General features: G+C 48.8%; 3 protein-coding genes and 1 long non-coding RNA gene across 12 annotated transcripts; 1 reads left to right on the top strand and 3 right to left on the bottom strand.

Annotated features, from left to right (window-relative positions):
* Nucleotides 1-41,684: 41,684 nt before the first annotated feature.
* LOC144722586 (caspase recruitment domain-containing protein 11-like) lies at nucleotides 41,685-108,404 on the bottom strand. Of its 8 annotated transcripts, none has more exons than XM_078600800.1 (26): nucleotides 108,160-108,290; nucleotides 92,007-92,173; nucleotides 90,598-90,706; nucleotides 88,014-88,139; nucleotides 78,737-78,997; nucleotides 76,988-77,082; nucleotides 76,266-76,427; nucleotides 73,544-73,660; nucleotides 72,452-72,577; nucleotides 70,609-70,863; nucleotides 68,343-68,471; nucleotides 67,475-67,532; nucleotides 65,972-66,101; nucleotides 61,974-62,038; nucleotides 61,055-61,127; nucleotides 58,561-58,762; nucleotides 57,586-57,718; nucleotides 55,272-55,469; nucleotides 51,470-51,566; nucleotides 48,763-48,841; nucleotides 48,081-48,162; nucleotides 45,801-45,947; nucleotides 45,000-45,096; nucleotides 44,660-44,784; nucleotides 43,338-43,432; nucleotides 41,833-42,082 (listed from the first exon to the last, which is right to left on the bottom strand). In XM_078600800.1, the coding sequence occupies exons 2-25, from the start codon at nucleotides 92,115-92,117 to the stop codon at nucleotides 43,377-43,379; spliced, it is 3,033 nt and encodes a 1,010-aa protein (XP_078456926.1). In that variant the 5' UTR covers nucleotides 92,118-92,173; nucleotides 108,160-108,290; the 3' UTR covers nucleotides 41,833-42,082; nucleotides 43,338-43,376. The 8 variants fall into 8 exon arrangements, with proteins under 8 accessions (XP_078456922.1, XP_078456920.1, XP_078456924.1 ...); XM_078600801.1 differs by lacking the exon at nucleotides 41,833-42,082 and adding an exon at nucleotides 43,192-43,249; XM_078600796.1 differs by lacking the exons at nucleotides 45,000-45,096; nucleotides 108,160-108,290 and adding an exon at nucleotides 108,388-108,404 and having other exon boundaries at nucleotides 41,685-42,082.
* Nucleotides 108,405-114,185: 5,781 nt separating this feature from the next.
* On the bottom strand, nucleotides 114,186-129,637 carry LACTBL1 (lactamase beta like 1). The gene is given in 11 exon segments (XM_078601273.1): nucleotides 114,186-114,512; nucleotides 114,601-114,761; nucleotides 117,228-117,341; nucleotides 117,721-117,790; nucleotides 119,496-119,690; nucleotides 119,693-119,825; nucleotides 121,600-121,765; nucleotides 124,110-124,223; nucleotides 126,659-126,725; nucleotides 127,726-127,835; nucleotides 129,625-129,637. Coding segments are annotated over 11 exon segments (1,470 nt in total).
* Nucleotides 129,638-130,752: 1,115 nt separating this feature from the next.
* LOC144722584 (nicotinamide N-methyltransferase-like) lies at nucleotides 130,753-140,157 on the bottom strand. 2 transcript variants are annotated; one of them, XM_078600790.1, is made up of 4 exons: nucleotides 139,634-140,157; nucleotides 135,204-135,382; nucleotides 134,137-134,344; nucleotides 130,753-131,278 (listed from the first exon to the last, which is right to left on the bottom strand). In XM_078600790.1, exons 2-4 carry the CDS (start codon nucleotides 135,367-135,369, stop codon nucleotides 130,852-130,854), a joined length of 801 nt encoding a protein of 266 aa, XP_078456916.1. In that variant the 5' UTR covers nucleotides 135,370-135,382; nucleotides 139,634-140,157; the 3' UTR covers nucleotides 130,753-130,851. The 2 variants fall into 2 exon arrangements, with proteins under 2 accessions (XP_078456916.1, XP_078456917.1); XM_078600791.1 differs by lacking the exon at nucleotides 139,634-140,157 and adding an exon at nucleotides 136,476-136,585.
* Nucleotides 140,158-140,195: 38 nt separating this feature from the next.
* LOC144722585 (uncharacterized) lies at nucleotides 140,196-141,158 on the top strand. Its single transcript, XR_013586065.1, has 3 exons — nucleotides 140,196-140,285; nucleotides 140,521-140,603; nucleotides 141,039-141,158. It is a non-coding gene; the product is annotated as an uncharacterized LOC144722585 (long non-coding RNA).
* The last annotated feature ends 3,021 nt before the right edge of the window (nucleotides 141,159-144,179 follow it).

Raw genomic sequence — 144,179 nt, 5'->3', positions numbered from 1 at the left:
CACAAGAGACAAAGGGACAATGGGTGGTCGCCGCCGCCCACCGGCCACAGCCGCCGCAGCGCAGCACTCGAAAAGGAACGGAGGGTGGCATATTAAGTAGGCAAAAGCACGGGAGCCCTTCCAGACAAAGGGGCAACGGGAGGTCGCCGCCGCCCGCCAAGCCACAGCAGCCGCCGCCGCGCAGTACTCGGGGGGGGGGGGGGGGACATGGGGCAGCATATGGAGGGCGGGGGGAGGCGGTAACCACAGGTAAGCGCATGATTGGCCGCACGGTACAATCGCACCCCGGGCCTTTGAAGTTAAGAGAATAAAAAGAGCAGCCCGGTACAATTTCAGTCAGTTGTCTTCAACCTCCGGGCCTTCAAGACCCACTTCCTGCCATCCTGCCTCCTCAAGCCTCTCGCAGCTGCCGCGTGATGCCAGCGAGTGCTGCTACGAGGCATTGATAGGTAAAGTCTTCTCTCGTCCTTCTCCCTCCGACTCTCACAGCGGCCATGCGACGCCGTAATTCCAGCTTCGAGGTACGTGGTAGGACGCTTTAGTGACTGGGTTTGTAGGCAGAGTCAGGCTAAGCCCTTCTTGCGAAATATTCCCCCTCCAAGTAGTGTGTATTTGCGCCGTTAATAAAGTTTAGTACAGAGTATCGGCGCAGTGTGATTTCTGTGTGTGTGGGTAGAACATTGGCATGGTGTCTGCGATTTGTGTGTTGTGCGACTGCGCGGGGGGGGACGGTGTGCGCGAGAGAGCGAGTGCAGGGCTGCAGCGTCAGTGTGGTGTTGGTAATCTGAGTGTGTGCCTGAGGTGCGCGTGTATTAAACCATAAATGGCCGCTGACGCCCACATGTCCATGCGGTTGTGCCACGCAGATCTTATGGCGGGGGAGGACGGAGTTAAAAACCCGCTCGCCGACGCTCGCACATGTCCGCGCGAAAACAATAGCATTAAAGGCGAGGCGAGCGCGCAAATTTGCGCAGCCCTTTAGCGCTAGCCTCCGTGCGAAACAAGCGCCTGCAGGGGCGCGCACGTGCATGCAGCAGCCTTCGTATGTTGTGGTGTACGTGGGCGTGTGCGAGATAACCCCGGGTGGTGGTGAGCCAGCCGGTTAACTATGTTCCTCAGAGATGGCGTTAGCGCGGGGGGGCTGATCACCCGATCGGCGGGGGCCCGGCGAGAGGCGGCCGACGAGGAGGAGGGGGGAGTGGAGGGGGTGGACGTCGCGCCCCGCCCGCTCACAGGGAGCGGGAAGGCGGGCCTCGGCCCACCACACCGACGTCGCTCCCCACCTGCCTCGCGAGGGCGGTGGGGTGGACGGCGGCCCCCACACTACATCTTTAAAGATAGATCCATTCGAGTCGAATCCAAATGTTGCACAAAACTATGAACTGCAACTTTGTTGTTACTATTTTGGTCTATTTATTAAAAGTTCGACATTTAAGTCCTGCCAATTACATACGTTGATGTATTGGCGAAACAGACCGCCAGCAGCGTTAGACACATAATACTTTCTAACACTAGCAATTTAAGCAGTAGGTTGCCAATTGTTTAAACCTTTTTTTTTTACCACAAACTGATGTGCCAAGATAATTATACTGCTAAAAAATCATACTCTCATGAGAAAAATGTTTTGCTGGCTGGATTCTTAGCTGCCTGGCGGCCGCGCAAGTCTACTTGCGCCGTAGTGACGTTACCGCGTTCGTCTGCGTGAAGACGTCAATTGTGTCGCATCGTTGAGCTGGGTTCGTGCGTGGTGACGTCATGCCCCCCACCCTCCACCTCGGCCGTGTATCCTGCGCATTAGCGCGGGATGCGCTGTCATACTGCATGTCCGGACATCCGATGAGCACCGCTCCTACGTACGGTGCGACAGAAGTTCAGCGTACACACTGTACTGTAAGGTATTAGAAAAGCAAAGTTTTGCTGGCTGATGGGAGTTAGTGGGGGGCGCGGACAGTCACGTCCAAAGTACGTGCGGACTGCGAGTTTACTTTATATATTTATAAAGTTTGACTTTATAAATATATAAATAGCAAACTCAGGTCGCCAAGTTGTGTGTGCTGACCACCGTGCCGATAGTTCACATGAATTGCAGAAGTAAAACCTCTTTAAACTTTACTTAAACAAGACCATAGGGGCCATAATTAGTGACAAGTCGTTGAAAAACCACCGTTGATAAAATTGTTCCCAAAATTCAAGTCAATTGAGTGGAGGAAATGTCGCCTTGGATGACACACAGAGCAGTGTAATAAATGATGCACAGGTAACCTCTACCAGAGGTTATGGCATCACCATTACCCCTCCGTACACTATTACATTTGTTGTGGCGCAATTCACGACTCCGAGGCAGGTTGCAGTTAGGGGCTCGCGCCAAGTTTATTGAGGGCTTACGCCGAACCAAAACCCCGCTAGCCTATAACTCCCCAGGGGACCGGGTACTGGGATCCCTACACCCCAGCTAACTCGGCTCTCCTCCCTGCCCCGGTCCGGGACTACCCCAACCTCGGCCGGTCGGCGGAGTAGCCTCCCCTAGCCTCGTGTGCGGATATCCTACCCCGAGTCCCCACTCCTACCCCCGACCAACCCCGGTTACATCCCGGGTCCCCCTTTAAATACCCCCCCGGGGGCATGACGTCACCGTCCCCCAAGGTCCGCCTGACGTCACGTTCTGCCACACCACTCTCTCCGAGGGCGAGCGTGACGTGACGTCACCCACTACTCTCCTACACATTGATAATAACATGAAAGAAACCAGAGCCATTTAAATCCATAAATGGATGAAGGCCTCCCCATGCTGTGTCAGGAACGGGGTTTATTTGACCATACTTCACCACAATGGTCAGTGCAGATTGGTCACCATACATTGGAGGGGGGCGGGTGGCCTCAACTTGGCTCTTGATACCACTTGAACTCTCGTCGCCGAGTTCACGGTGCCACAGGCTGACCGCTGCGCCACCACTCCTCCACCCACACTGATCATGGTTGATTAAAGTATACAGTGCACTGCTACAAAAGGGAAGCCGAAACCACTGAATTTATGAATTGTAAAAACGCACTGTTCTCCAAGATGTGTTATTTATTATTTATTTTAATATTTCGTTTTAAATCAAAGTACTGTACACAGAAACAAAACACTGCAATGGCTTCTTACAACATGTCTAGCTACATAAGTGTGCCGGTTAACGAACAGCAGATACGTTCTGCCTGCTCCAGTGCCCATTAAGTGTCCTCTAGGCAGCCGGGCTGCCCATCGGTTCCTCGCTGGGCCGCACCGTCACCCGCACCGTGCGGCTTCCTCGCTGCCCCTTATGAACGGCACTGCTCCTCTACCCCGTCTCCTGCCTGCCCCCACGCCCACCGGACATCCTCTTGGTGGCTCGGCTGCCGACGGTTGCCTGCCGGGTCACGCCGGCGCCGTGCGACTTGCGTGGAACGCTCCGTTACCCGTGTCGGTTGCCTCCTTTTCTGGCCCACGTAGCCGCTGAGGCATCGGCAGCCCCTGGACATTGGATGGGAGGTCGAACTCCTGCCAGGGGAGTCTTCACCGTATCAGCATGCCAGGCATGAAGGGAAGTTTCGCGTCTGTGGCAAGCAAGCTGGGCCGAGACTGCGTGTTCTTCCTCGTCGCGGCCCGGCCGGGACTCCGCTGCTGCACTGCACAGATGTTGCGGACGACGTCGTCGGCGGAGCGGGGGACTCGATCGCGGTGGCCCCTTGTCCCTCCTGGCTCCAGCCCCTCCCTGCCCCCCTTTGGCTTCCCAACGAAATGTTGGCTGAATACCTTTCAGTCTCCCAAGCTTTATGTCGCCCCCCAACTATGACCAGGCCTATGTCAACCCCTCTTTATCTATCCATCTTGCTTTGCTGCATCAAAACTACACCACGTACAGTAACCCTATTCTTTATTTCAAATTATTGTCATGCTATGGACAATTTTAGAATTGATGTAAAGCGCCTTGGTAAAGGCACTATATAAATCTCATTAAGATTAGATAAGATAGTACTTTCTGTTCAAGTTTGCTTTAGAGAAGTAGCATTTACATCACTGTATTGGGTTATAAATCCATCATCCATCGTCCCTCCAGGTTTGACACAACAGTTACCAATTCAGTTTAACATCTAAGCTTTTGTGACCAATATCATCCAAAGCAGGTTTTTTTTTTGTTAGATCGCATGAATATAAATGTGTCGTTAAACCCGCCACCACCTGACACAGCCAATTAGTAAGGTTTGTCACTTAAAAAGAACATGCCAATTCGTAACTTTCGAAACATCATCCTCAGATTGGAAATGTGTATTTGCTCTCAAACACACCGGTGTGCTGTATTAGTGTAATGACTCTCGGACACCTCGAACTGTAGAGGTTTCTTTGCTTCTTAATTACGGCGCTTCACGCAGATAACTTGGTCAGAAATGACATGCAGATAACTTGGCCAGGGATGATGCACAGATAACTTGGGCCAAGTATGGCACGCAAGTACCGATGATGTGAAAACAGCGACGACGCGAAGACAGCGATGGCGTGAAGACAGTCGACCCAGATCCCACGGCAGCCTCGAACCTTGCCTCTCGCCTCCTTTTATTCCCGACGTGGCCCTCACTCCGCCCCCGGCCACGCCCCCTTTCTCTAACTCTCGAGCCCATTCCAGAACTTCCCAGATGGTCCCCCCTCTGTAATTACCTCTCGTGACCACTGGGCCACGTACTGTTCCTGCACCCGCACTGTCTCCACACTAGTAACAAATTGGCACGTTATTTTTACGGAAAACACCTTATTAATTGGCTGTGTCGGGTGGTGGCTGGATTAACGACACATGCATTGATATGGAGAGAATGGCCCCTGTCATATGAATGTGGAATTTCCAGAAATAAAAAAATCCGTGTTGCTAAAACTCACATGCTTTTGGCATCAAACGATTCAATGTTGGCATTGCCACACCACTCTATTGAAAGTTTGCGTTACTGGTTTTTAACATTGCATCCCCCCATCCAGATGAATCGTTTAATCAGCCCTGCTCCTGGGAACGCAAACACCCCTGCCCCTATTCTCAGCCTCGCGACCACCCATGAGGACCCTCCCCACCATCCCTTGGTGCGTGTTCTCATGCAACAAGTGAGACACAAACACTGCGCTCACTATTGAGTGAAAATATTGAACTGAGAGATTTCATTAACAACTTTAAATATCACAGATAATGTTACAAAAATCTAGTTGTAACTCTATACATGATTCTATTGTGTGTGTGTTGTTTGCTGTTGTAATGTTCTGACCTGCCTCTACTGGACATCTGTGAAAACAATCTTTATAGCTCATCGGATTCCTCCAATATAAATACATATTTTGAGTCTGATAATGGTGGTATAGTTGAGGGAGAGCAGAACAGTGAGCAACAAAAGCCTGGTGCCAGGGACACATTCCACAACCTCTGTCAAATCTTTGAAGTATCAGTTTATTTGGATTATCTCATTAATTGTACATGAATGGCCAATGAAAACAAAGACACAATGCTTTGTGCAACAATAAAAGGCACGTCAACTGGAAAGCCTAGCCAAGTGTGTAATGCACAAGTACAATACACTACAGTCCTTAGATGAATGTTCAAAAGTAACCCTGATATGAAAGAATAATTATAATTATTAATTCCAATTACAAACGTGCTATTCTTTTGCAATATATTGAAAATAGTTCCCCTCCACCCCATTGTCACGTACAAATAGATCAGTCCAAATTGTACATCCAATTCAACAGGTGGAGCTCACTTTTGGAATGCACAATGTGCAGGGGTCGCAGGAGATTGGGACATGCAAAACATTTCCCTTGGAGTAATGGGCTTACGCATTTATATTTGTCTGTAGATGCTTAGCCTCTAAAAGTAAACCTTCTGGTTGTAATTTGCCTTCATTTATTTGCAATTTTTTCCCTCAAAAACTAATCGATGCACTTTTAAAGGAAGCTATTTGGGCTATCAAATGTTTGTCAAAACCAAGGCTATTAATTTCCTTATTCTCATACCAAGCGCTCCACACCCACCACTTGTGGCTTTGGCGGTAGGTGTGCACAGCATTGGCGGACACAGTTTTCATGTTTAGACAAACTATTTCCCTTCACGAACAAGTTTTAAATCACTCCCGCCTGGCTGTTGACAGGTATGTGCATTCATCAAGGAACATAGCTTTATCCAGTACTTAAAAATGTGTTTAATCAAGTCGCCTGCCAGCTATACTGAGAATGATGTTTTCACTTATAAGTCGGATAAGTTGATGTGTAAGCAACACGTTTATAATCTTAGGTACCGGCAGTAATTAAAAGGTCAGATACATTTTTTTCCAGATTGGATATTGACTATTACTACTAAACCTCTCAGGAAATATCAGCCATCACTTCAGCCTGCCAGTTGTTGCCTCACTCGTTCACTCACATCAAACCGTACAGCTGCACTGTACTACCTCCGGTTAGCACGATTGTCTACGTACGGCGCGAAAGAAGTTAAACATACCTTAGATTTTTGTCGAACCCTACAAAACTGCGCACGGCTTGTGCGACGATCCAAGCGCTGGCGACCCATACGGTGCACGTACCCCCGGGATCGCAGATGCTGGTACCCCTCCGGTTACGGAAGCCATTGGGGGGGGGGAGACTGCGGGGCAGGGCGTGCTGTTGGGTCCGTCGAACAGAGCTGTTGGGAGTCTGGACTTGGCGGTGGCTCAGACGTTGGTACGGGCGGACAGGGACCCGTTCGTCATGGTTTTGAACGCGGGGTCGCGGCCGGCCGTCATTCCACAGGGCACCGTCCTTGCTCATGCGGCGCCGGTCCCTGTGGAAGAGCGGTTCATTGCGCACGTTGATCCCGCTCCGGCGCCGAAATTTCAATCGGGGGAAGATCAACAGTGGTTGGACTCGCTATGTGCGGGCTCCAGTAACTTGTCAGGTGTGCAACTGGGGGCGCTGCGCGCCCTGCTAATTGAATTTTCGGACGTGTTCAGCAAGCACAAATATGATATTGGGTGCACGGACCTGTTACGCCACCACATTGAAACGGGTGATGCGGCCCCGGTTCGGCAGAATCCCTTCCGGTTGAGCCCAACCGAGAAGGAACACGTTCAATCGGCCGTCAATGACATGCTGACCGCCGACATCATTTCGCCCTCATCCAGTCCATGGGGAGCACCCATCGTGCTTGTTAAAAAACAAGACGGGTCCTTGCGATTTTGTGTTCATTTCCGCCGCCTCAATAAGATCTCCGTGGTTGACGCGTATCCACTCCCCAGAATGGATGAATCTCTGGATGCATTAGCGGGGGCGCGTTATTTTTCTACGCTAGACCTACTGTCGGGATTCTGGCAATTGCCGCTCGATGAGGAGTCAAAACCTAAGACCGCATTCCGGACCCCGGTAGGCCTGTTTCAGTTTAATCGCTTGCCCATGGGACTCCATTCTGCTCCCGCGACGTTTCAGAGGCTTATGGAATTGGTTTTGTCTGGTCTCCAATGGGATACCTGCTTGATTTACCTTGACGACGTCATCGTTTTCAGTAGAACTTTCGAGGAGCACCTCCAACGCTTAAGGGGGGTGTTCCTGAGGATGCGATCGGCTAAGTTAAAGTTTAAACCGGCAAAATGCCACCTACTTCGGGAATCCGTACGGTACTTGGGGCACATTGTCGGCCGCGTTTTGCTCCCTTTGGGACGCCTTGGTGAGTGCTCCGCCCTTGTGTTACCCTGATTTTACGAAACCCTTCCTGCTGGATACGGATGCCAGTAACACAGGCATTGGGGGGGTGCTCTCACAGGTGGTCGGGGGAGTCGAACGGGTGGTCGCCTACGGTAGCAGGGTTTTGTCACCAGCGGAACAGCGCTACTGTGTGACCCGTCGCGAGTTGCTGGCTATCGTTTTTTTTTGTACAGCAATTCAGACCGTATCTCTACGGCCGTCATTTTACGGTCCGTACGGACCACGCGGCGCTTCAATACGCATTGCGGGTCGCCCAACCCTCGGGCCAATTATCACGATGGTTGGAGGTCCTCCAGGACTACCAATTTACGACCACTTACCGTAAGGGGTTGCGCCACACCAACGCGGATGCCCTGTCGCGGTTGTCGCCTCGTTCCGAATGTGCATGTTTTCTGGGGTCGGCGCGCTGTAAGCCGCATGTCGCTGTCCCCGGGGGTGAGTTGGTCGCTGCCGCAAATGCGCCGCGGGTCGACGTTCCCGCTACTCCTACGGGCGGGGACTCGCTACTTTCGTTGCCTCTCGTTGAGTGGGGCCGACTCCAGATGGCTGACAGCTCCCTACTTGCGTTGCGTCGTAGGGCAGGGGGTCCCGAGGAAGGGCAGAAGGGAGCCGGCTCCTGGGTGCTTAAACAGGGCCTACTCATGAGGTGGGACAGTATGTCCCGGCGACACGCGCTTGTCGTGCCGTCTGCTATGCGGGGCAGAGTTGTTCTGGCCGCACACGAACGCCTCTTGCATCTGGGAGTTAACAAAACGCTCGCTCTGCTCCAGCGGGACTATTATTGGCCGGGGATGGGGAGCGATGTGGTGAACATACTCAAGGGGTGTGTAGGGTGCGCTTAACGGAAACCACCGCCCATTGCGGATAATCCACCGCTACAGTCCATTCAGGTCTCGAGCACGAACGAGCTCGTTGCGCTGGATATCTTGGGACCTTTTCCGGTGACGCCTAGGGGTAACAAGTACCTGCTGGTTGATGTGGAATACTTCACTCGATGGCCCATGGCATGGCGCCTGCCAACCAGTCGGCAGCGGCCGTGGCGGACGCCTTTGTCCAGGGCTATGTCTTGGACAAGGGTGCTCCCGAACGCTTGCTGACCGACCAGGGAAAAACATTTTCGAGCGTTTTACTGCATGAGGTGTGCGACCTTTTGGGTACTAAAAAAGTGCGTACCTCCCCGTACTACCCACAGACTGATGGGATGGTGGAGCGACTCCACAGAACGATTACTTCCATGTTATGCCAACAGGTATGCAAGGCACAGGTTGACTGGGACTTGCAGGTCCCTGGTGTCCTCGCCGCGTACAGGATGGCCCCCCATGCGGCTACGGGGTTTTCCCCATTTTATCTCATGTACGGTCGGGAGGCCGATCTGCCCATGGAGGCCCAGCTGGGGATTCCCGAGCCGCGGCCAAGATCTAAATTGGCCGACCATATTAAATTTAACATAGCGAAATTGGCCGAAGCACGGGAGGCTGCAAGGCTGAATTCGAGGTCTCGCCAAATTGCTAACGAGCAGTTGCGTGCACGAAAGGTGTACGTGCACGAATGGAAACCGGGCGATAGGGCCTGGCTGCACTGCCCGCATGCGCCGTTGGCTACATCCCCTAAACTGCTGAGGCCATGGTGGGGACCCGTGGAAGTCGTGCGGGTTGCACGACCCCAGTGCATTCAGATAAAATGGGGGAAAGCGCCGTTGGTACGTTCACCCTCCCGGCTGAAACCGTTCTCGGCACCATATGGCCTTCCTTTATGTCGTGATGACCGAGCATGTGATGTGGCTGTCGACTCGGGGAGGGAAATGTCTTCGCCTGATCCTCACATGTCTCTGCCTGATCAACTCCCAGGTGTCTCGGAACTGACGGCTGCCGACCGTCGGCGACCGGATCCCCAAGGCATGTGCGGTTCTTCCAAGCCTGCTCCGTGCCTTCCTGGGCTGCCGGAGCCACCGGACGGTCAAACACGTCCTGTCCCATATGATGGACTGGCCAGGCAGACTCGCGCTAGGTCGCGCCACTTTTCCTGACTGAGGGGGGGGGGGGGGGGCACGGGACGGTTCTGCCGGGTCGTCTCGTCACAGCGTTCCCCGTCCGTCCGACCGTTCTAATGTTCCGTTCAAGGGGCGAGCGGGGGGACCAGGGGGTCGAGGGGACGCTGGACACGTCATTCTTGTAAATACTTTATTCGGTTTACTCGTTGGTGTGTACATATGTCCGTTCTTATTACTGTTTAATGTTCGGATTTATTGCGGGGTTTGTGTTGTGTTGGTGTTATGGGGCGCACATGCGGAGAGGGTTTTTTTGCAACCGGGCCGACTGCGAGCTATGTGGGAGGGGGTGATGTAGTGGTGATACGTGCTGGCGGGGAGGATCGTGAGACAGCGCGTGGTGGGTGGCTACACCACATCGCGGTCCGCATAGGCCCCGCCCCCTGGAGCGGAGGGCTATGTAAGGCGATGTGCAGGGGCACTCGGGGAGTCGTTAACCAGTGAAGACAGAAGACGGAGGAAGAGATAGGCCCTGAGACCCTTAGCCCCGCTGCCCTTGTAAGGGCCGGGACTCTGTGAGGCTCAGAGGCGAGGCCTTGGGATTCACGGGCCGACGTCCTTGTAAGGGCCGGGCTGTGTAACCCAGTGGTCGAGACCCGTGGCCTGGCAAGGCGGGTCTGATAGCTCCCCGTGGGGAGAGCGTAGCCGGAGAGCCTGAGTGCGAGGCAGAGTTAGGCACGCGTACCCTACGGGAGAGACTGAGTGCGTGGCCGAGTCAGGCACGCGTAGCATAGGCGTTCTCTCGGTTGTGCCTGTTACTGTGCAACCAGTGTTAATAAATAAGTGCTGCCCCGTCAACTCGTCTCCCGCCATTATTGAGATATTACATATATACAGTATATAGATAGGCGACTTTTTTGGAAATGGCCCTTCTTCATAGCAGTTTTTTTTATACGGAGTTTATTGATGAATGTGATTTTTGTTAAATTGTTCTTGTGCACCACCACCAGTGCAGCATCACAAAACAATGCTTAGATTTTTTTGCGTGTATTATCCACAAGACACACTCATCATTGGCCATTACTTTTATACCTGGGCTCGATTTTGCAGTGCTGCCCTGCTCTGGTGAGTGTGACGCGATGCTCACTGACGGTCCCCGGACCGGTGGTGGAAATCACACATCGCTGTGTCGGAACCAAGAACGCCAGAGGCCAACTGCTGTTAAACTTTCTACACAGTTGACTTATTGAGTTGACCATGAGTGGTATTTGAGTCGAATGCCTAACCACAATACCTACCTGGCCACACGACGGCACGCCTAGTGGGGTAATGAATAACACGGGGGAGAATGCACCACGACATGGACCCAGTGCTCCGATGTGTTTTCGGGTTGTACTGCGTTGTTGTTGTTCTTCTCGCACAGAGTCCGACGTTTCGCCCCACGTGGGGCTGGCCGTTTGTTCAGAAACGGAATCCACGCTGAGCGGAACGTCGAACATCGTGGAAAACAACACGCGGTACAACTCCAAAAGACAGATAAGGTGGTGGTGCTCGTCGGAGTGCCATCGGTGGAAAGTGCGCGCCTTGGCTGCCCGCCCGCCCAGCGGCACATCGGCGGTGGTTCAGTTGGGGACAGCTGCCCCCTGTGGTGCCGTACGAAACGAGGCCCGTGGTGACCTCGTCAGCTCCTGGCCAATTCTCGCAGCATTGATGGCGCGAAGCAAATTGGGGTTGTCCCAACGGGAGACCTCCCCCCTCGCCATATTTGAGTGTTGAGTTTATTTGATCGTGATTTGAAGCTTTCGTGACTGCAGGAATCCATACTCTTTGGTTCTTTCGGTAAAGTCACGTAGGTAGAAAGATAATAGATCACGACGTTTCGATCGCAACACAAGCAATCGTCATCAGGTGGGACAACCACAGCACACGGACGGTCACCCGTGTAGCGACGCTTTTAATTAACTCACTGTCTGTTGTTTCCTCAACTCTGTCTGTTGTCGTATCCTCAAATCTTGCAACTCAATTTTAACCCACTTCCCAATGTCGTATCGACTGCAAACTTGGTATACGTATGTCATACTGATGATAATACTATATTCTGTCATTAAAAATGAAATATATATTTTTAAGCAATCTTTTTTATATCTTATTTTTCGGCTTGGGTCTAATTGTCCACGCTCAACTGACGTTGGCTGTAATTGGCCACGGTCCCTTACATTATGGCAAGCTTCAGGGCCAATTTCTGGAGTCGTGGAGTTCTGCAATTACTCGTACAGTACATTTCATTAAAGCGTGTTTTTAAAAAGAGTATTTTAAAAAATTACTTATTTTTAATACGAATACTGCACCCAAGAGGTCACGACGTTTGACGGAACGGCCATTCGCCGACGATGCGCGATTAATGAGTGAATGTTAATGGTGAAGATAAAGAACACACAAATGGCATCCCTTTGCACACCGATACAGACACGTCGTTTAGCAAACACATGTTCAGGTGTTGAAACTCGTCTCTGCGTATTGCACACTCGTTTGCATTGAGGCCAATTGCTCGGTCGTGTCCACCGTGCACAACAGGAGTAAAAACAATGGCCAGGGGTGAGGTAAAGGTGTCACAAAGAAGGGAGAAGAGAGTCAAAGAACGGGATTAGCTTACAGATCCGGTTATCGTTGCCAGGTAACCAGAGGCCCTTCACAACTCACGCAGCACAGTCCTTGTGTTACAGCCATATGAGCCGGCGGGTTGGCACTGTCGTCCCGAACGACCATCGCACCATCGCAAATAGCGTCCCCGTTTTAAAATCCCGAGTTTTGAATTCAACCGAGGCTCGTATTGCTCCAGAGTTTTTAAAGTGCGCACTGCACCGCTCGTTCTATCGATGTAGTGGGTTATCAACTCCTGTTGGCGACTGTACCCTCCTGATTGAATTTTGCTTCAACTGAGTTACCCCACTTTGCCCGACCCCAACATGGTTCTTAGAAATGAATGTGTGAATAATGAACACCAATCTTTTAATCAATTGCCCATTTTGTGAGGTATCCTAACGAGCTAGTAACTGCAATCGATGAAAAAATAAACATTCAACGGACGCTCTGCATTGCGTGACATTGTTTACGATCGATGAGTTCAGAAAGATCTTTCATCGCGTTCTAGGTTACCATATGGGTTTAAAATGTTATCGTAGTTATTTTATTATTGGCATATTCGTACATGATTATTCACCAATGACTCACGTATTGTACCATTTCACACGTTTATAAATCACCTCACGTACTGCCTGGGACACTGCTAGTTATCCACAGGGGTCCACTGAGGTAGAGTGAATGACCTCCCCCTGGAAATGTGGGATTTCCACCACTGTCTCAGAGCTGCCAATGGAGATTGACGCTGCCCCATTGCTCATTTGAACAGGGACGACGCTTTTGAACATTTGAGCATAAGCTTCACTACGTTTCGTTTCGCAACTCTGCAAGCATATTGGGGGATAGGTTTAGTGGCACAAATCTCAACTCGTGGGTCTATTTAAATTGCACTTGCTCACCAGGCTCATCAAAATGTTCCCCGTATTTTCCTGCACAGAAAAAAACCCAGAGTGACTTCAACGCCAGGATTTTGCAATAATGAGGTGCGGTGCCCACGCCTGTCCGTGTTTGAAAGCTTCAGGAGAGAGGAGGGGCGATGTGGTGTGATATTTATGGCATCAGCTAATTCCACGCCAATCCCTGTATGCTGCCCCGTTCCCTCGCCTTCGACAACCGCCGTAAAACGGTGCCACGTGCAGCTTTTGGGTTCGCGGGGCAGTCGGCAGCAGACGTAGAAAAAAACACAGACATTTTCCCTACACAAGCTGCTAAAAAGTCAAACAAATATTACGGTGATTTGTCAGTCCATTGCTGGCTGAGGGCCTCCCACATGCCTTGTCAATCGTGGAGGCAATTTGACGGTATCTCGCCACGCTTACCAGTGCGGTTTGGTGAAGGTGGGACCTGGGAATCGGATCAAATGTCACTCGCCACTGAGATTTCCCACGGTTGGTAATTGAACTCGGATCACTGGGTTGATGGTGCGGCGTGCAAACGACTGCGCCACACCGCTCCCCTGTACCACACGGTAGTTATTGTTCATGATTATTTTGTTCGAAGTGTTTTACCTAAATCTGCTTGATTGGAATTTACAATCGTGACTTTCGGAAATGCTACTGAGGCAGAACATTGGGAGCAAACACATCAGAGAGTTACGTTTCCCAAGAGACTCGTGTTCCTTGCGAGCAGAAGTAAATGTACACACCTGGATATCCTGTGGTCACGCCTACATATTCTGCATTATAAACAGTGAATGTAGCATAGTTGTAATATCAGACAACAGTCTCAGCCTTGCATCACAATTCAAGTATATTAAAATTAGCAATCACAAAGACGAGCAGTTTCCTCTTGCTGGCAGGACAACGCAGTGGTTCCACTCGTGCCTCATCGCAAGAAAAGTCTGCGTTTGATTCCCACTTCAGGTGGCTTTCTGAGCGGAGATGGATTTTATTCCCCTGTTCCACATGGATTTCTCTTGGACTCCCCAATTTCTTATTGTAGCTAAAACAAAGACCGTACAATTGCATTGTATACAGCATTTAACTGGCAACCAGTGAGGTGATGCAAAAATAGGGGTCATACGTTTTAAACGAGGAGTTCTGGGCAGGACCCTAGCAGCTGCATTCTAAATGGACTGGAGTCGACAGAGTACTGGACTGGAGTCGACAGAGCACTGGACTGGAGTCTGTCCAGACAGCAAGGCACGATATTGCCCCACTCCTTCTCCCCTCTCATGATGTAGACGAGGGGGCAATGTCGTCTATTCGTTCGCACCCCTTAAAAATCCCTGTAGGCGATGAGCAGGGTTGGTGGCCTCCTGGCTGACTGTGAATGACTGAATGAGCCACTCAGCCTGAGTGAGTTTACTCACTTTAACACGAACAAGTATCAGCGTTACGTGGCGGCGTCGCCGTTTCGCTTTTCATACCACTTTCATTTCATACAATACTACTTTCATTTCATATAGCGTCATTCATGCCAACAGCGTCCCACAAGGCTGTACATTAATTATATATCAGGACCAGGTCGCACAAAGGCCATGGGTGGTTGAGTTCGCAAATATTTCGCTTCTTGTCGAAAGAGCTGCATTTATACAGTTTGTACTTTTCTAATTACGTACGGGAAAATGGGTGGAAATGCTAGCTTGTTTGACGAGAGAGAGAGGTTAACACCCTGTTCTGTTAATGAAGAAACACAACCCTTACGTAAGGGATTTGTGCAATAACTAGAATCGGATCTCGATCAGCAGATCGCAGTGCAGTGCGGTGAACACCACTTGTGCAATTGGGTTGCTGCTAAAGCCCAGATGCATCCTCCTCTCTCCCCCACAGAACTAGCACAACGAACCATTGGCATGTCACTACGGCATGCATTCACGGTGAGAATCGTCTGGTTTACGAGCAGTAGGGACTGGGAGAAGTAGTTCTGATTGTAACTCGCCAGCAGCTTCACTCCCACCACGCTACTTTTCGTCAGCCTCTTCCTTCACCTACGTACGCATTCGATGTTCAGTCGCTACTCACCAATGTGCCCTGTACAACTCCAACTGGTGAAAATCCCGGTTAGATTCCAATTATATAATATCGCCGTCATGGCATGAGATCAAGGAATTGCCATTGGGAGCTACCGCAATGAGCAGCGCGACATTCCACTCTGTCAGGGAATGGCCACGGAAGATGACATCAGAGAACTACTCCTGAAGTCACTTCAATAGCAGTCGATTATTTATAAACTAATTGTTTCACGACACAGCGCGCGTGCGATCTATAAAAAACTGATCCAGTGGCAAGTGCATCGGAACTAGGATGGGCAGCAGAGAAAATGGCTTCAAAGATAACATTGTGTTATCTCTTGACTTAAAGCTTTCGTGACTGCAGGAATTTATATTTTTTGGGTCTTTTGGTAAAGTCACGGAGATAGATTCAAAGAAAATAACCAAAAACTCTTCCTGATAACGACCGCTTGTGTTGCGATAGAAACGTCGTAGTTTTTTGTTACTTTCTTTGAACCTATCCACGTGACTTTACCGAAAGGCCCAAAGAAGATAGTGTGTCATCTCCACGTAGCCACAGCGGATCGTTGCCCAGGCAGCTTGGTTGCAACTGGTGGCAGCGGCTGCCTCCAAACCACAACACGGCAACTCACTCGCCCGCTCGGCACGTCATTCACACGAACCAACAAGCAGGCGCGACCCGATTCTGCACCGGGCATTGCTTTAAGCCTCCGCTGACAATCGGCACTAAGCACATGTGGTGGGTTTGTTTTGATTCAAGGGGTTTGCGTTATTGCTGGAGATGCGATAATTTATAATTGCACCATGGTGCACGCCTGGTCCGCGCCACTTGTTAGGAGTTACGATTTATTGAGCCATCGAAAATTCTACAGGACACTCTTACACTGACAGCAGAAACACACCGAATTGCGATTGTAAGTTTCAACCAGTTCCAATTTATATACAGAATCTTCAAACAAATTTATAGAACAATTCACATACAGCAATACGACATGGCATGCTTCAGGGTTGCAATTGTATTCAACAATCTGCTGTTTTGTTTTAGCGGCTTTATTTCTAAAGGGATTTTTATTTTTCCATGCATTTTTGTAAAGTTTCGTCTGCTGCATTCACCATTCATGTAATGGCACGTAATTTAGAATTTGCATGCACTGTAATGTAATTTGCAGACATTGTAAATACATTACAGCATTCTCACGTGACTCAGTGCGCGCTTTGTGTGTGCAAGAATACAATTTAATCCACGAATGTAACCGATGCATCGCTACTCCCCTACAGATTATACATTGGTTAGATTCTACACATTCAGAGCACGATAGATTCTACATGCACCACAAAGGCAACTGAATCGTCTCTTTGTGAATGGAATCGTGAGTCCGAATCGTGACCAGGCGTCTGGGCACAACCTAACGCCTTGCACACAGCTCGAAGAGTGACAAGAAGCATTTGCTAAAAACTAATTTTAGTTAAAGTGTTCGTGACCATTACTCCTGTTTTACAGGAAAGGTATTTCCTTTGAGACCTTGCCCACGAAATTGTGCGGTTGAGCAGCGGCAGCCTGCTGCTCTGTAGCTACGTGTAGCTCTTTATGGGCTGAAAAGCGCCTCTTGAAATAGTGATTCGAAAAAAGGCTCTTTTTTTGTTATTTTGGTTGCCGACCTTTGGTTTAGCACCACGCACTCTTGGGACCAGGATACTTCAGGCTCTAGCTTATCCTTATGTTGCATATATTATTTTTACACTCCTTTGTCAATCCACTGCTGAATGAAGGCCGCCCCATGCCCATGTTTCTCGTGGGGGTTGCTTGACCATACTTCACCACTCTCGTTAGTGCGGGTTTGTGAAGGTCGCGAGGGGGTGCCCAGGATGGTTCACACGCCACTCGCCACCGATGCGAGCCGTGGCCGCGATTTGAACTCAGGCTGTTGGGGTTCATAGCACAGTGGAGCGAACCACTGTTGCCACTTGCCATGCCCCTCAAGGGATCATTATGGCCGTGTTACCATTTGCACGCAATTACAGATGAGGGAGTGTTTCGTCCATGGAGGCAGCTTTGCATTAGCATTGCGGGTGATTTAAAACAACGACTGTAAAAACAAACAGCCCCACCGAAGCGGAATATTGCACGTTGTGGATATTTTGCGGGAAAGTGGTTGAAATTGATAAATGGCGGTAAGAGGTAACACGGCTGAGAATGGACCGAGTTGAATTTCAATAGGGACCTTTATGAACCATCACTACTATTTCTTGTGTATTGTATTTTATTTTAATCACAGGCAATGTAAAAAGTGGTAACAAGTTAGGGGAGGGCACAATAAACCCACGAGGATAAACATATTTGTTTATGTGCAAAAACTATTTAACGAAGGCTCACTGAGGTATATAGCTCTTTTACTGGGAGGAACCTCCTGGTTACACCAGCCCACAGGGGATTAGTGTGTCCGTCCATCCGTCGTGCAGGGAGGGGCTGGGTGGGGAGGGAGGGGCTGGGTGGGGAGGGGAGGGTGAGGAGGGGCTGGGTGGGGAGGGTGGGGCTGGGTGGGGAGGGGAGGGTGGGGAGGGGCTGGGTGGGGAGGGTGGGGAGGGGCTGGGTGGGGAGGGTGGGGAGGGTGGGCCTGGGTGGAGGGTGGGAGGGGTGGGGCTGGGTGGGGAGGGGCTGGTCACCCCGTGGTGCCCTTATAAAACTCAACGTTTAACCTACTCACGCCGGCTTGTGCCCGCCCTCACAGTCGGCCATATTTGCGGAATACACCACGCCGCCGTTGACCCTGGCCATTGACCGAGCAACCCAACGTTCCTACCAGCTCCCTCCACAGGAATGTGTTCAGAAGAGCTATATAGCTCAGTGAGCCTTAGTTAAATAGTTATTTTCTGAAAAGAGCTATCTAGCTTCAGAAGAGCAAAAAAGCTCAGTGGCTTATCATGTGGAAATTTATCGCAGCCAAATACTCTAAATGCATTTTTCTAAATGCGGAGGGAAAAAGCCGGAGGACCCGGAGAAAAATCCACACGACCACGGGGAGAGAGACACGCAAACTCCAAATATATAGACGTTAGGGTAGCGGATATGAACCCACGACCTCCTGTATACCAGGCGAGGGAGTTAACATCTCGCCACCGTGGCGCACCAATGATTGACCGTCATACAACAATAACCGCCACTCCTCTAACATTTTGCCCCTAAATACCACAAACCACACAAACACTTCCCCAGTCCACTGCAGCCATGAGCTGCGTGGCCCACACTCACTTTCACCGCACATTTCTGTTCTCATTGGAGTCACGATCGGCGACAAGAGGAAGCCTGCAAGCTACCTCATTCTTCTGCTGAGCGAATGTTTAGCGCCAGACAAAAGGGACCTTTGCCCCAGCGCTGCTCTATTAACCGCGCCTGCTAAGAGGAAGAGCGCTGTGTTCCCATGACCCCTGCAATAGGCCCACGTTCCCTCCCCAGCCTGCGAGCTGCACCTGGGGCGGCATGGCCGAGGGAATTAGCCGGGGGATAACGTAAACTACGAACGCAAATGCTCGTAAAAACCATTTTCAAGAAATTACTTCCCTCTGGCCACAGAAAAGAGAGGCTGAGCCGTATGTTGGATCTGGTGTGAAATCATCGTGACAATGCAGAATAAGCAACAGTTAACAACAACAACAACACAGTGGTTTAATTTGAGTAACACAAATAATTGTTATCATATCCCACAAATTACAAACATGTCAAGGAAGCCAGCATGTGAAAATGAAAATGTACTTTGGCATGAAAGGACTTCCCCTCCCTGGAGTCAAAGATTTCACAATGTGACACAAGGGAGGCACATTTATGGCTCCAAATTGCATCAAAAGTAATTTTCATAAAAATTCACAAAAGCCCATATTAATACAAATTATAACTGAATATTAACAAAAAAATAATGAGCCAACGACGACATTTGCCAAGCTGTTTTTTGTTGTTGTCGCTATTCCACAGCGTGCAATAAACACATTATTGCTTTCACCTGCGGAATATTTCATGAAAGCAGTAGTCAGCGAGAAGGCTGAAACGGGCCAAGTCATCAACAACGGTGCCACGATTCAAACGAGCATGGGGGTGACACTCATTGCTGCTCGTAGCCATGAACCTGGAAGTGCAAATTCCATATTCCCCGTGTGGCAGAGGGCCTCCTTATATCGTCGTTTTAATCACGGCCCTCTGGGATCAACAAAACTCTCCCACCTGCGGGGAATTTCGGCCGCGAGGGCCGGACGCCGTAAATGCTTTTGTAAATATCAAATTGTATTACTCTTTGGTTATTTCGGTAAAGTCAAGAGTAATTCCTGCAGTCATTAAAGCGTCGAGTCTAGTTTGAACCACCTCTACGGGGGAGGGTTTACCATGCTTGTTTGTTTCACACTTAACTTCTAATTTAGCAATCTTTGGAAGAACGTAATCAACCAGGCTATGTGTTAACTATGTTGCATTGTATTAAACTTCCTAATATTACTAAATTTGCTTTCTACCGTGCTTGTTTATGGGTCCATTCTCTCCTCCGGCCGCTATGGGCAGTAATTCCACACAACGCTCCGTGCTTGTTTGTGTAGAAGTGCAGTGTCCAGCTCGTCCTTCCCCTATGGGCAGGAACTCCACACAACTCCCCCTCTGTCCCCCCCCCCCCTCTCTCTCTATGTAAGGCCTCGACACAGAGACGTTGTCTTTCTGTGTGCCTATGTTGTGTCTCTCTCTCTGTTTGTCTCTGTGTGAGTTTCCCTCTGCATGTGTGTCTGTCTGTGTGTCTCCGTGTCTACGTTTTGCCTCTCAAATTTAGCAATCTTTGGAAGAACGTAATCAACCAGGTGGGGTGTTGACTGTTTTGTTGGCCGACTGCATTATATTTCCAAGTTCACCATGTTTATTTTCTCATTGCTTGTGCTGCAACCGAAACGTCGTATTCTATTTAATATAATTTATTTCTACGTGACTTTACCGAAAGAACCAAAGAGTAATTCCTGCAGTCATGAAAACTTCGAATCTAGTTTATAAGATTGTATTGTTAAAAGCAACGTCCCCCAAATCTGTGCACACCGCCTTGCCTGCTGTGATGCGTAGTGCTCGCAAAAAAATAACCGGACACTGACAAAGGACATGGAAGTAAAGGTAGAACATTACATGAATAATCGTGGAGATAAGGATGCTGGGATTAATTACACCTGAGACACAGAAAGAAGAACACGTGAATCGGGGACGAAACATAAATTAGAGGCATCACATTGGCCGTTCAGGATACGCTTAGTATGGTTGGCTACGTACCGTGCGAAAAAAGTTCAACATGTGTACGTACATACAAGTGGGCTCGGACAGGGCACTCCCCTCAGAGGGGGGACAATGAACGACGGATGAGACTGGTAACGGAGCATCAGCCAAAGGGAGCAACCTCCTGGGGGGATCGCCGCCACGGAGACGGAGCGACGGGATTAGTTCACGTGTAGGAGGCAGATGACCTCCACGAGACGGAGCGATGGGATTAGTTCACGTGCATGGGGCAGATAACCTCCACGGAGATGGAGTGACGGGATTAGTTCACGTGCAGGAGGCAGATGACCGCCACGGAGACGAAGCGACGGGATTAGTTCACGTGCAAGAGGCAGATGACCTCCACGCCACGGAGACGGAGCGACGGGATTAGTTCACGTGTAGGAGGCAGATGACCTCTACGGAGACGGAGCGACGGGATTAGTTCACGTGGAGGAGGCAGATGACCTCCACGGAGACGGAGCGACAGGATTAGTTCACGTGCAGGAGGCAGATGACCGCCACGGAGATGGAGCGATGGGATTAGTTCACGTGCAGGAGGCAGACGGACGGCAACGGGAGACCCTCCATCAAGCAGTGGATGGATCACAGCTGATGGTGTTGGCTCAATCTCTACATAGGATGGTCCCTGCTGACCCTTCGCAACCTGGTAGACGTTTTTTTTACTAATCCTAGAGACGCGGTAAGGGGACGTCCATAAATGACGTCACGCACCTGGGGGGGTCAGACATTTGTGACGATGTGTGACGAGGTGGGGGGGTTTGAGAAATGTGACGTCACATCAAAATGCGCAACTTTTAATAAATATAGACAACACCTTTCACTTAATTAAGTAGACTTTTTAATAAATGTTTTCTCCTACAACATCAGAGTGCAGCGCCGCATTAAATACGCCCTACAATGACAACAGTTTCAAGCGATTTGAAGCATGTTTTTTTTTGGGGGGGGGGGGGGTAAAAAATTGTCCAAAATCGCGTGACGTCATTTATGGACGGCCCCTAAGCTGAGTTGACCTCTCATCGGAATTTTATTGTGCAACCTTTTCATTGTGAGCGGAGCAGCAGCAGCAGCTCCACCTGCGATACCCACGCAGCGTCTTGCGTGGCCTCCAGCAGAGACGGCCTTCTGGATGGCCTCGTCTCGCCAGCTTTAGACCAGAGAACGCCTCAAGGCGAACAGCACGTTTGTCTTCATTGTACGTTGGACTTCTTTCGCACCGTACGTAGCACAAAGGCAATGCAAATATCAAAGAACATTAACCACTCGTGTTGAGCAGCGATATCTACGGCACCTTCTCCAAGGCAATGCACATGTTAGCAGAGCATGTGTGTTTGCATGTTTTGCCACAAGCATGCGTGTGGTCAATGCAGACTTGATCCCTTGCAAAATGTTTCTATTTGGTGTTTGAACATCTTAACACCCTCTGTTTTATTTCCAGAAAAGGTAAAACCTATTCTTATTTTTAAATCCTTTATATTAAGTTCACTTGCTTGCTTGCTTACGACCGTGCAAATCTTTCGGTCGTTTTTTAACCCACTTCCCGTGATCCAATCGAGCTGACATTTTGCACAGACTCGTTGTGCGTGACAATGTATTTTCGTGAAATTTTTTTTCCAAAATGTTACACTTTTTAGGAAAAAATATTATTTAATTACCAATTGTTTAATGGTGGCAGCCATTCATCTGACCCATAGGTGGCAGCCATCTCAAGCCAGAGGACGAGAGGACTCTAGCCGCCACGCATATAAAGGATTTATAGTGAAAAACTTTGTTTTTACGGGTAAATTTTTTCATACTTTGATACTGGCAAAACATATCCCATTTCGAGGCTTGCCCGAGTTTGCTCTTTTTATTCCACACGAGTTTCCCACTGCAGCAAACACACCAACGTCGCGTCGCGGATGTTGGGTAATGTCATCGTGCAATACAATTACGTGAATGCCAAAACTATTTCTGCAGGCAGCCCACCTCTACGTTCAAAAGCGTTGTGGAATAAAATACGAAATCTGTTGTTACCAGGGAAACAAAACTACCAATGAAAACGAAGACAAAATAATCCCACTGTACAGTCTGCTCTACTATAACGCCGCGTGTTGTTTTTTTATGGCGCAAATTGGATACAACGCGTATTCGTATATTAGGGAACACATTTGTTATAACGTGGATGCGAATTGGATATAACGCGATCGAGTGAACAGAACGACGTCGCGCGAGTCGGACTAAGCGGTCGTTACGGCTGCCTCGGCATAGCATCATCGCACAAGGCAGTGGGATGCTGCTGGATGCTTCTAGACGCCACCCACGCGCCCGCAAGTCTTTGTTCAGCCTGCGTACGCATCTCACGTGCTGTCACGGACTGTGCTCTACCCCCTATATTATTTATTATAACGCGATTTTTCCATAACGCGGTGTTCTTCAGGAACGCAACTTACCGCGTTTATAGTAGAACAAACTGTACTGTGCTCTCTACGAAGGAACGGATTAATAGATGGAGCGGGCATTAACGCTGTGGAAACATCCAAGAACCATTGGCATCGGCGAGCTTACAGCTTATATAAAAAGAAAATTTAAAATGGCAATTAGTAAGGATTGTGGATGTAACGAGTGTCGTGTTTTTATTGGTAAACATTCAAGAGATTCAACCACTGCGGATGCTATCCATATTCTCGCCATAGCAGTGCGAACGTACTTTGGATTCTATCCATCGTACGCTAGGGACGAAAATGTTTAGTGAAGCCAGTGTCAGAGTGTGAATTGTGACAATGAATTGAATCGTGATGAGAGTGAAAATCAGAACATCTCTTATAATAACCACGGTGAGAATGATTTATCGCTGGTTTGCAAGATGAGAAATACTGTCGTTTTGATTAATTTGATGGCGTTTGTAAAGTGTGCAGGTGAAAACAATCACTGGATATAATGGCGAATAGTAATCGAGGGTGTGATTATGGGCTTGTCATATACACGGCCTGAATGTTGATTCATCTTCTGTTGCAATGAAATTGACTCTCAACACAATTGGTTTATTACGAGACACATTTGAAACATCTGGATATGATCGCATTCGAAATGGGGGCTGCGTGCTCTCTCTTATATTAAATGCAATCATTCCCTTTTCCCAAGTGTCACTCATTGACCCAAAATCTATATAAAATTATCTTGAATCTCATTGTATGAGGGGAAAAAGCCCATACACAAGTATCTTATGAAGCGCAAAAACAATGAAACGTCTATGCATCAAATCAGGCATAGTTTAATAAATGTATGAATGCATACAACATTGAGCTGTATTTTCTTTACGCAGAGAATTCAGTCACTGCACCAATTTAAAGTTAAGGGCGCCACTCTGGCAAAATATTGGCAACTTCGCCTGGTACACAGGAAGGCGTAGGTTCGATCCCGACCCTGACGCCTTTCTATTTGGAGTTTGCATTTTCTCTCTCTCTCTCTCCCCGTGGTCGTGTGGATTTTCCTCCGGGTCCTCAGGTTTTTTCCCTCCACATGTATAAACATACGTTTAGAGTATTTGGCTGTTATACATTTCCACGTGATAAGCCACTTCGTTGAGTTTGTGGCCAGGTCGTTTCTGAAAATAGAGCTACATAGCTCAGTGGGCCTTTAATACCTGGTAGAATAAAAAACAACAGTTTATACTCTTTGGTTTTTTCGGTAAAGTCACGTAGGTAAGGACTTGATACAGTAATTTTGCTGTGACGGTGCCACCTGAAGACGGAAGCTTGTGTTGCCTCCGAAACGTCGTGATTTAATTTATTTTTAAATCCTTTATATTAAGTTCACTTGCTTGCTTGCTTGTGAGCTTACGACCGTGCAAATCTTTCGGTCGTTTTTTAACCCACTTCCCGTGATCCAATCGAACTGACATTTTGCACACAGACTCGTTGTGCGTGACAATTTAATTTCGTGAAAAATTTTTTCCTAAATTTTACACTTTTTAGGAATTTTTTTTTTTATATTTAATTACCAATTGCTTACTGGTGGCAGGCAATCATCTGACCCATAGGTGGCAGCCATCTCAAGCCAGAGGACGAGAGGACTCTAGCCGCCACGCATATAAAGGATTTATAGTGAAAAACTTTGTTTTTACGGGTTAATTTTTTATTTCCTTTCTTTACCTACGTGACTTTACCGAAAAAAACCAAAGAGTATGGACCCTTGCAGTCACGAAAACTTCAAATCTAGAATTAACAACAGTTTAGTTTCGTTAAACTAAAAACTGTTTCAATTCTAACTACGAATGTACAATGCTAATTATTTACCTAAAAGACAGAAGAACACGAGTGTCACTGTGCCTGGTCACTGGTGGGGCAACCACCGTGGGGGGGGTTGGGTTGGCGCGTGGGGGTTGTGGTGGCACCGCTCACAGCCGTCGCTCTCTGCCTCCTGACGAGCTGCAGCTCGCATAGCCGCGGGGGATCTGCGCGCCAAGCTCGACATCCTCTCGCCCAGTGCTCTTCACTCTTCATTTTCAGAGGGGGGCCACTGTCGCCGAAAAGACGTCAGTGTCGGAAGTGCCGCCACACATTTGAAAGCTTTGGGGTTTGACAGCACGATGATGGGTGGTGTTGGCACATTTTTTTCCTTAAATACATTTTCTCCTTGTTAATATTGCTATGTGTTTTTGGAGTGTGGGGCGAGGCATTTGGTTAAATCGCGAGCCTGCGTGCTAAAATCGGCTTTTAGAAAAATGCGCGAGTTATTTACTTGCTTTAAGCTCTGCGCAGCGCCTTGCGACCTCAGGGTGATGCGGCGCTTTAGAAGTGTAAATAATTATTATTGTTGTTGTCAGGGACCGCCAGTGGGCCGCGGGCCTTGCAATGAATAGCACCGCGCTCTACAAGTTGACCGAGACGCATTCATTCCCCCTGACCGCTGTCACCTGACAAGCATAGATGTCGGGGTCATTTTACAGGGCTGATGAGATCTGAATGTAGCACCGGCACAGCACACAGAATATTTATCCTGGAAAAATCCGATGAGCTATGAAGCTGTTTTTTTTTTTACAGATGTCCAGTAGGGGCACGGGGTCAGACAGTTACAACAACAAACAAAACAAAAAATACGAAAGGAGTTCAAAGTATAGGAAAGGTGAACAAATCACTAAAATAAAGCAGATAAAGTATATAAGTTCCAAATGTATAAGTACACTAAACTACATTTTTTAAAGTGTACCAGGTAAGGCGCACTGAGCTCTTTTTCAGAAGCGACCTGGCCACAAACTCAACCAAGTGGCTTATAACATGGAAATGTATCGCAGCCAAATACTCTAAACGCGTATTTCTACATGTGAAGTGGGTTTGTAAGGAGACGGAGTCTTCGTAGGAGGCAACACGTATTTATTATAACAAAAACTCTAGGTCCCTAACACGAAGGGGTAATGGCCTCTTCTACCCACAACCTAAGGAGGGTACAGCCTCTGGGCTCACGTGCCCTAACAACTGGGCTAACCACTCTGAGCCATCCGGCAAGCGGGACCTAGCGGAGGCTGACCCGACCCAGCCAAAGTCCGCGGGTCTCGATCCTGGCCCACTCAGACCCGGCCCTGCGAAGGGCGTCGGGTCGGGGATCCTCAGGGTCTTAGCCTACTGACCACTGGCCTCACTGAGCCCCGGCCCTTATAAGGACGGTGGGGCTTGGGGTCCAGGGTCCTATCTTCAGGTGGCTTCTGGGTCTTCGGCTTGAGGCGAACTGAGCTCCGCCGCTCTGGGGTCCGGCTTTTATGGGGCTCCCAGGGTCACCCCGCCCCTGGCCACGCCCACCATCTGGAACCTTCTCGGGGGACCTGGATTGTTGCGCAATCCCCCCCAGCCCCCCACCCGGGGCCCTGGGGTGTCCCCCTCCGGTTCCCAACCGTCCCCCCGGGATGCCTGAACCCCGAGTCCTGCTTGTCACAGGCCGGACTCGCTATTGCCCCCTGTTGGCCGCTGACTGGAAGTACCAGCTCAATCAAGTGGTGGCGGCGTATTACGCCCAACAATTACCCACCACACGTGTGAAGGGTAAACCGGAGGACCCGGATATAAAGCCACACGACCACGGGGAGAGAGACACGCAAACTCCAAATATAGAGGCGTTTGGGTTGGGATTAAACTGAAGACCTCCTGTATACCAGTTGAGGTAGGTAACATCTCGCCACCGTGGCGCCATTTTAATAATTAAATAAAGTATCTTAATAAAAATTGCATCATCAATTCCCAAGCTTGGTCAAGGCAGCAAGGCAGCAAAACAACAAGAACAGTCCAAGATCACACCAAGACAACAGCAAGTCCCTCAATGAAATTGCACATTAAAATGTCAGCTATCGATGCACAACTAAGGATGAAAGTTACAAATCACATTGGCAAATGCAGTTGTATCAAGCAGCACTATTTTTGAAGCAATATTTACGATGCTAAGGGAGGAAACATGGTTGTTCCAAAACGTAGGTGCTGACACTGCAAAGGCTTTGTCACCTCTTCTTATTCTTGGGGTATTTAAAATAAAAATAGATGGACGTCTTGGGTTTTGTGTTTGACAATGGGGTTAAATGAATTAGCTAATTACAGCGGAGATTTTCCAATAAGGATGTTACGGATGAACAGGGCCCAATGTAGATTTATTTTTGCAGCAATTGATGTGAGATTGGATTTTAAGTAAAAGTCACAATGATAGGTTTTGTATGGAACATCCAGTACAAATCGAAGAATGGAATGATAAAGCGGGGTTAATTTGTTTAGTGTTGCATTAGTAGCTGCTCTGTAAGCAGTCAGAGTAGTCAAAAAGTGGTCAATTGATATCATCAACAATTTGCAAGCACAATCAAATTGTAAAACAATGTTTATGTATAAAAACACTTTTAATTTGATTTTCTTTGAGATGTGAATAACATGGGGTTGGTATTTAAGTTTTGAATCAGTCAGTAAACCAAAGTATTTGAAGCACTCCGTTTTTTCAATGTTGTTGTTTTTGATATCCGTAATAGGTGAAGGGAATGAAACTTAATTTTTGTTTGAAGGAAATAGCATAACGTTAATTCTAGATTTGAAGCATAACGTTCGTTTTTAGCGATTTTGAAGCAATTGTTTCAATGACAATTGATATTGAATTAAGTCGAAATCGTGTTGGAAATTCTATTTGACTTCATTTGGAGATTTACCCAATACTAGTGTAGTGACATCGCGTGATGTCACTGTGCTGTGCCGGTCCTAGAGAGACACGGCGTGCAATGTAACGACATCGTGGACACCACGATGATGTGGGTGTAGTATCGACTCTCGAGGGGCTCGGTGAGCGCTGGTTGATAGCGTTAGGTGGCAACACGCTTGGCGTGCAGTGCCAGCCCTACTGGATAGGGTGTGGGTGTGCCGGGGTTACTAAAGGCCATGGCACTCTGGTTGACCCGAGAGGACACGTGACCGGTGAAGTCTACAAAGGGGCCCCAAGTGGGGGCTAGGGGTGGTCACGTGGTCGGGGTCCAGATCCTGCTCGAGGATTCCGGAAGGTGGTCGTAGCCAAGGGCGGAGCCAGCCACGACACAGAGAATATAAGCCGGGTCCCCCGTCATCCGCCGGACCGCCCTCCACTCCACTATACCCGAAGGCGAGTTGCGACACATCACACACTCGGCCCCAGAATCCACTTCACTCATCGCGTTCAGTCGGTTTTCATTCCCGCTGTGCGTCAGTGCGTGAGGGTTCGCAATTTGCTCGGGCTGACTGGCCACTCCGACTGGGTCAGTGGTCGGAGTTGTCCCATAGAGTGGTTGCCACGACCGCTGGCTCATCCGCTGTTATCGGATTGAAAGAGGGGGTTGAAATCAGAATGCTCGTTGATACTGGGGCATCAGCGACTATAATTTCTGAGTTGATTTTTAACATCTTGCCCCTTAAAGGTCGTACCCTATGTCCCGTCGGGGCTCTGTGCTTTACCGCAAATGACGGCTCATTGGGCATCATTGGGAAAATAACAGCGGAGGTGTGCATTGGAGATATCAAATTGACAGGACCAGTTCTTGTATCAACGTCCCTTGCTGTTCCTTGCTTGCTCGGGACTGACTTTTTTGGGGAAGATGCCCCTGAAAAGTTTGATCAATCAAGGGTACCTTGAGTTACCTTCAGGCCATCGAATGACCTTTTTGCCTTCTCCCACTCGATTGTCCACGGCCAATGCTACTGTACAAGCACTTGCGAGTAAGACTGCAAAGATTCCCCCTGGCGTGCAAATGTTGGTTCCCTTACGATTGCGCAAGCCGCTAGACCAGGCGGCGACTGCAGGAGGAATTCTCCTAGGTCCCTCAAATAAAGCCATTCGTGGGTTGACGTTGGTGGGGGACCAATGACCAGGAACCGTTAATTCAGGTCCTTCATTCTGGGTTAGACACGTCTGTCATTCAGAAGGGTACCGTGCTAGCCCATGCGTCGCCCACGCTTCGCGAGGGAAACATCGTTGGCGGTTTAGGGGTCATGTTGAATACAAAGCTGCAAACCAGTTTCTGATGAAAAATGGATGGATACATTTCGTTCTGAAAATGCGGAATTGTCGGAGTCCCAGAGGGGGGAGTTGAGGTCGCTTTTGCGTGAATTATCCGATGTGTTTAGCAAGGGCAAATTTGACATCGGCCGCACTACGCTTTTGAGTCACCACATCGATACGGATGATGCCACTCCCATCCAGCAGAACCCCTACAGGCTGAGCCCTACGGAAAAATAACGTGTACGGTTGGTGATATCATCTCACTGTCCACCAGCCCGTGGGGAGTCTCGATTGTTCTTGATAAAAGCAGCATGGTTGTGTGCGCTTCTGTGTTGACTTCCATAAGCTTAATAAGATCTCTGTGGCTGACACGTACCCTCTTCCTCGGATGGACGATTCCATGGATGCTCTAGCGGGAGCACGCTATTTTTCGACTCTTGACCTCCTATCCAGATTTTGGCAGTTGCCGCTAGATGAATCCTCTAAGCCCAAGACAGCCTTTCTTACACCGCAAGGCTTATTTGAATTCAATCGGCTTCCGATGGGTCTTCATTCCACGCCGGCTACGTTCCAACGATTGTTGGAACTGGTTCTAGCTGGCCTCCAGCGGGACTCGTGCCTGATATATCTCAACGATGTTATCGTTTTTAGCCGTACGATTAAAGAACATCTGGAACAGTTACGTGCTGTCTTTCTTAAAATGCGTGTGGCGAACCTCAAATTTAAACCGCAGAGGTGTCACCTCAGACTCCCACATTTGAACATTTACTGGGTGCATTTGTAGTACCGTTGAGGACGCGTGGACACCCGAGTAGAGGCACACGTATTTATTTCACAACAGTCACTGGGGACATACAGTACTGGAGGGGGTATCGGCCCCCTCACCCGGATAGCTGGGAACACACGGCTAGCTACCCCTAGCCTGCTTCCTAATCCTCCAAATACTGGGCTAGGGGAGGCTGTCTGGCCCGACACTGGTCAGTCGGGCTACGGTACCCGGAGTCCCAGAGTCCTGGCTCTGGTTCACGGGACCACGCCGCTGGCTCGGTCCTGCGCGGCCCTGACAAGGGCGGCGTCCCAGGGGAGTCCAGGGCTCTAGCTAGGCAGTCTTCGGTCTTCAAGAGTTTACTTAAACATTCTGCCCCGAGCCCTCTGACACATCCCCCTTTATACTACACCCCCGCTGAGGGGTGGGGCCCCGGGCTGCCTGGTGCGGACGTCGTTGAGAGCACCCCCCCCGTGCACTCACGTAGCCCCGCCCACTGTGTTTGTTTCCCATAAGCTGCCATGCATAACGGCTCTCTCTCTAACACCCCTACACATACAGCTCCTCCGTAACACCCCTACATCACCCCCCCCCCGTACAGCTCGCAGCCGTCCCGGCTGCAACCTTGACAATAAAAGTTTATTCACCCCTCGATCCCCCAGCGTGTGCCTCATTTTTACAACAATAACGCAACGAGAAGAACAACAGGAAGGGAAAATAACCCGACGCACCCCACCCCCGAATAAATACGAAATCCGTACAACCAACGTATATACATTTTTTCAGGAAACCCCCCAGCACACACATAACACACAGCGAACACAACATTCGTACAATGCAATGTGCCAGGAGCACACCACCGACGCCACACACAGTGAGCATAACATGTGAACGTACACAGGAAAAAAATATTTCAAAAAAAAAAAATTCTTTTTTTCCTTTTTTCCCATTTCACTCCGTGCGTCACAAGAGTCTGCGCATTTTTGCGCGCGTCCTCGCCGCAGGCCCGTCACACGGGATAACCCCGGCCGGCAGGCCGTCGGGTGGCAAGTGTCCATCTCCGAGTGAGTCTGTTGTTGACGTCGCAAGACCCTCGGCATCCCCCGTGGGGGTCGTCGGGCGTGAGCCCGTCACTCCCGGTGCACCTGGGGGCGGGACAGCCGGCAACGCGTCAGGCGAGAGCAGCGGAGACGAACTCTTTGAGTCGGTTGCCCCCCCACATGTTTGGCCACGCGCGTGTGTAGTGGGACCTCGCACCGCAACGAAGGGTTTGAGCCTGGAGGTGTGTACAAACCACCGGCGCTTCCCCCATTTAATGGGTACGCACTGAGGTCTCAGGACCTCAACCACCTCGACGGGGCCCCGCCACGGCCGCACCAGTTTTGAGGAGGTCGCGAGTGGTACCTGGGGACAGTGCAGCCATGCCCTGTCCCCCGGCTTCCACTGTAGCACATGCGCGCGACCCAGTCTGAGGCGCTCATTAGCCCTCTGCCGCATGTCAGAATTCTGCATGGCAGCATCCCGCGCCTCTGTCAATTTTTCCAGGTTAAATTTAACATGTTCGGCCAATTGAGTTTTTCCCTGTGGCGCTGGGATCTGCAGCTGGGCCCGAACAGGTGGGTCAGGTTCGCGGCCATACATAAGGAAGAAGGGGGAAAATCCCGTCGCAGCATGAGGGGCCAATCTGTACGCTGCCAGGACCCCCTGAATTTTCAAGTCCCAATCTGTCTGTGAGTCCGAAACCTGCTGTGACAACATCGACGTGATGGTACGATGCAACCGCTCGACCATCCCGTCGGTTTGTGGGTGATATGGAGAGGTACGAATCTTTTTCGTGCCCAGGATCTCACAGACCTGTTGGAGCAATTTGCCAGAAAAAAATTTACCCTGGTCGGTCAGCAGCCGCTCGGGAGCACCTTTGTCAAGGACATATCCCTGGACAAAGGCCTCCACGATGGCTGCTGCCGACTGGTTGGCCAGGGGCCAGGCCATAGGCCAGCGCGTGAAGTACTCCACCCCGGTTAACAAATATCTATTTCCCCTGGGGGTGGCGGGGAACGGTCCCAGAATATCCAGCGCGACAAGTTCGTTCACCCAAGAGACCCTGATAGACTGCAGGGGCGGGTTCGACTCCCTCGCTGGTGGTTTTCCGCTGCGCACACCTAGGGCACGACCCTAACAGATCCCCGACATCCCTTGTCATGCCCGGCCAAAAAAAATCAAGTTGGAGCAAGGCCAGGGTCTTTTGGGTTCCCAGGTAGAGGAGGCGCTCGTGAGCGGCCCACACCACCCTACCCCGTAACCCCGAAGGGACCACCAGCCGGTGTCGATGGGATTTCCCGTCCCAATGCATTAACAACCCACCGAGCATTTCCCATGCGTCGGCATCACCCCTCCCCCGCCCCCGATCCCCGACGCGGCGGCGCAACGCAAGGAGGGAGGTATCTTCCATCTGCAAACGCCCCCATTCCGTGGCAGGCAACCCCAACAGGGAATCAGATCCCTGTTGTGCGATGGAATTCGTCATTGACGCTGCGTCGTCAGCAGCCGCCAAGACGGGAACAGGCATTTCACCAGGATGCCTGCACCGACCCGACCCCAGGAGGCATGCGCATTCGGGGGTGGTTGGCATGCGCGACAGAGCGTCCGCGTTAGTGTGGCGAACGCCCTTACGGTACGTGGTCTCAAAATCAAAATCCTGGAGAACCTCCAGCCATCGAGACAATTGTCCCGATGGTTGTTGGACTCGCAGGGCGTACTGTAGCGCCGCATGGTCTGTACGGACGGTGAAACGCTGCCCGTACAGATATGGCCGGTGCTGCTGGATGAAATAGACAATTGCCATCAGTTCCCGACGGGTGACACAATATCGTTGCTCCGCTGGAGACAACACTCGACTACCGTACGCGACCACCCGTTCCACGCCCTCAACCACCTGGGAGAGCACGCCCCCAATACCTGTGTTGCTCGCGTCAGTATCGAGCACAAAGGGTTTTGAAAAATCGGGATAAACCAGGGGAGGGGCATTAACCAGAGCGTCCCGAAGGGAGCGGAACGCAGCCTCCTCCTCCTGTCCCCAATGGAAGCGGACCCCCTTTGACGTCAAAGCGTGCAGGGGCTTAGCAATGGTGGCAAAGTCCGCGACAAAGCGTCGGTAATATGACGCGAAGCCAACGAAGCTCCTGACCTCTCCCACCAAGGTGGGAGTCGGCCAGGAGCTGACGCACTGCGTTTTGGCGGGATCGGTAGCAATACCCGAGCGTCCAACGATGTGCCCCAAATAACGTACCGATTCGCGCAATAAATGACACTTTTGGGGTCTAAATTTCAAATTAGCAGCCCGCATTTTGAGGAAAACGGCCCGCAACCTCTGGAGATGCTCGTCAAATGTTCTGCTAAAGACGATAACGTCATCCAAATAGATTAAACACGAATCCCACTGCAATCCAGCCAAAACCAATTCCATCAATCGCTGGAAAGTCACCGGCGCCGAGTGTAATCCCATCGGCAACCGGTTAAATTGGAAGAGACCATGTGGTGTACGGAATGCAGTTTTAGGCTTAGATTCATCGTCCAGAGGAAGCTGCCAGAATCCCGAAAGCAAATCCAATGTGGAGAAGAATCGCGCCCCCGCCAAGGCGTCCAGCGATTCGTCAATACGGGGAAGCGGGTATGCGTCAGCAACGGAAATTTTGTTGAGGCGGCGAAAATCGACGCAAAACCGCAACGATCCATCCTGTTTCTTAACCAGAACGATCGGCGCTCCCCACGGGCTGGTAGAGGGAGAAATGATGTCGGCGGCTAACATGTCATCAACAGCCGATTTGACATGGTCCTTCTCGGCGGGACTCAGCCGGAAGGGATTTTGGCGTATGGGCGCGCTGTCACCCGTATCAATATGGTGACGCAGCAAATGGGTACAGCCTAAATCGAATTTGTTCTGACTGAACACGTCGGCAAATTCGCGCAGGAGTGTCCTAAGTTTTTGACGCTCTACATCCGACAGGTCCGTCGATCCCGCACAAAGCGCCTCAAGCCACCCTTCATCGGTGTCCGAATGTGGAAGCGGCAGAGTGGCAGTGCCAACGTGATTGGCGACAGGTTCCTCGCAGGGCACCGGCGTTGCGTGAGCAAGCACGGTCCCTTGAGGAATTACCACGGCCTGCGACCCCACATTGAGGACCGCGATGAAAGGGTCCCCGTCCCCCCTTACGATGGTCTGGGCGGGAATTAAATGCGGCCCGCTAACCCCGGCCCTAGATGGCCCCAGCAGGACACCCTGGTCCCCAACACCCTTAGCGAAGGGCCTACAAAGTTTTAGGGGCACCAACATTTGTGCCCCCGGCGGCACGCGAACCGTTTGAACGACAAACGCCGGTACCGTCGCGAACGCCGACCGAGCCGCAGTAGGGGAAGGCAAAAACGCCATCCGTCGTCCCGACGGGAGCTCAATGCAACCTTGATCAATCAAAATCCGAATTGGCATTTTGCCCAAGAAGTCCGTCCCCAGCAGGCACGGAACCGCCAGCGAGGAGGAAACAAAAATGGGGCCGGACAATTTAATATCACCGATCGAAATTTGTGCGCGAATCTGACCCATGACACCCAATGAGCCCCCGTTAGCAGCGTAGAATGGGACATTAACCGGTAGCAAAGGACGACTCTGGACGGGGAGAATGTTGTATATGAGTTCCGAAATGATAGTCGCCGACGCTCCTGTATCGACGAGGATACGCACTTCGACCCCGTCAATGTGCCCTACCACGGCCGACGACCCCGATGACGCCGCCACAACGCGGTGGGCCAACACGGACCACTGCCTGGGTTCGATTTGGGTCCCCATAGTGGTGCGTGTTGGCCCGACGGTGCGCAATGTTGGCCCCCCGTTCGTTGCGGTGTGCTTGTGTGTAACGGGTGTGTGCTTTGGCCAAACATGTGGGGTGCCACGACTCGCCGGGTCATGTTGATGGAGCTTGGAAGGAGGAGGAGGGCCGGCGTCCCGGCGAGGCGTCGTCCCCCGCTGTCGAGGAGAGCGGCACCCCGAGGCGACGTGGCCCCGGATGCCACAGTTATAGCAGCGCGGGAGCGCAGGCGGTGATGACGGACGGTCGGAGCGGCCCGACCCATCCTGGCCCGCCCGTACTCCCACCCTCTGCTGCTGTCGGAAGTCGGCGGCGTAGACCTCCTCCGTCGGGGGGGTGACGGCAGCCACCGTACGCCCGGCCGCTGCCCTGCTGGCCTTCCGTCGCTGTGACAGGAGGTTAGCGTGGAGGAGCCGCGCCGCATGGAGGGAACCCATCTCCGTGTCTTCCTGTGCAACGATGGCGATGTCCAGGTCGTCCGCCAGCAGAAGAATTTTCTCAGTGACCATCGCGTCCACGCCTTGGTCATCCATACGAGGGAAGGCCGTCTTTGCCAACGCCAGAAGGCTCGTACGGTAGGCGAGGGACGACTCCTTTGCACCCCGCTGGCGATCGTAAAATCGCTGTCTGCATTCCGCCGAAGGTCCGTAGACCCCAGCCAGCAACTGCAGCGCCATCTGAAGAGTGGAGCGCTTGTCCCTCGGTGCCGACGTAAGAGCGGCGAGGGCGTCGCCGTCGAGGAGCGCCGGCAGCGCGCAGAGGGCTTCGGCGTCCGACCACCCCGCCATTTCTTGGTGCGCGAGGAAGCGCCGCTGGAACCCCCCCCAGTCGCCCTCCTCAGCTACAAACTCTTTCAGCGGGGGCAGCCTTTGGTGTAGCGCAGCGATCGCCGTGGAGGCCCGCGCTTTGCTGTCCCCGCAACTCGGCTGAACGTCGGCACGAACGACAGATGGAATCGCCTGTCGCGCTGATGGTGACGCTCCGTCCGTTGGTGGTGACGCGGCAGCCCCTGCGAGGCCGATGTCGGACCCCAGGTTGAGGCTGGCCACGCCCTCGGCAGCTGCTGCGGCGATGGCGGGAGATTCAAAGTTGTAGTCAGTAGAAATGGCGGGAAGGCGCAACGGTCGTGGGCCGTCCTCGCCCCGCGGCGGTCCAGCAGCCCCCAGCCGAGTGATGCTCTCGAGTGTGGCAGCAGCATACAGCAGCTCCGCCAGCCTTGCGTGCGCCAGCCGAAGTCCGTCGGATGGCGACTCCCCTTCCTCCCGATGCCCCGGTAAGGATGCATTCGGCCCCGGCTGCTCGTTGCCTCCATCAGCCGTCTCTGGCACCGCACTTCCCGCGGTGTCCTCCGCCTCCTGCACCCCGGCCCGAGCTGTTCGGCGCGTGTCCATGTTCGTTGTTGTTCACTTCTGTCACCAGATGTAGTACCGTTGAGGACGCGTGGACACCCGAGTAGAGGCACACGTATTTATTTCACAACAGTCACTGGGGACATACAGTACTGGAGGGGGTATCGGCCCCCTCACCCGGATAGCTGGGAACACACGGCTAGCTACCCCTAGCCTGCCTCCTAATCCTCCAAATACTGGGCTAGGGGAGGCTGTCTGGCCCGACACTGGTCAGTCGGGCTACGGTACCCGGAGTCCCAGAGTCCTGGCTCTGGTTCACGGGACCACGCCGCTGGCTCGGTCCTGCGCGGCCCTGACAAGGGCGGCGTCCCAGGGGAGTCCAGGGCTCTAGCTAGGCAGTCTTCGGTCTTCAAGAGTTTACTTAAACATTCTGCCCCGAGCCCTCTGACACATCCCCCTTTATACTACACCCCCGCTGATGGGTGGGGCCCCGGGCTGCCTGGTGCGGACGTCGTTGAGAGCACCCCCCCCCCCGTGCACTCACGTAGCCCCGCCCACTGTGTTTGTTTCCCATAAGCTGCCATGCATAACGGCTCTCTCTCTCTAACACCCCTACACATACAGCTCCTCCGTAACACCCCTACACATTTGTAAGCAGGATATCAAGTATGGACGAGCGAGCTGGGTATTTGTTTGTATTGGGTCTAGTGGTCAAAGTAATCAATGGATTTAGATTGCACTGATTTGTAAACTTTCAAGCGTCATGTGGTGACATTAGCCAATTTCAATGTAGATCCCCTGTGATCAATAGTTCACCTTTTGGAATGGGTGACATAATTCTATCCAGAGATTGATTTGTTATTTTGCTATTTGGTGGTCTATAGCTACACATCAGTTTCCTGGAGAAGAAATTATTTGCGCGATACAATCAAAGGACCCGGGGTTAGATACGAGTAAATTGTATGCGAGGTAGGTCATTTTTTACAAATACTGCCGCATCGTCCCCTCTTGATTGTCTAATCGGAATATAGTAAGTATATCCTTCAATATCTATTAGGCTAGGATTTATATGTGAGGTAAGCCGTGTTTCAAACAGATATAAAATCAGTTTAACACATAGGCTTCCACGACTAATATTATCCATAAGGTTTTTGTTTGGTTAGATCACGTAAATATGCGTCGTTAAATCCACCACCAAACACAGCCAATAAGTAAGGTTTGTCATGTACATACAACTTAACCAATTAGTTAGTAGTTCAGAACACCGATGTGATGGAAAGTAAACCCACAATATTTACAATTCGAGTATGATGTTTAGCAGATAATTATTAGACAAAAGATGTCTGGCAAAAGATTATTTAATTCCATTTTGAATTTTGCAATTTTGCACCGGTGTGGGGGCCGACTTTTCTCAACTCTGCGAGTTGGTGGTCTTCACGACAAAACGGCCTGGACAAGGCCGAGAGCATTTGCATGTGCAAAGCGCATCTCTGCGTGTTGTTAAACATACACGGCGGTATGCAGAAGTCAGCGTCCAACCGTTTACCCCATCACTCGAGGAGGTTTTTTTGTCAAGAGTTCTGGTTTTAATTTTACGCTAAAAGGAGTGACCAGAGAAGACTCTTGCACAATAGGACTCTCCCGACTCCACTATACTGCCCCAAATGCAGGTGGTGTCTCACGCTCACCTCGGCAACGATCCCCTCAACCCTGCCTTCCAACTAGCTGCACCACTTCACTCTTCTCTGCAGCAGCGTTTCAGTCCGGACACACTACGGTCTCTCAGTTGTGCAGTAGAACCACGCGGAGACGAGGAATACGATAAGGGCTGTTGCTGTTTTATTAAACCACTGTTACACTTCACACTCTATGCTCACACCAGTGTAGGTGCTCTCTATCTCGGTCCTTACCCCGGACACTGATCACTATTTGGTCCTATCCTCGGCTATCCCCTTGGATCTCTCCAGCCGATCCTTACCCTGGCTCCCCACAACGACCCCGCCTCCATCACGGGGCCCCCTTAAGAACCCCTCGGGTGGCTCCTCCCCCCAGCTCGGACCCGCCTTTGTTCCCGAAGGTACCTCTTACACCACCCGTGACATTACGTCATCCTTGACTGTCAACCCGCTCGCACCTTCTTCTGTTCGCCCCCTCATGGTTGCTGACAATACTCATCTACATCTCTTAGTAGATGCTTTCTTTTGCCAATTCCACGCAGGCCTTCCTGGCCTACCGAGGGAATTGAACCATCAACCCAAACCGTCTACTGGTCCAAAACAAGCACGCTTACAGCTCGGCAATGCAGAAAGCACAAATTCGCGGTCATATCATTTCAGTCTGGATTCTTAACTAACACATTTCCCTGGATTTTTTTTTATCACTGTGGATATATGCCTCTTTCTTACACACACATTTCTAAAGTAAAATATAAAATATAACCTCGCCTAGTTTCTTGTTAACTTCCAAATGCATCGTCAACATAACATTTTGTCATAGGTCAGTTTTTTGTTGTTGTACCGAAGTAACAGCTTGCTGGAAACACGCTTTGGATTTTGTAAAAACAATGACCGTATATTCGAAGCAGTACATCAGGCACTGGCACAATAAGGGATTTTTATGGCCGGTTTTATTAGTTCTTCACAGTTGGTAACACGGGAGCCAGAGCAAGTAACAGTACCCAGATCGTTTGCAGTCGAGTCGGTTAACACGAGAGGAAAGACAGATTGAAAGCGAATCCAGAATCCAAGCTCCATGAAGATGGACGGGGGGGGGGTGAGAGAATGTTCTGTGTTGCAGTGAGCGAGCCGCAAACAGCAGAGGGAATGTGGCAAGGCGTGTCGACCGAATCATGGGAAATGCATTTGAATCACACGCGGACGGACACTCGTGTGACGGGGTGCGTTAATGAACCTCCGGTACGATTCGAATAATACGCGTTGAGGGTTTGCTGTGTATTACACTTGATTTTCTGACGTATTCTTCTTTGTGTAATGACCCAATGGTTGGTCTCGCTCAAAGGCACCTGTGCGTGTTAAGTCAGGTGCAGTTTCTCCAAGTTGAACGTTGGTGATTATTGCGGTAGTAACGTGTTTTCCTCTGGCTGGGAGCTCTGGTCATGGCACGTGCTGGACGCCACACAAGTCACCTGTATCACCACCGTCATCGTACTTCAGCATGGACACCGACGCAGAGGAATCCACGCCGCCAAACGGGCTTAATTAATTGCCAGTAAAAAAACAAGTTTACCAAGATTTGTAAACAAGGAATGATTCCACGAGAATTGAAAACTAAAGTTTAACTTAATTCCCTGACTGGTGTTGGAGCCCCTATCCGGTACTATAGCTACTCAGGAACATGATAAAACAACATTAATGTTCACTTGCAGTGAGAAGACAGAATGGGGGGGGGGGGTCTTTATCCATGGAAGGCAACCAGTGTCGGTGAAAACTCCTAATAAATAACCTGCAGCAGGATAGCCACCGCCAGCCCTCCTGGGTGAATTCTGGTGAGCGTGCCGAGAGAATGCGTGGCGCAGACGCCGCTGATTGGCGCGGTTGGTTACGTATGGTGCAGAAGAAGTTCTGCACACTGCACAAGTCCCCAACCACTGAAATCAATCCACGCGCACGCATCTCTAGCATGTATGCGGCGTCTTGGTAGCTTTCCACCGTCTTTCAAATAGATGTCGTGCACCGTCTCTCCTAGTTTCTTTCTTCACTAACGCCGGCAAAGAAACTAATTTATCGAACATCGCGATAATGGCAGGTCACGGCACTCTATGGGGACTCAAAAGGGCATGACGTTTTGACTTCATTAGCCTGGTGGACACATGCCAAGACCAACGTGACACTTTCAATATGAAGATAAGGTCACGGCCCTTAATCATATATCCTATGTATCTCGAGACAACTTTACACGCCCCAAAGCGTGAAATATTGACAATGTAGAAAACCCAAAGGTTGTGCAGGTTTGTCCACTTGAGCAACATTCGTCAATTGAACCGCCCTGTCGTGAATTTCTGGCTAAGTGCGGTCTGTTCATTGCATAACCGAGCACTGCCCCATTGTACGGATGCTGTACTCAACACAAAACTGCAATGCTTTGCCAGTTGCATTTCAAACGCCATCGTTGATGAGGCTGAATGCTTCCATTGCTATCACAGTCCTCGCTCTCCAAAGTGGCTTGAATCGCGGCATCAGCCTTCTCGTTCTTCTTTCTCCGTTGCTGTCAAAGCAGGACGTGACGTAAGGAACACATGGGCGTCGCACTGTAGGTATCTATATCGAATATTCGTCCTGAAAACCTTGGCCGGGTCTCGGGCTGTCTGACGCGAATTTAAAGGTTAATTCGGGAGGAAAAGGAGACATTCTGGGCAAGCGAACATTGTGGAAAGGTGCGTCAATACGGCACTCCAGTGATATCATGGCGATGTCACTCCAACATGGGTTAGTACACCGATGGGGGTTGATACACATTGAGCCATTTGTATTTTGGGTTCCATCTTCCTGAATTTTTAAAAAAGGCAATATCAGTTGAACATGTAGACAACATCACCAACACGACGCGAGCAGCAGCGCGAGAGAGACACCGCGGCGCAAGAGTGGACGGGAAGCAAGTGGACACGCAGATCAGCACACAGGTCAGCACGCAGGTCAGCATGCAGGTCAGCACGCACATCAGCATGCAGATCAGCACGCGCAATTAGCCCTTAAAATACAGGAAGCTGCTAAAATACCAACAAGTAAAACAAACGTCTTAATGGAATGTAACAAGTCAGCAAACGTTATATATTTAAATGCATTGCAACGTTTACAGCCGGTAGGATGAAAGCTGCCTATGTGTATGTGAACGGGTGAACACGACGGTGAACATTAGTCTTTCAAGAAACTGTCAATATCAGCAATTTTTTTATGGAGACCTCTCTAACAAATATAAACATGATCAACCTTTGCGAGATGTGACCAACATGGCATTACACCCTACAAAGATAAAGACAAAGATCCCTCGTATAGCCTTAACAGACTGTTGGAGCAAGTGCTGTTAGCAAGCACTTATGAAGGCCAGCACGACACACGAAGGGGGGGGGTGGTCAACAACACGCCCGGCCGCCTTTGTCTCCCCAGTGGCGATGTTTATACACTGCACCAGGTACTCATTTGAGACTGAGTCGACCTAGGGGAGGCCCAGGACCGGTTCAGATAATCGTCACTGGTCTTGGCCGTGAGCGGGAATAGAACCCGGGTTACCAGGTTCGTAGCGCAGCACGCTAACCGCTACACTACCGCTCCCCATTTACACCCTACACACACACGCATGCACGCGCGTGCATATATGCAAGGAGTTAAACGTGGAAACATTTTCAACAATAAACAACAACAACCGAGAGACTCTCAAAGGACGCCCCGCGAGCCACGCAAGGCGTTGGCTCTGTAGCCAGCTGCTGGAGCCATCCCCGTTCTCGAGTGAGACCAGCACTCGCCCATCCCTCCTCAACGCCCCACACGCGGTGCCCCATCCCGCACAGCGCACCGGCAAGACGAGATTATTGCCGCGCATTCTTTATTTATCAACTACTAATACAAAAAATAATATGCGGTCACCCGCGAAAAACTTCCCTCGCAATTGATGCGACGCATGTGGAACGTGCACTGCACATGGCTTTTCTCCTTCGAGGGTGTGCGCCGTGCACCCTCCTGGCTTCCGTCCCGGGCTGTCGTTGCCCACCGTCGACGCCGTCACAGCGGCGCTTCCCCCCTCCCCCAGCTGCCCCCCTCACATGTGCTTGCGCGGGACCCAAACGCGCCTCTTCTGCTCCGTGACGACCGCCTCCCTTGCCTCCTGCAGGATGACCCCCACCACCGTGCCATCCTTAGCCGCCGGCGCGCCGCTGTCCTGCTCGCTGGTGAGCGCCTTGAGCAGCGAGCCTCTGCCCTTGAGCTCCACGTAGTTGTATCCACTCTCGGCCAATGCCTTCCGGTCCTCGTTGAATGCCATGGTTGGCGGCGACGAGTTGTCCGTAGGATCCATCAGCGACAGCTCTTTCCTGCGAAGCGGTGTTACGTTATTATTGGGCTTCGCTCGCCACCCCCCTACCCCCCCCCCCCACACTTCTTGTTGGTTGTCACGCGTCCGGGGGATGGCACGGAGCAAGAGCACGGGGTTACAATCCCAGTTGTTCAAATACTACTGTAACTATTTAGCTAACTGTTTTTATTTTATCAAGTAAGGCCCACTGATCTATGTAGCTCGTTTTCAGAAGCAACAAATGAGAACACAACACAGTCGCTCGTCATGTGGAAATGTATAGCAGCCAAATACTCTTAAGCTCATGTTTCTGAATGTAGAGGGAAAAACCGGAGCACCCGGAGAAAAATCCACACAACCACGGGGAGAGAGACATGCAAACTCCAAATATACAACAGGCGTCAGGGTCGGTATCTAACCTACGACCTCCTGCACACCAGGCCAGGGAGTTAACATCTCACCACCAGCTGGCAGCCAATTGTACATATGTACGTACGTTGAACTTCTTTTACACCGTACGTAGCCAACCGTGCTCATCGGAGTTGCGGGAATTGTCCATCTGGGCGGATACACCGAGTAAAGTTGGAAGGGAACAGTGGTCACTCAATGGAAAAGTAACCATGGAAATGTGTAATTTTCACCTTGGGCTCAAGCCTATCCATGAAGATGAGCGTAGTGTCACACTTAATTGCGTGGACGTTTAGAAGTGGTGGTTTTGCCGTTCAATACAAAGTGGTTACAGACTGAGACGAATGAGCTCCCACTGTTGTGACGATTCCGCTCGTTTACTCAGGAAAGGCTCGAGTATTTGTATTTAAAGATGATGTTACTTTTTGTAATCCCATTTCAGTAATTTGCAGATATTTTTTGCCAAGACCAGTTACATTGTTCTAGATTGAAAACTAATTTCTTCAGAACTGCTTTTTGTGTTTAGTTTGTTGTCCTTCCCCCGAACCCTCGATTGGCTACGTACGGTGAGAAGTTCAACATACATGCACACATATATATTGTACGATTCTTTTTCCAGATATTGGAGTAAACCGGAGAACCCAGAGGAAACCCATGCCGAGCAAGGGGAGAACATTTCAACTCTGCACAGAAACGCCGCCCGAGTCGGGAATCGAACCCAGGTCCTTCTTGCGGTGAGGTGCGAGTAGTGGTCACCACTGCACCGCCCAGCTGCCCACTGTTGAAGCGCACCAATAAGTGTGGGGTTAGAGGTCGGTTAAGTTGATGCACACACACACGTGCGCACACTCATGTAATTTTCTCACTTGTTTTTAAAGAAGATGAAAATGATGATGGGGAAAATGTCAGCTTTGTGAAGAAGTTCCACAGCATCCAAACCGATTGGAATCACGCAGTGAACCTGCGGGACAGAGACACGCGTCAACAACACAGCCAGCGTCTTCTCGGTGCTTATGAAGGAAGTTCTCCTGAACTCCACATTCAAGACGTTCATGCATTTTTTGTTCAAAACGAGAGTGAGTGGATTCAGCTCGGCCACAACGTGGTTACAATAAAGAGGCGCAGCCCTGCAATGTCTTGCTCATGCTACGAGCTTAGAGGGAGCTCTGGAGAGTAGAGTATCTTGGGTCTACTTTTCTAGACGCCGTGGCAGAAGTGGGAGTACCCACATTTGACCCCGCCACGAATGACCTGCCCAATCGACTGACTGCGGTGTGACTCACACTGCTGGGTGGCCGGAGGCAGAGGGATTGAAGAAATATAGCCCATTGTTTCAACTGCAGCGCAGAGATTTCAATACGGTGACCTTCGGATTGCAAGTCCAGTGTGTGTACCTTTGCACCGGAGCAGCATCTTGATTGTATGGAAGGATATTTATATTTTGATTTGCTCTTTGTAACTGTCGCGCATCAAACACTGAGGGTACAATTAAACAAAGCTACACGGAGCCTTGTACCGAGAAAGAAATTCACTGGAGGACTCAGAGGATTCCGAGGGATGAGGCTACGACGGGTTGAGCCACCGACTGTGAACACTGGCTCCGTGGCAGGTGCGCTCAGCCCAATGGGACCGTCAGTGCACTTGGGGCTCAGCAGTTCTAGGCCGCATGCCCACAGCTCGCTGAGCTGCATTGGCTCCCGATGAGGTTGCGCTCATTAGACACTGAGTTCTGGACAAATGAAGCAGGATGCCTCCCTGATCTCCGGTCATCCTGGCCGTTGCTTTTAGCTATCCGTCGAACAAAGACGGTCAACACAACACACGCTTTCAGATGCGCTTCTGCGGCCATCTGGAACGCTCTTCCGATATAAGGAAGCCACTTTTAAATCGTCTGGAATGAAAATGTATTTGTTTTAGAACTGCTTTTTGTGTTTAGTTTGTTGTCCTTACCCACCGTACCTCCAATTAGCATGGTTGGCTACATACGGTGTGAAAGAAGTGCAACAGGCATACATAAACACACACAAAGACCCCCTTATAGCCTTAACAAACTCGGTTCGGGCAAGTGCTTTTAGCGAGCACTTATAAAGGACGGCGCCGCACACGCATATAAAGACACAGACACACACACACATATGCAATTAGCCATGGAAATGGGATAGCGTGTCTCCTGTGGGTGTGAATCCACCTTGTCCATCTGCTCCCGCAAGGAACGAAGGAGCCAGCAGCTGTGAGGTCCGCTCCCAGGGCCACCAGACTTCAAAAGCTCCCCCTTGTTCTCGCGCCTGGCAAACTCCTCGGGTGAGAGGTTCACTGTGAGGGGAGTGCCAGACACCATCGCGGATATCCACGAGAGTTACCACGTCGCGGTAGTCTCATAGATTACATACACAATCAATAAACACACACGTGCATCGTGTCGCACTGCTTCACACAGGAAACAACATCTCCCATTCACGTTCGTGTCACCGCTTAATTCACACTTGATTTTTTTAAATGTATGTTTTACTGGAACGAGCGGTGCACACCGCATCTCCCACGTTGGAAGCAGCGGTAGGAGGCCGCGATGCGAGCCGGAGCGCAGCGTCCCGAGGAGGTCATGGAGACTTCGACTAGCACGGTTGGCTACGTACGGTGCGAAAAAAGTTCAACATACATATGTACAGACGAACGAGACAACACGGCACACAGCTGGCGACTATCACCGTCCAAACGTTGGAGGGCACTCGCCCGCTCTGCCCTTAAGTACCCCCCCCCCCCCCCGTTGCCCCCCGGCCCCCGATGTTTCCGTATCCCTGGTGGTTACATACAATACGGACAGCTGGGAAGGGAGGAATGACCACCCATAGAGCAGAGGTTGACAAAGGGGATGACCGAGAGGAGTCGGTGGTCGTTGAAGCGGCAAAATGAGGAGAGACGGCAACAGGGTGGAAAGGAAAGGCCAAGGGCTGGTCGTGGCCGCCACGTTACAACGCTGGAGACACTGCAATGAAGAGGTTGATGGGGAAGCAGTGGAGCAACACGAAGACGTTTTAAATTTGGCCTCTCTTGTCGGTCCAACAAAGGGGCACGCAGCAGGGGCGTGAATCATTCCTACCAGCCCCCCCTGAATCGTTCCCACCGGCCCCCCATTAATTGTTCCCACCGGCCCCGGTTAGCCTCCACGGTGCAGGTGGAAGCTGAACGGGGCCAGTGCCACTTGGTTGAGCTGTCATTTGTGATAGCCAGGACGCTTATGTAAATGAGCCACATAGCTCAGTGGTTCCTTAGCTGGTAAACTAAAACACAGTTTAGTTTAATAGGTCACAGTGAAGGTCGAGGAGCACCACCTGGAAGGCAGTGGACCATGTCCTGGTGCTGCCTGGCGAGCAGCGGGCCCAGGTGCCGTGCCACCAGGCTGGGCAGCACGACGACGGGGCGGCGTGCCGTCACTCGGTGAGGCGTCACCAGCGTGTAGGGCAGCCAGCCCCCACTGTCTGCAGGAGGAGGAGGAGGGGGAAGGAGCAGGGGATGCACCCCAAGCGGTCAGTGCACGCTGGTGCCTCCGTTGTCCTTGCTCCGGGTGTCTCATTGTACCCCCCACGTAGATTAGTGCAACGTGCGGGTGGCTAGGAGATGTTAACTCCCTCGCCTGGTATGCAGTAGGTCGTGGGTTCGATCCCGACCCTTACGACGCCTGTATATATTTGGAGTTTGCGTGTCTCTCACTCTCCCTGTGGTCACGTGGGTTTTTCTCCGGGTCCTCCGGTTTTTCCCTCCACGTTTAGAGTATTTGGCTGCTATAATAATGCTTTTTTGTTTACAGTTTTTAATAGGTCACACGGGACTAACTGCAACTGCTCATTGAGCTACTTGCGACTGTAATCCGCACGTGTGGAACGATCAGGTGTTACCTGAAACACGTGAGGGTGACCACGCCAGATCATCACACGAGTTCCCTCGATTGGACTATGATAATTATCATTCTGCTGCACAGAGTCTACAAATCTCCCTTCATGCCTTGGGCTTATACTGGTGTAGTGACATCACGGGATGTCACTGTACAGTGCCGACCCTAGAGAGGTACGGCGTGCGATGTAACGACATCGCGGACACCACGATGATGTGGGTGTAGTATCGACTCTAGAGGGGCTCGGTCAGCGCTGATTGATAGCTCTGGATGGCACCACGCTTGGCGTGCAGTGCCAGCCCTACAGGACAGGGTGTGGGAGTGCCGGCCGTAGGAATGATGTTACTAAAGGCCATGGCACTCTGGTCTACAAAGGGGTCCCGAGTGGGGGCTAGGGGTGGTCACGTGGTCGGGGTCCAGATCCTGCTCGAGGATTCTGGAAGGTGGTCGTGGCTGAGCCAGCCACGCTGGAGAGAATATAAGCCGGGTCCCCCAGAGGGGCCGGCGTTGTTGTTCATCCTGAAGAAACCTTCGTCTACGTTCTCCGAGCCTCCAACACGTGGACCTAGACCCAAGTTGTGGTCCCGGTCTGTAGTAGCTAGTTACATTTTGATTAGTGCAGTTAGCCTGGTGGTCACCACCATAGGTTGTTATTCTGTTAAGGGTAAGTTACCCCGTGTGTTGGTGTAAAATAAATGTGTTGCCTCCAAGTGTATGTCTGCAACTCGGTTGAACTCAATACACTCGTATTCCACCACTGTCTCTCTTTACTGTTGAGACAAACATCAAACACCGAATGAAAGCATTCAGTTTCGATTTAAAGCTTTCGTGACTGCAGGGATTCAAGAAGATGAAAGCATTCAGCTTAATCTAAATACAAGGCAGAGCGATAAACTTGAAATCTGCCTTTAAGTTTGTAAACTGGCAAAGCGCCAACCGTGACTCGGTAGTGACGTACGAGAGAGGCGCGGTGGCGCAGCCTTGCCCCCCTCTGCTCTCCGTGGCCTCTCTCATCACACTCGCTTCCCACTCGCACTGCCGCTGCCCGCATTGGTTTTGGTGCCATTTCTTTATTAAATATTTTTTTTGCTTGGTCAGAGAGCCGGACTCAGGCACAGCAACTCGAGAAGAAGCTCCTCGCCTTTGAATACAGCTGGATTTCAATGACACTCCACCACCATGGTTCCCATCTTGGTTGGGGAAGTGGTGACTGTGGTCTGGGATCTGTGGCAGTGGACCTCATGGGCTCATTACTCTGTTGTGATAACTCTTTTAGTTTTTTGTGCTTTTGTTTCGGTGCCATTTCATAATTAGTTCATGAATTATTTTTGTTACTCTTCTTGGTAGCAGGGTTTTGATTTGCTTGGTAATGGCCATATATGTTATTTGTGTCCTTATATATAATTAACGTACAGCGTTATGGGATGCTATTAGATTGAATGACGCGAGATAAAATGAAAGTATTTTTATTTGTGTGCATGATTGTGCGAACCTTGTAATACTGCATCGGTGTGGACCCGCAATCTCATTCTGTCTTACGAAACTCCTATCAGCATAATTTAAGGAATCAACTTCTTTATCGGATGCTGCCACTCTAGCCATAAGAGATAACCAATACTCTTTGCAGAGATATCCCCACGACCTAATAGCATGCGAGCGCGAGTACACGTGCGTATGCCCACCACCTCCGGTGTGTGAGTTTTGCGAGCGTTTTACGCACTTGTCTCTCGCACGGACGGCCAGCCTCCTTGTCTGTTGGCTCGTACAAAGCGAACAATTTCGACTCTCCTGGAACGGAAAATCTGCAACCAAGCCAGAGGGGAGCTTGAAATCTCAAAACAACTCGATAATGGACAGATGATTGACACCCTTTATTTAAAACCAGCCGCGAGTTCACCAGAGTCTAATGCTGCTGCATCCGCACACACACCATGTCCAGACACGTCCTGTGCCATGCCACGTCAGAGCCGTTATCGATAACGTGGCATTCGGGTAAACCCTGGGCTGTAATGGGCATCCCCCCCCCTTCAAAGATGGACTGCCTGGACCCGCTCCAGGCCAGCACCGTACGTAGCCAACTATGCTAATTGGTGGTGCAGAGGAAGGACAATAAATTAAATGCAAAAAGCAGTTAGAAAATAAATGAATTGTCAATCTAGATGGCTTAAAAGTGCATAAGCTCCAGTGACTTCCTAATATCAGAAGGAAGAGCATTTCAGCCGGCCGCAGAAGTGCATCTAAAAGTGCGCGATACGGCGACCGTCTTTTGTTCGATGGTTAGCCAAAAGCTGCCACCGCTGCTGCGAGGAACAACAATAACAGAGAGGAAGTAGCCTGCTGTGTCGGAGCGTAACAATGAGTTTTACGTTAAAACGCATGTGAACCGAGTGCAGACGATTAACCTGGCTCCATGACTGTTGAGCACTATCGCCGGAGCCTCCCATCAGCCGCTTCTGTTTCACAAGAAGCAGCGCCTTCGCCCTGAACCACGCGACCAGACAAAGCCACCGGGCACAACAAAAACAGAGTTACAGCAGCGGTTTATGACACTCACAACAAGCCACATGTCCATTGAGACACAGCAACCAGCCACATCGACAAGACACGCAGGGGCCAGAGGTAAAGACGTGAAACCACCTTAAAGCACGACTTTGATTCACGTGTTTAGGATTTATTTATGAAGGTTCCGGGAATCGGTTAGTCAAATGAAAAGTAGAGACTAAAGGTACAGCAATTAGAGGCACAGCGACAACAAACACACCGACATTCGAAAGTGCACAGAAGGGATGGCCAACGACGCACGCGATGACGACTGTTACAAAGTAGACTCTCACGACAATGAGCCGCTCAATCCCACCGCTCTCTTTGGGCAATGCACCCGACTCGGGCCGTCCACCGGACGCTGCTGTAATGATGCTCTCACTATCGCCGCACCGAACCGGGCTTCACAGCACCAAGAGGTGAAACCCCCGCAGATGACGCAACTGAACGTCTGAGCGTCCAAGCGTGTGAGCGTCCGAGCAAGCATGTGTGATCATTGTGGTCTCTTGTTTGAGAGCTTCAATGGCAGAATTACATTGTGGGATACAAATATGAATGGTGTCACTGCTTGTAGAACGACAACCAACATTTACCGAAAGAACCAAGAATATGAACCGACCTACTGTGTGCAGAGAGAACAATCATATGGCTCTCAATGCAGTATCGTGCATTCAATAATATGAAGAAGATTGTGGACAGCAATTACCAATCGTGGGAATTATTAAGTCTACTCCTGTTTCGGCCTACAGTCCTCGTAAGATGCATTCAGTACCGCGGAGCTAGAGATGATCCGGCGTGACGCGATGGGAAACGGGATTACCAGCCCGTTGCCTTCGTTATTTATTCCTCAATGTGTTCACCACCACCATTGTCCTCTACCCTGCTCAGTGTGTCACCCATCCATTAGCGTGTCCTCACTGTGTCACCCATCCCTTAGCGTGTCCTCACTGCGTCACCCATCCCTTAGCGTGTCCTCACTGTGTCACCCATCCCTTAGTGTGTCCTCACTGTGTCACCCATCCCTGAACGTGTCCTCACTGTGTCACCCATCCCTTAGTGTGTCCTCACTGTGTCACCCATCCCTTAGCGTGTCCTCACTGCGTCACCCATCCCTTAGCGTGTCCTCACTGCGTCACCCATCCCTGACCGTGTCCTCACTGCGTCACCCATCCCTTAGTGTGTCCTCACTGCGTCACCCATCCCTTAGCGTGTCCTCACTGTGTCACCCATCCCTTAGTGTGTCCTCACTGCGTCACCCATCCCTTAGTGTGTCCTCACTGCGTCACCCATCCCTTAGTGTGTCCTCACTGCGTCACCCATCCCTTAGTGTGTCCTCACTGTGTCACCCATCCCTTAGCGTGTCCTCACTGTGTCACCCATCCCTTAGTGTGTCCTCACTGCGTCACCCATCCCTTAGTGTGTCCTCACTGCGTCACCCATTCCTTAGCGTGTCCTCACTGTGTCACCCATCCCTTAGTGTGTCCTCACTGCATCACCCATCCCTTAGTGTGTCCTCACTGTGTCACCCATCCCTTAGTGTGTCCTCACTGCGTCACCCATCCCTGAACGTGTCCTCACTGTGTCACCCATCCCTTAGTGTGTCCTCACTGTGTCACCCATCCCTTAGTGTGTCCTCACTGCGTCACCCATCCCTTAGCGTGTCCTCACTGTGTCACCCATCCCTTAGTGTGTCCTCACTGTATCACCCATCCCTTAGTGTGTCCTCACTGTGTCACCCATCCCTTAGCGTGTCCTCACTGCGTCACCCATCCCTTAGCGTGTCCTCACTGTGTCACCCATCCCTTAGTGTGTCCTCACTGTGTCACCCATCCCTGAACGTGTCCTCACTGTGTCACCCATCCCTTAGTGTGTCCTCACTGTGTCACCCATCCCTTAGCGTGTCCTCACTGCGTCACCCACCCCTTAGCGTGTCCTCACTGCGTCACCCATCCCTGAACGTGTCCTCACTGCGTCACCCATCCCTTAGTGTGTCCTCACTGCGTCACCCATCCCTTAGCGTGTCCTCACTGTGTCACCCATCCCTTAGTGTGTCCTCACTGCGTCACCCATCCCTTAGTGTGTCCTCACTGCGTCACCCATCCCTTAGTGTGTCCTCACTGCGTCACCCATCCCTTAGTGTGTCCTCACTGTGTCACCCATCCCTTAGCGTGTCCTCACTGTGTCACCCATCCCTTAGTGTGTCCTCACTGCGTCACCCATCCCTTAGTGTGTCCTCACTGCGTCACCCATTCCTTAGCGTGTCCTCACTGTGTCACCCATCCCTTAGTGTGTCCTCACTGCATCACCCATCCCTTAGTGTGTCCTCACTGTGTCACCCATCCCTTAGTGTGTCCTCACTGCGTCACCCATCCCTGAACGTGTCCTCACTGTGTCACCCATCCCTTAGTGTGTCCTCACTGTGTCACCCATCCCTTAGTGTGTCCTCACTGCGTCACCCATCCCTTAGCGTGTCCTCACTGCGTCACCCATCCCTTAGTGTGTCCTCACTGCGTCACCCATCCCTTAGCGTGTCCTCACTGCGTCACCCATCCCGAAGGGTATCCTCACTTTTGATAGTTGGGTACCATGCCTCTTTGCTTGTGCTCCAGGGTTTCTGGATCAATCTTCCAGGCATGCCACGACTCGTTGTTCTTCCAATGAAAGTCTATTAACGGACCACACACATTCATCATTACAATGGATTTTACAAAGTCCACTGCCATTCGTAATAAGGGTAACGCTCTCCAACTTGCACCTGCAGAAATGTATTAGGACATTGTGAAAGGAAAACTATTTTTACATCAAGGGGCAAAAATGTGACGCAAGTGGTAAAACACTCAGTCCTTTAAGTTTATTGAGGCATCTGACACGGATTGCACAAAACCTTTCCCACTTTTCACCCAGGCAACTGGAGAGCAGCACAGACTGAGTGTTATTCACCTAACATTCACATTATTAGCACGGTTGGCTACGTACGGTGTGAAAAAAGTTCAACACACATACAACATATTTAGGAATCCCAATTAAGAGAGACCCCACCAAAGGATGGTAACCTTATCGTGGTGGTGGGGTTTGTGTGTTCCAATGACCCTCAGAGCTATGTGGCCTGGAGCCTTGTACTCCTGGTCGGGTCTCCCTTGGCGAACAGGTCTGGGGGGTGGTTCCAGACAAATAACGGTCCCAAAGAAGCCCCTCATGAATGGTTAAACAATACAAAAATCAGAGAACCTCACCCACACAAGGCATATCGGGACACACCCCTGGAGCCAGGCCTGGGGGTGGTGTTCGCTGGCAAGCGCCTGGTTACCCCACGTAACCCGGTCGGGCCCAGCCCAAAATGTGGCACTGTCCTGTGGGCCCACCATCCGCACAATGAAGGGTGAGGGGCGGGTGCGATGCCAGTGTGGCAGGAAGAGGGATAGTCTCAGACGGACTGGACCTTGGCGATGGACACTAGCTACTGAGACGTGGAATGTCACGTCACTGGAGGGGGGGGGGGGGGAAGAAGCCAGGGCTGGTGGAGGAGGTGGAAATGTACCGACTAGATATAGTTGGTCTCACCTCCACACGCAGCATTGGCACTGGAACCAAACTTCTCGATCGGGGGTGGTCTCTCTCCTATTCCGGAGTAACCCTTGGTGAGAGGCCCTGGGCAGGTGTGGGGATACTCACAAGCCCCCGGCTGGGTGCTGTTCAGTTAGAGTTTGTCCCAGTGGATCAGCGGGTCGTCTCAATGAAACTTCGGGTCTTAGAAAAGAAAACTCTGACTGTTGTCTGTGTTTATGCACCAAACAGAAGTTCAGAGTATTTGGCCTTCTTGGAGATTGTGGGTGACGATGGAGATACCTGGTGATTGGGAGGAATGGCCCTCCTGATCTGAACTCGAATGGTGAGATATTATTGGAATTCTGCGCTCGTTACAGAAATGGCAATAACAAACACCACGTTTGAACACAAGGATGCTCATAAGTGTACTTAGTACCAGAACACCTTGGGCTGTAGGTCAATGATTGGCTTTATAGTGGCCTGAAGGCAGTTGGTGCCTGTCATGGCGGCAACCCTAGGACCCACTGGTAGTAACCAGTGGTGAGGGAAGCTGTCAAGTTGAAGAAGGAGGATTTCAGAGCTATGCTCGAAAAAAGGTCTCCCGACTCGATTGAGAGGTACTGGCTTGCCAAGAGGGCAGCAGTGTTAGCAGTCGTTGAAGCAAAAGCCTGGGCATGGGAGGAGTTTGGAGTGGCCATGGAGAGGGACTATTAGGCAGCCTCAAAGATCTTGACTTAAAGATTTCGTGACTGCAGGAATTCATATTCTTTGGGTCTTTTGATGTTTTGATAGTCGTCGCTTGTGTTGCGATCGAAACGTCGTAGTTTTTTTATTATTTTCTTTGAACCTATCTACGTGACTTTACCGAAAGACCCAAAAAATAAGCCTCAAAGATGTTCTGGCAAACCGTCCTACACCTTAGGAGGTGTCAACGGGACATGGCCCAGGCAGTTCTTAGTAAGGGTGGCATAACATTGAACTCAACTAAGGAAATAGTCAAGAGGTGGAAGGAACACACGCTGCTGAAGTCGCTGCGGCGGTCGAGGGACTACATAGTACACGTTCTATCGACATGACTTTACCGAAAGAACCAAAGAATAGGCCTTCGTAGTGGCAAAGTTTCTGGGGTGGACGAGATTTTCCCAGAGCTGTTGAAAGCGCTGGACAGTGTAGAAGTGTCATGATTAACATGCATATTCAATGTTGCATGGAAGGCTGGTACAGTACCTCTGGATTGGCAAACTGGGGTCGTGGTTTCCATTTTTTTGAAAAGGGGACCAGAGGGTGTGCTGCAACTCCAGAGGGATCACACTCCTGAGCGTCCCAAGTAAAGCCTATGCCAGACTGCTGGAGAGGAGGCTCCACCCGGTGGTCGTGCCTCAGATTCAAGCGGAACAATGCGGATTACATCATGGTTGTGGAATAATGGACCAGCTCTTTTCCCTCTCATAGATATTTGAAGGGTCATGGGAGTATGCTTCTCCACTCGACAACTGCTTTGTAGACTTCGAGAAAGCATATGACCGTGTTACCCCGCAATGTCTTGTGGGAGCTGCTGCGGGAGTATGAAGTACCGGTGCCACTTTTGTGCACTATCCGGTCCCTCTATTCCCGGAGTAAGAGCTGTGTCTGTATTCTTTGTGTTAAATCAAAGTCGTTTGCTGTGGGTGTTAGACTCTGCCAAGGGTGTGTCTTGTCTCCACTCCTGTTTGTGATTTTCATGGACATGATATCAAGGCGCAGCCGAGGTATGGAGAGTATCCAGTACGGGGCATGGAGGTGGCGTCGCTGATTTTTTCAGATGACGTTGTCCTCTTTGCCTCGTCAGTCTGTGATCTCCAGCGAGCACTTGAGCGGTTTGATGCCGAGTATGAAGCGGCTGGGATGAGGATCAGCACCTCCAATTCTGAGGTCGTGGTTCACTTCCGGGAGACGGCGGATTGTTCTCTCCAGGTGAGGGGGTAACAGCTGCCCTTCGTAGAGGAGTTTAAGTACCTCGGGTCTCTTTCGCAATTGAGGGAAAGTGGGAAAAGGAGATCAGCCGGCGGATCGGTGCGGTGCCCGCAGTGATGCGGGCGCTGTAACATTCAATGGTAGTGAAGCAGAAGCTGAGTTCTCGAACAAAGCAGTCGGTTAACAGGTCGATCTACGTTCCCACCCTCACCTATGGTCATGAGCTTTGGGTAATGCCTGAAAGGATGAGATCATGGGTACAAGGGGACAAAATTAGGTTTGTCCGCAGGGTTGCCGGGCTCACTCTCCGTGATCGGGTGAGGAGCTCAGTAATCTGGGAGAACCTCATAATTGAGCCGCTGCTCCTCTGGATCGAGAGGAGCCAGTTGAGGTGTTTCGGGCACCTGGTAAGGACGCCCCCCGGTAGACTCCCCTTGGAACTCTACCAGGCTCGGCTGGCCTGGGAACGCCTGGGAATTCCCAAGGAAATGCTAGAGTCTGTCGCCAGGGAAAGGGAGGTCTGGACCGCCCTACTCAACATGCTGCTGCCGCAGCCCTCACAAGCGGACTGAGAAATGAACGAAATGAATGAACGAATTAAAGAGACAAAAAACAAATATACTATTAAAACAGAAGAATTTAAATAAAAAAATTACAATTAAAAATCTCATCAATGATGTATGTACAGTATGTTGAACTTCTTTCACACCGTACGTCGCCAACCGTGTAATCGGAGGTGCAGAAAAATTATGATGGTGATGATAACGGAAATGGTGATAGTGACGATGGTGATAGTGATGATGGTGATGATGATGACGAGGATGATGATGGCAATGATTATGATGATGATGGCGATGACGACGCTTCTTGCCTGAGTCCCCGTCCAGGGAGTGGCTGGCCTTGGTGCAGCGGGGGAGGTCGGAGGGGGACGGCACGGAGTTGGTGATGTGCAGGTAGTCCCCACACAGCACGGGCAGGGCACAGTTGTCTGTCTCTGGCGACAGCGAGAAGTGGATCTGCACGTAGAAGGAATCCCCAATGTCTGGACTGCTCAGCACCTTGGCAAACCCTGGAGAGGGAGGTTAAACAAAGGCGAGGAAGCCGCTGTATCGTTGTAAAGATTGGAGAAAATCCCACAGTGAAACAATGTACACTTTTGCACACTGTCAATCTAATGGTGACATTTTATGCACGTGTCTTTGTATTACTGCACCCAAGGACAACGTTTATGCTGCTGATTTTCTGGCCTTTTCATCTTTCAAGTGTCACCTTATCACCTCAATCACAATAGTATTTACGACACATGACAAGAGCATTAAACAAGACTCAGGAGACAATTGTAAGGACAAACAGATGCAGTGTCCCTTGTGGCCATTCTCTCCTATTTCTGTCGACATCTTCGCTATCAACCTCTTATTTTTTTACCTCAGCTGAGCGACGTCTGGGAAGAACGCACGAGGGACATTCCTAATTCGGCCGAATTGGAAATGGTTTCATCAACCTGTTTAAGTGACGTTATGTTTAGAACAGGGGCCACGTTACATGAATCCGCAAGCGCTGTCCGTATTAGGTGTCAAATTAGTTACGGTAAAACAGCTGGGGCAAGCATGGCCCCGAATGCATGTACGTGCAGTAGTCCCTCGGTTAACGGTGAAACCGGTTAACGTATTTCGGTTAACGTCTCGCCTCCGATAGGACCCCATGGTTTTGACTGACGTTAACGTTTTGATTAACGACACTTTTATGTTATGCACGCGGGCGCAAATTTCGGCCAATCCGAGAGCTCATAAGGGGGGCTGGGCCATGCCTCAGCCAATCAGCGACGCCCATTTATGAGCGTTTAGACCTGAACTGGCTTTGTTTACATTGCGTTTTCTGTTTTGGTAGTGAAAACAGCTCTCTTGCAGACTCTGTGATACTTTACTTATTTTTCAACTTAGAAGTGAATTAGATGAAACAGATATTTCGGGAAACAGTAACTTTCGTTACACGGATTAAAAACATTAACCGAGGTACTACTGTATGTTAAACTTCTTTCGCACCGTACATAGCGAACCAATACTAATGTATCATCGCGCCTCGTTTTAACGTAGCCACGTTCACTCTCTACGAAGTGGCAACTCCGACAATCGACCCCAGAGGAGGAATGCCTCTTTCCAAGGATGAGTGAAGTGCTTTGTCAGTCCGTTCTGGTTTGGCGCACAACGCAGAGTGGCACAAGCCAATGTGCGAGTGTCTGTGTGTGCACACAGACACTCGTTTGTAGATGGCTGCTTTAATGCTACCAGCACCAGGTCAAGTTGATTTGTTTCACCAGGTTGAGATCTGAAGAGACTAAGATAAAGTCTCACTTGCAAGAGGGATCTTGGGTCACCGCAATAGCAAAGAAAAAAACGAATTAAATAAAGTACAGTAGAACCTCGGAGATGGAACGCACCAGAACTCGAACAAATCGGTGTTAAAACGATATTTCCGAACATTTTTTGCCCCGGAAACCGAACGAAATTAGGAGGTCGAACGGGCAATCGCGACTTGAAAGAACCTGTACGGCTGAGACGCGTATGGCCCAGCGTGCATGACGCTTGCCCAGACAATGGTTTTACCATCTACTCCCCCTCACCACCTTCCACTCAAGCCATCAACTCTCCTTACTACAGGTAAAGTGAAGTTCAATGTTCATTTATTTCATTTATTCTATATATTTATTCATTTATTCCATTTATTTACTGTTTCTTGTTTTCTTGTATGATTTTATGCATGTAATTACTGTAAACTTCGTGTAAAAATGCTTTATGAGAGATTTCTTGTGTCTGGAACCAATTAATGTCATTTACATTCATTCTTATGGGGAAAATTAATTCGGTGTTCGAACAAATCGGTGTTCGAATGGCCTTCTGGAACGAATTAAGTTCCATCTCCGGGGTACCAATGTACAGCAATCTGAGAAAAAACAACTGTCACGTGAAAAATCAAATATGTTGCTCGAACATAAATCGTTTAAAGAATAACTTTCTTTGTAGCGTTGGCTCATCCAGGTTATTTTTTTATACTCATCATAAACACGAAACGAATATCGTATTATTATTTGGCTGTTCAAAGTGACATGATGTGGTTTACAAGTTTGCATATGCCCCATGGTTATTATCGTTGTTGTTGCTGCTGCTGCAACCTGCTGTCCCACCCACCTTCTGGGTTGTGCTTCAGGGAGAGCGTGACCTCTGCCGTGAGATTCTGAAGGATCCACGTGGCCTCTTCTTTCGTTGTATTCTCCAGCAAAAACCTCTGTCTCTCCATCGGCCCGCGCATCTGCCCCTCCACCTGTGGAATTTGGTAACGTCTGTATTGCGCCGAGTGAGGGCATTCCCGTTTTTTCCCCGGTGCATCCTTGCAATCCCCGCACTTTGACGTCGACATTGACGGATCGCGTAACGCAATTATCCATCACGCAAGACTCTCCATCTGAACAGCTGCAAGGTGACGAGCGTATGACAGTGTGCATCGAGTAGGTTCAGAACTGCGGTGACATCAACCTCGTTCTCCCTGCTAAGTGGCAGACAGAAATGTTGCCTTGAATGCTGCATCGCCGTGCTTGTGTGTGGGTGTTTGCAATACGTAGCATCGTATGCTGCAATGCAACGCACGTGAAGCCTTCACACAAAGAGCACAATTAAACTTACAAATGGATAAATGCATCCGTGACCTCGTGTGTAATTAATTCATTCTCGTTTATGACTAAATACATTAGCGCAGTCATGTTATATCCATGCCTTGGAACAGGGGCCGGGAAGCCGTGGCTCTTTAAGGCTTCGTGACAGTATTCGCATAGTGCATTGTGGCTCTTGAAATATCGATTTTTTTTTTTATACCAAATTCGAAAAAAATGCCTTTTCTTGTTATTTTGGTTGCCAACCCCTGAATGGGAAAATGCCAAACTAGATAACACTCTACCACTTGCATTGTGTTCCAGTTATCAAGAATATTGTTGATGCTTTAAGTCGGCAAAATTATGTTATTCACGACCAGCTTAGGTTTCTCAGTTGTATATTTGTACAAAAAAAAACTACAGTGCACCGTACCCCAGACAAAATGATGGCGTGCCTGGACCTTACGCGGTGTGCAGGCAAAGGCCGCCCTGCGAGCGTTGGGCACACGAGTCTCACCGTCAGGATTTGGTAGTTCTCCTCCAGTCCAGTGAGGCCTGGTGCTTGGCCGTTGTGAGGGGTTTGCAGAAAGACCCCGGTCTGGTTTCCTCCGATCACGGTCACCCAGTTGATGAGGGTCTTAGCAAGAATCGTGCGATACACCACGGGCCGTATTGGGTTCTGGGGCAAATCGCTCAGCAATGGGCTGACTCGGAATGGCCTGGTGGTGGGGGAGGGGGGACATGGGGATGGCCAATTAGCAAGGACATCAGCCTCTCAACTGCATCCGAGCCCACGATGCCAGCCTTCCCAGCTGGAGCCCACTGGTAAAATCACACGTTCAGTTTTCTTCCTCTTCTTTCGTACATTCAGGTGGTCAAGCCAAACAACTGAGTCAGGAGCAGTGGAATGTACCGTTACGATGTGGATCAGGGCATTGCGCCATCACACAGTCGCACACTGCAGCGTTTTTAATTTTCCATTTGTGTATTGGGTATCCGCATCTACTGCCAAGGTTTGCACAGTGGATGCGATTTAGGGTGGAACATGAGCCTCGTGGAAGATCAAACGCAGGGATCTTCTGCATTGGGTCTTTCAAAAGGCGTTCAGTAACCAAGGGTTTATGTGACACATCATGCTTTTCCACTGTGTCTGTGTCCCACGACCAAATACTAAACAAGTTTCCTTAGATCAGGTTCACTAAGGGTAAATGTACGCGTACCAAATACTTTTTCTGGCACGTTACAAATTGAACAGAAGCTAGTCATTATATACCAACCAAATAGATTTACAAAAGGGATCACTCTTAGTTTGGTCACTCTTAGCTTGGTAACTCTTAGTTTGGTAACTCTTAGTTTGGTCACTCTTAGTTTGGTCACTCTTAGTTTGATCTTGAGGGCATGGGGAGATACTCGTGGCTTCGGTGTGCAAAGTCAGCACAAGCCGAGTGAAGTTCACGTCTCATGGGAATGTCTTCCGCATCACACAAAGACCTGTTTTCTCGCGCGAAAGTAACAAAACCCGCCATAAATGAGGGCACAATTGAGATGACTGAAATCTCTCTCCGATGTTTTCTTGAATGGTATTCACCAATTACACTTCACGTGTCACCAGCCGCTGCTGGCCAACTCCAGTGTCAATCGTGACTCACGACTACGACTCTTTTTATTTTACCAGGTAAGGCCCGCTGACTCTTTTTTCAGTCGGGTCCTGCCAAGTTTTGGTGGGGAGCGATACTGCTGCTCTGTATGTGATTCCAATTGAGTAATTTTCAGATAATTTATGAGCATTGCGATGTTTGTGTGCTGTGCATCATTTGATACCACGGACACCACTTGCAACCATGGGATTATCCAGGTGGAATAGCATTTTAGCGAACACAAACTAAAATGTTTCATATGAGGAGATGACTTGGTGATGCTGCATTGGCAGTGGTGCACGAGCACAAATAACTAGAAAACTGAATGACATGAATCAGAGTCACCCGTGGCCTTCAAAGAAAAAAACACGATAGGAGACGTTTTGGGCTATTTGCCATGATGAAGGCCATTGCCAGAAATGTCGCCTCGGAAAATGTTTACTTCTAAGCCCACGCGGTCTTATTGATCGATACTTGTACAGCAATATCTCGATAAGCGAATGTTCGATATACGCATTTTCAGTATGCCCAGGTTGAGGTTTCGGTCTATGGGTGACCGATATTTATCCCCTGTGGCCCCCAGGCTATGGAACGCTCTTCCACGAGGAATCAGGAATCTTTGAGTGCGTGGACATTTTAAAAATGCGCCTTAAAACCTATTTATACGCTTCCGCTTATTAAACGTTTAGTTATTTTAATAAATTGTTAAAACGTATTTATAATATTATTTTTGTGCTGAGTGTCTGTTGCTGATGTGTCCTGTACAGCACTTTGAGATCCTTGATTAAAAGTGCTGTATAAATATAATTATTATATTAATGGTAAAAAATATATAAGTAAAACAAGAAATAAATGTACAGAAATAGATAGGTACTAAATAATTCATTTGTTGTCCATCTATAGTACTACATAAATAACAATCGAATTATTATATGATCCGGTTTTCTGAGTGTTGTGCACCCCAATAGGTCACAGCATGTTTGTTTACAATCGTCTCGGCCAAGCAGCGTGCTCTAAGGAGCAGTGGCGTTTGGTGGACAATGCAACCTCACGACTGCGCCCAAGGCTACCCTGGCGAGTGTGAACATATTTTAACGCACAGTACACTATGTTTCTTTCATTTATGCAAAGTTTTTTTTATTTTAATAGTATACAGTATGAAAAATACCTTATTTTCAACATAAATTGTCTTCCTTTACGATATGAATGGTGAGAGGTGTTTATAGGACGAAATGGTAAGTTACGGAGGCTGGTGACGCATTCTCATAGGACGAACGTCACAAGCGAATACGACGTTTTGACATACGAACGAAGCTCCAGGCACGCATCTACAGCGTATCTATATCGAGCTATGGTGGTATGTGCGTGTTTTACCTGTCCGTCCTGCAGTCGGGAAATTTCAGCAACTCCCTTGTGTCTCTATCAGTGGAGGTCGGGTCTTCCTCCTCTGTTGCACAATGTGCACATCAGCAACAGTAACAACAACACCGCGGTCGTTTAGAGACCTTCCTCGGGAGCTCTGCCAGCATGGGCCACTGTGTGGGCCCACACTCCGCGCCGACCGTTTGTACATTTTGCACTACGTGGGCTCTTCCACCCCCCCCCCCCCATAATGGACTCTCAGTTTATATATATTTTATTACAAAACTGGCAAAATTAACGAAAAGATAAATATTTTAATGAAAATTTAATTATTTTATTTTACCAGGTAAGGCCCGCTGAGCCGCATAGTTATTTTTCAGAAGCGACCTGGCCACAAATGATAGGTCAACGAAGTGGCTTGTCATGTGGAAATCCACACGACCACGGGGAGAGAGACACGCAAACTTCAAATATACAGCAGTCGTCAGGGTCGGGATTGAACCAACGACCTCCTGCATACCAGGCAAGGTAATTAACATCTCGCCACCGTAGCGTCAGTCTGGGGCCAGCTGCCCAGAATATCTACACCTCTGGACTGGAGATACGATGAAGCCGTCAATCACGTAAATGCAAAATTGCAACCGTTAGTACGCTACTGCGCTATGGACTCTGGGACTATCGTTAGTAGCAAGCAATTATCCAAACCCGATCCTGCCATCTCCCTGCGCCCCCGCCCCCCCTCATTCACCAACCACACAGACCAGCGTGGTGAAGTACGGTAAATAAAACACACACAAGATTGGCATGGTGTAGGGGAGGCCTTCGCATACGCTGGTCCGTTGAAAATGGCTTGAATATTTTTTATCTTTTTATTTTATTCTAAGTCCCGAGCATCAGATATGTCGTATAAGATAGCAGTGCAAGCACATACCGTGCTGTTTTGAAACGCGCGGGTTTTCAGGAGTGTTGAATGCTTCGTACTTGCCGTAACTAAGCCTGCACGAGACACACGAAAGCACGCAGACACAGCGCACACACACGGCACGCGTGCCACGACCTGTCCAGTGAGTTCAAAAGCAGGGAAACGAGCGACGCTGTTCAATCAGAGGGTCCTTCCATTGTAGCCACGAAATAGTGCCCCTCAGAGCGAGGTGAAGGCACAGCCCTGCAATGGCGGTGCCGCGGTCGTGAGATGTTAACTCCCTCGCCTGGTATACAGGAGGTCGTGTATTAGATCCCGACCCTGACGCCTGCTGCTGTATATTTGGAGTTTGCATGTCTCTCTCCCCGTGGTCGCGTGGATTTTTCCCCGTGTCCTCCGGTTTCCCCCCCCTCCCCCCAAATTTAGAAACACGTGTTGAGAGTATGTTGCTGTTATAAATGTCCACGCGATAAGCCACTTCGTTGAGCTATCATTTGTGGCTAGGTCACTTCTGAAAATGAGCTACATAGCTCAGTAGGCCTTACCTGGTAACTGGTGGAAGGGCCTCTGAGAGGGAGCGCCAGAGAGCCTCCCTCTAAAGTGTATTTGGCCTACTCTTCCACGCTGGCCAGAAAAGCTGGGGGTACCCACGCTCTACCTCACCACATGTGATTTGCCGATTGACTCATTGGAGATGGATAAACATAGCAAATGGGTAAAAAGCATCTCTCTAATATAACTGTAAACGCTTCAATTACATTTTATTTATAATTTCATCAGTGAAGGCTCCTGAGCTATATAGCTCTTCTTCTTGGTTCTTTCAGTAACGTCACCTGAGGACGGCTGCTTGCATGTGGCCGAAACGTCGTGAGAATTGTATTGAATTTACCGAAAGAACCAAGAAGATGTATCCCTGCAGTCACGAAAGCTTTAAATCGAAATTTATATAACTCTTTTTAAGAAGCGACCTGGCTATCACAAGTGATGGCTCAACGAAGTGCCAGCCAAATTCTCTAAACGCGTGACGTTCATTCTAAATGTGGAGGGAACAACTGGAGGACCCGGAGAAAAGTCCACGCGACCACGGGGAGAGAGACGAGCAAACTTCAAATATACAGCAGCAGACGTCAGTCGGAATTGAACCCACGACCTCCTTCATACCTGGCGAGGTAGTTAACATCTCGCCACCGTGGAGCTCCATGCGTCCAACGCGACACTCTCCATATTGATACACACAAGGCTTGCGTGCTGCCCCGAAGTGAGAACGCACGACTGCTGGCACACCACGGCGGTGCCAATGGAGAGCGCTGTCGCAGCGTTCCTGCCCGCGAGCTATCTCATTCACAAAGCCGTCAGCGTTGACACCGCCGCAACGCACAGCCTCCGTCATTTTCGAAGGCGTCTAATTTTTCCTTGGGGTGTGCTGCTTCGACCGTTTCAATGCCCAAACGTCGTTATTGCGTCCCGGCGATTTTTCTTTTGTCTGGAGATTTCTACGAGCAATCTCGAGAAAGTAAGCGGCGCTTCACACGACGTGCCGGATGAAGCTAGTGCGGGGGGGCCTGTAGCAAATGTTATAAAGGGGCCCTAAATTTAAAAAAACACGTAAATATTAAAAGACAAAATTTTTACTTGCACAGTAAAATAATTGTATTTTTTCATTTGCTATGCAGCCAGATAATACGACAAATCTCTAACCTTAAACACCCAGTCGTTCATAAAGTTGAAGGCGGTATAGTATTATAGTAATAGGGCAAGTGCAGAATCACCGAACCGGAATTGATAGCTTGAAAGCATTTAGCGCGGGTCCCTGGAAATTTGCGAGGCCCGTAGCCTTTGTCGTAGCTACTTGTGCTACTACGATAATCTGGCACTGTTCACGCGACGTCTCTCGCGCAGACGCGGCAGCCACGCGGAGGCGCGTGGGCAAGCGCCTCGTGGCCTTTGGGCCGAGCCGGGCCTGCGAGGCCGCCTCGTGAACGTGGTGGGCGAACGTGTGAGGTGAACGTGACGGGTGACGGGTGAAAATGTCGGTGAACATATGTGGTGAACGTGGTGGATGTACGTGCGATTGAACATGACGGGTGAAAATGTGGGTGAACGTATGGGGTGAACATGGTGGATGTACATGTGGGTGAACATGGTGTGTGAACGTGGTGAGTGAACGTGGTGGGTGAACGTGGTGAGTGAACGTGGTGAGTGAACGTGGTGGGTGAACGTGGTGTGTGAACGTGGTGAGTGAACGTGGTGTGTGAACGTGGTGTGTGAACGTGGTGTGTGAACGTGGTGAGTGAACGTGGTGAGTGAACGTGGTGAGTGAACGTGGTGAGTGAACGTGGTGGGTGAACATGGTGTGTGAACGTGGTGAGTGAACGTGGTGGGTGAACGTGGTGAGTGAACGTGGTGGGTGAACGTGGTGGGTGAACGTGGTGTGTGAACGTGGTGAGTGAACGTGGTGTGTGAACGTGGTGAGTGAACGTGGTGAGTGAACGTGTGGGGTGAACGTGTGGGGTGAACGTGTGGGGTGAACGTGGTGGGTGAGCGTGGTGGGTGAACGTGGTGAGTGAACGTAGTGGGTGAACGTGGTGGGTGAACGTGGTGAGTGAACGTGGTGGGTGAACGTGGTGAGTGAACGTGGTGAGTGAACGTGGTGGGTGAACGTGGTGGGTGAACGTAGTGAGTGAACGTGGTGTGTGAACGTGGTGTGTGAACGTGGTGGGTGAACGTGGTGAGTGAACGTGGAGAGTGAACGTGGTGAGTGAACGTGGTGTGTGAACGTGGTGTGTGAACGTGGTGAGTGAACGTGGTGGGTGAACGTGGTGGGTGAACGTGGTGAGTGAACGTGGTGTGTGAACGTGGTGGGTGAACGTGGTGGGTGAACGTGGTGGGTGAACGTGGTGTGTGAACGTGGCGAGTGAACGTGGCGGGTGAACGTGGCGAGTGAACGTGGTGAGTGAACGTGGTGGGTGAACGTGGTGTGTGAACGTGGTGAGTGAACGTGGTGTGTGAACGTGGTGTGTGAACGTGGTGTGTGAACGTGGTGAGTGAACGTGGTGAGTGAACGTGTGGGGTGAACGTGTGGGGTGAACGTGTGGGGTGAACGTGGTGGGTGAGCGTGGTGGGTGAACGTGGTGAGTGAACGTAGTGGGTGAACGTGGTGGGTGAACGTGGTGAGTGAACGTGGTGGGTGAACGTGGTGAGTGAACGTGGTGGGTGAACGTGGTGGGTGAACGTAGTGAGTGAACGTGGTGTGTGAACGTGGTGTGTGAACGTGGTGGGTGAACGTGGTGAGTGAACGTGGAGAGTGAACGTGGTGAGTGAACGTGGTGTGTGAACGTGGTGTGTGAACGTGGTGGGTGAACGTGGTGGGTGAACGTGGTGAGTGAACGTGGTGAGTGAACGTGGTGGGTGAACGTGGTGAGTGAACTTGGTGTGTGAACGTGGTGTGTGAACGTGGTGAGTGAACGTGGTGTGTGAACGTGGTGGGTGAACGTGGTGAGTGAACGTGGTGAGTGAACGTGGTGGGTGAACGTGGTGAGTGAACTTGGTGTGTGAACGTGGTGTGTGAACGTGGTGAGTGAACGTGGTGTGTGAACGTGGTGGGTGAACGTGGTGAGTGAACGTGGTGTGTGAACGTGGTGAGTGAACGTGGTGTGTGAATGTGGTGTGTGAACGTGGTGAGTGAACGTGGTGAGTGAACGTGGTGGGTGAACGTGGTGAGTGAACTTGGTGGGTGAACGTGTGGGGTGAACGTGGTGAGTGAACGTGGTGTGTGAACGTGGTGGGTGAACGTGTGTGTGAATGTGGTGGGTGAACGTGTGAGTGAACGTGGTGGGTGAACGTGGTGGGTGAACGTGGTGGGTGTACGTGGTGGGTGTACGTGGTGGGTGAACGTGGTGGGTGAACGTGGTGTGTGAACGTGGTGGGTGAACGTGTGTGTGAACGTGGTGGGTAAATGTGTGAGTGAACGTGTGGGTGAAGCCGCTCCCATCGGTGCCGTGCATCACCTGGGAGGTCGGAATTGTTGATGCTGACAATCAACCGTTGGGCTTTTGTCGTTTTCCGTCTTGTTCGGCGCGGTTTCCGTCGGCGACCCTTCTAGAGGAAAGGCAGAGGCGGCTGTGTCGTGTACGTCCCCTTCACACATCCATCCCGCCACCCACACATCCCATGAACAAAGCCGTTAAAACTTCCAATGTCCACCACGTGATTCCGGAACCTCGATTTTTTAAATATCCGCCTCACGATCGCAACGAAGCCAACCACTTTGGCAAAACGACGACGCGGCCCAGCGGCGGAAGCGTTCGCCGCCCGTCGCAGACGTTTGCGGTTCAAGTCTGGCCGGCAGCCCTGGTTAGTTCTTGCCGGTGCGTGGAAGCCATATCGGTGGCGTTTCCTGCACACTGACGACGAGGATCGAGCAAAAGCGCGTGAAGCAACGTGCAGAGGCACGTGCTTGGAATCTCGTCCGAGGAGGCAGGAAACAAAAACACGTGCATGAGAGAATGCACGCGAGCGAAAGGACGTGATATTGGCTGTGAAGAAAAGTACGTGACACAAATGAATCAATTGAGTGTTATTGTCGAGAATGTTAATGACGAAAGTAAGTTTCCTCCATAATACAAATCCGGCTGTCGCCTGATGATGCTAGTTGTAATTACTGGTGAAACGTCGTACTCGGATTGTAAATGTCGTGGCTTTGCTCTCCAACACACCGGTGTGATGTGCTAGTGACACACCGGTGTCCTGTACTCGTCACGAATTGTCACGTTTTGTTTACCTGACAAACCTTACTAATTGGCTGTGTCAGGTGGTGGCGGGTTTAACGACACATTTAGATATTGACGCCATTTAACCCAAAAAGCCTGTATTATAAAAGTAAGTACAGTAAAACCTTGGATTGCGAGTAACTTGGTCTGCGAGTGTTTTGCAAGACGAGCAAAAAATCTGAATCAGAATCAGAAACGGTTTTAATCGCCATGAAAGTTGATAAACGAGCGAGGTCTTGCAATACGAGTAGTACGTGTATACGCTTTGTCTGCCGAGCGTCACGTGATCACAACTGATATACCAGTGCTTTGATATACGAGTGCTTTGGATTATAAACACGTTTCCAGAACCAATTATGCTCGCAATCCAAAGTTGACTCTATGTCTCATTCCCATATTCATATTTCCACACATTATATTTCTGCCACGACCCATCGGCCACACGGCCTTCATGATTCAGCATCTCATCGTGATGGTGCACTAAAATATGAAAACTCATCAGACGATCAATGAAACCGGACCAGAGTTTGCTTGTATTGATCCAACGCTGCTGATATGATGCACTCCCAGAAGGCCATCCCAGCTGATGGGTTCCATAGTATATACGTTTATTTTATAATGTGGTTTAGAAAAAATGTTGGTTCCAGGGCCAGGAGTGGACTGCAGTGTCTATGAGACGTACATAAAATACAATCATTTGTTACGTCGATAATGTTTCAAGGTAAATCAGATTGAGCATACCTTTAAACTTGCAATTAGTCACATCTTCCCTCGAAGCATATTGGTGGGCATCCATGAACTGCAACAGAGATGGATCACAGTCATCGTTACGCCAAATGTCGTTACCACAGGATACACGCTGCGAGTGAGCAGCTATTAAACACAAGTCTAACACACGACGTCCATGATGTTTCCCTCTCTACCCACAACACTCCGCACAGAGACACGGGCGACTCGTTAAATGGTTTTAAGGTGGAATTAATCTCGGCAAGTATCCCAGGCAAGTTGTGCGTGATGAGGAATTTAAACTGTATTTCCACTGAAGCCACAATCAACAAGGGACATGTGATTATGGCAGGAAACTGTCACCCACGTATATATGTACAAATTCAGTCACGCTAAAACATTATCGATTCAAAACGTGGGAACATCAAATGTATTCAATTGATGGGACGTATCGTGCATTACCACTGCGTGGAAAGTTGCGATTACCGTTTGTGAGATAGAAATATAATGCAGCCCAGCTACTTTTCCAGGACAGAGGCAATACAAGGGTCTCAATGTAACACACATACACACGTAAGCGCACACGCATGTACACACGTACACGCATGTACACACGTAAGCGCACACGCATGTACACACGTACTTACACACACACACACACACGTAAACACGTATGCACTCACAGACACACGTACGCACATACGCGCACATACACACACGTACGCACGTATGCACGTACGCGAACACACACACGTGCACATGTACGCAGCTACGCACACACACACACACACACACGTATGCGCACACACTTACACATGTACGTGCTCACACATACATATACGCATGTACACGCACACACACGTACGCGCGCACACACACATACCGCTGCTTTCAGGGCCGAGGCTGGGAGTGACTTGCATAGACCAACTTCATCGTGGAAATCGAGTGATAAATTCGAGATGTTGTCTTGCAAAGATGAACTCTTGTTGATCACGTGGGGATGACTCAGGTTCTTTAAGAGAAAAAGCACACGTGCATTCCTTGATTGTGCAAAAACGAATCAAATGTATACACACGAAGACTTCACAAATTGTCAATACAATAAAATGGTACATACTATTCCAAAACAACATTTACATTTAATACATTAACAAACAAAACAAAGAGTGGAGTAATAACGAGAGCATTGCCCACGGCCGCGTTTCTCAAAGCACGAACCGCGACTCCATCTCTGGCTGTGTTCTCAACATCAGTGCGGACTTTCCACTGCCAAGTCAATCGGCTACTTGCCACCTGCCCGCAAGCATTGTAACCACCAGCGAAACGCCATCGTACTCGAATTATACATCTCGTGGATTTTGATCTCAAACACACCGGGTGTGCTGAATCAGTAACCAATTGGTCGTGTTTTATTTATGTGACAATCCTTACTAATCGGCTGTATCTTTGGGTGGTGGCGGGGTTTAACGACACGTTTTTATTTACGCGATCTAACTGAAAAAAAAAACCTTTGCTGAGGATTGTTATGTATGTTGAACTTCTTTCGCACCGTACGGCGCCAATCGGGAGGTGCAAACCGCGCTCAATCGTGGGCTGCTTGAGGCCACCGCTGGCTCCTGCAGGCGTCCAAGTAGGGGAGCAATATGCCTCTGCGACCTGACTATCACAAATGATAGCTCAATGAAGTGGCTTATCATATGGACATTTGTAGCAGCCAAACACTCTAAATGAATGCTGATTCTAAATGTGGAGGAACCAGAGAATAATCCACGCGACCACGGGGAGAACATAAAAACTCCAAATATATAGGCATCAGGGTCGGGATCAATCCCACGACCTCCTCTACATCGCGATTCGCCCATGGAGACCGCCGCTCGTCAAATCAAAACACAGACGATGCCACCGATGTTCCACAATATCAAAATCTCCAGATAAGTTTGGATATCAACGGATTTTAAGAGGACACACTTCACATGGTGCTATTGGAGATTAGCGTGCACACTTTTCATTGACCTCATCCATTTCCCTTAGAATCGAATCATGAGTTCGGAGATAAACCATTACCTGGCCCCGACACGAGTGCTGCTTCAACCAAACATCAGAACAGGTTTCTACCAACTCCGAACACTCAAATGCGTCCGCTCCACTCCGCCTCAACACGCCTGGATTGTGGGAACGTTCTCTACGCAGATCTACCACTTGGATTGGTGCACAGGGCTCCAGTTGGTGCAGAATGCAGCTGCTCGGATGATCCGGCGGGTTAGCCGATTTAAGCGCAGTACGCCAACTCCCCGCAGCTTGCGCCGGCTCCCGGTCCACTTCAGAATCCAATTCAAAGCCGCTGCTCTCCTTACCGAGAACGCACTGTGCAGGGCTTGGCCCCCCTATCTACATGCAAAACTGCACCTCCCCCCAATACTCCGGCACATAATGCACACTCCGCTCCAGGGGAACGGCGAGACTCGGCCCAGCCGAGGATCCCCAGGGGGGATGGAGCCTTCTCCAGCGCAGCCCCAAACAATCTGGAACATCATGCCTGCCTCTCAACTCCGTGGTGTGTCTGTGTGTGCAAGACACAGCTGCTCAGACGTGCCTTTCCATGAAGTCTAAAATAAAAACTTTCTTTACTTATCGTTTATTTTATTTACGACTTACCTTTCTTACGCAACCCGCTGTGTGCGGTTGCAATTTACTCCGCTCAGTCGGTGTTAGCCGCTGATGATTATGAACGATAACTCTATGTCCCTTGAACAGATCTCACATAGTCCAGTCGATAGTGGTCATACGAAATATTTGCTTCATGGAGTCAACATTGAAATCCAAGTGTTTCCTCTTCAAAATAATGTGGGGAGGTGCTTGGGCATGATCCAGCGCTATAAACTCCACATTGCCATTCCGGTGACCTGGGTCACTCTCGATAACGAGACTCTATCCTGGCGTCTCGACTTCTCACCCCGGTTAAACAGAATAAACCTGAAACACACGGAAGCTTAACCACGGCCGACTACCCTCGCACAGTAGAAAACTATTCTCAACCCCAGAGGGCTGACGCACGACGGCGATTGAACGTTCGAAGACGCAAGCCCACCGACCGCGATTTACGTGGTGGCTCGGGGCAGAACGCAAGACGCGCGCGCGGTGCACCTCACCGGCTCCGACCCCGTGCTGGTCATGCCCCGGCCGCTCGCCGGCATCAAGAGGTTCGCCGTCCCGCTCGCCGAATGTTTTGCCTGCAGCTTCTTGGCGCAGGCGTTGAGGCTGTTGATCTGCGCCTGGCTCTGCGCGAACTCCACGCGCAGAGCGTCCAGCTGCTCCTGCAGCTCGCGCAGCTGCTTGCGCTGCCGGTCCTTGATGGCGAGGCAGCGCGCGTGCTCCCCTTGAGCGTGGTCCCGCGACTCCAGTGCCTTGGGACGAGGGAGGGACGCGGACGGAGACGACGACGATGACGACGACGACGACAAAAGTGACGCCGCTTTACGGGACGCTTCAAGATGGAATCGAAACTGAGAGGCCATCGCGGCCAAAGCCGCCGATTCCACCACATTTCCACTACAGCTTCCTTCCTCTTGCCAGATCCCAATGTTTGTTGCTTGGTCGTCACGCGACCTGCTGCAAGGTCCACTCTTACAGGACCCCAGCGTGTGGCTCTCGGTCCTTTCCTCCCCTTGCTCATCAACCTCGGCGTGCCATTGCTGTACCTGCCAAGTCTCCCCCCACGTGCCCCCACTTGGACACTCCTCCTGATTACAGAGAAAACGATTTGTGTCCAAGTTGCCGACCCTACCCTCTCGTATAACTCCTATGGCCCACCACGTGTGTCTACATTTGAAGGCCGAATGAACGCTTGCATTCCCGTTGCGTGCGGCATGTCCGCGTCTTGCTTGCAGATTCCCAGACATTACTCGTACATAGCACGTCCATATCTGAGCAGTACAGGTGAAATTTTGTATTTTGTAAGAGGGATTTATGTAGACCATAAAATCATGCCCTTTGAAAGCAACACATTTCTTTAACTCGTTTTCAAAAATGTTGTGCTACGTACATTTCTGCATACAAAGATCCCCCAGTGTCGCCTTCACAGATTGTTTGGACAAGTGGCTTTTAGCGAGCACCTATGAAGGCCGGAATGGCACACGAGGGGGTGGGTGGCCAGCATCTCGCCCGACCGCCTTTGTCTCCTCAGTGGCAATGTTTTTACACATCTCACTCGGTTCACAATTGAGGCTGAGTCGACTTAGGAGAAGCCCAGGACCGGTTCAGATAGTCGTCACTCGTGTTGGCCGTGAGCGAGAATCGAACGCCGGTCGCCGTGTTCGTAGCGCAGCGCGCTAATCGCGACACTCCCGCTCCCCACACATTGCTGCATTAACGCGCACTCACACACACGCTCCTTCATCACCTCACCGTGCCAAGTCCCGACAGACTCACCAACGCATGTCTCGCCGCTACCGTCTGCTCACTTGGTGGAGGATGAGCACTGCGTGGCTGCCCAGCGTGTTCCGTGACGGCCACAGAGGCGACGAGTCTTTGTCACGTAAACTCCCTTTGCTCACGACAGGACTCGCCTACTTGGTTCAGGTGCAACTGTAGTCCAATTATTTACAAACAACTGCAGGTGACAGTAGAAATCCTCCTTGTTCCAGACCCCGCAATACAGAAACGTGCAGTTTTGTTTTGTTTCAGGAGGCATTGGGATATTTTGGCCAATTCCTAGCCAAACACTGACTATTGCCTGCGAAAAAAGGAAACACTACCCGAGTAAAACCCACACCCGGAGGTTTTGCGCAACCGATTATTGCATCACAATCAACAACCTCAACTCCGCAGCGCAGGCTTAACATAGAGGCCTCATTGGGTGCGCCCCGATCGTAAGTGATGGATTGCATCACGGACTCCTGCAGACCATGAGCGAGCCACGAGCAAGCCAGGAGCATGCCAGGAGCATGCAGGCTGCCACGAGCGTGCCACGAGCGTGAGGGCGCGTGTCCGCACCTTCTCTCGCTCCTTCTCCACGTCCTGCAGCTCGGCCAAGATGCTCGCAATGCGGTGCTTGTGCATCTGGCAATCTTTCTCCGTGGTGTCGCATTTCAGCTCCAGGCACCCTTTGTCTTCCAGGTACTGCCGGGGGGTTAAGCAGGGCGGAGTGTCAGTGGAATCACGCGACCAGGACGAGCTATTGCTACTCTTGACTATTTTTGTTTTACCGTGCAAGGCCCCACTGAGCTGTGTAGCGCTTTTTCAGAAGCAACCTGGCCATCACAAATGAGAGCTCAACAAAGCGGCTCATCGTCACGTGGGAATTCATAGCAGCCAAACACTCTAAACGCACCTTTCTAAATGTGGAGGGAAAAACCGGAGGAACCGGAGAAAAATACACGCGAACCATGGGGAGAGCGTCCAAACGCCAAATAATCAGACGTCAGGGTCAGGATCAAACCCACCAACTACTGCATACCAGGCGAGGTAGTTAACACCTGGGGTGTGTGCGTGTATGCGGTGTGTGTGTGGGGTGTGTGTGGGGTGTGTGTGTGGGGCGTGTGTGGGGCGTGTGTGGGGTGTGTGTGTAGGGTGTGTTTGTGTGGGGTGTGTATTTGTGGGTTGTGTGCGTGTGGGGGGGCGTGTGTGTGGCATGCGCGTGTGTGGGGTGTGTGTGTATGCGTGTGTGGGGTGTGTGTGCGTGTGTGGAGTGTGTACATGTGTGGGATGTGTGTTTGGGGTGTGTGCGTGTGTGGGATGTATGTGCGTGTGTGGGGTGCATGTTTGGTGTGTGTGTGTGGGGTTTGTGTGCGTGTGTGGAGTGTGTACATGTGTGGGATGTGTGTTTGGGGTGTGTGCGTGTGTAGGATGTATGTGCATGTGTGGGGTGCATGTTTGGTGTGTGTGTGTGTGGGGTGTGTGGGGTGTGTGTGGGGTTTGTGTGCGTGTGTGGAGTGTGTACATGTGTGGGATGTGTGTTTGGGGTGTGTGCGTGTGTGGGATGTATGTGCGTGTGTGGGGTGCATGTTTGGTGTGTGTGTGTGGGGGTGTGCGTGTGTGGGTGTGCGTGTGTGGGGTGTGTAAGTGTGTCGAGCGTGTGCTGGGAACCTTATCTCTGAGCTCCTCTGCCCGTGCTAACTCTTGGCGGAGGGAGAAAATCTGATTGAGCAATTCCTCTCGTTCCTGGAGGTGTTCGCAGGAGACGTTAGAATTGTTTCCCTTTTCCTAGGAGTGGAGGAGGTAGAGATTGGCGAGAAGGTAGAAGGGGGAAGTCACATACAGACAATCAGAGCCCTGCAAAGTGCGCTATATGAATCCGAAATAGAACAAGTCCGTATGTATGTTGAACTTCTTTTGCACCGTGCGTAGCCAACCGTGCTAATCGCACATGCAGTTTATGTTAATTTATTCACAAATTAGTTGACACACGAGTTGTAAATCAAACAATGCAAAACATGTACAGCAATTTTTGCCACGTACATGCTTTGAACAGTAACGCATCTTCATAACCGATAAAAACATCACCGAACAATAATCGAATGCTTTTAAAACACAAAGCACAATGACTGTCGAGACCCGTTTAGAGAGCTCTAACAGTGGAATGTGCGCCCTGTGTACGGAGCGTTTTGTACGTGCCCGAATAAAACCCACGCAGCGGCTGTTGAATTTCGGCCTTTTACAGAGTCCCTAAGGCCCTGCGAAAAAGCGTGCAGGAAATACGACGTCGACGGTCATAAGGAACACAGAGTCGGAATATTAAAGAGTTTATGAGTCGAAGGCGTGGGAGAATGCATCCCGGCCAATTCCTCCCACTGGCAGCTCGCAGGATGTCTCAACGGTGCCACCTCACCCCTTACTCCGGCATTCTCTCTGCCACACCCGTCTCGCTCCGGTGACACCGACCCAGCGTGCCGAGGCTCCATGGTTGGACTTCGCGATTCGCCGCTGCCGCGGGCGTGAAAATGGGCCTCGGTCTAAACGTCCGCTGCACACGTGCTCATTGGACTAGGCTTCTGCATTGAAAACTCTTGGCCACTTCAGCAGGTTTTGGGAGTCTCGCAGTGCACGTTTAATTCTGTCCGATACATCAGCCCTGGCCCCCTGTGAAGTATTGTGCTGCACTGGTAATGTCCATATTGTGTCACTCAGCATTCACGTGTTATGTTATCCAAGATGATGCATCGGGCAGCCTTTAATTTACATCACCAGCCTGAGATATAACACTAAGTATAAGAATAGGTTTTAACCTTTCTGGCAATAAAACAGATGTTAAAAGAAAGCTGTCTCTGGTGTGGACCAATCCGTTTCAAAGACAATGCATATATTATCAGAGTACGTTTTTTGTTTGCATTCTGACCACAAGTATTGTGGTTAATGCAGACATGATTCCTTGTAAAAGGTTTCAGTTTAGTGTTTTAACATGTTAACATCTACTCTTAGTTCTTTCGGTAAAGTCACGTAGAAGGGAAGTAATAAAATAATAAAAATAAAACATAATAAAATAAAATAATTCTCACGACGTTTCGGCTACAACGCAAGCAGCCGTCTTCAAGTGAAGAATGAGACACTACCAAGCTAGGAGCTTATATATAAGCTGGGTTGGAGGTGGAAGAGCGCCTTAACAAAAAGAATGTGCATATGAAGAGGAATGTAGCATATTCATGGGAAATGCGTAGGAGGTGGGTGGGGGGGTTTCATAGTCATATTATGCCCATGCATTATGCAGTATCAGCAGCACCAAGAGAGGGTGCAGGGAGTAGCATTAACAAAGGAAAGGAATGTTAATAGTATGTAGCTGCAGTTACTAAACAACCACGTAGAAAACAAAATATCGAAATGTGATGTGTTGCATTACATCACATTTCGATATTTTGCGAGGTTATTTAATTTTAGTGTGCCTTTCTCCTAATTTTCAAGCTTGCGTGCCGTGCCACGTCGTCATCTTACTTGCGCAGCAGCAGCACGTTGCCGTCCACTCATTGATATGCTAATTTTCTCTGCCCCCTCCCTCTCTCCGTCCCCGCCCCCCCTCTCTATATTTAAGGGACCGTCACAGAAACGACCCCTCTCTTTGTGCCGATATGTGTCCTCTCTCTGTGTGTCCTTGTGATGTCTGTCTGCTTGTATGTCTGTCTATAGTTTTCTAGTTAGATTTTTGTTGCTATTTCTTTTATGCCTGATGATGATTGCTTGTGTTGCAATCGAAACGTTGTAATATGCTATTATTTTAATTTATTATTTTATCTTTAGACGTGACTTAACCGAAAGAACCAAAGAATAACCACACAAACTTGTGGTGAACATGCAAACAAAAACATGCTCTTAACACAACTGTTTTATTGCCAGAAAGGGTAAAACCTATTCTTATACTTTGATACTGGCAAGAAAGGTCCCATGTTAACACTTTAAGTGTTTCCAAAAGGGCTTTTGCGTCATGTAAATGAGGAAGAAAACAAATACATTTCCATGAGAGGCACAAAAAAAAAGATCTTCAGCTAAAATTCGATTTTCTGAGCCAGTGCATGGATTGTGTTTTCATTTTCATGCTCACGGTAACTGCGCAGTAATCACAGTTAACGATGATAACAAAAATAATGACTAATGACCCTATGATGGGCCGACCAATTGACCGGCACGCAACGCAAGTCGCACGTGACAACAAAGCTCAACGAACAACGTTCCAGGAAATACATTCAAGCCTGACACCGTCCAGAAACTTTCCAAAGGCAACCGACTAAAAGCCTCCACGCCACCGGTGCTGCTGCCGCCGCCGCCAAGCGCCGTGGCACGACCTCGAGCGATGTGCCAGAGAGGAGGAGCGTAGCTGCACCTTGCCCACGCGGTTGCGGAGTAGGGCATTTTCCTGCTGCAGCTGGAGCAGCACCTCCGCGTGTGGCCTGCGCTCCATGTCCTTGAGCACGCGGCGAGAGTTGCGCCGCACGACCTCGCACTCGCGCTTGGCCTCGTTGCACACGTGCTTCAGCTCGTCCACCTACCGCGGGGGGGGGGGGGGCAGAAAGAGCCGCGGGGGGCAGTGTCCGTCGTTCGGCAGGGGGTGCACAAAAGGCAAAGATCCCCTGTATAGCCTTAACAGACTTTTGGGGAAAGTACTGTTAGCGAGCACCTATGAAGGCCACCACGGCACACGAGGGGTTGGGTGGCCAACACCACGCCTGGCCGCCTTTGATTCTCCAGTGGCGATATTTATCAGGGTGCACACCACACACACAGACACAGATCCCCCACGTAGGCCATAGACTCGGGAGAAACATCAAGCAACCCGCAAGCACGTGTTAAAAGCATACGGCTTTTTCTGGCCATTGTGGGAGGAAACGAGCCGTTCGAAAATTGCCAAACGATCGATCCGTGTGACTTCATGCAGACTCGGCCATCAACCGACATGATAAAACGGCAGAACGGCCACAATAGCTGCGCGACTCGGTCTCACGGCGCGCTCCGCGCGAGAGCGGTATCCCCCCGCCTGCGAGAGGGCACGCGTCTCTCCCGCTCAGAGCGCGGGCGCGGGCGAGGGATCGTTGAGTTGGCGCTTACCTCCAGCTGCAGCTCACGGCACCTCATGTGCGCCGCGGTGCGCTCGTTGCTCATCGTCATCATCCTCATCGCCAGCGTGTAGTTCTCATCTTTAACTGTCAACAACGACAAAGGCCCCCCCCCCCGTGTAGCCTTAACACACTGTTGGGGCAAGCAATATCAATGGAGCCTTTTTTTTGCCAGTATCAACGTATGAAAAATAAAAGTAGGTTTTACCCTTTCTGGCAATAAAACAGGAGGTGTGAAGATGGTCAAACACCAAATAGAAACCTTTCGCAAAGAATCGAGTCTGCATTAACCAGACGTACTTGTGGTGAACATGCAAACATTGATTTATTGCCAGAAAGGGCAAAACCTATTCTTACTTTTTCATATGTTCGGGCAAACGCTGTTAGCGAAAAGCACGGCACAAGAGGGGGTGGGTGGCCACATTGCAACAGGTACTCATTTGAGGCCGAGTCGACCTATAGGAGAACCAGGACCAGCTAAGATATTCGTCACCGGTGCTGGCCGTGAGCGGGAATCAAACTCGGGTTGTAGCGTGGTGCACTAACCACCGCTCCCGTCAACGCCACCGCCACATTCGCTGCTACGGCACCTCCCCTGCTCGCAGCGCACAACGAGCGGCCGCTCACGGCGGTTTGCGTGCCCCAATTGCGCACTACCGAAGGCAGCACGGGTTTCGTGATGAGTAGACACTTCGATAACATTGACAATGAATGCTGTAAGTTTGTATAGTTCAACAGAAGACAGTATCGAGGCACGTGACTATAGAGGTGTTTTCTTGCTTCCTGGCCACATTTTACAGAAGAAAATGAATGCGTTGAGAGATTCATCTTTTCATTGTGTAAATTTTTTAAAATTTGAACTCACATTATTTAAGTGTAATCTCATTTGTTACGGATTTTGTGCCTGTTTTTCAAGGAAAAGACTGTGAGTCTCAATGAGTTCTCAGGTGCCCACCTCTGTTTACTGAACGGGGATAAATCCGTCTCAAGTTAAGGACAGTCATGATGCGAGTTATGGGGCAGCTGCAGCCTCTGACAAGGACTTGCCAAGAGTGTTGCCTTCCAGCTGTGTACCTAATCCAGACAGGTGTTGAACTCTGCCTCCATGGAGCAAACCCAATGCTCACCGCTGCCCCACCAAACGTAATTCCTCTGCCCTCTGTCCCTTCGCTCGAAGAGGATATCGCAGCTGTATGAAAGGATTACGCCTGACGGCAATGTGGCTAAAGCTCACGACTCTCTCTTGAAATATGATCATCCTCATAGCAGGTTAAATGAATTAATAATCCCTCCAGGGTGGTTAAAGTAGGCACCACTATGTTGGAAAATGTTGAAACGGTGGTTGTGCAATGTGAGACTATTGCCTGCCAAAAGCATGGAATTTCCACCACTGCCGACAGCGATGAGCAATAGCCCCGCCTGCGTTTGAAGGGGGGACACGTTGGCTTGACCTCGAATGCCCGACAGCTGTATGTGAGCCCCTCAAGGCCGCCGCCATTCATTCTGTTTCACTCTCTCACTATTTCCCAGCCCCAATTTTTTTTAACTCGTCTCTCTCTCTCTCTTTCTGCCTCTCCTCCCTCCAGGAGTTCGAAATCATAAATTTAACGGCACTGTTAAACAAACAAAACGAGAAAACCCATTAAAATTGGTAAAAAGGGGATGCTTAAACACCGGATGTGCCACTTTGGAAACCTTTCACCCCGCGCACCGCATGGCCCAGCCCAACCCCAGAGATCACCTCGCGCCAGCTCGTCGCTGTAGTTGTCCCTCTCCTCCTGCACACGCTGCAGGCGGTCCTGCACCTGCACGAGCTCCACGCCCTTGGCCTCCAGGATTTTGAGTCGATCCTCGAGGGCGGCGATCTTGCCCCGCAGGTGGCCCAGCTCGCGCTGTTTCGACGACAGCTGGGACTCGAGCCGCACGAGCTGCGCGATGAGGCAGCGGGGGAACGGCTCGGCCATGTGATGCTGCTCCAACAGCGGCAACGGATCTGGAAACTCTGCGAGAAACAACGGGAGAGAGATGCGGAAAGGGGGTCAAGGGGTTTTGACGGAGCCATTCATAGCCGAAGGCATTTGTCTGTATGTAGCAAAGGACAAGTGCATGCATGTGAGCATGCACATGGTAATCAATGCATGGGTGACATGTGGTTTTAATACTGCAAGAGTGGCTTTGTAGGCATGGCTCAAAACAGATGATTTATCCCTTCATACAATGAACGCAATAAAGAGACTAATTACACAACGTGGACCTTGTTTGCACGTGGATCTCAGAAAAGCATGGCACGTACGTATGCACGTATGTATTTTTTACATATTTTGCACCGTACGTTACCAACGGTGCTAATCGGAGGCGCGGAAGAAGGACAACAAACTAAACACAAAAAGCAGTTCTAAAATAAATTAGCATGCCCCCCCCCCCGCCGCCCCATCAATGCAGGTATGAGTAAATAAATTGTAAAAAAAAAATGGCCGCTATAGAACATCTAAGTGCAAAATTAAGGGGCAGGGAGGAAGCAGATCACCAACTTGGAACCCGTTCACGGATTATCCTCTAGTGGACATTGCTTTTTAAGATTCATTCGCACATTTAGCCCCCCCCATCCCTCCCTATCCCCCCCCCCCCATCTCTCCCGTCCTTCCTTAGAGAGTTATCCGAGTTAAGGAAGTAGTCACCGTTCGTAATAATCATTGTCATTCACATTGTGTCTAGACTACTGGTGTCAATTCCCATGCACACTACCCTCTGTGCATACTTGAATCGTTTGTTCAATGCAAATTAATTTGTAAAATTAAAAATGTGTTTCAATTACACGTGTGTGCAGTTCCACATGGAAGGATAATGTCACAGGGATGACTGTACTTGGCCATTTAGCAGAACATTTTAAAATGAAAAAATGAACAGAGAAAATAGGATAAACGTGAGACATTTCAATAATCACAACGCAAATGCCGTCTGTGTGCTATCTCCGCCTTCTTTACAAGAGCGCTTTACGGGTCCACGCACACGATGCTAGAGAGAGCCACCGTGGTACGGCTAAGACCTCCACTGAACATGCCGCGTTGTGCGACCCTAGAGAGCAATCATATTCACGTTACAAAAGAAGGCTTTAGAACAGTTTATATGTCAAACGTGTTGACCAGAACACAATCGTTTTCACGTCGAAATATTTAGAAACAGCAGGGAAATGCTCTGGGAGGTTGTGTACATGTGTAGTGGTGATACGCGCTGGGTGTATATGTCGTGTGCCAGCGCGTATGTACGGGTGTGTGTGTGGTGACGCGCGCTGACGGGGAGGAGCAGGCGTCAGTGCGCGGGTGGGGGTAGTGCTGCTGATTGGCTGTGTGCCGGTGACGCGCCCAGAGGGAGTGATCGGGTAGCAGCGCGGTGTGATTGGTCGGGGAGTGGAAACACGCGCTGAGCGGAACCGGATCGTAGGGATAGCGCGTGGGGATTGGGTAACTGAGGAGCGGTGCCGACGTTGAGGTCCGCATCCGCTCCGTCTCCCGGGAAGAAGGGGTATATAAGGTGATGCACAGAGGAGCAGGGGCGGAAGTGGAACCATCTAAGAATGAAGACGAAGGTGCAGAGATAGAGCCCGGAGAGGAGAGTAGAGGAGAGTAATGGAGAGTAGAGCTGAGTAATGTATAGTGTGTAGCCAGCGAGAGAGAACGGTCTACACGAGCTGAGTAATGTATAGTGTGTAGCCAGCGAGAGAGAACGGTCTACACGAGCCGAGTATGCATACGGTGTAGCCAGAGAGAGAGATGCAAAGTCTACACGAGGCGAGTGGAGAGTGTAGCAGAGGCGCAGAGTCTACACGAGGCGAGAGAGGAGTGTAGCCGAGGCGCGGAGTCTACACGAGGCACAGAGAGCCGGCAGCACAGAATCCAGAGTCAAGAGAAGCGCATTGTGAAGAAGAGAGGCCACGCGTTGTATTGTTACAAGTCAAGATTTAATAAAAGAAGTGTGTTCCCGTCAAGGAGTTTCCTGCCGTCATTTTCCAATACTTCATCTGGCGTCAGAAGTGAAACGGGCTTCCAAGTATGGAGACGAGGAAGACCCGTAGGACCCACGGGATTGACCGCGAGGAAGACCTGGACGACTCGGGGCCGCTGGTGGCGGGGGGTGAGGAAGAGGACTTGCCCACGCTGCAGGGTCCGTCGACGGCGCCGGCCGAGCGACCGGGGACAGACGCCGGGCTTCGTGAGGCGCACTCCCGACTGGCGGAGCTGCTGCTCGCCGCCGCGTCCATCTTGGCGGAGATCAGCTCGTCGGGAGGAGCGGGGACGATGGGGGACATTTTACAAGGTCGCCCCGCAGATTCCCGCCAAAACGAATGGGGGATTCCCGCCATTGCGCCTGGGCCTACTTTTGGCGGGAACGGCGAGCGCCACGTGGTGGTGGGTTCCCAAGCGCGCGCATCGACGTCATCAGCGCGCGAGGGGGTCCGCCATCTTACGTCTGCTGCTGGAGCCGCCATCTTAGACACCGACGGACAGGCGGAGAGGAACCACGAGGCGGATGACTTCATTTTTCAGCAGCGCCTGCCCACGTTGTCAGCCTTCAAGGCGGAAGGCGGAGACTGGGGCCAATTTCAGCGAAGGTTTTTGGCCCATAAAGAGATGTCAGCGTGGTCCGATGCTACGGCGCTGCGGGCATTGCCCGCCATGCTGGACGACGATGCGCTCGCGGCCTTCAGGGCTGCACGGAAGTCAGACCGCTCCACGCTGAAGGATGCGCTGGGGTTGTTGGCCAGGGTCTACGGGCCTCCCTCTACGTGCCGCCATCAGTTCTACGCAAGACGGAAAGCGGCCACGGAGACCGCGCTGGCCTATCGCACGGCGTTGCTGGCTCTTGCTGATGCTGCGTTCCCTCGGATGGACGAGGAGGGCCAAGACGCGATGGTTTTGGAGCAGCTGCTCAAGTTGGCGCAGGACCTGGGGGTCCCTATCAACACAGCTGACGAGATTGATATTTCTTCTTTGAGAGTCGCCACGAGTATTCAAGCGCACGAGGCCCTACAACGGAAGCAAGGCGTTGGTTGCAACGCTGCTGTCGTCGCAGCCCCGGGTTTGGTGGTCGCCGAACCCCAAGTCGTCAGCCCACGAGAGGAGGCGTTCGCCACGGGACGACCAGGGGACTGGAGGCCGGGGGCCCGGTCGCCTCTGCGATCGGGCCGAAAGTCGGAGCAACCAAGATCTACTCCGACCCTCGTCACGTGCTATAACTGCGGCCTCCGGGGCCACGTGGCGTCCGGGTGCCGCGCTCCGCGGCAGCGCGCCATGGGAGCTCGGCTGGACGACGACCGAGAGCCCAAGTCATCTCTACAATCCCCGGCAAGTCGCGGCACCTCACACGCTCGGCCTGTTTATTCGGCACACATGGGACGCCGCGTTGCGGCGGAGGAGGGCCGGTTAAGGTTCGGGGATTCGGTTCGGCGAGGGGGGTTCGGCCGGGACCAGGGAGACATTGAATGGGCGGAATTGGGGCATAGAATTGTGGCTGCTTCGGCGGGTTCGTCCGTTGTTACGGGATCTATTGATGGGGTTGAGATTAGGGTGTTAGTGGACACGGGGGCATCGGCAACTATTATATCGGACCTCATTTATAATATTCTTCCGGTCCAATGTCGTCCGCTGCTTCCAGTGGATGTGCCATTTTACGCCGCTAATGGGGGATCGTTGGGCATTATCGGTCAGGTTAGGGCGTCCATTTGCATTGGAGATATCAAATTGTCGGGACCCGTTTTCGTTTCGTCTTCTTTGGCAGTTCCGTGTCTTTTGGGCACTGACTTTTTGGCTAAAATGCCCATTAAAATTCTTATCGATCAACGATGCATTGAACTGCCATCGGGTCGCCGGATTTCATTTTTGACGGGCCCTACTGACATTCGGACGGCGTGCGCTACGATACAAGCGGTGGCGACGCAGACAGTGCAAGTGCCCCCGGGTTCACAGATGTTGATTCCCCTCCGGTTGCGGAAACCATGGGTGAGGGAGGCTTCGGGACAGAGTATGCTTTTGGGTCCTTCTAACAAGGCTGTCGGGGGTCTTGATTTATCGGTGGCTCACACTTTGGTGCGGGCTGACAGGGATCCGTTTGTGATGGTTTTGAACGCGGGGTCGCGACCAGCTGTCATTCCGCAGGGCACCGTGCTGGCTCACGCGGCGCAGGTCCCTGGGGATGATGGGTTGGTTGCGCAGGTGGGCTCGAGCCCCGCGCGGAACGTTGAGCCAAGGGAAGACCTTGAGTGGGTCCATTCGTTATGTGCCGCCTCGGACGATTTGTCGGCGGCGCAGTTGGGTGCGCTGCGCGAGTTGCTCATTGAATTCTCTGATGTATTCAGTAAACATAAGTATGACATTGGGTGCACGGATTTGTTGCACCATCACATTGAAACGGGCGATGCGGCGCCGGTCAGGCTAAATCCCTTCCGACTGAGTCCCGTGGAGAAGGAACATGTTCAGTCGGCTGTTAACGATATGCTAGAAGCCGATATTATTTCGCCCTCCTCTAGCCCGTGGGGAGCGCCTATTGTGCTGGTTAAGAAGCAGGACGGGTCCCTGCGATTCTGCGTTGATTTCCGTCGCCTGAATAAGATCTCTGTGGCTGACGCGTATCCGCTCCCCAGGATGGATGAGTCCCTCGATGCATTGTCTGGTGCGCGATATTTTTCGACTCTTGATTTGTTATCGGGGTTTTGGCAGTTGCCGCTCGACGAAGAGTCGAAACCTAAGACAGCATTTCGGACTCCAGGGGGGCTGTTCCAGTTTAACCGGTTACCCATGGGACTTCACTCCTCTCCAGCGACGTTTCAGCGACTTATGGAGCTGGTTTTGTCGGGCTTGCAGTGGGATACATGCTTGATTTATATGGACGATGTCATTGTTTTCAGTAAAACGTTTGAGGAACACCTCCGGCGATTGAGAGGGGTGTTCTTGCGAATGCGATCGGCTAAGTTGAAATTTAAACCGGCCAAATGTCACCTCCTTCGTAGGTCCGTTAGATACTTGGGTCACATTGTCGATTCTTCGGGGATCTCCACCGATCCCGCGAAGACGGATTGTGTCGGTTCGTGGCCGACACCTACGTCCGTTTCCGACGTGCGTAGTTTCATCGGGTTTGCTTCTTATTATCGGCGGTTCGTTGAGCACTTCGCCACTATTGCAAAACCCTTGCACGCTCTAACGGCGAAGGGAGTGAAGTTCAAATGGGGACCGGAGGAGGAGGCCGCGTTTCGCTCCCTCCGGGACGCCTTGGTGGGTGCCCCACCCTTGTGTTATCCCGATTTTGCCAGTCCCTTTTTGCTGGACACGGATGCTAGCAACACGGGCATTGGGGGGGTGCTATCCCAAGTCGTTGGGGGTGTCGAAAGAGTTGTCGCCTACGGTAGTAGGGTGTTGTCTCCGGCGGAGCAGCGCTACTGTGTCACCCGTCGCGAGCTGCTTGCCATTGTTTTTTTTGTGCAGCAGTTTAGGCCATATCTTTATGGTCGTCACTTTACAGTCCGAACGGACCACGCGGCGCTACAGTATTCATTGAGGGTCGCCCAGCCCTCGGGCCAGTTGTCGCGTTGGTTGGAAGTCCTCCAGGACTATCAGTTTACGACTACGTACCGTAAGGGGTTGCGACACACGAATGCCGATTGCTTGTCGCGGTTGTTGCCTTGTGATGAATGCGCGTGTTTGTCGGGATCGGCGCGCTGTAAACCGACGCTTGCGGGGGAGATGGGGGCACTGGCTGCGACAGCGGGCGCACCGATCGGGGATGATTCCACTGCCTCTCAGGGTCGGGACTCGCTGCTCTCGCTGTCGCTCAGCGAATGGGGCCGCCTCCAGATGGCGGACAGCTCGCTGCTAGCATTGCGCCGCAAGGTTGGGGGTCCCGAGGGGGACCAGGAGCGTACCGGCTCCTATGTACTTGAGCGGGGCGTGTTATTGAAATGGGACAGTTTGTCCCGGCGGAACGCACTCGTGGTGCCTTCCGCTGTGAGGGGGAGGGTTGTCTTGGCGGCACACGAACGCCTCTTGCACTTGGGAGTTAACAAGACGCTTGCCCTGCTTCAGCGTGACTATTACTGGCCGGGAATGGGAAGTGATGTGGTGCATATTCTGAAGGGGTGCGTTGAGTGCGCCAGGCGTAAACCACCGGCCGTGGCAGCTAATCCACCGCTGCAATCTATTCAGGTCTCGCGTACCAACGAGCTCGTTGCACTCGATATTTTGGGGCCCTTCCCAGTCACGCCGAGAGGGAATAAATATTTGTTAGTGGGGGTCGAATACTTTACCCGATGGCCTATGGCGTGGCCTCTCGCTAACCAGTCGGCAGCGGCTGTGACGGATGCCTTCGTCCAGGGCTATGTCCTGGACAAGGGGGCTCCCGAACGCCTGCTGACCGACCAAGGTAAAAAATTTTCGAGTAAATTGTTGCAAGAGGTGTGCGATCTGTTGGGTACCGAGAAGGTGCGTACCTCCCCGTACCACCCGCAGACTGACGGGATGGTGGAGAGACTCCACAAAACCTTGACTTCCATGCTGTGCCAGCAGGTGTGCGAGGCACATGTAGATTGGGACCTGCAGGTCCCGGGAGTCCTTGCCGCGTATAGAATGGCCCCCCATGCAGCTACGGGGTTTTCCCCATTCTATTTGATGTACGGTCGGGAAGCTGACCCGCCAATAGAAACGCAACTTGGCCTGTCCGCTCCACGAACTAATTCTAATTTGGCAGAACATATTAAGTTTAATATTCACAAGCTGACAGAGGCGAGGGAGGCCGCGCGGCTTAATTCGCGGGCTCGCCAAATTGCTAATGAACGGTTGCGGGCACGGAAGGTGTCCATGCACGAATGGAAACCAGGTGACAGGGCCTGGCTGCATTGCCCTCAGGCACCCTTGGCTACGTCGCCTAAATTGTTGAGACCGTGGAGGGGACCCGTGGAGGTCGTGCGCGTTGCACGGCCCCAGTGCGTTCAGATAAAGTGGGGAAAGCGCCGGTGGTACGTTCACCCCTCCCGACTGAAACCGTTCTCGCCTCCATATGGCCTCCCCTTGTGTCGTGATGGCCGGGCGTGTGACGTGACCGGCGACCCAGAGGGGGAAATGTCTCTGCCTGATCCACACGTATTTTCGCCTGATCTGCTCCCAGGTGTCTCGGAACTGACAGCTGCCGATCACCGGCGGCCGGATCTCCGCGGCGGGGCCGGCCCTTTCAGGCCCGTTCCGCGCCGTCTGGAGCAGCCGGAACCGCCGGACGGTCGTCAGTGTCCCGCCCCATACGATGGACCAGCCAGACGGACTCGCGCCAGGTCGTGCTACTTTGCATGACCTGCCTCGTGAGGAGTCGGGGCAGTTGGAGCGCCTCGTCACTGCGTGTAGTCGCAGGGACGTGGGGCGCGTTCGTTTCGAATTTGCTCGTATCGTGTTATTGTTGACTTTTCGGGTTCATTGTCAATCTGTACATAGTTATTCTTGTTGTTGTTGGTGTTGTGTTATGTTACGGGGCACACTCGGGGGGTTACGGGGTTTTTTTTTTTTGTTAGTTGTCGTTTTATCGTCGCGGTTGGTTGTTGTTAGCAGCCGGGCCGGCTGCGAGCTATGTGGGAGGGGGTGATGTAGTGGTGATACGCGCTGGGTGTATATGTCGTGTGCCAGCGCGTATGTACGGGTGTGTGTGTGGTGACGCGCGCTGACGGGGAGGAGCAGGCGTCAGTGCGCGGGTGGGGGTAGTGCTGCTGATTGGCTGTGTGCCGGTGACGCGCCCAGAGGGAGTGATCGGGTAGCAGCGCGGTGTGATTGGTCGGGGAGTGGAAACACGCGCTGAGCGGAACCGGATCGTAGGGATAGCGCGTGGGGATTGGGTAACTGAGGAGCGGTGCCGACGTTGAGGTCCGCATCCGCTCCGTCTCCCGGGAAGAAGGGGTATATAAGGTGATGCACAGAGGAGCAGGGGCGGAAGTGGAACCATCTAAGAATGAAGACGAAGGTGCAGAGATAGAGCCCGGAGAGGAGAGTAGAGGAGAGTAATGGAGAGTAGAGCTGAGTAATGTATAGTGTGTAGCCAGCGAGAGAGAACGGTCTACACGAGCTGAGTAATGTATAGTGTGTAGCCAGCGAGAGAGAACGGTCTACACGAGCCGAGTATGCATACGGTGTAGCCAGAGAGAGAGATGCAAAGTCTACACGAGGCGAGTGGAGAGTGTAGCAGAGGCGCAGAGTCTACACGAGGCGAGAGAGGAGTGTAGCCGAGGCGCGGAGTCTACACGAGGCACAGAGAGCCGGCAGCACAGAATCCAGAGTCAAGAGAAGCGCATTGTGAAGAAGAGAGGCCACGCGTTGTATTGTTACAAGTCAAGATTTAATAAAAGAAGTGTGTTCCCGTCAAGGAGTTTCCTGCCGTCATTTTCCAATACTTCACATGTATGTGTGTGTCTGTTGGCTTTGGGGAGCGGTAGTGTAACGGTTAGCGCTCTGCGCTACAAACCCAGCTAACAGAGTTTGTTTCCCGCTCACAGCCAACACCAGTGACGATTATTTGAACAGGATCCCCCTTATAGCCTTAACAGGGGCTTTTGGGGCAAGTGCTGTGAGTGAGTAGCACCTATTAAGGCCGGCACGGCACACGATGGGATGGGTGGTCAGCACCACGCCCGGCCGCCTTTGTTTCCCGAGTGGCAATGTTTATACACTGCACCAGGTACTCATTTGGGGCTGAGTTCACCTAGGGGAGGCCCAGAACCGATTGAGATCATTTTCACTGGTACTGGCCATGAGTGAGAATAAAACTCTGGTCACCAGATTTGTAGCGCAACACGCTAACCGCTACACTACCACTCCCCATGTGCATAAGTAGACCAATGCACATACATACACATAAAGTACAAATTTTCATATATGGAAATGTTATTGTACAATCTTTATTCCCATTAACTGAAACGCAGGAAGAGAATGCCCATGACAACAAGGCGACATGCAAATACATAACGATAAATTACCAAAAAATACAAAAGCACGTACCTTGGCCAGCCTTAGGAGGGTTTCCACTGATCTTGGTGTAGACATTTTGGTATTGCGTCTCCAGCAGTGTCATGAACACTTCGTAGGCCTTCTTGCCCTTGGTCTGCAAGATGTCCAACAAACGGCCTAGAGACACGGACATTCTCACGGTCATCAATACGGAAACCACCAAACAATAACAGAACTGTTTGAGGGCCTCTCCCATCCTCCTCCTCATTCCTCAAACGTTAAACAGCTGCACTGCATCCCACTCCGAGCTGTCAATGATGTCCATCATCATCATCATCACATGGCCACCACACCCAACACCGCTTCCTCTGCCGCCCGATGCCTGTTGCACGAGGTTCATAAAATGTACAAAAAACTAAGTTAGGGTCGATATCTTTACTCTGGCATAACCTGTTTTCATTTCCAATTTTAGGCAGAAAACTACAAATGTTGTGAAATTGCGGTGGAATGGTACCCCACTTTGACGTGGCGTAGTCTCTGCGCAGTTAGAAAATGGGGCCACTCCTTGGTAACTGCAAAAAGGGGAAACGCGAATGAGTGCCGATAAATGAAACAGAAAGATTTGAAATGTAAAGAGAGGGCTAAGGCCTAGCGAGGGGAAAGCGTCCCACGCAACCCGTGACATGGGTCCTGCCAGGCACAAATGACAGGCTCCACTTCTGGGAGATGCACGCGCGCGTTGGGGGTGGGGGGGTGAATAAATATTGTGAAGAAGGTGGCTGCGTCGTAAGCTCCCCTCACGTGATCAGCCATTCCACCACTTATTGCCTCGAAACCCTCCGATGTACTTCTGGCTCCACCGTGTGTTGTTTGTGACATTTTCGCTCCATGTGCTGGGAGCTTTCTCGCTCCAAGCACCACCAGGTATTGACCGCTCAACCTCGAGAAACCTCCGCAGGATTATGGTATTCATAATAAGGGTTTTTTGTTGGGTTAGATCGCGCGAGTATTAATGTGCCGTTAACCCGCACCACCCGACACAGCCAGCCAACCAGTAAGGTTCGTCACGTAAACAAAACGTGCCATTGAGTCACTACTTGAGCCCACCGGTGTGTTGGAGAGTAAATCCACAACATTCACAATTTGAGTACCTTGTCATTTCGCTGGTAATTACATCCGGCATTATCGGGTGATTTTTACAGAATTGCCGGGATTATGGTAGTGCCATAAATTCTGCCCAAAGCCTTCTGGTAACTCATGCTCCCCCTCACCCCCTCCTCTTGTAAAAAATACTAATTTAAGCTGTCTGGAAACAAGTACGATCACAGAAAATGTCATCAACATCAATTACTGCCGGTGAAAACCGGTGAGGATGATGGAAGCATCGCACAATGAACACCGCATTGATCGGACTCGAGACAGAAGCAATAGAAACAAAAGTGAATCGAATTGTCAGCCGTTGTCAACGTGGCACAATTTACACGACGAAAGGAGTCCTCACAGTAGGGCACTGCTGCATCGACATCGTGCTGCACAGGTCTGTTCCACAGTGAATGAACAGCAGCACTTCAATGTGCCATCAGGGGAAATGCAGTCCATTCCAGAAAATCATGTTTTGCAACAATGCACAAACTGTGGAGTTATAAAAAAAAAATTACAATTTAGACAGCCATGAAGTTTAAATCATGGCTGTGTGCCAACAGCTGCAAGCTACGAGCTGCAAGCACCCCCTGCATCGCACCTGTTCGCCATCCCCGACCCCCCCGTCATCATTGTCATCCACCAGCATGCAGGTTGATTACCTGCGACAGCTACAGCATCATCATCATCACGGTCAACAAACCATCGAGCGCCATCTCACAACACTTGAGTGACCATCACCCTGTCAATGCCAGACATCATCATCATCGTCGTCGTCTTCTTCATCATTTAAACCCCTTCATCCACATCCTGTGTGATGCGTTTAACATGCATAGGAATTATTTCCTGCCCATGGATGCTTTCAATTCAGAAGCTTTGAGTGCCCCATGTGTTACACAGGCAGCTCGCGCAGCTCAATTCCCGAGCCATTTAAAGGAACTTTCGGCTCGCCTGACGAAAATTCACAATACAAGTGGAATCGCACGGAATAATCCACCTGTTATACACGGGTGAACATCGGGTCTTAAACCGGCACTTTGTCCTGGTATGCGCTTTGGGAAATTATGTAATTTATTCAGATATCCGTGAATTATTTGTTGGGGATAAGTGAAGGTTTCACTGGCAGATCCATCACATTGCCCACAACTTTGCAGATAAGTGAAGTCAAGTCACACACAACACGGATAGCAGGACTCGCAAATGTTAATACACCAAATCACCAAGCTCTACCGTATATTGAGGATTACCTTTTCTCTCATCAATAATCATCGTGATTTGCCTCGTTATTGATTTGGTAATCATCAATGCGTTGCTTGATTCAAGTGAAAAATAGCATCCGTTTTAAAACGACACTTATTAAAACTGTACTCAAGTGGAGGCATAACATCATCATATAAAAGTTGAGGTCATGGGAGTGAACCACGTGATCAAAGGTAGCTCCTGCGGGTCGCATGACCGAGTTGTGTCGAGGCGACCAGGGAACGGGGACACTCACTCATGCGCATGGCCTCGTTCTTGAGGGTCAAGTCACCACACGTCACCTCCTCCTCATCCTGGACGGAGATGACCCCATACGATCGCAGGTGATGCGTCACCCTTGAGGCCTGCGCATTTGGGGGGTGGGGGGGGGGATCACGAGCACTCTCATCAATTAATGCGATTGAGGGACACGATCACAATTGTAAGTTGCCATTCCATGGCTTTTCAAGTCACCATTACAGGCAATGACGAATCATTATTGCTTCATCCACAGAGATCCATTCCCAAAATGTGTTATTCAGGCTTTCACAAATGGTTCGAGAACAATCAGGTGACTATTATTTCTGGCATGTGATAAACAATAGCAACCTCACACAGTTGTCCAAGTCAAGGTTTTGTAGCGCGGGAAGCCAAGCTGAAAAATTCACGTAGCCGACCGGATGACACGCACTCATCTGTGTCAGCATACACTCCCGCACGTGCGATAAGCAAAGGCCAACACTGTGAAATGCTGTATCGTATCAACTATCATATAAACTATCATGCCGCACCCACCGAGTCAAGCTTAGACACGAACACGTGTGCCTTGCGAGGTTTGTTTTACAGCCACCCCTGACATTCAATCACAGGAATTGTTTCCCATCTTGGAGTCACGGTTTCAATTCGAGAGTTAATTCTCCGAATAACTCACGGTGATTGTAGCACCTCTAGTGGATGCAGGGGTCAGGTGTACCAATTGTATGCAATATACACACATGGAAACATATGGTCATGGATTTTACGCCCACGGTGTTTTCAGGATTAGGGGCTGTCCATAAATGACGTCACGCGATTTTGGACGATTTTTGACCCCCCCCCCCTCATCACACGGCGTAACAAAAAGTCAGACCCCCCTCAAATATGACGTCACAAAGCTCTGCCCCCCCCACCCCCCCAAAAAAAACATGTTTCAAATTGCTTTAAACTATTGTCATTGTAGTGCGTATTTAATGTGGTGCTGCACTCTGATGTTGTAGGAGAAAACATTTATAAAAAAAGTTTATTTAATTAAGTAGAACGTGTTGTCTAGATTTATTTAAAGTTGTGCATTTTGATGTGACGTCACATTTCTCAAACCCCCCCACCTCCTCACACATCGTCACAAATGTCTGACCCCCCCCCCCCAGGTGCGCGACGTCATTTATGGACAGCCCCTTAGTGTCAATCGATGAATCGATGCATCGTCCTTATGCCGCATTGTTTATATGACGGGGTCTTGGCATCTTTGGTGGCTCACGGAGGCGAGTGAAGAAGGGGCGGGAATGGTGGAATGGTTCGTGTGGGATGGAGAATGAGAACGAGGCACTCCTCGATGCTGAACCCAAAAAGCCATTTCTCTTTGAGACAACACACCCGTGCAATACAGCAACATCCACCCCCCCCTACCTTGATGCTGTTCACGATGACCTCGCGGAACCGCTCCAGCTGGTCCCAAAGCAGCTTATCCTCGTCCTCAATGTCCATGGAACCCTTTAGAATTAGTGATTCACATTCCATTGATGTACCGGTCTGCTTCCGAACAGACGAGCTGTTGGCTCTCTTTCAGCCGACACCTGGAAGACAGCACAACGAGCATGATGTGCGTTTGCAATGTAAAGTACGAATGTGTACACAAGGATTCCTCTACTTACGAACTTTCAGAGATACGAACAAACCTGTCCGTATGTCCAAGAGTCGAAAGTTTAACCGTGAAGAACCAGTGGCGTCTACATCTATGTGAGATTAAACAATTTTTTAAGCAATTTCTCGTGTTTAGTGTACACGCCATACAACATGTTTGAGATCGACAGGAGTAAAGTTGGACTTACGAACAAATCGACTTACGAACAGACCTCTGGAACCTAACTCGTTCGTAAGTAGAGGAGTCCCTGTACAGTACAAAAGATGCTCTCCTCTCTGTGCGTGTTTCTCATTGCACCTCGGGCAGAATCGGTGTCAACAAAAGCCCCATGCAGCACTTGGAGACATATTACCTCTTCTGGTCGTTCGCCTGTCGGTTTACTTTCAATATCCACTCGCTTTGGGTTTTGTTCCCGTGGGTTTTGGGGGGGGGGGGGGTCGGGAAATTGTGGTAATATATTTAAGATGTCGATATAAACCGTGCACTAATTAGGACAGACCCTTGAGTCGCTTCACCAACTCACGAAACACGATCACGATGAAACCCACCCAGCATTGGGGAGCGATGGTAGAACGGTTTCGAACTGGGTGAAGTGAACGTCGAGGGAGGGGAGCCTGAAGACGTGACCAGGCAGAACACCCAGACGCCCACGACCTCGTAAAGATATTTAAAAGATGTGCATGACATGAGACCCTAACACTCACATTTCCTCCTTCTCATTATAGAGGCGTTTGAGGAATTCCTTGTTCAAACAGGCTTTTGAAAGGGATACATTTCCAAAGCGTCTGCATCGTTATCGAGTACAGCCACGGCTCATGCTTGAGTACAATCGATGTACCGGGATACCCCAGTCTACGTCGGGGATGCGCTCCAGAAAGGTCCGACGACGTATATCGAAACGCTTTTATTTAACTCACTCTGTCTGTTGTATCCTCAACCCTGTCTTTTGTCGTATCCTCAAATCTTGTAACTCAATTTTAACCCACTTTCCAATGTCGTATCGACTGCAAACTTGGCATACGTATGTCATACTGATGTTTCGGCTTGGGTCTAATTGTCCACGCTCAACTGACGTTGGCTGTAAATCACCAGTCCCTTACGTTATGGCAAGCTTCGGGGCCACTTCCTGGAGTCGTGGAGTTCTGCCACTACTCGTATGGTACATTTCATTCAAGCGTGTTTAAAAAAATATATTTTTAAAAGTTACTTTTTTTTCTTCAAAATCACTAAAATCCCGCACCTAAATAAGAACTTGTACTGTATAGAACAGTACGTTTCTTTATGCGCCACGCAAAGCAAGTTCGTGTACAGGGTAGTAGTAGTAGTAGGTGGAGGCGAAGGCTGAGAGGCGACGGATAACGAGACAGGAAGCACGCTGCTGCTGCTGCTGCCAGCGACGTGAGTGTGGGTTGAGGCGACGCATGGGGTAGTCGCGCTGTTAATACACTTACGGCGTATTTGTGACACGACGTAAAAAGGGGGACACGTAAACTGTGGTATAACTGTACATGTGCAGCGCTGACGAATTATACCATGTCCACCACCACTATGCCTATCAGAGATCCACCACCAGCACCATGTCCATCAGTGATACACCACCACCACCATGTCAACAGTGATTCACCACCACCAAGTCCATCAGTGATCCGCCACCACCACCATGTCCATCAGTGATCCACCACCACCATGTCCATCAGTGATCCACCACCACCACCATGTCCATCAGTGATCCACCACCACCGCCAAGTCCATCAGTGATCCACCACCACCATGTCCATCAGTGATCCACCACCACCACCAAGTCCATCAGTGATCCACCACCATGTCCATCAGTGATCCACCACCACCATGTCCATCAGTGATCCACCACCACCACCAAGTCCATCAGTGATCCACCACCACCAAGTCCATCAGTGATCCGCCACCACCACCAAGTCCATCAGTGATCCACCACCACCATGTCCATCAGTGATCCACCACCACCATGTCCATCAGTGATCCACCACCACCATGTCCATCAGTGTTTTGCCACCACCACCATGTCCATCAGTGATCCACCACCACCACCATGTCCATCAGTGATCCACCACCACCACCAAGTCCATCAGTGATCCACCACCACCAAATCCATCAGTGATCCACCACCACCAAGTCCATCATTGATCCACCACCACCATGTCCATCAGTGATCCACCACCACCAAGTCCATCAGTGATCCACCACCAAGTCCATCAGTGATCCACCACCACCATGTCCATCAGTGATCCACCACCACCATGTCCATCAGTGATCCGCCACCACCATGTCCATCAGTGATCCACCACCAAGTCCATCAGTGATCCGCCACCACCATGTCCATCAGTGATCCACCACCACCACCAAGTCCATCAGTGATCCACCACCACCAAATCCATCAGTGATCCACCACCACCAAGTCCATCATTGATCCACCACCACCATGTCCATCAGTGATCCATCACCACCATGTCCATCAGTGATCCACCACCACCACCAAGTCCATCAGTGATCCACCACCACCAAATCCATCAGTGATCCACCACCACCAAGTCCATCATTGATCCACCACCACCATGTCCATCAGTGGTCCGCCACCACCACCATGTCCATCAGTGATCCACCACCACCACCATGTCCATCAGTGATCCACCACCACCATGTCCATCAGTGATCCACCACCACCACCAAGTCCATCAGTGATCCACCACCACCAAATCCATCAGTGATCCACCACCACCAAGTCCATCATTGATCCACCACCACCATATCCATCAGTGGTCCACCACCACTGTCAATTGTATCAGTTTTAAAAACGATAAAACAACAGTACAGTTGAAAGAGCTGTTCAGTTAAAACATATTTCAGCTTTCACTGTCTTACGTGAACATAAATGACCAAAATATTGATTATCTTATGTTATCTTAATTTATCTTGTTTTTAATTCATATAGCAAACTGTGGAGCAGAATAGTGTGATGAGATGATTTGATGAGAAGGATGGCGGCACGGGATGATGATGCGTGAAATTAACGATGATGAAAGTGGCAATGGGTGGTTAATGATGAGCCGGTGTGATGGATGGGTAGGCAAGTCGGGACGAGGGATGGTGTCCATGATGGGGAAGGAAGGGAGAGGGGGGGAGAAAAGTTTGGGTAAGCGAGGGATAATAAGTGAGATTTTTAAGGCAAGAAGGAACAATGGATAGTGGGGGTGACTGTTTGACGTGTAGGGGGCAGCTTGTTCCAGCGTTATGGGGCACAGAAGCGAGAAAGAACCGAATCGAGACTGGGCACATGGAGGAGGGGGACAGAGGAACGACAGCAGCTGGGATTGTGAACAGAGAGGGTGAGATGGGGCGTAGAGACGAGACGAGGGACGCGAGACGACGCGTTGGGGCCAGACCATGGGGAGAGATTTGTGAACGAGGGTGAGGAATTTGAAAAGGCAACAATGGTAGACGGGAAGCCAGGTTGGCTGCAAGAGGAGGGGGAAGAGGCGATTTGTGGGAGTGGTCGGGGAGATTAGAGACGATCCGGGCAGCGGCCTTTTGGGTTTGCTGGAGCGGTTTGAATGCATAGGAGGGAAGACCAAGCATGAGGGAGTTGCAATAATCGAGTCGAGTGATGAGGAGGGAGGGAGGTTTTTTTTTAGTTTGCAGCCATGGGTGAGATGAGGGGGCGGACTTTGCGAACGCTGCACAGGTGAAAACGGCAGGAACAGGTTGTGGTAGATTTGTGGTCGGAAATAGAGGGGAGTCAATGATGACTCCAAGATTTACTGGCAGATGATACGGGCAGGGCTAATGCAGAAAGGGGGGCAAAGAAGATAGTTGTTTTAAGAATTCGCATGACGTGTGTATTACGTCTGTAGCATGCTACAGGCAGGCACGCGCCACACAGTAGTGGCCCAACATGCATGGTTGAGGTGAAGGAGTGTGTCAGCAACTGTTGCACCTGCAGCGAATACGCACTTGCCCAGCAGACGGAAACCGTGATGTCACACGAAACACCAACCCGGCCTCGGAAGATTGTCAGCATGAACCTATTCAAGAACGGCTGCCGAGATGATCTGCTGAACGTCGACCACCGACCACTCGGACTTCTGCGAAGACGAGTTGCTGCTAGACTCGTCTGCCGAGACGACATGGCACAGTTTTCGCGTCATTGCCAGTCGGATCGAGTTCATCGCAAGACAATGGACCTCGCGATTCGCATGCCAGCAGTTGCGGCGATTTTGCTGTGGAATGGGAGTTTGAGCTCTCCCACCTCTTCCCCCACACCACCCGCAGGCGAATGGCGAAGCTGAATCTCCGGTCGAGATCGTGCAGAACCTGAGCAAGGGAGCTACAAGTGAGGGTGAAGACGCGTGGAAAGCCATCCTGCATCGGAGGAAGACACGATGGATAGCAGCTCAGCAGAGCGCCCGTTGTCTAGGAGACTGAAGGCATCACTGCCGGTGACTAACGACTTGCTTGAGCCCTGTGTGGTACACGAGGCGCGCCTGAGATACCGTGGCGGAAGAAGCGAACCTCCGAAGCAGCGGCACGATTCCTCAACACAAAAGACCTCCCCGAGCTGAACATTGGTGAACCCGTCCGCATGAAGCCACGACACGGGGATGGAACAGGCCGCTAGGAACGGAGTACCAGTGTGAAGAAAGCTGCACCAAGCTCGTATCTCGCGGATGTCGATGCAACCGGTGGGATTTGCGTGTGGCAGAGCAGCCGACTCCAGAGGGCCGCTTTTGTGTGCAGCCCGCACGCTCACTCACTCGCCCGGCAAAGGGGCCATGCAGGACCGGGCGAAGCCGGGAGAGCAGAGTGGTTGTATTATTATGACACACTTGTAATTCAATTTTAACCCACTTCCCAATGTGGTATCGACTGCAAACTTGGTATACTTATGTCATACTGATGAAAATACATTCTACCATAAAAAATAAAAAAACAAATGTTTAAACCATATTTTTATGTTATGGTTCGCCTTGGGTCTAATTGTCCACACTCAACTCACGTTGGCTGTAAATCACCAAGGCCCCTTTCGTTATGGCAAGCCTCGGGGCCACTTCCTGGAGTCGTGGAGTTATGCCATTACTCGTACGGTACATTTCATTAAAGCGTGTTTAAAAAAAAAAGTATTTTCAATATTACTTATTTTTAGCAGGCACGCCTGAAAGCAGCAACTTGGAGCAAGCAACCGCGCCGGTCAGCATCCCAGGACCCAGTACGTCAACCTGGAGAGATGCTGGCAGCTCATCAATGTCCACACAAAAGCGCCCTGTTTATTATACCCTCAGTGGGCGACTGTCACAGCCAGCGGAGAGGCTTTATCTAAAACAGCTGATCGAGGTGGACAGCTGAACAGAAAAGGAAATAGATATTTAGATTATTGTTCGATTGCTTAATTCAAGCTAAATGTCAGCAATTGCTTAATTCTATGTCTCAAGTAGATTTGCTTTGAATTCTTGATTGTTGTTTGAATTTGGTGTTGTTTGAATTTGGTGTTGTTTAGTGGCTGTTTGAATTGTTATTTGAATTTAACTTGTTAAATTGTTATTTGAAAAGGGGAGATGCTAAGGAAGTCACATCACGTGTAGGTATGACGCCATTGCATTACAGTATGACATTATGGCATTGCACGAAGGTGGCTGACACAAGCCTGCTGCAGTGCCGGTAATCCGGAACTGCAGTAGCATATGTAGCTACTTGTGTAGCTACTACATATGTAGCTACACATGTAATAGCTATATATGCTACGGGCCCCGCACTTTCAAGGGCCCGCGCTAAATGCTTTCAAGCTATCAATTCCGGTTCAGTGATTCTGCACTTGCTATATTAATATAGTACTCCACTGCCTTAAACTTTTATAAACGACTGGGTGTTTAAGGTTAGCGATTTGTCGTATTATCTGGCTGTTATAGCTAATGAAAAAATACAATTACTTTACTATGCAAGTAAACAAAAATTGTGCTTTAATATGTATGCGTTTTTATTTATTTTATTTATGGCCCCTTTATAACATATGCTACAGGCCCCGCACTAGCTTAATCCGCCACTGGTCTGCTGTCGTTATTCTATGACTCGAGAACGAGAGTAGGACACGGAGGAGGGGAATGGGAAGCAGGGAATACAATAATTGGGGTTTTGTAAGGATTGCTAAAGAGAAAGTGCTGTGACATCCAAGATTGGATTGCGATCATGCAGCTAGAAATGTGAGACACGAGGTGAAAGAGGGGAAGGAGAGGAAAATATTTAAGACCGAAACAGGAGGATGTTTTCCACAATTTGGGCTGTCGCCTGATGATGCTAGTTGTGATTACCAGCGAAACGTCGTACTCCAATTGTAAATGTTGTGGGTTTATTCTCCAACACACCGGTGTGCTGAACCAGTAACAAATTGGCACGTTTTGTTTACATGACAAACCTAACTAATTGGCTGTGGTGGGTTTCAGGACAAATAATGTTTACATGATCAACCCCCAAAATACCTCGATTATTGATCATATTGGTCGCGAAAGTCTACCAGTAGGTGAATGATGATTTACATTAAAATTTCAATGCAGTTCTGCACAAACAGAAACAACCCTTGGTCATCATGAACCCCGGAGCATAGCTGCTGTCTCCAGCTTTTGAAGTAACGCGCACAGCAAACCACGGAATGCACACGTGCACAGCGCCGAACGGCGGCGCATACACACTTCTTAAAAGCAATAACAACAACACACAACACAGTTGTTGCTCCACACACGATATTTACAGGCGATGTGCGTACATGTGTTTGTTTTAGTTTATTTCTCCTACACATTCTTATCCGCACATAGTGCTTATCAGAGTCAAGAACAGCATGACGGGCACGCCCGCGGGAACACTTGGACCGCCGTCTTGTCGACTGTTGCCACCCAGAATCAGAATATGTATTCACGCTGGAGGAATCCGATAAGCTATAAAGCTCTTTTTTTCACAGATATCCAGTAATGGGGCAGGTACGAACGTTACAACAGACAGTACAAACACACGATAGATGTGCAAAGTAGAGGAATAGGTAAATACATTTAAAACATTTTTTACCATGCATTACTTATTTTTCTAGAAACGACCTGGCCACAAATGATAGATCAACGAAGTGCCGTATCAAGTGGAAATATACAGCAGCAAAACAATGCAAATCGTCTCAATCAATGCATGTTTCATTCGACTCCCCTGCCGGATGTAAATCTCGAGTGGGACGCATGGACCTCCCGGCGCCTTCTCCACACACACAAAGCCAGCCAGGGTCACACGAGTCGGTGTCAACACACTCACGGGGTCAAACTCCCCGCGCACATGGAAAGCAACACATCCATCGGAAGCCGCAGAGTTGAAGCGGGTAGTAACATTCCGTCTCACACGCCCGTCCAATAATTAATCCATTCTATCTGTCCATTGTTCCTGGTGACCACCCACACCCTTCCACTCATTCGCCCGTCGAAAGTGTTGATGAATGTCACGTTTAAATGGCATACTTAATTATAGTCAGGCTACGTACGGTGCGAAAGAGGTTTAACATACGTACATCATTCAATCACTGCACATGTTCAGTGACAAACATTAGACACTGCCGTTCTGAGACTGATCACAGCATCGAGATGCGATATGCAATATGAATGTATATATTTTTTTAAAACACGCGACTAAGACAGCAGCGGAAGGGACGGGTAAACTTGCGAAACAAATACGGCAGGGTAAAAAACGTGGCAGAATATTGACGTAAAAAAACCCCACAAAAACACTCGTCAGGAGTGTGGCTCTCGCAAAGCCACACAATGTACCACCTCTCGGAAAACCGAAGCGTCAACTCACAACAACAGAGCGGCGGCGGCGTCGTCTCGACTCGTCCGTCTGCCCTTCGATCTCCGCCTGCTGTACAGTTTCGAGGGCCTGGCCACGCAGTCTCGTCCGACCAGTTCCCCGCCCGTGAAAACCCACAGAGGGAAATTCCTCGGCACTCATCATCAACACAAAGCGCGGTCCCAATTCCAATTTCATTGCCATTGTAAGTCGACTTCAATAATGGGGCTACTTCTGCACGGTTTGCTTATCCGGCCTGTGTGTTCACAACAACAAAAACACGCAAAGCTACATCGCCGTGATGGCTCTGCTGTTACTGATGATTTCCTGATGCTTTTTCTCCCCACAAGATCGTTAACCCCTTTATTTATTTATTTATTTCATCTTAGACACATCGCCTGCGCCCCACCTTTCTTTCACTTGCAGACACACTTGAGAAGCTACTTCGTGAGTTACATTTTTTCTCTCCGCATTTACTTTTGCGAGTCACTCTTTGCTTGCATTCCCCATTAAAACGGCTAAGTCGCCTCCAACACGTGCAGAATACGCCGGTCAGAATTCGAACGCATGTTGACATGTGACCCTCATGCTGGCATCTCTCCATTGCCTGCCAGTTCGGTATCGAGTAGAGAGTTCGACATTTTTCTCCTCACCTACGCGGCTCTCAATGACGCTGCTCACTCACATATATTAGAATTTTTTTACTATTTTTTATTTACTTTACCAGGTAAGGTCAACTGAGCTATGTAGCTCTTTTTTCCAAAATGAAGTGGCTTATCATCATCACGTGGATATTTATAACAGCCAAATACTCTAAATGTGGAGGGAAAAACCAGACGACCTGGAGAAAAATCCACGCGAATCACGGGGAGAACGTGCAAACTCCAAACACTCGACGTAATGGTCGGGATCGAAACCCACGACCTCCTGTATACCAAGCGAGGTAGTTAACATCTCCTAGCCACCGTGGCGCCCCATATTTACAGGGCCTCCTCCTTCGCCTCATGTGTTCCAACAAGAGCGCTGCGGTCTTCCAAGTCCGCCGTTTTTGTGTATACACAGGTCACGCCACTTTACGATGATTATGATGATGATGGGTGACCAGGCTATAGTCTCGCGTGACCCCCAGGCTGTGGAATTCACGTCCACTGGACGTTCGTTCTGCTGACTCCCCTCCCCCTTATATTATTCAAATAGCGCCTTCAAGACGCAACTCATTTTTAAGGGTTTCTTTTATTTCTTGAATCCTTTGTTTCGAGTTGGGACTTTATTGGTGTGAGCATGTATGTGTGTGTGAGCGTGACGTCTTGGCCTTCATAGTTGCAACTCGCTAACAGCACTTGCTCGAACAGTATTTCAAGCTATACGGGATATCTTTGTCTTTATTTTTTTACACCGCCTTGTGATCTCTGGGTGAAAGGCGCTTAATATATTGTACATTTTTTCATCGTTATTATTGAAATTGGTTGCAATACATCATAACTATTACTGCAGTGCTGTAATTTGCTCCATAATGTTTACACTGGTCTGGAAACGTGATGCCACGTTTGTAACTTATTTTCTGGTTTGGCTCCTTTTCACAATGTAGGGCTACGGGGCTTTAAAGAGGTTCAGAGACATCCCCCCCCCTCAGAAGTGAATTCCAGGAGCGGTGGTGCCACAGGGCACAACGCAGCGCTGCTCTCAAGCACGTTACCAATTCCACAGAAACACGACTGCGTTTTAATAATCCCCCCAAAATGAATACACCACCAATATGACGATGGCATGGCGGCAGAGTTGTGACTTTACTAATCACGCAGGTTTTGCATTGCAAATGTTTCGAAAGACTGAGTCACTATAACCCTGTCAGTCAACTTTAACGCCACTGCATTGCATAAGCTCCATAATCCCAGAATTTTGATGGTATTCACACACCCACACTTTCCTCAGCCAGACATACAGCAAGTCTGAACAGGTAACACAGCGCAGGGTTGACAACACAAGCGGGCACTCTGGGAGCGAATTGTGTCACAAAACGTCGACCACGATAGTGGCGCACGGCTGGAGGCGAGGATGGGTGGCGCACATCAACGTCGTGAGCATCAAGGAGGCGCCAAAACCATGGTTCGCCAGGAGAGATTGGGGTACAGCAAAATGTGGCACTATTCTCCATCTATTCCCATCTGTACGGGGATAGAGTGTTGCCCCCTCGCACGCGTGGGTTTTCTTCCGGGTGCTCCTGTTTCCTCCCACGTGTTTATTAAACAGAGAGGAGCTTGGGCACACCACGGGGCTGCTGCTGCTGCCTTCCACCTCGTCTGTGGCTCCTCCTCACGCCTCCGAGTCATCCTCTCTCTATACGGAGAGCGTGCGATGACTGCGCCGCACTGGCGCAGACTCACAAGTTGAAGGTATTATTGTGCATGCACTTGTGCTGTGACTGCGGAGCGGGTGCGCGGTGGTTTGCAGGCACTGTGCTACGATGCTGGCGGACCTGGGCTGACCATCTGGGCTGACCACGGCGTGGTCAGCCCAGTTCTGGGTGTCCACGACACTGAGCCACGCCGGTGATCGGCATGGTGCAGAACATTCCCAATGTTGGGAGGAATTCTTCAGCTGCCATGTTAACAAAAGAAAGTCTGCGGACAAGTATTACGCCGTTAAATACAGCGTTAACTATTCTTTTTTATGTTTAAATAAATAGATGGAAATCACATCATGTCATGGTGTTGTGCATAGCAATACTCATGGTACGTGTTCTACAGAAGCGATGGCATCTGCGCCGGTTCAATGCCACCTGACCAATATTGGCGCGTGGACATCACTTTGCACCGATGTTCCAACCACAAACGTTGACAAACAAACAACTTTGAAACTCTGCACCTCAATGGTAATGGCTGTCAGTTCTAGAAATGTGACAACGCCCTCTCCGGGACCGTTCCTGTCCAGAAAGGCTTTGACCTGATCTTACCATTAGGCTCTTGCCTTCCATTTTATTGTCTTGTTTACAATGTGAGGTGTTTATTTTTATAATGCTCGTTGTGCTTCCTGGTATGATCATTGTGTACAGTGCTTTATCATCCCTGCACGAAGAACGCTATACAGGGTGCTTCAAAAAATGTTTACACTTATTTGGGACTCTCGTTTTAATTGAAAAAGAACGGATAACACACTGGAACATGATAAAAAAAAAAACGTATGTCAATAGCTTTAAAAAGTCAAAGAGTCTCCACTTTAACACGTAGGCTTTCGCGGCCAATATCATCCATAAGAGAGGATTTTGGGTTAGATTGCGTAAATATGGAGTGACATTGCGGATGTCACCGTGTAATCCCGGCTCTAGAGAGGCACGGCGTGCGATGTATTGACATCACGGACACCACGTATATGTGGGTGCAGTACCGCCGCCAGAGGCGACTGGGTGGCCTTCAAGCGGCAGATCCTGACGAGCGCCGACTTGGCGGGGTGGACGGAGGCAGAGGCGCTGAGAGCGCTTCCCGCCGCTCTTGACGACGACGCCCTGGCAGCGTTTCCCACCATTCCGCCATCGGAAAGGGCCACGCTGACTCAAGCATTTCACCAAATGGCGGCGATTTACGAACCGCCGTCGAGGGGGGAGGCCGAGACGCCCCTCGCCTTCCATAGCGCACTTTTGGTGCGAGCGAAGGCTGCCTTCCTGAAGATGGACCACGACAGAGTCGACTCGCTGGTCCCCGAGAGATTGCTGGCTTTGGCTAAGGACCTCAACATCGTCCTGCCGGCTGTCGACGACAATAATCTATCTACCATCAAGGTTGCAAGATGCATCCAGGCACAACAGCTCTTGCAACGGCATAAGGTGTTGGCAGCGTGTACCGTGCCTCGTGAGGCGTGCGATACACCTGAAGACGTGGAGCCCATCCCAGCCTGCGCATCGACCCAGGGTGGAGGCTGGCGAGGAGATGGCGGAAGACATCTCCTCATCCTGGGAGCGGGCTCGTCGTGTGCTACAACTGCGGCCTGCCGGGACACGTCTTGTCGGGCTGCCGCGTGCCGTGACGACGCCTCCCCGGTCCACCGCCATCATCCGCCCGACCGTCCTTCACTTCACTAGGCCCGAAGGTGGGTCGCGACACATCACACACTCAGCCCCTGACTCCACCTCACACATCTCGTTCATTCGGTTTCCGTTCCCATCGTGCATCAGTGCGGGAGGGTTCGGACTTTGATCGGGCCGACTGGCCGCTCCGACCGGGTCAGTGGTCGGAGCTGGCCCATAGAGTGGTTGCCGCGACCGCAGGTTCGTCCGCTGTTATAGGATCGATAGAGGGGGTTGAAATCAGGATGCTCATTGACACCGGTGCATCAGCGTCCATCATTTCAGTGTTGATTTATAAGATCTTTTCCCGTTAATGTCGTACCTTATGCCCTGTCGAAGCTCCGTGCTTTGCCGCAAACAGTGTCTCATTAGGCATCATTGGGAGAATAACAGCGGAGGTGTGCATTGTGGATGTCAAATTGACAGGGCCAGTTCTTGTATTGACGTCCCTTGCTCTTCCTTGCTTGCTCGGGACCTACTTTTTGGGGAGGATGCCCCTGAAAAATGTAATCAACCAAAGGTGCCTTGAATTACCATCTGGCCGTCGAATGGCATTTTTGCCTTCTCCCACTCGCTTTTGCACAGCTAACGCTACTGTGCACGTAAGACGGTTAAGATTCCCCCTGGCGCGCAAATGTTGGTCCCTTTGAGATGGCGGAAGCCGCTAGACCAGGAGGCGATGGCGGGAGGAATCCTCTTGGGACCCTGTAATAAAGCCGTTCGTGGGTTGACGACCTTTGTTGCCAGAAAAAAGGGGAAAACCTATTCTCATATTTTGGTACTGGCAAAGGAGGTCCCATGATGTAGTTGCTCACCCCGAGCTCTCATTACTCTGATAGTGCTTGTCTTTGTGCTGTACCCCTTTTGGCGTCCTCTGGTATAATACCTTTTGAGACTCGGCTCCACAGAAAGCTGTCTCTGGTGTGGACCAATCAGTTGAAAGACAATGCATATATTATCAAAGTATGTTTTTTGTTTGTATTATGACCACAAGTATTGTGGTTAATGCAGACATGATTCCTTGTAAAAGGTTTCAGTTTGGTATTTTAACATCTTAACACCTGTTTTGTTGCCACAAAAAAGGGGACCAGCTACTGTTGTTCATCCTGAAGAATCTACGTTCTACGTTCTACATCTGACAGAGTCACCAACACGTGGACCTGGAGCCAAGCTGTGGTCTGGTCCGTTGTTGCTAGTTACGGTGTAATTAGTGCAGTTAGCCTGGTGGTTCACCACCACAGGTTGTTATCTCGTTAAAGGGCAGTTACCCCGTGTGTTGGGATTAATAAACGTGTTGCATCCAAGAAGTGCGTCTGTGACTCAGTTGAACTGTGTCGTTAAAACCCGCCACCATCCGACACAGCCAACTAAAAAGGGTTGTCACGTAAACAGAACATGCCAATTCGTCACGAGTACAGCACACCGGTGTGTTGGAGAGCCAAGCCACAACATTTACAATCTGAGTACGACGTTTCGAAAGTAATTACAACTAGCTTCATTAGGCCAGTCTATACTTGTTCACCATCATTGTCAACACGTTGCCTGGAATCTTCTCTGGGAGGTATATTTATTGTAGTATGGTTGCAAATTATCAGAAGTATAACAAAAAAAATGTGAAGCACCCTGTATATAAGTCCGAAGTATGGTTGTTTTTTAGTTATTACATAGGTTCCAGTGTAACGTTATTGATCTGGTATCATCCGACTCGCCAACTGCAGCATCGTGCTGACTGAGGCGTTCCCGATTGGGAGGTTATGTTCAAATATATACATACAGTGTAACATTTGTTTAACCAGAGCAGACATCAAGAGACCAGGATACTGGAGTCCCAGTTGCAAGAGTGATTTGGGTCACTAAAAATGGCCAATGGAGAATAAATCACAGCATCGACGCAAGAGAAATTGTCACATGGGAAATTGCACAACCATAAATCTACGTTAAATAATGCATTTGCAGCAGCGGAAGTCAGCTTAGCCAGATGATTGTTGGACTATATCGGAGTACACTTGGCATTAAGTTACGGAAACATGAATTCAGATCGATAGGGAGAGTGACTATTGTAGCGTTAAGAGATGAAGATGTTTGTCAAATGCAATTGCAGCCTAGCATCAAATTGTGATGCTATATGTTGGTGCCAAATCATAGAATTTCACTCAAGAGCTAAAAAAAATACGATAAATATATTACATTAATTTACCCCTCATTTGTTTTTCCGCTCCAAATTGATTTATGTTTTAAATAAACCTCACTTTTCAAAATATATTAAGTTTTAGATCATTAAATGGGGGGGGGGGGGTCACAAGACATCTGGACCAATCCCTTTATACCCTGTATAATATTGACAACTTACAGTAGTAATATATGTGTAATGATATAAGGAGGAGATGCGCGGGAGACTCGGGGCTGTTGCAGTGGGGTCTCTGCCTGATGTCAAGTGAACGTGTCTTCAATAAAGTGCCATCTCAAGAGAAGTGTGTCAAGTCGCCATTACATACGGAACAGGGAGAGGCCACTGGGGTCTCCACAGTAACCGTTTGGCGCCCAAAACAGCCAAAGGCAGTGCTATGTCCAGCAATGTACGTATTGTCACTCTCATCGTTCTTTACACGCCAATGAAAGCTCTTCACGAGAGATCACTCTCGTACACCTGTGCTGCCAACTTGTCGCTGCTGCCAAATGTCCTTCCAGTGTGTAAGCAGTGTCAATGCACGCAGAGTCTTAGCAGTAGCTGAGCCGCAGTGGTATGTTGGTGGCCCCAATTTGATGTTACAGACACAAAACTAATGTGAAGATGTATAGACCCATTGGCCTCTTATTACAGATACCTAAACTGCTCACCAAGGTGAACAGAGTAATGGAGATTAGTTTTATGGATTGAAAACGCATTTTGTGTTTAGTTTGTTGTCCTTCGCCCCCACCTCCGATTAGCACGGTTGGCTACGTACGGCGAGAAAGAAGTCCAATATACATACATGCATACAATGCAGAGACCAACCACAAGAGCAGGCTGATCTAAAAAATATATACATTTGTTTACCATTACGATCTACGTGTCCCACAGATGAAAAACAGAATCGGCTTGCAAACACATCACTGCTCGTCAGAAGGTTACCAGCAGATTGTATTTCATAACCTTTTTTTAACCCCTGATATGGTCCCAAAAAATACAAAAGAGAATCGATGAATTATCATCAGCAGCTGGAGAATAGCAGAAGCCAATTATAGATTCTGCAGTAACTCGCTCCACAGCCGGCAATTAAAACTCACAGGGACAGAGTTATGAATACATGGGGGACTTTAACTACATTATGTACACACAGTCTGGGAGTTTCACTTCACTCATTCAATCTGGGTGATGCGATGCTATTCCTATGCCATCTCAGCGAAACAGACTCAACGTATAATCTCTATATGTGTGTTTTAAGTTTGGCTGGCTGGTTAGGTGGCTGAAGGGACGAACGGATGGACGGTCACGACCAAAGGATATGCGCGTTGCTAGTAACATTGAAATAACACGTGTGGCCTGTATGTAACACCCAACCCATTTTCATCCCATGCTGTCATCTTCAAACTGCCTACCAAGTACGACATATCCTGAAGCTGCAGCACGCGTGCCTCCATCACTGTGAAGTAGGACGCTAAGCTGATATTTTTCGGCCACCATGGTACTGAAAAATCGAATCTGTGATCTTGAATAATTATTAAGGATCACAGATTCAAACCATCACCCAAGCCACGAACAAACAGCACTTCCAAAGGCAGAACTAGAATTGATTCAATGTTATAGAGTGAAATTAATGTTTGTAGAAGTATCAATGTCATAACAAGTTGCAGTATAGCACCGCACAATCCGAACACAGTGGTAACTTCAGAATCAGAATCTGTATTCATGCCGGAGGAATCCGATGAGCTATGAAGCTCTTCTTCGCAGATGCCCAGCAGGGGCGGGTAAGAAAGTTAGAACAGCAAGTAACACAAAGACGCGATTGTAATGTAGGCGCAAAATGCCCATTTACCTGCAGGAGTTACCGTCGTAGGCCAACGTCCTCGCTGTGCGCGCGCTTGAGCTATGAAAGTGAAAGAAGCCGGGGGGCAGAGGCGACGAGGAAGAACAGCAGCATCAGCAGGGCAGCGGCCAGTGGGAGGGGAGCATGGCCAGGAGGCGATCACGTAAAGGTGGCGTGGGCGTTGGCAGACCACAAACAAGGTGGAACGCGCGCGATCAGCACATATCTCTCACCTACCGTGTGCGTGTCTCCTAGGGGCCGTCCATAAATGACGTCACGCACCTGGGGGGGTGGGGGGGTCAGACATTTGTGACGATGGGGGGGGGGTTGAGAAATGTGACGTCACATCAAAATGCGTAACTTTAAATAAATATAGACAACACGTTCTACTTAATTAAATTGACGTTTTAATAAATGTTTTCTCCTACAACACAGAGTGCAGCGCCACATTAAATACGCACTACAATGACAATAGTTTAAAGTTATTTGAAGCATGTCTTATTTTTTTGCGGAGGGGAGAGTTTTGTGACGTCATATTGAGGGGGGTCTGACTTTTTGTGACGCCGTGTGACGGCGGGGGGGGGGGGTCAAAAATTGTCCAAAATCGCGTGACGTCATTTATGGACGGCCCTCTACGTACCTCGTCACCTCACGACACCGCGTTGCAACGTCCACTTTTGAAGTTGATGTCGTTTTTATGCGGACTTTTACCAACGAGTTTTGCGAAGCATGGTTCGGGTCTACATTTAAAAAAGAACACACACACCTTGGGGTGTGTCTAGTACTCTGCCGGTATTATACGTTCTACTCGTATCATGTTTTCAATTTAAAAAAAATTACACACAAAATTAAAATGAATCTATATCATGAGGCCTCCTTTGCCGGTACCAAAATATAATAATAGGGGTTTTTATCCCTTTTTTCTGGCGACAAAACTGGAACCTTTTGCAAGGAATAATGTTTACATTAACCACAATACTTTCAGTCAAACTGCAAACAAGAAACAACACTGATTACACTGGTCAACAATAAAAAAAACATTTTTTTCTGGCCTGGACTTTTGCAGCTGTCTTAGACTAATTTCAGGGTGCTGATTCCAAATCTGATTTCAGATTTGATCTATCACATCTCATTTTTATGCTATCGGCATACCCCATTTTCATTGATTTTACCCGAAATTAACTCTGTCACTTATGATTGCAAGTTGTTGCGAGTCAGTGACTGCTTTAGTGTTAATATATGGTGCTGTGTTTTTAGGATAGTGTGTTTATAATATAATTTTATGTAGATATCCACATTTATTTAATATTTTTCTTTTGCAGTTTTTATTGAAAATGCAATATTGGATATCTCAAAAACCTGATGTGGTAGACAGATTAGAATCAGCACCCCAAAATTACCTTACAATCGTTGGAATACCTTATGCCAGAAAAAGTGTGTTGACCAGTGTTATTTATTGTCTTTGAACTGTGCGCCTTTTGGCGTCATCTGGTCGAACACTGTATGAGACTAGGCTCCAGGAAAGCTGTCTCTGGTGTGGACCAATCAGTTTCAAGGACAATGCATAAATTATCACTGTGTTTTTTGTTTGCATTTTGACTGCAAGTATTGTGGTTAATGTAAACATGATTCCTTGCAAAAGGTTTCAGTTTTGTCGCCAGAAAAAAAGGGGGAAAACCCTATTATTATAAATTAATCTGCCTACTGCACATTCAATATTACACATCCCTAGGTCACTGCACCCGAAGTGTACAGTCATTATTTGAAGATTGTTTTCAATATATGAGCTTGATCTTGAGTAGGTTAGGGTAGCAGTGGGACCGTGAGAGAGTTGCAAGAAAGCAGCCGCCCCGTCAGCTCCCATCGGGGAGCGGAGCTGAGAAACTTACTAATCAGTGGTGTGTAGTCAGTGGTATGTAGTCAGTGGTGTGTAGTCAGTGTTGCACCGGCTGTTGACCGTCCAGCGCGTTAGAATCACATTTAGTAGTTTCACATAAAGCGTCATTGTTCCTGCAAATTGCACCTCTCACGAGCTGGAAGGCAGCGGTCAATTGGTGAGCCGACCCCCACAATTACTCAAGCCCTATATATTAAAATGTTTTCAGGCAATTAATAATTGTTGAACATGTTGAAGGAAACGGAGCACCCAGAGAAAACCATTGCGTGACGAGGAAACACTCTATCCCGTATATAAGGGAAAGGTTATATTAGTATGCACGTTGGTGTATCATCTCCTGGCAAGCCAGAGTTATGACATCCTAACGACCGAAAAAATAACATTTTGTGTGAGCCACCAATCCTCCACTGCTGCCTCCACCGTGCTGGCTTGCAGGCCACGCATGTAGCCACCAACGCCTGCCTGGCTGTTTTTATTCGTTCATTGGCATCGTTTTTCCAATTCAACCTTGTACCGACTGCCCGTCGTATATAGCCAAACTCCTTTGCAACCCAAGTTATTTTCGGCTAGGCAAACCCGCAACACACGCACTGTCCCAACTTTACTGCACCATTATCTACCAAATGCATTAATCGCCCCAACTTTTAAATAAACCGAGCTACTACTGTAAATACTTTTACCCTCCTTTTGAAGCGTTGCGCGGTGGACTTTGACCTCCGGTTAAGATCCTTTAGTGCTCAGATTGGACATTTGAGCTGCTGCAGTTCTGTACCTAGCAACGGCTTAATGACGTGCACCCCTTGATACGTGAAAAAATAGCAAGCCTGAAAAATAAAGCCGAGTCGGTTTTACGCACTTCTTGTAAGGGACGTACAGAAAGGATCAAGGGCTCTACAAAGTTATAACGCGGTGCTATCACCGACATGCGAGCATACACCTTTACACACGGCGTGTGCCCAATATGCCAGCCAGTTTGCCTACTACATCGTGGTGTTTGTTGGGAGCCACTGCAGTGGTGGTGGCTGCGCTGTGCAAGTGGCTGCCGAGAATCCAGCACAGTGGAGGCAGCAGCGAGGGTCTGTGTGTCACACACACACAAGATGTTGCGAAACTCCCTGCTACCCGTGGGCATTGAGGCGGTGCTATACCCTGGTGCGCCAGGAGGAGGCGATACAGCAAGAGGATTAATCTCCATCTGTCCCATCTGTACGGGGTAGCGTTGCACCCCCCGCCCTAGCCCACCCCCTCTGTGGGTGCTCTGGTTTCCTCTCGTATGGACGAACCCATCATTAATTGCCTGAAAACATTTTCATCTATCTGCGCCACCGTGTTTTGTGGACCGCGCATCATTGTGGTACATGTGTGTAGTCGTATAAATTACCTATATAAAACACTCAATGTTGTTATTATTTATTGCATTGTTTGTTGGAGGGTGGGGCAGCGGTTATGCAATGGTTAGTGCACTGTGCTCTAAACCCAATGAACAGAGTTCAACTGTTGGCCACGGCTTACACCAGTCTTATCTAATTGATAAACTTGCATGTGATCATTGTTCAACTAGCCAGTGAGCCGAAACAAGAATAAGTTGTGCGTTAAAGGCTCGCACGTGTAACAATTTAATTTGTTTGGCTCTGTTTTGGGTTTTGGAAGTCTTAGCGATATAAATGTGACCACATTGTTACAGAGCCTAAGTTCAGAGCTCAGTTGCGAGTCAGTGGTATGATGTGGTGTCTCTGTCGGTCTTCGTCAAGGGGGAACGGGGGGGGGGGGGGAACTATTCACTTTGTTCTGGCAGTGCTTCAGAGGAGCATTTCCACAAAATAGCACGCAATTGGTATTTAACTAGAGCCAAACCGTGATTCACTGGCCTCAAAGGTCATCTCAGTCTGGTTTGGGGCCAAACAGTGCCGGGGGCGGAGCTAAAGACACCTTCATTGTGTGACGTCAGCAAGTACACCGTGAGGACATCGCTGCGTCATCGGCATGTGCCTCGACTCGCTCACTGGGCACGCGACGTCGGTCGTGTGGCACGGCTCGGCTTCTGGCTCGGCACAAACCCCAGCACGGCTCGGATTGTACAGTGGAAAAAAAAGAGTTGTAATTCCATTGTGTGGTTTTGCTGGAAAATATCGGTAAATACTCTTTGGTTCTTTCGGTAAAGTAACGTGGGTATAAAATAAATTAAATCACGACGTTTCGGGTGCAACACAAGCGTCCGTCATTAGGTGGGACAACGACAGCAAGAAACAATTGCTGAAGTGGGCAAAAGAGTCTGGATCCCTGCAGTCACGAAAACTTCAAATCGAGATTTAATATCGGTAAAGATCCGCGTAACGTCAATAGGTCTCCCTCGCAAGGGAGTTGTTCCAGTCACGCACCTGGGGGGGGAAGGGGGTCAGACATTTGTTACGATGTGTGACGAGGGAGGGGGGGTTAGAAATGTGACGTCACATCAAAATGCGCAACTTTAAATAAATATAGACAACATGTTCTACTTTATTAAATATACTTTTTAATAAAGGTTTTCTCCTACAACATCAGAGTGCAGCGCCACATTAAATACGCACTACAATGACAATAGTTTAAAGCGATTTAAAGCATGTTTTATTTTGGGGGGGGGGGGGGGGGCTGAGCTTTGTGACGTCATATTTGAGGGGGGTCTGATTTTTGTGACGCCGTGTGACGAAGAGGGGGGGGGGGTCAAAAAATCGTTCAAAATAGCGTGACGTCATTTATGGACGGCCCCTTACTTAAGAATCTTCATGTCAAAAAACCAATGCTCATCCTTCGACAATCATACACACACGGCGCAAAAATGCATCTTCGTCAATCCACTGCTGGATGAGGGACTCTCAACGCCATGGGGGTTGTTCGACTACAAGTTACCACGTGGGTCAGTGAAGGCTGGGAGCCCGTACATGGAATAGAACCACAGAACAGCAGTGGATGTGCTGCCCTCTGCGGGTCACCGTGTAGGCCCGCAGCCGTGGGGTCACGTGGGGTCACGGCGGTCATCCGCTCAACACTCGTGCTGGGGGGGGGTGTACAATACTTTTTGTAAAAAATCTTCTCATGGGTTCGTGTTTTAGGGAAGCCTTCGTGTAGTTTGGCAGCTGTCACTGAAATGTCAGCAATGAAGACGTTGACAATGTATGTACTGTATTTTGAACGTCTTTTGCACCACTCGTAGCGAACCGTGCTAGTCGGAGGCGCGGCAAGATAATAGAGTCGTTAGGGGGAAATGTTAACAACCAAATTACGACGTTAAAATCTCAATTTCGTTGTTTTCCAGCACTAGTACTCATGCATGAAGGAAGTGTAAATTTACAGATAAGAACACGTATTTCTTTTTTCTAGATTTGAAGTTTTCGTGACTGCAAGGATTCATACTCTTTGGTTTTATTCGGTAAAGTCACGTAGATAAAAAGCGGTTGTGCTTTCGCTACGTTGTCCCCACCTGAAGAAGGACGCTTGTGTTGCGCCCGAAACGTCGTGATTTAATTTAGTTGTTTTCACTTATTTTATTTTTTACCTACGTGACTTTAACGAAAAAGAACAAAGAGTATTTTGCTATCATGAGTTTTCTGTTAATCAGCATGATGCAAAAATGGGTTGATTAAATGCAATGTATTTGGATATGTTTAGTAGCTGGCACAGTTTTCAGAATGGAGTCGTTTCTCTTTAAGAGCAACTCCGATGGTCGTGTGCCGCGATTTGCGCGTTGTTTTCATGGTCGAGTCTTGATTGGATGGAGTCGGTGACGTGTTGCATATTTCAATCGAAAACGAACATTGCTGCTTCCTCAATGCAATCATTTGATACATAGATAGTGTTGTATCCACGGTGCCAATGGGACATACAATTTAGAATGGGGAAAAAAACTTAACTTTCATAAGAAAGGGGTATGTGAAACTGACTTAATTACTACTGGAGGCCACAACATCTGCAACGTGTACTTCCATGAACAAAATGTCCATTTTATAGTGACCAAACAGATTTTAAACTTTTATCTCAGTATGTATGTTGAACTTTTTTCACACCGTACGTAGCCAATCGTGCTAATCTGAGGTGCTAATCATGGCTCTGTAATTACAACCAGATATTTAGCAAAGTTACATTGCCATGATCAGTACATAGGCTAGCTCTTTAGACGCCTGACATTGTAAATGTTAAGTCCCGGAATGTCAAATCCTGGACAGAGTGCACCTGAGTCTGGGTGATGGAAGTTCACAATCTGTTGGTCCTGTTGCTCCAGTGGGATCGGGTGGCCCTGGCTCAAGTGCTGCTCCACAGAGCAGGGAAATGGGCCCAAAAACTCGGCCCGGAAAACGTGTAGGCCAAGGTAGCTCAGGTGAAAAGTGCGGAATTTTTCCGGAAGCTTCACTTCAATGCTAGGACCAAACAATCGCAAAAACAATGTTTTTTGGGGTCTTTTGGCTGCCGCTCTGACTGTAGCAGGCTCTCCGGGTTATCTGCTGTTGGCAGTTCACCGGTATTTTGCTTCTGCTGTCCCTGACTTCCCTTATCCCTTTGTCTTCGCTTCAGAAACTTACTCGGCGTTTCTTCAAGCGGTGTTGTCGCGTCTGCGTCTGCTCCTTGAAACTCCGGCGGCCTTTTTCCATCATGTCCTGCTCCGGTGCCGTGGTGATGTGGTAGAAGGTCACGTTTGAGTAGGCGTAGTAGCCGAGGTAGCGCAGGAGCCGGACAGGCAGTCCTGGGGACCTCACGCAGCACGTGGTCGAAGGTCGGCAGCAGCTGGGCATACACAGCCGCTGTGAGGTCTGCCTGAGAGGGTCAGACATCCCCGACCACGCAAGATGACCAATAACGCGCGGGTTGAACAACAACAAGGTTGCGCAATAATGAGGAACATTGACTCAAAGCCGCCCGTATTTTGTTAATGCACAAAAGGTTATTTGTGTCTTTGATTATTATTTGTGTCATTGATTACGATATTGTTATCATTGATCATTTGATCCGTTATTTTCCACACCAATTGTTATTAAAGAGGCCATATTACAATTAATTTTTAAGAATATGCTCAGCATTTTCTCTGGTAACCGCCCGTCATTGTGTATTCTATACACATCTTAATTCTTAATAAGAAATAATGTTTAACAACTATTAATCGAGGCACCAACATTAACAGTTGCAGTTGGAGAAAATGAGGGCCGATAGGTGCAAGGGAATGAACACTCCCATTAGCTACGCAATTCCGAACATAAACAAGCCAATGCCCAACCCCACAAGAAGCAGGGGAAATTCATAATCACGACAAAAATATATACATAACACACATAGAATATATACATAACACACACACAGAATACATTATATTGTTGGCCTGTCTTTCGTCATTGTTTTGTTAAATAATTGAAACGTTCTGCGGTTCCATTCCTGAACTCTACCCCTGGGATTCGCCCTTCCACCGAGTACATCAAACATCAATTGCGGTCGATCATCGGTTATCCATATGGCGTGCAGCGTTTCAATAAGGGCAATTTGTTTGTGTTTCTCCCTTGTGATGGGACTTTGTAGGATGAACGCTGAGATTTATATGGGCACGGGGTGACCAATAAGGTCTGAATTGGTCTGTAATAAGGTAGGCACTGGGCTGATCCATGCAGGAATTTTCCTCCAAGACAAAGAATGTGATAACGAAATGGCGTTGTACAGTAAGAGGCACCGCTGTAAGAGGTTTGCCTGTACTGTAATTTATATGTGGTCAGTTATTTGGCCTCCTTTTAAAACTGATGGCTGAAGGCAGGACACCTCCCTGCAAGTTAAGCACAGCGTGATGCAGATGATGCGGATGATGTCACCAAGCCCCGCCCATCACCACCCATCCAGCGGCACACGTGGGCACAACAGTGAGACTTGTTTACCCCATCTGTGTTTCTGTGTTATCTGACGAGTCAAGTAATCGAACCCAATAATTGGTAGAGTCATCAATCACTTGAATAGCCAGAGAGCCCAGCTCTGATTCATTTTTGTAAAGACGATCTGAAAATGAAGGGTGTAAGGTGGCCATAACCCTAGCGCTGCGGCATCATCGCGTTACAGCTTGGGAGCTGAAGAGGTCTGGCCTGGGTCCCACTTGGATTAGTTCCTACCAAGGGCAGTTTTATGGTGTTATGGATATTCGATGAGTCAGATCAGGGGCTGCCATGCAAAATTCTGCTTGTGTCACAAGCTGGCCCCAGTGCAATCCCACTGCATGTTATTGCAGTGGAAGTCTGAATAGAGTATTTACATTGTCGATCAATCAATCACGTCATAAATCAATCTTTATTTTAGGTGACAATATCTCCCTTAATAAAGTAGTGCATCAGTGCACATTACAACAGAACGGGCACAGCACACGGAGCACGGAAAGCAGAAACCTGTCACGACCTCAGCGGCTAAAACTGGTGATTTGCACCTCCTTGCCAAGTAGAGAATGTGAATGCTTTATCCTAGCACTCCTGGGTACAATTCAAACGCACAAAATAACTCGTTGGTTGATGGCCATCCACATGACCGCGTTACGAATGAACGACTATATGGCTCTTTTTCAGAAGTGGCCTGCCTATCACAAATTATAGCTCAACGAAGTGGCTTATGACATGGACATTTATAGCAGCTAAATACAATAAAAACACATGTTGATTCAGAATGTGGAGGGAAAAACCGGAGGACCCACAGAAAAATCCACGTAACCATGGAGAGAGAGACATGCAAACTCCAAATATCAAATATACAGACGTCAGGTCGGGATCGAACCCACGACCTTCTGTATACCAGGTGAGGTAGTTCATATCTCGCGACCGTGGCACCCCTCAGTGAAGAGGGTTTCTGATCATCACATCCTAAAATAGTATGACAACACATCAACGTGCCTCTATGCTCCATTGAGCAATGGGTAGTGCGAATTTCTGTTCGTAGCCCTGTCGTGTAAATTCTACATTTCTTTACGACATAGACGATGCTCTTCATATGACAGCCACTGTTGACTTATAACAGTGGTCGAGCCCCACACTGAGGTTCTAAATCGGCAAAGTAATAACGAGTTCAGTGGTGCGTCACAGGGACACCCCGCTGAAGTGCTTCGTGAGAATAATAAAAGCAAATGGCAACTCTGTGCTATTACAGCTTCGACGTGATTCCGACCCACAACACAGTCCCTGCTGCCGCCTCTCGCCTGCGATCAGCAACACGAATACCAGCTCCAGTTGCGGCACGATTGCGAAGGTGGCAGCATAGCCATCGATACCGCCGTCCTTCCTGAGGATCGTGTATCCCAGCTGGCGCCCAAGGGGCCGTCCATAAATGACGTCACGCACCTGGGGGGGGTCAGACATTTGTGACGATGTGTGACGAGGGGGGGAGGGAGTTTGAGATATGTGACGTCAGATCAAAATGCACAACTTAAAATAAATATAGACAACACGTTCTACTTAATTAAATAGACTTTTTAATAAATGTTTTCTCCTACAACATCAGAGTGCAGCGCCACATTAAACACGCACTGCAATGGCAATAGTTTAAAGCGATTTGAAGCATGTTTTATTTTGGGGGATGGTGGCAGAGCTTTCTGAGGGGCGGTCTGACTTTTTGTGACGCCGTGTGACGATGGGGGGGGGGGGTCAAAAATCGTCCAAAATCGCGTGACGTCATTTATGGACGGCCCCCAATCTCCCAGGGAAGGCCAGCCTTCGCCGCAAAGTAGTCCACTTAGCACGCCTGAACTGGGGTCAACAACATCTGCCGAAACAGCAGAGTCTGTCTGGGAATTAAAACAAAGATTTCAATAATTCTACGTTTTCCTTCACAGTTATTGCACACTTAAAACGTAGAGGTCATAAATACACGTTTGCTGCAGCAATTGCCTCCTTCTGTGGGCTTTCCTTGAAATCAGTGTACGCATGTGTGGCTCGTGTTAGTGGCAGATCACATTAAAGCTCAGGAATTCAAGACCTGCCAGCTCAATAATCTGATATCTGCATGGAATTTGCCACTGTGAGTGCTGTATTACACGGGTCACTGAAGACTCAAGCCACCATGCGCCGAGACTGCTCTATCCGTAGTGTTCGTCACCCAAGATGTTCTCTGTTTTTTGCCGCTTGATGTATAGGGAACAGCACCAGCGTTGATTGTTTTTCACTTTGACGGACAGTGCGAGCCTTGGTGTACGTGAACAACTGTAAGGTCACGTAGGTAAAAAATAAAATAAATGAAAAACAACTAAATTAAATCACGACGTTTCGGAGGCAACGCAAGCTTCCGTCTTCAGGTGAAACCTTTACAGTGAATTTGGCTGTAACGGTTCCACCTGAAGACGGAAGCTTGTGTTGCCTCCGAAACGTCGTGATTTAATTTAGTTTTTCATTTATTTTTTTCATTTATTTTATTTTTTACCTACGTGACTTTACCGAAAAAACCAAAGAGTATGAATCCTTGCAGTCACGAAAGCTTAAAATCTAGAACTGTGTGTTAATCTTACTGATATACAGAGTCGACATACAAGTCAGGACGCATAGGATTATTTCAATTATTTTAACACTGGCATTAAACCATTGTAATTGTTTATTTGTGTTAAGCTTAGATTTGATCTATTATCATTATTAATAGATATTTTTCTTCTTCCTGTGGGGTCACCTAAAGTCCACCATTTAAAAAAGTCGGCCAAGAACCGCGAATGAATTGAGACAAAACACTATTGATGAATGTTGAAAGATTACAGCTGTAATCTTTAAAAAAAAGTCCTACATAGATTTCAAAATAATGTATGCATGCATTTATGTTCATATAAGTCAGTTTGAACTTTTGTTTAAAAAATACGCTACGTTATTTGTTAAAATAAATATAATAACCCTACATGTATTTACTTTTGGACTGCCCTGTACATAATACAAAAATAATAAACATGTGTATGTGTATAAATAATAAACATGTGTATGTGTATAAATAATAAACATGTGTATGTATTAAAGTTAAGCTCTGTGATATCAGGAAAATCGTGAGGATAACTTCCTGATCCTTCAGAAGCAGAGTCAGCCACACACTCGCCCCTCCCGACGCGTTAGTGCCCACTGGCTCTCCATCATCCCTGCCGCCTCGGTCGCTGGGAGAGAAAGGCATGGCTATTTATATACTCCAAGTGGCTTATGCGGGGTACAGGGACCCAGCGACAGTGAATCAACCGCATGACACGTGCAGTTTGAACAAACCGGTTGTGAGAAAGGCCAAGGAGTGAAATCCGATCAGCAAAAACACGATCGTGACTGAAGCACTTCCTTCAGCGTCTCCACAATGGTGACCTGCCTCTGCCGCGCTTGTCCGAACTTGCCACAAAGGTGCGGTTACATTCCCTCTTTTTATGTCGGCGGACACATTTTCTTTTTTTGGTGCAACGGGAAATTTGGCTTAAAAAAACTAAAACCCCGACGATGGCACCAACTATGCCAACCTTGACGGTGTCCCTCATGAGGACCGGGTTTTGGGACGTGCCCAGCAACGGGGTGCTGAGCTTGGCCAAGTCGGCGACGCTCGAGAGCATCTGTCCGGCGGGACGGTACCAGCCCAGGCTGCAGAGCGGAGGGACCCTCCCGTCCGCGTAGCGCCCCTCCGCTCAGGCCACTCGCCCGCGTCCACGTGGGCGTGCGGGGAGAAGTCGGCGTCTCTCATCCACATCGGTCGCAGCACATTCTGCTCCGGCCACGCCTCGTACTTGCTTCCCGCAACCCGCTCAGCGAGCACGCGCGCCAGCAGGGATGTGGCCGCGATGCTGGAGTGGCAGCTGGAAGAGGCACAGAGGCGCGCTGGTGATGGTCATTCCGGGGCCGACCGCGGGTTAACATCTGATCGTTTGTTGGTTGGGTTGCCAGAGCCCAGCAGGTGGATGAGCAACTGCAGCAGACTAGCCCGCAGCTCAGACGGAACCCCCCACAGCTACTGTTCCTCATAAACATGCAGTCATTTTAACGGGATGTAATGAATACACGACTGCTATTCTGCATTTCCACATGGACATTACTGTATAATCCAGCCTCGAGTGCAGATATAATATGCCTTGCAAATGCCTGACCACTGCTGGGAAAGTGCAAATATTAGCAGATAACACTCATTGCATAATGTTCCAGCATTTCTATAGATAAAAAAGCTTTCATGCAATACCGGATAAAAGTCTCAGAGAGATTGTACTCCTGAAGGGGACATTAATTGCAACATGTTGCAATAAAAAAAGTGTTCCATGTCCAACGATATTTACGGATCGTTTGGATAACAAGAAAATTATGTGCAGCTGTCTTAACCGATCTGTCATTAGCATTTGATGAGGTTGTCAAGATTATCGCAATTTCTACATTATCAGCTTGTGGCTACAGCAGTAAAGCAGTGGGCTGGTTCTCAAAATACCCAGGGGGAAGAAAGCAATTGACTAAACCTGGCAGAAATTCTTCACATTTCTCATCACTATCTATCTAAGGCTGTTGCCTGAGGCTAAAAATAAATAAATTATCATATGTATTTTTGTTGTAAAAGCTCGCCCCCACTGAATAGGGCATCGCAATACTTCACAGTAGAAATTAAACGGACGTAGTCCTACCTACAAAATCAAGACACACGTAAAACAATATATGAAAATGAGAGGACAATGCTCAAGGAAAAGCTCAAAATAAAAAAATAGTCTTGCAGAGTTTCTTGAACTGTTCGGGGCTCGGAGACAATCTGAGTTCCCACATCTTCGGCACCATCTCGAGAAGGCCCCACTACTACCGCCAGTGTAGAATCACAAATTGTAGGTTGTGCTAACAGGGCGTGGCCTGAGGAGCGCAGGGTATGGGGGCCACACGGGACTACAGGTAAATATATAGTGTTAAGGGACCGTCCATAAATGACGTCACGCGATTTTGGACGATTTTTGACCCGCCCCCCCCCCTTCGTCTCTCCCCCCCCCCCCCAAAAAAATATAAACCATGCTTCAAATCGCTTTCATATATTGATATTATAGTGCGTATTTAATGTGGCGCTGTACTCTGATGTTGTAGGAGAAAAAAATTATTAAAAAGTATATTTAATTAAGTAGAATGTGTTGTCTATATTTATTTAAAGTTGCGCATTTTGATGTGACGTCACATTTCTCAACCCCCCCCCCCCTCGTCACACATCGTCATCGTCATAAATGTCTGACCCCCCCCCCCCCTAGGTGCGTGACGTCATTTATTAACGGCCCCTAAGTAATCCAGCTACAAATTCAAAATAACTCCTCACATTCGTCATTCACACTGCATCATCATAACGTGGTACTCTGAACAATAATAAATGTACAGCTGTGGCTGTTTCCCCACTCAATGCCCTATTATTGCTGTACTCTAACACCGGCACTTTGCTATGTTGAAGCAGTGTCAATGTAGATTTCGGTAGTTCTGTAGATGCGTGCTTATACACTGCTGCCAAAGCACAGTCCCTTGAAGTGTTTAACAGTGTTAACATTGAGTCAGAGTTCACGCAAAGTTGTGTCTACGATCAATGTCACAGCCTCGGGTTTCGTTGATCGTTGTTTTTGTTGTCACCAAAAGACGATGTCTTCCATGTGATGGCGTCGTCGTATCGCGTGCCGGGGAGCGACCACGAGCACGTGCTCCTTGAGCAGCGCCTCCCACGTGATGCCCGTCCACAGCAGGTCCCGTGCCACGCAGGTCCCGTGCCAGGCCACCGCCACACGGCCACGCGAGTCATCTCACCTCGCACGCATCCTATCAACATCGTTACAGCTACATCGTCACCCCCCACCGCTGTCCTGGCTGCTGCTGCAGAATGCTCGACTTTACAATCGGCAAAGTTTGGGAGTTCGAATTGCCAGTTGGGGGTTGAATCATCACCACAATGACCCCAAAAAAAACACAAAGACAAAGATATTCCGTATAGCCTTAACAGGCTGTTGGGGAAAGTGCTGTTAGCGAGCACCTATGAAGGCCGGCACAGCACACGCAAGGGTCGGTGGCCAGCACCACGTCCGGCCACCTTTGTATCCCCAGTGGTTATGTTTATACATCACACCAGGTACTCATTTGAGGCTGAGTCGACCTAGGCGAAGCTCAGGACCAGTTCAGATATTTGTCACTGGTATTAGCCTGTGATAGGGAATCGAGCACGGGTCGTCGTGTTCGTAGCGCAGCGCGCGAACTGTTGCACGACCAGGCCCCTCCTTCACACGCGCCCTTTCTACATCGTTACAGATACCGTAACATCGTCCGCCGGCTGGTGCTGCAGAATGCTCGACTCACGATCTGAGCAGGTTGCGAATCATCAACAAGAACAGCCGCAATTCGCCACTAAGCGGCGGTGACGTCACAGCGGCGCTTGTGCCAGGCCAGGTGCACTCCAAGGCCACGTGAAGTGTCGAAGGCTCACTTGCAGAAGGTCACGGAACACATCGAGGTGCCAAGGGTAGACTGAGATGACTGGCAGATGCACCACCTGTACCCACTACTGTGCTAACTTGCTGTATTTTACCCGCTCGGCACTCCACTCATCGTTTTGAGCATCGCTCCTCTGCCCTCCGCTGTTGTTGGAGTGCAAATGCCTCCAACAGTCCAGTAGCGCCCTTCACGAACCTCCAAAGACAAAGATCCTCTGTATAGCCTTAAATCAGACTGTTCGGGCAAGTGCTGTTAACGAACATCTAAGAAGGCCGGCACAGCACACGCGAGGGTGGGTGGCCAGCAATGGCGATGTTTATACACCACACCAGGTACGCAATTGAGGCTGAGCCGACCTAGGAAAGGCCCAAAATCTGATTCAGATAATCGTCACTGTTATTGGTCGTGAATGGGAATCGAACTCATCTACCCTACCACTCAAGAGCCTTCCTGAGCATCACCGCCATCACCACCACTATTAATCACCACCACCATCATCACCGTTATCATAATCCCTCCAGGATGGATACATTGGCTCTACACAAGACTGGCCAGCACCATAGGAATATGGAAATGGCACGATTGTTCCAAGACCAATAACTTGTATCCCACTGGGATTTTTGCACAAAGCGTTGGTGTACGGCGCTTTTTCTGGAATACTTTGCTGTTTTTTCCTGGATTTGTCTGTTTGCACATAGTTACTTTAAGATGTTTTCTTGTTCATGTTTTTTTGTTGCGGTTGCACCCGATTCAAGAGCCGAATGGCTCACAGGGCTATACCAAATAAATGCAACTGAAAACTGAAATAACTGAAATGAGCGACGCTCCACGCTCGTTTATTCTGGAAGACTTTTGGCTTCATGCTGCAAATCAACGACACCAGAATCACGGCAATGTTGGAGTACCCACACGTTACCCCACCGCACGCGACCTGCCCATCGACTGTGGTTGGTTTACGCTACTGGGTGGACAGAGGAGGTGGTGGGGGGGTATTTATTAAATCTGCACTATTGTAAACACGCAGCGTTGAGCCAACGTCAACGAACGTCGGCCCAACGTTGCGTGTTTCATGGGCAGCTACCTCTGAAAAAGCCCAGTGCGTGATAACCAGTGGTGTCGTGGCTACATTATCAGCTCAGGGGGTGCAGCAATTGGCCAGGTGGAGCCCCAATATTTGATTTGTCTCACGCAGTCGCACCGAGGCTGTTACAGTATATACCGCCGCTGCTCTTGCCTAATCACATCGCTGGAGGGACGCTCGGTCTTCGAAAAATGCAGCCACGACAGCGCCGAAGTCGTGGCTCTTTGAAATGAATATCCCAGACACGGAGTTCTATGTGAAAGCGTTTCATGAAAATAAATTGAAACCGCGTATTAAATAAGTTTGTTGTTGCTCTTTGTCACTCTTGTTGAAAACAAATCTCATAGTGGTTGTTAAGGAGGGGGACCCCAACTCGTAGCTTTGGCCACCAGGGGAGGGTGGGGGGGCAAGACACCCCCTGCCCACCCCCCCCCATGCTCGTTCCGCCACCGGTTGATAACCGTTAACACGGCGGCAGCCGCACCTCCACGCCACGCACACGCCGGTGGACAAATGCGAGCTCAGTCGACCGTGGGGGTGCACGCCGGGACGTGGAGGCGCCCCCCACCCACCCGCGTACCCGAGGTGTGGCTGGCCAGACGGCGCAGGGTGACGTCGTCCCGCGACGCCAGGCGGCGCTCCTCCCACAGGCGCGCCAGCAGCAGCGCGGGGAGGAGCTGCGGGTGCCGCAGATCTTTGCAAGACGGTGCGAGGGGAGCGGCCGAGGGGGTTTAAAACAAGGCCGTAGCCATGGAGTCAACATTGGGGGGGACCAAATCTTCTAGGGGGTCTGGGGGTCCCCCCCGAGAAAAAAATCTAAATTCGAAAATTAATTTCTTGCCTAAGATATTAAAAAAGTCACTAACACATAGGATGGACTTTTTATTTATTTTTTACAATAATGTATAATAGTGTATTGTATTACATGCTCTATTTTTTTCCTTTTTACCTTTTCTTGTTTCATTGTTTTTAATGGCAGAGATTTGGGATTAATAAATTACAAGCATAACCACTATCATATAACCAGAAATATATTTTATAGCAATATATTGGGGGGGGGACATTTTGAACATATTTGAATATTGGGGGGGATGTGTCTCTTTGGGGATGTGTCCCCCCCAATATATATTATAATTACGGCCTTGGTTTAAAGGTAAAGGCGCAGGACTGCAAGTTCTCGCTTGCGCCGCTGCCGGCGGAAGGGACCTCCATTAAAGAAAGCTCTTGAGAGCAGGCCCATTTAGAGGTGGTTTTGGCCAAGTCTTGCACGCCGGCCAGACGTCTTGGAAGAGGTGGAAGTCCTCCCACTTTTACACCACCACAATGCGACCTGCCGATCGACTCACTGTGATTGAACCCATTCACATTGCTGGGTGGATAGAGGCACTGTTTCTTCAACGACCCGGCAACTTGTGGATTACAAGTCCAACCTACTGATCATTGCACCGCGGGAGCATCCCTGACCAAGGAGCCCTTTGAAAAGGTACAAAATAAAGAGCATTTTCACGGCAGTTCTTGATTTGTCCACTACTGATGGAAAACCTGACACCAGTGCCGCACACAAAGCCATGCTGCCTGCGGGTAGCAGAACAACCTCGATCGTAGCAAGACCCCAAGCGTGACAATACGCTCGCAAATATAATAAATTACAAACACGAAACGTACTCCCACATTCTAATGTTAATTATTGACAACATTTCGTGCAAATAAAAAAACGCCTTGATGCAATATTACTAAACGAAACTATTTATATTCCACCAGGTAAGGCCCACTGAGCTAAATAGCTCTTTTTCAGAAGCGACCTGGCCACAAATGATAGCCAAACGAAGTGACGTATCATGTGGAAATGTATAGTAGCCAAATACTCTAAACACATGTTTCTAAACGTGGAGAGAAAAATTGGAGGACTCGGAGCAAAATCCACGCGATCACGAGGAAAACATTCAAACTCTGAATATACAGGCGTCAGGGTCGAGATCAAAGCCACAATCTCCGAGAAACCAAGCGAGGTAGTTCACATCTGGCCACCGTGGCGCCCATATTCACGTACGGAGGCACTCAAAGGTGACCTTCATGTCACAATCAAGCAGTGTGTGTTCATTTGTAGTTTTTCATGAAAATTTTCAAACTAATTTCCTCCGAAAATGTAGAAATACTGCCCAATATTCACCAAAAAACTCTAAATGATAACCGTCAGTTTGCACGAGTTTGGAATTCTCAAATTACACATTTATTGTCACCATACCAGGTGTAATCGAGCACTCGGTCATTTCGTGCATCACTCCCTGCTCGTCTCTTCGTGGTTTCAGTTTCATTCATTAAGTATAACCCTGTGAGCCATGTGGCTCTGGAATCGGTTGCAATCGCCACAACAAAACAAAACACAAACGAGAAACATCTTCAAGTGACTCCACGCAACAGAAAAATCCTGGAAAAAACAGCAACGTTTTCCAGAAGAAATACCGCATTTCAACGCTGTTTGCAAAAAATCCTAGTGGGATGCAGTGGCGGCTCCTGCAAAATCTCTCAGGGGGGGCAAATGTCTGGATGATTGATAAGGATAAGGTCCACCCATGCAATGGATAAATTAACAGCTTAAGCATGTAAAGGCAACTTCACTTCTTTAATATTAATGAAAAATAAAGTGACTCTTACAATACATCTTGTTTGTTTCTATACTCACTATTAATACAATCCACTCAAGTTTCTTTTATTAAAGATTCCACTAGGTGGCGACAAATTATATTGTTGGATGAAACGTGCTTACGTATGATGACGTAAGCACGTTAGTGCGAGCCCTCCCGGAAGCCATAGAGAATGCATTGCAGCGCCCCCAGTTCGAAAAAAAACATCTTTGAATGTAAGTCTATGGGGCCACTCGGGGCGATTCTCAGCCGGAGTGAAATCGCCCAAAAAGAGGCGGTACTCCACAGAACGTGACATGACGCTGATTGGACTATATCCAGAGGCACAGTAACGGCTAGCGTGACTCTGTGGTTGAATGACATTGGTGGTGCGTCGCCCAATCGCCCTAATGAAGAAACCGCCCCTGGTGGGATGGCTAGTCAAACAAGAACAACCATAAGACAATGGAGATTAAGGCTATGCCTCTTGCCCGGCGTATCGCACCTCGGGGGGACAAACACGCCATGGCCGTGACGGCGCAGTGTGGCGGGGCTTGTTCTTCTGTAAGAGTCTTACGGTCAGCAAACCATCACGAGACAGGTAACAGTCGTCATAAAGACATATACAAATTTATATTGATACACTGTTAAGAATCCAAACACAAAACGGGGAGCGCTCATGCCCTCAAAGGAATGTTTTTCTGTACATTATTCGTCTGACTTGCACAACCTTTTTTCAAATGTCAACGATCACAAATGGTTAAAAGAAAAGCCAGATTAATAACGTGTTTGTTGTACTTATTGGTGAGTGGACTAAAGCCATACCACTCACTCCACTTGAAAATCTCTAATTTCCTGATATGTTCACTTTGAATTCGAGCCCAGAAGTCAATGGAGCTGGCGCACGGCTCTAACACGGCCAACGTCAAACGGAGCAAAAACAACTGTAGACATCTTGATTTAAAGCTTTCGTGACTGCAGGAATCCATACTCTTTGGTTCTTTCGGTAAAGTCGCGTAGTTATAATGATGGACGCTTGTGTTGCGCCCGAAACGTCGTGATGTATTTTTTTTATTTTATACCTACGTGACTTTACCAACATAATCAAACTCTAGATATGCCTTCTCTCTTCTTCTGACAGTCACGTGTGCAACGCCCGATACAGGGCCCACAGTCTTGGATCGCAATCTCGCCTTGTCTCTTGTTCCTTGTAAAGTGCCACCTTCGTCTGTCCTTGGGAACAAACCCACTTCAACGCGTTGTCCAGATGCTAATTTCTTTGCCTCTCTTCCAGCCTCTCGTTGTCACGCATGCCACTACTGTACATGTTTTCTGACACGAGTCCAATTCTCCCTGTGGTCCCGTGGATTTTTCTCCGGGTCCTCCGGGTTTTCCCTCCACATTTAGAATCAACATCACGCGTTTAGAGTATTTGGCTGCTGCTATAAATGTCCACGTGATAAGCCACTTCGTCGAGTTATCTTAAAAATAGCAATATAAAGCTCAGTGGGCCTTACCTGGTAAAATAAAAATGTGTAGTTTTAGTTTAAAAATAATAATTATATGACCCACCTTTAGCAGCGCTTCTTTGAGGGCAGGGACAGGGTGTGTCAGTGGGACTGGCTAAGGATACTTGGGGCACGTGGGCGTCTGAGGCAACACCTTGGGAGGAGGCTGGCTGTCTGCACAGAGCCAAACATCCACGCCACATTAGCACTTACCAGCGTTTGCGATAAACGGAGTAAAAGGCAATCGGTTGGGAGTGAGATGAGATCGGTTGCTTATCTTGGAGATAGATCGAACAAATATTTGTATTTTTGTTAAACAAAATCGAGTCAGGTTTGTAAGATATCTCAAAGTGACGGCATGGGCTTTTGAAGGCGAATTGAGAATGCCAAGTTAGAATTTGTAAGAATCCGATGAGAATGCCCAGGACCCAACTAACTCCTGGTAATCTATAAATAATTCTAAGAGCGATTGGAGAACATTCCCAGCGAGTCTGATTTGTTGCCTTGTTTTATTTAGTTTACATCGAGGAGGTCCGAGTAACTTGAGTGGGAAGGAGGCACGGAGCGATAAGTAACCCAAGTGACTTGCAAGACGGAGAGAGGACGCCACTGGATCGTTTTAAGGCCGGGAGTGATTTGAATTTCCCTCCGAAGTCTGGTTTCAGTGCCACCCCAGTGCCATGTACCACATTGTGGGGTCAGCGTTTACAAAGCATGTGTGTCAGCCATAAAACATGCTTTGTAAATGCACCTCCGATTAACACGGTTGGCTGCGTGCGGTGCGAAAGAAGTTAAACATCCATATATACAAACACCAATGTGTGTATTGCAGCGCTGTGTGCAGTATCACTAAAGCATATTTACCTCCTCGTTCTGTGCGCATGCAACATGTAAAACTAATTCTCAAAGAGAAGTTTAGGCTGAAAATAGGATTAACCGAATTTGCTAAGAAGCTTATTGGCTTTAATGCACGGACTCGTGGGGAGAGAGGTGTTTTGGGGATGGGCAGAGGCGGCTGGTGTCAGGACAGCGGCCCCCTGGTTCCACAAGCTGTCAATGTTGCCAACGCAAACTGTTCGTGGATGGACTTAATTAATTTGACCCAAAAAAATACATGAAGAGAGCTCGTGCTTGGGGGAGTTGTCACAAGCGCGTTTAAATTAGTTCATGCATGTTCAACAAAGAACAGTGGACGACCCATATTTTTGCAAGATGTTAGTTCACTATATTTTGCCAAGGTGCTAATTTCCATGTTACTTCGTTGCCGTACTTTATATTTTTATTTTGCTATTTTTGTAACCCAGGTTACTCTTACAGATTAAATTTGTTCTGGGCTCACGAGTTTTCACCACCCTGGTTACAAAACGGTTGCCACTGGCCAAATCGACCGGATGGACACACAATGAATAAACCGCTTAATATTAGAGAATTCCTGTAGGTACTGATTATCTTACAAATGTGAAATGGACATTTAATTAATAAATGCATGCCTAACAGGTGACGCAGATGTGCGATGTTTGTTTTCGTTTTAAAGCCCACTATTATTTTGTCAGAAGAAGAACCTATGATCATCCACATGTTAATCTACTGTCTGTGCAGGCTACGCAGAACGAGGGATTCTCTCACATGGAACACCAACCAAGACAAACCGAGAACACAATGTTGGCACCGTGGACCCACGACCGTTGTATGGACGTTGCTTAACCACTGCAATGCGCACAGCGCGAGCAATCACTTCAGCTCGCTCTGCGCCCCTTACCTGGGGGACACCTTCACAGCTGCGCCAATCTCCCACTCACACACGTGGCTGTTGCAAGTCGCAACTTCTCTTCTCTTTACTGGTGAAATAACATTCCCAGTTGGAAGCCACGAGGTTGATTCTGCTTTGTCATGTCCCGCAGATAAATTCGACGTAGCGCTTGTGCCGATAGTGCGGCGGCTGCTTTACGTAACTCCACGCCACCTGCTTTTGCCATAAGCAGATTTGTCTTGAACGCATTAGGGTGACGTTTCAACTTAAATGGATGTGCGTGGGAGTGCCTCGCCTCGCCTCCCTATGCGGACTCGTCATCCACCGTCCACTGTAAAATGTGTTGGGTACACTGAACGTCCGTGTCGCGTTCACTCGTCGCCCGATCCAATAAACATTGGGGACAACCAAAGTGGCCCTGACAAATGCGCGCTGCCTCTGTTCGGAGCTGCTTGTGCGGATGACGCATCTGACACTTCTGCTCACTCTTTATTCGTGCCAAATGTAAATAATTTACAGCCACTTCCGGGTGATTCCTGTTATCTGCAGGTGAGTGCAGGTGGTAAGATGTTCCACTCATCATTTCACGGCATGGATACTTGGAAGTATAAAGAATAAATGGGACAGATGAATTTCACCGGGGATTCCAAACAGGTGAAATTAGCAGGCGACGGCAGACAATCCTTTGAATGGGGAGGCAAGGTTTCATGCGGTGCATCTCAATCTCCAGTTCTTGTGGCCCACATGGTGCAGCGCGTTCCGTGATCAAGAATCATCAGGTGCACTCAGCGTCTAACGGTTTGAAATGCATGAGAATCGAAAAGATGGGAAATCGTTGGAAGCTGGGCTGCGGGGTTCAAGAGGAGGCACGGAGTTTGGGAGGCACGGATGTCACGTGCCAGTGGGCTGTCAACAAACTGATTCTCCTGCAGGGCTACAAGGTTTCTTCGCTAGAAATCCAGAGGCAGAGATCACAGGATACCTGGAGCCACAGTGTGCTCCTGGTGAAAGTGTGTCTGTGATTAACAACCACGTTGTATGTGACACTGAAGCGGGATGCGAATTATCCGTGCTGTGGTGAGAGTTTTGTGGATAACCCGCCTTGCAAATCAAATGTTTGCAAATACAAGGCATTATTCCGTACCATTCCACCAATAATTATTACACTTGTAATCGATATTTAGTTTGTTGAGCATTTAATCATGTGTTGTCAATTCTCGGCAGAATTGTGGTAGTTGCCGCAGCAATTCATCTGTAAACCAATGCTTATCTAAACAAATACCCCACAAACAGTTTGAAGAAACATCATCATGCAACACGAAAACGAAGCTCAGACTGCAGTTTCATAATCCATCCACATTTTTTTAATCCATTGGCCTGGTGCATGCATTTTCCAATCGGTAGCAACGGAACAACATTCTCGGCAGGATGCCCCATCGACTATCCCTTCTTGGCCAGAAGGAAGAAGAAGCCACTCAGGTCACTGAGGTCAACCTCGAGGCTTTGGGGTCGCGGGAGCACACGGAACGTGTCAACCTGCAAGCCTGCCGCGTGCACGGCAGCGCGCACCACATCCTCACTCAGGGGCAGCGCTGCGAAGCTCTGCTCCGCCACGTAGTAGACCGTTTGACCCAGAGCCCCGATGAGCACAAACCACCCGCCCGGCACCAGCAGCGCGGCCACGTTGCGGAGCGCCGCACGGAAGCTGAGCTCCGTGTCGCACGCGCACTCCAGGCAGAAGGACGACTGCACGACGTCGAACGGCGCCGGCTGCTCGGGGTGGACGATGTTGCTCTGCAAGACGTCACAGGGCAGCACGTGCTTGATCGCACGCCGCAGCCTCTCTGCCCTCGCCTTCTCCTGTCCTCTGCACAAGTGGGAACGCAGAGAGCATGGGTTCAGCGGGTGAATGGCCTTTAGTATTGGACGGCAGGGTAGCGGAATGGTAACCTCTGTGATTCACAGCAAGAGGCACCTGGGTTTGATTCCCGACTCGGACGCCTTTCTGGTGTGGAGTTTGTATGTTCTACTGTGGTTTTGCATGGGTTCCCTCCAGGATCTCCGGTTTCCTCCCATAACGAATATACAATGTAGTAACACATCGATTTACGCCCTCCCGTGTCACATACTTTCTCTGCAACGTACTCAATTTATTGATTAACAAGTCCCATATTACATGCTGTGTACCTCGTCATAACACACTCGATATTAACGAACTTAACCATTCGGCCCCAATTATTTTTTTACGCTCAAGTGTTAGTGCCGCTACAATCTACTCATTGGTTCTTTCGGTAAAGTCACGTAGGTGAAAATAAAAATAAAATAAAAATACACTCTCTTTCATGTGCACTCTACTCTACTATTTGTTTCCCCCACATACTGTTTTTTTTATGGCGACTATTTTGTTTCCAAGTGTAAACGATTTTACATGATAAACAACTATTAATACATATAACAGAATAGACGTAGTAATATATCTTAATACATTACTAATACATACTTACTTTGCATACCAAATGTTGTACAGTATATATGCGCAATTAATTACTGAGCATCCTCTGTCAAGGAACTGTACCACGCTAAGATCCACCAAAAATACTTCGATTTAAGTTCTGCTTTTCAGGAACGCATCCTGGGCATAAACAGGGGTATGCCTGTAACTAGCAATGACCAAACATCACAATGCCGAAAACATTTTTACTGAAAATTAACTCAATTGAGGCTACAAATAGTAACATCGCCCCTTACTGTGAAAACTTGGCAGTGGCCTCACGAACAAGTATTGGGGCGGCACTGTGAGGCTTCCCTGGGCAAGCAAGCATAATCATGATACAATCATACACATAGGTATTGTTTTCTGATGGTGGCTTCAACAGGCGAGCTGTTTGCACGGACGCATTGCCACACGACCGGAATGAGAGAGGTGAGGAACGCCATTCGGACCACATGTTTGTTGCATCACATCCACCAAACCTCGTCCTCGCTAACCTGGCATTGCACATGTGTGCAATGCATGTTTAACTATATTTGAACTACATTCCTGTAAAGTATCTAACCAATGCTTTTTAACATGTCAAGACAAATTTTGATTTAAAGCTTTCGTGACTGCAGGGATTAATATTCTTGGTTCTTTCTTGTAAAGTCACGTAGAAGGGAAATAATAAAATAATATTAATACTGTATTATAATTATATTATTTTATAATATAAAGAACCAAGAATATGTCAAGACAAGTCCACTTATGTATAAGTAGATGACGTCTATGATATCTGTTCTGGAGACGGACGCTTTATTTAAGCTGGGAGAACGCAATGAGCTATGAAGCTCATTCTCAGAGACCTCAAACCCAAAGATGCGTGAAATAGTGGAATATTACAGAGGAACAATACGTAAACTCTAACAAAACTCTAACAAAACAGAATTACGTAGAAAAAAATGAACAGCAATCATTACAAATAATACAAAAAAAAGAATTTAGTGATGCAATGAAAACAATCTTCGTCTGGCAAGGCCCGGGCCCAGATGGCTTCCCTGTTGAATTCTGTAAAGGCGGTGTGGACCCAAATGACTGCGGACCTGCTCGAGGACATCAATGCAGCTTTCTCCCTAAGGTGGTCTTCTGAGTTCCATGAACGAAGCTAGAATCTCGGTTATGCACAAGCCTAACACCCAACCAGAACTGGTAGGAAACTATAGGTCAATCTCATTGTTAAATTCCAACTATAAGTTACTCGCTAAAATGTTGGCAAAGGGGGGGGAGGCTCAAATATAATTTTTTTCGGAAACAGGGAAAATAAATAAAAGTGTTTGTTCACTATGACCACCAGGTGGCGCAGTAAAAGACATCATCAGAGAGGATGTTCTGTGACACGTGGACTGAGAGCGGAGCGTGGCATTCTCCTACGTACAGACTTCGAGTTGGGAGTTAGAGAATAAAAGTGAATCTGCCATGGAGAAGTCTTCGCGTCCATCCTTGTGAGCACGTCAACCCCCGAGTTCACTTACAAATTCATTCTAAAATAATTAGTAGTGCAGCCACCGAACTGAACATACATGCTATGGGAGCTGAGAGGGCCGAAGGTGACGGCTTGCTGGCTGTCTCTGTCACGAGGTGGGGTTTGGAGGCAGGATGGGCGACTGAAGGAGGAAAGATCGTCTGTCCTAGGGGCCGTCCATAAATGGCGTCACGCGATTTTGGACGATTTTGGACCCTCCCCCCCGCTTCGACACACGGCGTCACAAAAAGTCAGACCCCCCCTCAAATATGACGTCACAAAGCTCTGCCCCCCCCCCCCCCCCAAAAAAAAAACACATGCTTCAAATCGCTTTAAACTATTGTCATTGTAGTGCGTATTTAATGTGCGGCTGCACTCTGATGATGTAGGAGAGAACATTTATTAAAAAGTCTATTTAATTAAGTAGAACGTGTTGTCTATATTTATTTAAAGTTGCGCATTTTGATGTGACGTCACATTTCTCAAACCCCCCCCCCCATCGTCACAAATGTCTGACCCCCCCCCGCCCTAGGTGCGTGACATCATTTATGGACGGCCCCCTAGCTTGCGAGCAGTGGGGTTCTTTTCTATAATTTCTGAAACACCGCGGCACACCTGGGAATTTCAGCACACCAGTTGCGAAGCCCTGACCGATAGCTAACATTGCTGCCGTCCCTGCACAGTTCTGTGCTAGTGCACGGCGTGCATGCCGGCTGGTGTTGCCACCCACTGGGTTCCCTGCAGATGGCAGGCGTAGCGGATGTAGGAGTCCCAGTTGTAGGCGCTGGGGTCGTCTGCACGCCACAGCTCCACCTCGCGGCGGTTGGCGGGCGTGAAGTCGGCCATGGTGATCTCGCAGATGCTGTCGCAGGCGAAGAGCAGCTGGTGGATGGTGGGGCCGCAGCCCACATCCAGCATCCTGGTCCCCTTCACGGGCCCTGTGCCACACGCACGCACGAACCCCCGGCACGAGGATGAATAACAAACAAACGCAACACATTCGTCAATAACACCGGCTGCAGACAATTATGTAATAGCCGCGTGACATGGCATTATCAAGCACCTCCGATTAGCACGGTTGGATACATACGGTGTGAAAAAAGTTCAACATACATTGAACTTACTCGAATTGGCGATGTAAAGAAATTGGGTCCGCTAAAGTTATGCCACCTTAGGCGGTACCGACGAATGAGAATATCTGGGCAGGTCTCGTGGACTAACGGTGAAATGTTGTTTAAGTTCAAGTTAATTTATTAGGTATAGCCCTGTGAGCCATTCGGCTCTTGAATCGGGTGCAACCGCAACAAACAAAAAACAAAAACATGAACAAGAAACCATCTTAAAATGCAAACTGAAAATCCAGGAAAAAAATGCAAAAATTCCATTAAAAAACACCGTACACCAACGCTGTGTGCAAAAATCCCAGTTGAATGCAAGACAAACAACAATAACCACAAGACAACTTAGATTAAGGCCATCAGTCTAACTCTGTACTACAACTAACAAACATGGCCAAACCAAAAAACTTTTAGAAATCACCAAAATAAAGCCATAAAAGCAATGGAACAGTGATCATAGGAACTGTGACCGAATTTTCACAATAAACGACACCTCCAGAGGAGTGGGGCATTGACACCACAACTAAACTCCACTGAGAAGATGGCTGACAAGAAGCGTGGGAACCCCAAATCGTGCCTCCCAGCGAACTCCCCTTCTCGTGCTAGTTGCACCAGGACTGTGTCCTGCATCTACGATGCAGGACACTGCGTGTTGGCCGCGACACACGAGCAGCCTTACCCTTGATGTAGGCCTCGTGCAGACACTGCATGTTGAACATAGCCACCTCCTCCACGCCGCTATTGTCGCCAATGCGCAGCGGCTCGTAGTACTTCTCCAGGTAGGCGCGTGCCGAGAAGAGCGAGTGGTAGTCTCGGTGTGGTTTGCCTTTAGCCTGTGCAGCCATTATCCTCCTTGCTCTGCCAACGGCAGCAGAGTGTGCGAATGCAATCATCAACCTTTTTTGTTTGCCCACTGCAAAGGGCCACGATGCCCCCCATCAACATCAGAACCAGCAGTTGGGCTAGTTTGTCGCACCCCACTTAAAGCTGGTTTCCGCAGAAATGTTCATGATGTCCACGTCACACCTGTATTAACAGACAACTGCCTGTGTAATTGCCAAACACCAAGAGAAATCATCACAATCATACATTTGCAGCATGAAGTTCAATGAAACAAATAAAACGGTTGTTGGTGAAGCAGTGGCGCAGTGATTCGCACACTGAGCTCGTTGACCTGAGTTCCATTCCTGGACATGGCTTACATATAACAATAGAACTAGTCCTGTCCCCTCTACCAACTGTCCCAACCCATACCATGGCTGAGCGTATCGAGGTATTAATCCAGCAGTGGATTGACAAATGGCTGTAAAACTTGTTGTAGGACCTGCCTTTTATACCATAGTAGGGTTATGATTCACACCTCCAGCCCTCTGGTTATTCAATAACGATATGCCCCATTCAAGCTCACTATTTGGTTTAGGAAAAATGTGTATGTTGCGGGAAATGTAATCGCCTCTAGTGGCCGAATGGATCACACAAAACCTTAATATACAAAATACTATATATGACCTGAAAATATATAATCTTATGAATGCAATATCAGTTGTGTGCATTGAGCTCGGAGTATGGCTGTTGGTAAATTCAAGCAAGGCTACACCACTCGGATTGAGAAAAAAACGTGAACTTCTTCTTGGTTATTTCGGTAAAGTCACGTAGAAGGGAAATAATCAATAATAATAAATAAAACATAACACAAATAATACAAATAAAAACATAATAACATAATAATTGATTTAATGTTTTTTTTTTCCCTTCTACGTGACTTTACCGAAAGAACCAAGAAGATGAATCCCTGCAGTCACGAAAGTTTTAAATCGGAACGTGAACTTGTTCTTTCTCATACTCTTTGGGTCTTGCGGTAAAGTCACGTAGATAGGTTCAAAGACAATAAAAACTAAGTAATATTTTAAAAATACTTTTTTTAAACACGCTTAAATGAAATGTACCGTACTCGTAATGGCAGAACTCCACGACTCCAGGAAGTGGCCCCGAAGCTTGCCCTAACGCAAGTGGCCGTGGGCAATTATAGACGCACCACTAATGTCATTCAACCACAGAGTCACGCTAGCCGTCACTGTCAGCCTCTGGATATAGTCCAATCAGCGTCATGTCACGTTCTGTGGAGTACCGCCTCTTTTTGGGCGATTTCACTACGGCTGAGAATCTCCCCGAGTGGCCCCATAGACTTACATTCAAAGATGTTTTTTTTCGAACGGGGGCGCTGCAATGCATTCTCTATGGCTTCCGTGAGGGCATGCACTAACGTGCTTACGTCATCATACGTGCTAACGTCATCATACGTAAGCACGTTTCATCCAACAATATAATTTATCGCCACCTAGTGGAATCTTTAATAAATAAACTTGAGTGGTTTGTTTTAATAGTGAGTATATATACAAACAAGATGTATTGTAAGAGTCACTTTATTTTTCATTAATATTAAAGAAGTGAAGTTGCCTTTACATGCTTAAGCTGTTAATTTATTCATTGCATGTGTGGGCCTTATCAATCATCCAGACATTTGCCCCCCCTGAGAGATTTCAAAGACAATAAAAACTAAGTAATATTTTAAAAATACTTTTTTTAAACACGCTTAAATGAAATGTACCGTACTCGTAATGGCAGAACTCCACGACTCCAGGAAGTGGCCCCGAAGCTTGCCCTAACGCAAGTGGCCGTGGGCAATTATAGACGCACCACTAATGTCATTCAACCACAGAGTCACGCTAGCCGTCACTGTCAGCCTCTGGATATAGTCCAATCAGCGTCATGTCACGTTCTGTGGAGTACCGCCTCTTTTTGGGCGATTTCACTACGGCTGAGAATCTCCCCGAGTGGCCCCATAGACTTACATTCAAAGATGTTTTTTTTCGAACGGGGGCGCTGCAATGCATTCTCTATGGCTTCCGTGAGGGCATGCACTAACGTGCTTACGTCATCATACGTGCTAACGTCATCATACGTAAGCACGTTTCATCCAACAATATAATTTATCGCCACCTAGTGGAATCTTTAATAAATAAACTTGAGTGGTTTGTTTTAATAGTGAGTATATATACAAACAAGATGTATTGTAAGAGTCACTTTATTTTTCATTAATATTAAAGAAGTGAAGTTGCCTTTACATGCTTAAGCTGTTAATTTATTCATTGCATGTGTGGGCCTTATCAATCATCCAGACATTTGCCCCCCCTGAGAGATTTCAAAGACAATAAAAACTAAGTAATATTTTAAAAATACTTTTTTTAAACACGCTTAAATGAAATGTACCGTACTCGTAATGGCAGAACTCCACGACTCCAGGAAGTGGCCCCGAAGCTTGCCCTAACGCAAGTGGCCGTGGGCAATTATAGACGCACCACTAATGTCATTCAACCACAGAGTCACGCTAGCCGTCACTGTCAGCCTCTGGATATAGTCCAATCAGCGTCATGTCACGTTCTGTGGAGTACCGCCTCTTTTTGGGCGATTTCACTACGGCTGAGAATCTCCCCGAGTGGCCCCATAGACTTACATTCAAAGATGTTTTTTTTCGAACGGGGGCGCTGCAATGCATTCTCTATGGCTTCCGTGAGGGCATGCACTAACGTGCTTACGTCATCATACGTGCTAACGTCATCATACGTAAGCACGTTTCATCCAACAATATAATTTATCGCCACCTAGTGGAATCTTTAATAAATAAACTTGAGTGGTTTGTTTTAATAGTGAGTATATATACAAACAAGATGTATTGTAAGAGTCACTTTATTTTTCATTAATATTAAAGAAGTGAAGTTGCCTTTACATGCTTAAGCTGTTAATTTATTCATTGCATGTGTGGGCCTTATCAATCATCCAGACATTTGCCCCCCCTGAGAGATTTCAAAGACAATAAAAACTAAGTAATATTTTAAAAATACTTTTTTTAAACACGCTTAAATGAAATGTACCGTACTCGTAATGGCAGAACTCCACGACTCCAGGAAGTGGCCCCGAAGCTTGCCCTAACGCAAGTGGCCGTGGGCAATTATAGACGCACCACTAATGTCATTCAACCACAGAGTCACGCTAGCCGTCACTGTCAGCCTCTGGATATAGTCCAATCAGCGTCATGTCACGTTCTGTGGAGTACCGCCTCTTTTTGGGCGATTTCACTACGGCTGAGAATCTCCCCGAGTGGCCCCATAGACTTACATTCAAAGATGTTTTTTTTCGAACGGGGGCGCTGCAATGCATTCTCTATGGCTTCCGTGAGGGCATGCACTAACGTGCTTACGTCATCATACGTGCTAACGTCATCATACGTAAGCACGTTTCATCCAACAATATAATTTATCGCTACCTAGTGGAATCTTTAATAAATAAACTTGAATGGTTTGTTTTAATAGTGAGTATATATACAAACAAGATGTATTGTAAGAGTCACTTTATTTTTCATTAATATTAAAGAAGTGAAGTTGCCTTTACATGCTTAAGCTGTTAATTTATTCATTGCATGTGTGGGCCTTATCAATCATCCAGACATTTGCCCCCCCTGAGAGATTTTGCAGGAGCCGCCACTGCAACAGAGGAATCCAAAACTGCAGCAATCACTGCTGAACTGCACAGATTGTACATTATTTGCATATCAATAGATGAACGTCTAGGTGATTGTGTTCAGTAGCAGCAGTATTATACGTAACATGTATGAACAATATCTCCAGATAGTTTGTGTATTATATAGTAAAAGGCAACTTTTTTTTTATACTGCAAGAGTTGCTTTGTAGTCTGGGCCAGAACTGTGCAGTAAAGGAACTCGTTACACAACGTGGAACTTATTTTGATGGTGATCTCAGAAAAGCACAGCACAGTTTGATAGCACATACGGAATCTCACATTCATGATCACCGACAAACAGGGTAACATTTTATTATTTTTACTTTGTCTATAAGTTTTATTTTCATCATCAGCATCTATTGCCCATTATTCCTCGAGATAAACATAAATAAATTAGATGTCCCTCGTGTGATTGTAAACAGAACATTTATTCGTATATTTTAAACGTATACCAATTACAAATACGAATATGAGGATTATAATGATCATAGAAGAACCTTGTACTAAGCATCGTGTGCAATGCACTCTTACCTGAATCTCCTTCTTCAGCTGGATGTGAGATGACAGAGCGGGCGTGCTTTTATAGCGCTCAGTGCTATCACCAGATGCACTGAGATAGCAATCGGCAGATCCTTACGGCAGAAGCCGTGAGTGCAATCTAACTACAACAGTTTTATCTCTGCGTGGTTATCTCTTGGATAAGTGCTGTGAGGTGTGTGCTTTGAAAACATCACCACCAGGGAGACCAAAGCGGCCGCGCGTGGTGCTGGCTACCTACCTTGTGTGCTGTTCATGCCTTAAGAGGTGCTCGCTAACATAGGCCGTAAGGTGAAGACGTTTTACGTTTAATCCCGTTCCCATATATGGGGCACTAAATTCTTTTCATTCTAATAAAAAGATCTATTGTTTTTGGGAGTGAAAATAAAAGTTCTCCATGTGTAATCCTGCAGTTTACTTTTTATTACTGTTTAAAGTCGGCAATATTTCTTTCCTCGCGAAATCATATCTTGATCATCAGTGATGAGGCTTCGCGGAACAATCGTCACGTGCTTCCCACTAGACCAATAAGGTGGCCGCTTTTTTGGGACGACAGGTAAACAGTCCAAGATGAAAACGGACAAGTACATTCCTGTGAGAGGCAAACGCCAGAAGGACCATCTTTCACAGGCAGAAACGTCAGCAGGTAGGTCAAAACAAAACACACACACAAACACACACACACACGTTTGAACTTGTATTCCCTTATGCTGGGTACCATGGCTAACTTTCAATTACAATTACATAATTTATGTAATGTTTATTTTACAGTCAGAGACAGATTTGCATTGTTTTGCATAAAGCTACAGCCAGAACACTCAATATTGTTTAACTCTTAACACAGTTTTTTATTAGTTTAATTCGTATTTATTTATTTACAGGCAAGTTGCTGAAAGCTGCTGAGATGAAGGAAGACACTAGCATTCTTGTGCATATTCGAGACAAAGACGGTGTGTCTCTGGAGGTGCGATACCACAAGTCCTGTTATAGACAGTACACCAGGTTCTTGACAAAGTCTAGTGCATCAGTTACTGTGACCTCAGAAGAATAGTGAGTTATTAATATTTTATATTATTAAATAATAATTAATAATTCCCTCACATTTTCGCATTTCAAAAGTAAAGCATTGACCATCTATATTGTCGATTTGTCTGTAAACACAGTCTTGACTGCATAACTATTGCACCAGTAATTCAAAATGAAAAAATGTTTAGTGATTTGTTAAGGTAGAAGAAACTAGAAATAATTTTCTTGCTGAAGAATAAAAAAAATCTCAAATCACTTTGTCAGGTTTCGATTCGCTACTATTTATACTACATTTAAAATTGAAGCCATTGTGCAATAGTTATGGCACATACAGTAATACATCTTTTCTGTTTTTAATGTGTTTTCTTTTCAGAAATGAGCCAACCTTCGATGCCAGCTACAAGATCTTCTGTGACAGGATCATCCGCCATAGAATAATTGTAAACCAAGAGGTGTTGACAATGACTCAGCTAAGAAGGATCTTTTTAAATCTGGTGAAAAAACATGAAGATCTTGATGCTTCAAACTACAGGTAATTTGAATACCACAAATGTCTTTTGAATCTTTGGAAAGAACGTTTATGCAACATTATTTTTCTAACAAAAATGGAATTCATAATAATCATATTTTATAACGTGTAGAATCTGTTAACAGTGTATTTTAACTTAAAACAAATTCAGTGTGAATATATCTTTATTTATACCTTTGTGATCATCTTTCACTCTATCTTTTTGATTCTGGCAGGATAAATTGAAGAGGAGGTTGGCCCATGATTTCCCCCAGCTGGTGTTTCACTCCCCCAAGAAGCGCAACATAAGTGAGATGGTTTTCGTTGAGACATTGTCTGCAGATAAGCTGATAGACAGGCTACCTCATCCATCAGGTACGGAAACAACAGAGTCAACTGAGGTAACTAGGACACTTTACAGTGCGGCATTAATATTAAAGATGCTTCTGTGTGACTCTCCCGGTATGAAATTCTGTGTGACTCTCCCGGTATGAAATGCCCGTGGCCACCCACATCAGATGACCTAAATGTGAGTGAGGCAAAATCTGCCCTTCCAATTGAACTGTACAATCTGATTTCCTGGATTATTGGTGCAACTGAGGAACCAACACTGGCCCATTATGTTGATATTCCAGATGATTTGAACCTAAAAGTGATATCTATCTGTCAAGACATTGTGTATCTTGCATCTAAGGGTCGGAGGCAGACCCCTAAGTGATTAGACTATGTGAATTTCACACATGCATGTCCTACCTGAGCATTCTAGGAAAAAGGTTTGGAGATGCAGGACTGCAAGACATACTCATTGAGTCCGAAGTTGTTGCCCCAGGATCCATCAATGGAGTGATCAGTGGTCATCATTACAACCGCAGCATGAGGGCACACAAACTTCTGTATGAGAGTCTGCAACGCATCAGACTTCTCACCTTCTTGTATTCTCTGCCACCAGAGGAGAGATATGAGTGTCTGGATGTCATCAATGAGATCAAATGTGCATTCCCTGAAAAAACAATGGATGTTTTGTGTGCAAATGAGAAATTTGACAAAATGTGTTCGAAATATGAAGACGTTGTTAAAAGAAGAAGTGCAGAAAACCCAACGTTTGCCTTCTGGAGTTCATACATCGACATGGTACAGATACTCCTTCTATTTGTGAGAGCAACACGAGAATCGGATTGGCAGCTTCACCTGTCAACAGTGCGCTTGATGATGGCATGGTTTTTTGCGTACGAACGTGTAAATTTATGGACGGGATCAGAAGACACAAACACAATGGAAAAAGTTTCAATCAGATGGAACAAACAAAGAAGCACTGGCAGAACTCCTCTATGTTGTGTGGCGAGAGGCTGATCTTACCACTGTGGGCAAGGACTTAAACTTGTACATAGCACATGGAGACCTGTATCACTGTGTGACTGTAATGAAGGGTTTACAAACTCTCAGTGCTGTTGAAGATCTGACATGTGATCATGAGGAATGTGACACCAGGGTGTTTTTACATGCACAATATGCTGCACAGGAACATCAAACTGTAGTCATCAAGAGCCCTGATACTGATGTGGCAGTGATTGCTTTAAGTCTGCCGTCAGATTTACCATGTAGGTTGTATTTTTTCACGGGGGTTGACAACAAAACAAGGCTCATTGACTTAGCTAAGGTGTCGTCAGCTCTTGGCACAAGTGTCTGTTTGGCACTTTTTGGGATCCATACCTTCTCAGGTTGTGACTCTACAAGTGCCTTTTATGGCAAAGGCAAAGGAAAGGCATTTTCTGTTGCTTGTGAGAAAGAGGAATATCTGACTGCTTTTACAAATCTGGGTAGCAGTTTTAACCTAGACCAGTCTACCTTTGAGCTACTTTGCACATATGTGTGCCACCTGTATGGCCAGTCATCTGCCGAAAATGTGAACGATGCAAGATACAAAGCATTCTGTATGGCTTCGTCAGCTTTTCCAGAACTATCCATGCCCCCGACAAGTGACGCCCTGTACCAACACTGCAAAAGGGCAAACTACCAAGCAGCCATAATGAGACATTCTCTGAAAGGTATAATGTGTGCCGCTTCACCCGTTGGCAATGGATGGCACCTCGAGGATGGTGAGTTAACAGTGACCTGGATGACTAGAAATCCTGCCCCTGAAAGTGTGTTGCAGGCAGTCCACTGCAGTTGCAAGCATAGCAAATTTGAGACTGGAAGATGTTCCTGTATGTCTGCAAGACTGTCTTGTACTGATTTATGTCGGTGCCAAAATTGTGCAAATGTTTCACAGGAAACAGAAGAAAGACCTACATGGGATGATGGCTCTGATAGTGATAGGAATGATACCGATGAGTAAATATGCGCTGTGTTATAATATAAGGTGATTTTGAGCTGTAAAGAATCTGTTGTAGAATTGTAAAAAAAATTGGCAGCATTCCAAAATAAGGGGACAGTGTAGCATTTCGAGTCATTTCAGCCAACTTGGGCTAAAGTGTGCTTATATTTGTATCTTTCTGTGATTACACAGTACCTACTGAAAATTTAGATATATAAAACGTCACAGTTTTGCTAAATTTATGTTTATGTTTAATTTGGCTTAGTGCCAATCCGTGAAGTTGAAGCATTTTCTACAAATGTGCCATATTTCATGGTCTACATTCATACTTGAGTATATAATGCACCAAAACCTGTCTCAAGTGTTTAGGTACATGTATAAATGTCAGTTTGAGAGATATTTTGTGTTGCTAAATTGTATATAAATAAAGTTACAAACAAAACCAGCAGCATACGATTTTCTTTTTTCCAATTCACAATTATATACATTTATGGATTGTGACAAAAAACTGCAGGGTATTTTGCGGAGAACTTTTAACATAAAGTCGATAATGGTTTTGTCTATGAAAAAAATCATTTAAAAAGTAGTGTTCAGGTGTGGGAACGAAAATCATTTTCTAGCTACTCTTTCCTAGTTCACCTTATGGCCTAACAGGAATTTTGCCAACAGCCTGCTCAGGCTGTACAGGGGAT

This window comes from Lampetra planeri, chromosome 15 (assembly GCF_965212315.1).
Source record: "Lampetra planeri chromosome 15, kcLamPlan1.2.h2, whole genome shotgun sequence".
NCBI classification, from domain to species: Eukaryota; Metazoa; Chordata; class Hyperoartia; order Petromyzontiformes; family Petromyzontidae; genus Lampetra; species Lampetra planeri.
The sequence above is the reverse complement of the archived record's forward strand: the minus strand, read 5'-3'. Positions and strand labels throughout refer to the sequence as shown.

Bases quoted from the DNA above. Each gene is read 5' to 3' on its own strand.
- LOC144722586 (XM_078600796.1), bottom strand. From the start codon at position 92,117: ATGGAATGTGAATCACTAATTCTAAAGGGTTCCATGGACATTGAGGAC. The intron at 88,140-90,597 runs GTGAGTGTCCCC...CCGTGTCTCTAG, and splicing joins GAACGAGGCCATGCGCATGA to GCCGTTTGTTGGACATCTTG. The intron at 73,661-76,265 runs GTGCAGCTACGC...CTCCACTCCTAG, and splicing joins TCCGCAACCGCGTGGGCAAG to GAAAAGGGAAACAATTCTAA.
- LOC144722584 (XM_078600790.1), bottom strand. From the start codon at position 135,369: ATGGCTGCACAGGCTAAAGGCAAACCACACCGAGACTACCACTCGCTC. The intron at 134,345-135,203 runs GTAAGGCTGCTC...CGTGTGGCACAG, and splicing joins GCACGAGGCCTACATCAAGG to GGCCCGTGAAGGGGACCAGG. The intron at 131,279-134,136 runs GTGGGTGGCAAC...CCACTTGTGCAG, and splicing joins TGCCATCTGCAGGGAACCCA to AGGACAGGAGAAGGCGAGGG.